Below are 134,413 nucleotides of genomic sequence, written 5' to 3' on the forward strand. Positions count from 1 at the left end.
TGCAAAAGCATCATATGAGTCTTCATTCTGTCAGAGATTTATTTCTGTTAAAAGGGATTTTTTTTCTCTCCACTGTCACCAAGTGTTTTCTCATTGTGTCCCTTTTGGGTCTCCATATAAAAATTGCTTACTATGGAAAGTGCCTAATATACGTTATGAATTGACGCTATACAAATAAAATTGAAAATTTCATAATTGTAATAATATACATATATACTAGGTATCCATCTCTCCGTGGAGTTTCCATGTTCTGGGTTCTCCGGTTTCATCCCATAGTCCAAAAACATGCAGAGGTTAATTGGACACACTAAATTGCCCATAGGTATCTTCTTTATCTTCAGTGCCAGCCATTCCTACCAGTACCTGTTGACAACTCTGATAAAAAGATGAAGCACAACACCTTCAGGGAATGAGACGATAGAGAATACAAACCACAAGAGTAAAATGCAGGAACAGAGGTGCCCCAACAGGACAGGCATACCAGGCAAATGCCCCCCCCCCCACCAATGTAAAGCCCCCTGTACATTTTCAATAAAACAAAGCCCACCAATATGCAGCTCACCACTGTTACATCCAAAAAGAGGCCCCTTCTTTAGGAGGAGTGTAGTGCAGTGGCACTAACAAGTGGGCCCCCGAGAGCCGGTCCTAATTGTATATTTTGCAGTGACATCCATGAAGCCCCTAAAACCCCATTAATATGCAGCTCACCACTGTTACATCAAAAACTCCTTAATGGGGCCCCTTCTGACTTACCTCAGGTCCACCATGGGCCAGGAAATACTCTCAGGACTGGTTTGAACCTCTGTTGAACAGGAGGTCAAGAGATCTTTGGACTTTTGCTGCAAAAAGCTCCAAAACAGCACATTTAGATCCACTGTTTCTGGTCAGCGACAGTGTTAAGACCCACCCAACAACTGTTTTATGTGTGTGTTGTTCATGTTTAAAAATAAATGTCATGATGATTAATGCATTTGCATTTTTATGAGGGCTTAAGGTCCTGATAGACTTGGCACCAAATGAGTCATCAACGCGCAGGGCAGATTTTGGAACCGTGTGCTGAAAGCACGTTGGTGCACACGGACAGTGCATGGTGAAATGGGATACTGCAGGATCCTGTGTGCGAGTAGGCTGGACCAGGCTTTGGATATGCAATGCAACCCTTATTGCATATCTGGAAGTATACCAGGGCCTTTTCGGTGTGCAGGTAATGAGGTTGGGATGCTGAAGGGCATCCCAACCCACCCTCCAGAGTCTAGGATCGCCTCTGTGTGGGAACTGCAGTCAGATAATCATATTCTGTTCAAGTTTAATGTCAGCAAATAACAGTAATGGCAACTCATTTCTCTTTACTTTGTTGCTGACCCTCTGTCAAGGGGGGGTCAATGCATCTCTTGTCAGCCTTTGAGCATTATGAACGTTAAATTCAGCAATTTGTTAACTGCTGACAGGAAACAAAGATATTTGTGTGTCACCAGCTGTGAGCTCTGTGAGGACCGACACGACGAACCACATTCTCTCTGGTGACATCATCGATGACTTTGCTTCAAGAATGTGTAGAAAAAGGAATATTTACACACGTTCACTCTAGCAGATGTGTGTTTGTGTAAATGACTGATGCTGAAAATGTGAAGTCTTTGTAAAGTGTAGAAAACTGAATACTCATGGTTTGTTTCTGTTGCCTATTGTACCTAAAAAACGTGTTTGTTTCCATGTAGTTTCAAAGCCTCAGGTAGATCAGAGCAACATCTGCTCTTCTTCTTTATCTCGCCTTGTTTAGCAAACTTGAAATTGTTTTACTGATTTGTTTTGGCTCCTTTACAATGTGTCCACCAGTCGAAATGCTTCAGCATATGTGGCCTTTAAAAGTGTTATTGTGTTATATGTTGTGCTGACTGTTAAAATGTGGTTTATTTACCCTCAAAATATCACAATGTGGATAAAAATAAATAAAACTACAATTCTCAACTCAACTGTCAAACTAACCAAGTCTTTTTCAGCTTCAGTCTCCTGCTTTTAGGACAAGGATATTTGGAATTATCTATAAAATAATGTTTAACAATTTGGAAGAGAATCAGTTGATCTGAAAATCATCATTGACTTTTATGATGTTTTGGCACTTTTCCATCATACAGTTCTAGCACTACTCTAGACTCTACATGTTATCAGGCATGTCTTCATAGAACCTCCTTAACATTCAGGGTGGTCATAGCACGGCTGTATGAAACTGCGGTGTCGTTGCTTTATGTGCGACACAAACACACAAACACACAAACTAGTGTCAGGCAAAGCAATAGTTTTCAGTGTGACTGAATCATTAGAACCAGTTTATTAAAAAAAGATTAGTTCACAGAATTGTTCAGTACGGGTTGTGATGCGACTCATAATCTCTGGCTTTCAGCAGTGCTGAATTATATTATAATATTGAGATTTTTGACATTTCCTTGCTAAATGTTGGAGATTAACAAATGGATTATTCAGTCTTTTTAACTCACCTACAGTTCAGCATTGTTCGCTTTGATTCTTGTGTCGGACGTCGCGCTCGTGTCTCTTCCAGTGACGACACTCTTTGACCAATCAGTGGCCGGCAGTCTGTCGACGTCACAGTTTAGTATCGGCTCAGCAGAGCAGGTACCAAAGAAGCAACAGGTACCAGGTACTATTACTAAAGGAAAAGCAAGAAAACGAGTAGAGCGGAGCCGAGTAGTGCTAGAAGTGTATAATGGAAAGCCATGAGCTAACTACTTTTTGGAGCTTTAATTCTTACTGTCGGTATGTGTTCGATCAGTCTACTCATCTCTAAAGGAGAAAAGATATGTTCCAATGATGTTTCCTCAGGAGTTCAGGGTGTTTTGAGGCCTTTTGAGAAACAAGTGTAGCAGTAACGTTACACTTACGTCGCTAAAGAAGTACCCATGAAAAAATAGTGACTCTTCGCCAGCCAGACAACAAAGGTCTGAGGGAAATGTAAGTGGAGCAGTGATTGTGAGCTGTTACGTCATCGTTCGTCATCCATTCATGGCCTCTCTTGTCTCTTGACAAACTCTACTGATAGCCTGTGTCCTTCCTCCACGTTTGACTTCCCTTCTTCTGCATCCAAAAATGATTTGAGAAAACAATAAATTATACTTAATGATTTAAAAAATGATTTCACCTCTATTATTAAGCCAGTGTGTGTGTGTGTGTGTGTGTGCCATAGTAACAGCTGGCACAGAGACTCTACCGAGGTCGGTGTGCGATGGAAAAGTACTGCAGTGCCAGAGGAGCCACAGAAAGCTCTCTATCACGATATCTGGCCGAGGGCACAGCAAGAGCAAGACAATGAAAGATAAGGCAGTCTCCACTCGCTTTGTTCCGCTGCTGTGTTTGTCCTCAGACCCACAGACGACTTTTATCTTGTTCGGGTGTCTGGGTCAGACACGAGATCGGTCTGACTGCCTCTGAGCTCCACTTCACAGTAATTACTGTAACAGGACAGACAGTAGATTACAGATTGAACCTCAGGCCAGTGATTTACTACTTGTAATTGTTCCTCCTGATCATCCATATGCATCGTGTACTTATGTGGTTTGGTTGCACACAGTAGTTAGGTTGTTTCAGCAGTAGGACTGGCAACATGTATCTTTGCTGCTCAACTGGTCCATTCTATGTCTCTCTTTCCAAATTGTTACAATTGCTCACAATCAGTTAAATCAGAGGTGTCAAAGTGGCGGCCCATGGGCCACATGCGGCCCCTCAATCGGTTACATGTGGCCCACCACTTAAAATCATGTTATAATGAAAACATGGCCCTCGACCTCCTCTTCCTTTAAACACAGCACGTGTGGCTGAGGCCCAGCTGCCAGTGAGATGATAGAATATAGACAGAATATGATACTAAATATGTTTACCAGCAATATTTTAATAATAGTAACAAGGCAAATCAGAGATGGCAGACTTCCCCGCATTCACGCAACAAGCCTCTGTCGGCCTCTGTTGGTCATATTGGCTAGTGCAAGTGCGGAAACACAAACAGACAGACACACAGCGCCACTAAAGTAATAATTTAATTTATTTTTCATCCTATTGTTGATATCAACCGAATCTTGAAATTCTGTGAGATATCATCATGAATAGCTGAATTGTGATGTCATGATCAAATATATTGTTGTAGTTTTAAGCTCATGTTGCCCACACACACTGACCAGCTGTTTTTTTCCCTTGTTTTTGACCAGACTAGATGCTCATTGGCCCCCCAGGTCATTTAAGTTTGATGAATAATTTAATTTTAACTTTTAATTTGTAAGCAAGAAGTATTTGTAGGAGCATCCTTGTTATGTGCATGTGTAATTTACCCACATTTTGTGTTTTTGGAGCTTTCATAAGGAGCTTTAAATGAAGCTGAAGAAGGCTCGGTTGCTCTAGTTGAAGAAGACGATATTGTCAGCATAAAAACAAACACTCATAGTAGAAGCACCAATAGAAGAACGTGGTACACATTCATCAACAGGTGATCATTTATTTTTTTACTAATTATGAGTTAATGTTGATATTTAAAGACACGGAATGTTTCATATTGGCATTTATTTTTATTTTTGCATTCTTCAGCATTGTTCACATATGATGGACAGTGCACATGTTTGACATAATTGCATCATTATCATCGAAAAATGCCTGATTATCTTATTACAAAGACGCTTTATCTTATTTTATATATACTGTATACATCCATACCCTTTATTCCCTTTTATTATTCTCTTCATTTCATCATTTTATTGTAATTATGAATGTTATTTCTGTTCCTATTTTAAGTATTGCTAAGATGATTGTCAAAAAACAAAAAAACAGTGGTAAATATTGTGGTTCTGCCTGAATTTACTTGGAAATCCAGACTTGTGGGCTGAACAAGAAACTAGAATAATTCAAATATGATTCAAAATGTCTCCCTCAAGGTCTTCATGTATCTACAGGAAGAAACAGCTGCACACGAGGATCAAAACTAGCAGCGACATACCAGCTTTAAAAAGCACCAGGTGATGAGACGTGACGTCATTTAAGACACCAAATACCAAAGAAAATTGATTATAAGTAATTAGTGCACATAAATAAAGTGCAAGAAATAACTTGCAGTAAAGTATAGATTATATATGAAGAGACATTACAGATACTAAGCTGGCTTTAAGTGCTGAGAGGAGATGAAAGACTAAGAGCCACACTTATCGATTCACTCTGTTAAAATGATCATCAACAACAATCATGTGGATTTTTCACCAGAAAATCTCGACCGAGGCCTAATGCATTCGTCCTGGTAACAACATAAACTGACCCTTGACTAATACGGGGGCAACAATTAATGGATTATTTATCAATTGATAAAAGAATTGTTTTACTTCACTGTTGTCATTTGTTCCCCTAAATATTTTCAGCAACTATTTTAATTTTTTTATTTAAGACAAATATAAACCTGCTGCCTTTGCAGCAAAAGGACGGGGTTCATGACCCGGTTGTGACAAGGGTCTTTCTGCATGGAGTTTGCATGTTCTCCCTGTGTGTGTGTGTATGGGGGGGGGGGGGGGGGTTACTTGGACACTAAAGAGTGAAAGTGAATGGTTGTTTGTCTGTCTCTGTCCAGGGTGTCCCCACCTTTCACCCAATATCAGCTGAGATTGGCACCAGTGGTGTATCCTCCACGACCCTCATGTGGAGGATAAAGCGGTAAACAATAAATGAATGAATGAATATGAATGTCCAAAGAAAATGTTCAGCTTCCTGCCTCGACCAGTGGAGTTACTGAAATGTGGACACAGAATCTCCAAATGGTGTCTTTATTTATTCAAGGACAGTGAATTTACGATGCCTGACAAGATCTGATCGTTTCATTTCAAGGTCAAAACTTAAGCTTCAGGATAAACAGCTGAAGATTTATTCTTAGGAGATAAAAGAAAGGCTCTGTGAACACTCAATGGTGGCTTGTTTCAGCAAGAGAGAGGGAAAACAAAAGATTCAACAGCAAATATACAATGACGGGCTAAATGGCCAACCATGCGGGTAATAGGGGCACTGATCAGTACTATTTCTCTGACTCTGAGGCGCCAGAGGCAACGTTCACTTTGCTCTCATTTCAAGGTTAGAGAATGACGAGGACATTACTTTGAACCATGTTTTGGCTGCAATATGTCACATAAACATGACAGACGATTAAAGACTGCAATAATGTCTTTGATGGTGTCACAAAACAAGTGAGTGTGGCAGCAGTGGGAGCTTTAATACAGGCTTTCAACTCAAAATGGACGACTGTGGTTGGATATCACATGAAATGCAATTATGGGAGTCTTTTTATGAGAAACGTTTCCTCTCTGTAATCCAACATGAGAGTGATGGAGTCAGTGGTGAGGACGCTGAAGTGGGTAATGTGTCTCGTGTGTGTGTGCACACGAGAGTTTGCTGCATGGGGAAAACAACACAGAACAAGTTACAGCTACTGTTAGAGACGGATACAAAGGTTAGTAACAATATAGAACAGGAGAAATCCTATATTGTAATACCTAAATATGTAGAGCATACAGGACAGGTCACTTCATACTGGTTTTGCCACCATTAATTGCTCAAATAGAAATGATAAAGTTTTTCTTAGAATTTGAATTGCTGCGTTAGAATATAGGAGGCACCACCGACGTCTGCAGATAATCACTTTATCACAACCAGCACTTACACACAGACCTGCTGTAGGTCAAGTGTGACAATGTGCTGTTAAGAGATTATTTATAATAAGTATAAGAGAAAATGTTATTTTACCGTGTGTTACTCATGGATAATAGATGTGGTTTTTCTGTGAAACATTGTTCAGTATCTGGATTGTGTAGATCTACATAAGAGTTTTAGTTCCCCTCTACTCCTGATGTCGTTGTCTGTCTATTAACTATTTTTCTCTAAACCTTTAAACAGATGTTACCCATGTGCTCTATAGAAGGGTGTTGTTTCTGTCTGTGTGTGTGTGTGTTTGTTTTATCTCCAGATAATTGAAGTTTTAGAGCTGCTCAATAAATATGGTCTGAAAAGCACTTTTTAGACCATGATAGACAATGATAGACAACCTAAAGCTTACATTGACCTGGGAAAACAAATCCTTTTCATATGCCACATTTTCCATGTATCTCTGTGTGCTACAGGTCTATAGACATGATAACCTGAAGTTTAGATGGATTGATTGGTGATGATGTGTTGATGGCAGTGTGACATCATCATGAAGTCACCATGAAGTCAGAAAATGATGTTGCACAGTGTACCGTGTAAACTTCAAACTATAATCTAAAGCTCTTATTGAGATAAACCAATTATTCATCATCACATGGTGTAAATGTAAGTCGCTTTGGATAAAAGCGTCTGCTAAATGACATGTAATGTAATGTAATGTAATGTAAATGATGTCAAAAATATAGCACTGTCTGATTATAGCAAATGCCATGATGGCTTGTGACATAAACGTCACCTATACTGTGCAGAGTGTAATACAACCATTATTTCAACATTTTCATGAACCTTGCTGTTATTGTTAATAAATGAGACATTGTAGTAACTTCTCAGTACTTATGGTTGTTCTTTAATCTATCTGTGTGTTGTAATTTGAATCACCCTCTTTATCGTGATACATAACATACTTATACTCAGTCCTAATAGTATGCTTTCAGTTTGCCTTCAGTGTGGCGGTCACATGTTCCTCCTCTTTGCATGTTCCTCAAACCCTCCGCTTGAATACCTTTGTAAATGTGTACTTTTTTCCCTCTTATGTTACTGAGGAACACATGCTGTCACCTTGGACCAATAAACCTGCACAAAAGACGGAGCAAATGAATGTTAATCCAAACACTTCCTTGGGAGGAAGTGAGGCGGTGTGCAGAGTCGCTACTGAGCTGTTTCGAGTGACAGTGAGACGAAACAGAGGCAGCTTTGTTGGTCGGACATTTGAATGTATATAGGTTAGATTAAACATTAGAAACATCAGAGACAGAATCAAACATACTCTACATCTGTCTCGGCACTGAATCTTCAGTGACACGTGGTGAAGTGTCTGCCAACTGAAGGACTGAAGACATTATGTTCACAATACTTTTTTTGCCTTTGCATATTCAAGTATGATTGAACTGAGGGAGGAAGTAAAGCAGTAAAGTGGGAGTTAAAGGCTGACGTCTGTGTCGAGCCGCAAGTTTATTCAGTGAGTCAGAGATTTGTGGTCGAGGGTTGAATTCAGGCCACTGTGGCAGATTCTGAAGCAGCTGAAAAGAGCAGTTAGGAGACTTTGGCTGACAAGACATGACGACAGGTGGACATTTGTTTGACTCTGAGACAGTGGACACTGGACAGAGAAGTGATTGCACAAGAGTGACTGTCTCCATGTGATCAGGATTTCTCTTTTCATTCCAGGCAACAGTAAATAAAAACATAAATATGTTTTCATAATGCAGTATTTGATGGCAGGTTTGTGTTAGACATTCATTCACCTGTCTAGATCTGAGTGAAAAATGAGATGAAGAAATTAATAATCTCAAACCTACTGGAAACCTACTGCACGCAGTTGTTCCTTGAAGTTTTAGCAAAAGCAGAACAGTCATGTTTTTTCTGCACATCTGTAGCATCTGTGTGTGACTAATAGATGGAAAAAGTGAAGCTGATTCATACTCCCTTGGTTAATTAAATTGAGCAAAAATGCCAGACATTTGCTACTTCCTTCTTCTCTGACTTTATTATTCACATGTTTTTCCACCTCTATTTTATGATAATAAGCTGAATATCATTTTATAACATTAGCATACTAACACTGAAATAGCAAGGCAAACATGGCAAACAAATATTATTCCCACTTGCCCTCTAGTGGACAGAACATATAAGAACCACATGCTGACAGTAATACTCATTTTATTACTGACAGCCCTGCGTTGAGGATGATAGCATGTTCATGCTACATTAGCATTTTAAACCAAAACCCTGCTTTACAGCTTCACAGAGCAGATATACTATACTACTAGTCCTGTTATGAAATATTAATTAATAAAACAATTATCAATCAATTGAATGTATGTGTTTCTCTAACATTAAGATGAAGGGATGGGTTGAATGTGACCTCCTTTCATGTTGACTGATACAAAACTTGTGAATCAAACCCTCTAACGTCAGGTAACAAGGTAAAAGTGTGTGTGTATGTGTGTGTGTGTGTGTGTGTGAGAGAGAGAGAGAGAGAGAGGGAGAGAGAGAGCTGAAAATCCTGGTTATAGACAGGATTTAAATTTCTACCAGTGCAGGAAAACCTGACAGTGTGATGTAAACTGTTCCACAGCAGGGGGGCAACAATGGAAAATGTTCCCTAGTCCTTGGATTCTAACTTGGACAACAAGAAGGAGAAACTTCAGCAGAGTGTCCGTGAGGTAAATTGCTGGCTGAAGAGGTCAGAAAAATAAACAAAAACTAAAGAACATGACTTTGAATAAAAGATTGCACAGAGCAAAGTCACTGTGAATTTACTCAATCGTCCTCCTTACTTACTTACTGTAGCCTACACATTCACTGTGGTTTGACATTCAATTACCTTTGTCTTTCTATTGTAGGTTAAGCAACTTTAATGTGCACATACTGTATAAGCATACATTTAGTGTGAGTGTACTGTATGTGTGCACTGTTGGAGAGATGACTCCATGTTTCTCTGTTCAACTCACGCATGTATATGTGGCTGCCACAGTGGTGACAGTGCCACCATGAATTAGACCAATCATTCCAATGACTGGGCTGAGACCCACAGGAATTTTGGGTCGTGAGACTTTGTTTTCCAGCGTTTTAAAATGTAAGAAATAACATATATGCATACAATTAAGTTGAAATTCAGTGGACACAGATATATCCTTTAGAAATGTCCATGAAAATTACAGTGAAAATGGTCATATTATGCACAAATGTACTCTTATCACAATGCACTATATTGAGAATTTGGTCATCTTTAAACGGGTATAATAATAATGATAATAATATGTTGTTATTTTTATTATAATAGCATATTATTATTGTTATTATAATAATAGTGGGAACAGTAAAACGGCATTTAAATTAAATTAAATTTAAATAAAACATTAATGAGTTAAAATAAAACTAAAACTAAATAATGATAATGAAATAATTTTAAAAAATGGAGGAGAAATGAAAAAAACACAAGAGAGTGACTCGTTCTGTGGCCAATTAGTTTGTACATTGCGCCCTCTTGTGGTGGACAGTGATGGCAGTGTACTTCCGCCATTGCTTACGCAATATCCGGTTGTGATGCAGCCATTTTGTCTGCTCGGGTAAGTCTACCCCGACGGTAACGAACTGAGTTCCACCCTTAGAAACAATTTTAAATGTTGTTGCCGCTTTCTCAGTTTGCGCTTTATTTCATCTGAATAAAGCATAAAATTTAAATATCAATTTTACATGTCAGAAGAGGGCCCCCCTCTTTGAGATAAACCCTTATTATACGGAAAACCCGTGTGTGAGCGGCGTAGACATGTCGTGTGAAGAAAGCTACTTGGCTATCATTCGCTATCTGACTGATGAGCGGGAGCCGTACGCGCCGGGGACGCCGGGAAACACCAAGAGGAAAATACGCAAAGCAGCGGCCTGCTACGTGGTGAGGAACGGAACTCTGTTTTATCAGAGGCGCTTGAAGGGCCAGAATGATTTCACAGAGCTGGAGGTGGTGCTGCAGGACGGCCGGAGGAAGGAACTCATCAACCAGGCGCACATCACGGAAGAAGGGGAGCATCTGAACCAGCAACTCACCTGGGAGTGCATCTCTCAGAAGTACTGGTGGAGAGGTGAGGCACACCGGGGCTGAGTTCGGGACCTGCTGTCACCGAGAGGCAGATAGAGCCACTGGTGAACTGGTGTTTACATACGTCAGGGATTCATTTACACGTTGACCACCAGCATCTCCACCATCACAAACTAAACTTCTCTCGGTCTCCATCTAGTGGCTGAAGTGAAGCTTGCTCTTTCTGTGTGTTACCTTTTCATAATTGCATGTGAACGAACCACTTCCTATTTCTTACTTTCATTTAGAGACCAAGCAAATAATTCAAACTAATAATGTCAAAGATAAAGCTTTTACAGCCCCACTAGGAATGGATTTGAAATATTTAGATCCAATATTGATTATCATGTTAAAAAACTTGAATTAAGTAAGGGACACATTTTAAAGCGAATTAAAGTGTATTTTCAGACTGTAAAAATGGTATATCAACACATATTTAATTTTTTTTATTATATCAGGATAAATATTTTTATTATCTCCACCAAGAAGTTTATGCTTTGGCAGCGTTTGAGTTGCTTCATGTAAACGCTAAAGGAAAGACAGATTTGGATGTAAATGTATGGGGATATAAAGCCAAGGAGGGAATAGTTAACTAGACTGGTAGACTTTGATGGTGATCCGGTTTTGGATTCTCTGCATTTGCCCAACCCGAAGCCTTGCTATGATTTAGTTGACCTTTGTTGATGTTGTATATATACTGGATGCAGTAAAACTCATTGGTACATTCATTTTTGTGATAATGCAGGTATCCAGAAGCATGTGAAAGACTACATCAGAGAGTGCACTCAGTGTCTGAGCAGGAGGACGACTGATGACGGTTCTGGACCTCGACTCTATTCCCAGGGGAGGAGACACAAAGGGAATGCCAACATGAATGAAGAGGACGAGGATGAAGAAGAAGAGGACGCAGATGATGCTTTAGTCTTCTCTGACTCTTCCTCTCATCTGAGATCCAAGTTGTCGAAAACGCCGGCCAAGCATGAACTTGTGTTTGTAAGAAATTTATTTTCCCCCAATAACAAAAATGGTGGGACTTTTTTTAAAGGTCTCTTGTTAATGTTGTGGGGCTATGTGCTTTCCAGGTGGACAGTAAGGGTGAGGTGAATCAGTTCCTGCCCAAACATGGTCAAACCATATTAGGCAAACTCAACCAGCAACGTCTCAGCAATCAGTTCTGCGACATCACCCTGTTGATTGAGGGTGAGGAGTACCGAGCGCACAAAGCTGTGCTGGCAGCATGCAGCGAATACTTCCACGAGCTCTTTTTTGAGAAGGGAGCTGCAACCACACATGAAGCTGTGGTTGACCTCTCTGGTGAGTTTCACTTTGTTTCATTCTGTGCAGATTTTTCTGTTTGTCCGCTCAGTTTTTAAACTCCCGCCCTTTCTCTCTCTCCAGGTTTCACCAAAGCCAGCTTCCTCCCACTGCTTGACTTTGCATACACTTCCATGCTCACGTTTAATTTTTGCTATATGGCAGAGATTGCCAGCCTTGCCCGGCATTTGCTGATGACTGAGGTGCTCCAGATTTGCGAGTCTGTACATAAGCAGGTGGAGGAACAGAAGCTGACGGTGTATCAAAGAGGAGACGTGCATACTGTGGTGTCGAGCCAGCTGGCTCCTGAGGAGGGCGCTAAGGATGAGTCTGGTGCGTACGTCGTGGCTATAGAGACTGACGACAGTGGAGTGGTCACCCACAGTGCTGTTGCTGTAACTGGCGAGTCCTTGGCTTTTGTTACACCTTCCAAAGAGGCTTACATCGAGCAGCCACTGGCAGTTGTTACGGAAGCGATAGAGGAAAGCAAAGTACAAGGAGGGGAGGCGGGTGATGGCGAAACAGTGACTCTGATTGCTCACAGTGGACATGCCGAGCCGGGAGAGACTGTCACTTTGATCTCACGCAGTGAAGAAGGAGCAGAGGGGGAGACGATGACTGTGGTCACCCACAGCGGTCAGGCCGGAGCCAGCGAGTCCCTCGCCATGGTGTCAGCCTGCCTGGCACTGGAGCAGCCACAGGTCGCTGAAGCTGAAGCCTTTGTACTGAATGTGGAGGCAGACAAAGTTAACCCCTCAGAGGTCATCAAACTGGCAGCTGAGGCAGCAATATTGACTCCAGAGATTGTGGATTCAGCGCCGATCCCTCAGAAACGCAAGCGAGGTCGTCCAGCCAAGGCCAAGAAGGAGGTTGAGTTTGAGGAGTATGTACCCATGGAGGAGGAAGACCCTTCTGCTAACGAAGGCCTTGCAGACAAACAAGGGGCGGGGTCAGATGACCCAAACAAAAGACGGCTTCGTCAGCGATCTATCGGTGAGGGTGGTTATGCTCGTCTCCATATGGGGCTGGAGGGTGAAGAGGAGGTGAAGATGAGCACAAACCTGCCTCGTGCCACAACCCCTAAGGTACATAATTACACTATAATACGCTTACCATTTACTCAATGTTGTGTTTTGTTCTGCAGATCAATTGAAAAGTTAATTGAAATGGGGACAGAAGTAAAAAAAATACAAAATAGTAACTTCCAGATTATTGGCGTGAGCTTCCTGTTGTTGTTTTCGTTTTTTTCTCCAGCACAGCGTAAAAGAGTCATTTTTACACATCATCACATTTTCATGAATGTATTTTCAGGTCGGTCCAAAGCCTGGGAAGAGAGGAAGACCACCAAAGCAACCAGCCGAGATTCCACCTGAAGGACAGTCTGACTCTGGCGCGGAACCAGAGGCCAACGCCGTGGAGAGCATGGTGGCTGCAGAGGTGATCACAGAAGAGGCTGCAGCAAAGTCGACAGAGCCAGAGACTGAAATGAGCCACGACCAGCTCCCTGCAGAGAGCAATGCTGATGGAGCGCACACGTGTTCCGAGTGTGGCATGTCCTTTCAAAGACGCTACTCCCTGATCATGCACACGTTAAAGCATGAAAAGTCCCGTGGATACAAATGCAGTGTAAGTACCGGAATTTGGCAGCATGTCATAGGGCTTTCACTTTTTCCAAAAATAATACTTGAATGAATATTATGTGACACGCTATACCATCATTTCACTCACACACGTACAAACATCATATTATTTATATTCTAATATAACAAGTAATATAAATATCATGTTTATAATACTCCTAAAGTGGAACTTTGCAAATGTGGTTGGCTTTTGGTCTTTTTCTTGATGGAGCTCCTCCTTGTGTCTACCGCTTTATTCACACTGTAATTTCTTTTTTGTCCCTTCAGCTGTGTAGTAAAGAGTTCCAGTATGCTGCCTCGCTCCGCGCCCACCTGGCTCGGCACAAGCAGCAGAGCAGCCAGCGAACTTCCATGGCCATAACTTCTGCACACCAGAGCTCCGAGGCGAAGGTGGACGGCAATTTGGATGATAAGACTTCATCGACGCCCACCAGGAGAGAGTTTGTGTGCGACATCTGCAACAAGACCTTGCCTAAGCTGTACTCTCTGCGGATCCACATGCTGAGTCACACGGGCGTGCGGCCTCACTCCTGTAAGGTCTGTGGGAAGACGTTCACCCACAAACACAGTCTGAAGATGCACCGGGCACTGCACGACGTCACCAAACAGTTCCGGTGTGAATTCTGTTTGAAGACTTTTGTGAGCAAGAGGAACATGGAGGAGCACACCACCCTTCACACAGGTACTTACACACTGTGTTGTTGTTTTTTTAAGGACTAATTCAAATTATCTGATAAAGTGGTGATTTTTTTGGTTGCAGTTGAGTCAAACCGTTCATTGCTTTCCATGAAATTCATCTGTAGGTGAATCAAAGTACCTGTGCAACACGTGTGGAGCAACATTTCACCGAGCCTCAGCTCTGAGCAAACACATGAAGAAGCACCAGCCCAAACCAGACGTCCGTCCATTCGCGTGTGCTCAGTGAGTAACGCTTCAGCTTCACATCCATGTGCTTAAAACTGTATTGTACTCATTCGTCTTCATTCCCCTCCTGCAGCTGTGATAAGAGATTCTATGAAGCCAAAGATCTCCAGCAGCACATGAACAAGCACATGGGCCTGAAGCCCTTCCAGTGCCAGGTGTGTGGGAAGTGCTACAGCTGGAAGAAAGATTGGTACTCCCATGTCAAGTCCCACAGTGTAGCTGAGCCCTACAAGTAAGTCTCAAGATGCATACGGACATGCACTGAAGTCCAGATTTAGTTTTTTGAGATTGTCTGGAGCAGTCGTATGAGAGAAAGCAAAAGTCACTTTGTCAAATTTCACTTCATGTACATCCTATACCATTAGTCCTGTATCAAACCTTTTTAAGTTCACTATACATGTGCTTCTACACTTGGAGTGGTCAGTCAAGAACGTCTCTTTAATATCAAACATGTATGTCTGGTGTCTTCAGGTGCAATGTGTGTGGGAAGGAGTTCTTTGAGAAGGCTCTGTTCCGGAGACACGTCAAAAAGGCCACGCATGGGAAGAAGGGCCGAATCAAGCAGAACCTGGAGAGAGAGTGCGAGCAGTGTGGAAGAAAGTTCACTCAGCTCCGAGAGTACAGACGCCACATCAACAACCACCAGGGTAAGATTCTGACTTCCTTTGTTTCTGACGACTGACCTTATTCCTATAATACACGTTACATCTCACAGAGAAAAGTCTGATTAGGACTCATAACTCTACATTTAATTCATTGCTGGATATGATAATTAAATTTAAGACAAGTTCATGTCTCGCAGAGACATGCAGACATGTCACACACACTTGATCTCTGCCTGATCACAGCCACTCCTGTCAATCAGAGAGCAGAATGTGGTAACAGCAGGAATACAACACTTGTTCACTGGTTAAGAAGAGTGAGAATGAAATAGAGAAATACAACATTAAATAAACAATGGGACAAAGGTCAAAGACAGCACTGCTACAATAACAAAAGCTCAACAGTAGACCTGTAGATCATGCACCTGGTTTTGCACATCCTTCCTGTGTCACCGGGGCTTCACCTGCTGAAAGATTGTATAATGTATATGATTCCTTTGACACCAATTCATGTTCTTCTGTCCACTGACTGTGATGATTGTTCAAGTTAGGTACTACCCTGGAGTCCATCATGTCTGTTTGTTAAGTCACGGCACAAATGTATGGATCTACTGTGATCACCTAATCTGAAGATCGTGTTGTTGGGATTGATCAGATCAGCCAGAGAAATTGTTTTTATGGCAGCGTCTTAATCTGATAATTGTCTTGTTCTGGTCTTAATCAGAATTGTTTTTGGTGCTGATTATTTTTCTTGCCCCGCTCTCTAGGAGTGAAGCCATTTGAATGTCTGACCTGTGGCGTCGCCTGGGCCGACGCCCGCTCCCTAAAGCGTCACGTCCGCACGCACACGGGAGAGCGGCCCTACGTGTGCCCCATGTGCCAGGAGGCGCACATCGACGCGCGCACTCTGCGTAAACACATGGCCAAGTACCACAGTGACAACCTGCCCAGCAAGATCATGCTGGAGAAGGACACCCTACAGTTCCACAACCAGGGCACACAGGTGGAGCACGCCGTCAGCATCCTGGCGTCTGACCTGCCCCCCGAGCTCCGCCCCGCACAGCAGCCGCCCGCAGAGGAAATAGAAACAGTGCTGATCACAGAGGAGACGATCGAGGCGGTGGAGGCTGTTCAGGCCGCCAGCGAAGGCTCAGTGGCCACGCTGTCCGATCAGGGCATCATGCAGGTTGTGAACTACGTCCTGGCACAGCAGGCGCTTACGGGGACCAAAGTCGAAGAAGAAGAAGAAGAAGAACCCGAGGTTATTCAGACCATGGAGGTGGAGGTGGCTCATGTGGCCGAGGTCGAGTAGCTCTTTGCCAGAGAGAAAGATTCTCTCACCAAGACTGATCAGCATTTGTCACATTCTGTATAAAGTGTAACACAGTGTAAAAAGATGCTTATTTTTCTGGACATGTACATAATGTAAGTGAACCATGAGCTTTGTATTTACTCAGACCTGTATGATTGATGAGCTGACATTCACATTCTGGTGTGTGTGTGAATAGGTAAATGGTAAAACAAAGATTGTTCATAAGCAATGAGCTGATGAATTAAAGTTAGAAATAGGAAACAAGGTTTTGGCCTAAATGTGTTTCACCTCAACACAGAAGAGCTGAGGTGTTTCGTTCTATTAAAGCTCACAGCATGTACTCCCTCCTGGTGTCAGTTTGAAGAATGAGCAAATTAAACAAAGTGCTTTACGTTTACCTCGATCATCAACATTTCTTTCCTCTTCACATTTGACATTTAAGAATTTTACAAAAAGATAACCACATTTTATAGTTATCTGAACAATATCTTTACCAACTATTTTGTAAATTTTACCCAATGTGGGGCTTATAAAAGATTATCTTATCTTTTCATATCGAGCACCTTTCAAAACTCTAACAAACAATGCAACTGACAACATGACAACAACATGATATTGCTAACCCAGCAAAAACTTCTAAAATGTAACAAAAGTTCCAAGCCCATCAAATATTTTATGTATGTTATACAATTAATGTGAGTTTAAGCCAATATGTAAACGCTGATATAGGACTGAATTTAAAAGTAGTTCCCTCAAATTGACAATTTTAACCACTTTATTAGGTTTGTTTCTTAATAAACATTACCTTGGTATAGTTAGGCATAAAATAAATACGTGTTAATATAGAAAGCTACAATAATTAGTATCATAGTCATGATTTAGAAGAAAAAAAGGCAGTTATTACTAAGGCATAAAAATGTGCAATGTGAAGAAACAAACAAAACATATGAATTTTTAAAAGTATAATAATGATATATTAGTGACATTATAGAAAGATTGCACGTCTGTCATAAAAAAAGTAAGCACTTATGTAACTTATTTTTCCGAGCTTTCCCGAAGAACACAAAAGGCAACACGAGTAAAAAAAATGGGATAGACGGATGTAAATGGGCTTTAGTTTTCGAAGCGTTGTCTTGCAGGTAAAACCTCCCCCTTGTCGTTTAACTATGTCAGAAAGACCACATAACAGCTGGTTTATTGGATTCTGGTTGTACGTTTATCGCTGTGGTTACAGTTACGTGCTCACATTCAATCTATCAAAGGACAGGCGATTTGACAGTGCAAGAAAATGTCACCTGCGAAACACAGCTCAGGACAAAATAGCGACAATTCTTTTAACCGGAAGCGGATGTTGTTGTCGTTATCATCGTAGCAGCATCCGGAATTGAGAGCTGCCTAGCTTGACCAAACTGCTGTTACGGTGAAATGATCCACTTCACACCTGAAAGGACAGGGCGGCGGTAGAGAATGGGCCTGCTACCAAACAATGGCCGCGGTTTTTGTCGATTCGTGTCGTGTTATTGGTCTGTCCGTGGGCATCAGCTCGACTAGTTAGCACAGCGGGCTAACTGGCCGATTAAACACTGACAAGTGCTCTCGAGAGGTGACGGGGGATAAAAACCTGTGGTAAGAAGAGAAAATCATTAACTTTATACGTAACGTGATTTTCTCTTCTCATAACAGGCGGATAACTGGAGCTAGTATGATCGGGAACTTCTTAATGACGGTTGTTGTCTTTGTTGGCTTCTGGTTTTAAATGTCTGAAGGTGGTAGATGTAGACAATGACCTGATGACACAACAGACAAGATAACACACGACGCTGCTCTGCTTTGGTTTTATAGTTTGACTCTTGTTACCGGAAGTCTACAAGAAGAGAATATGGATATCTTAATTATCATGTTTACATAGCTGATGAGTGATTGCACCTAACCGGTCTGCTCTGGTTATATGGGTGATTCGTGTTTTGAACGTGAACGTGTCACATGTCCTGTGTCGTGGATAAGGTCCGGGTGACAGCGTGGAAAAGCAAACAGGTGTGACAGAACATCCTGGGCCAGTTAACTTCATTTGCACTTACTTACATTTACACATGATCTGCTTACTTGAACACAACATTCCTTTAGAGAATATTCAATTGTGATTTAGATTTTTATGTCAGCTGAGAAACAGCTAAAGCGTAAGTGGCAAAGTTTGTGCTTTTTCGTCTTGGATTGTTTTGTAAACTCTGTAGATGGATTATAGCTTAAATGGGTTGCCTTAGGGGAGTTCTTTTGGTGTAACATTAGTACTGTATGGTTACGGTGGTAAGTGGTTAATGAATAAGACTGAACCATTTAGAGGAAAAGGGATTTTTCCTATCTTTCCGATCTTGTGATTTTCTTTACAATACAAACGTCAGTTCAATATTCAGTGCATTATACATTGAAACAGGTGGTGAGGCATTAATGCAAGGCATCTAAAAATAGACTCTTCTCACTAATGCAAAGAAGTGAAACTCGTTTCCAACATGTTAGTTTTGTTTAAGCTGATGTAGCGCACAGAACATTTTAATTGCAGCCAGTGCAATAATGAGTGGGTATTAGCGCAGTGACTGACTGAGAGCCAAGTAGTTGTATGCTGTGACCCTGTCTACCTACCACAATGCCACCGGTACTGTTCTTACTGGTGCTGTCCGGAGCGATGTTCACTCTTGGACAGTCCATGACTCGGGAGGAGAAGCAACAGTTGAAGTGAGTTCAACACAAACACAGCACTTAAAAACATGTTTTCCCTCCTGTGATGATGCAACACAGGCTGACTAATCTAATCTTCTGCTCCCTTCTCGTAGGAACCAAGTTGTTGAGATGTTTGACCACGCGTATCAAAACTATATGGTAAGCTCTTGTCCTGAACAAAGTCAAACTGAGTTGTTTGATTTTCTTCTGGCCTTGCGTCTTTCAAGCTAGTATTAGGTCTGTTACCGAATCATCTAATCACAAGTATTCATTATTTAGACGTTAGTTCAGTGGAAGGTTGTGGGTTCCCACCTCTGCTCGTCTTCATGCTGATGTGTCCTTGGGCAAGACACTTAACCCTATGTTGCTCCTGTGAATTGGTATGAAAGATTTGTGATAGAAAATACAGTAGATGTATAAAACTGTGAGTGGATGGGTGAATTGCAAAAACTGTAGTGTAAAGCCGTTTTGAGTGGTCATCAAGAGTAGAAAATACAGACCATTTCCCAGTGTAGCGTTTTTGCTTCTGCCTTCCCTCGATCATTTCCAATGTAAAAAAACAACCCTCTGTGTCACCACAGACACGAAAACAAAACACTGCTCTACTGAGAAACACAGTCGTGTGGAGCTGATGGTCTCAATCAAGAATGTGTGAAATCATTTGACAACGATTTAGATGTAACAGACACAGTTACACATTACAGCTTTAAATATAAGATAAATTTCGAGGCTCCAACACTGACCCTCCGCTCCACCCAATTCCCTAGGTCAATCTCAGCAAATATGTTTTACTGCAGCTGTGTCAGCCTTCAGATTGCTCATATCATGTATATATTAAAATGTTTGTGATGAAATTCCTCAGACGAAGAAGAGTGAAGAACTCGGTAAAGAACTGTGAGTTTGTTTGTGTTTCCCAGGACCATGCGTACCCGGCAGATGAGCTGATGCCTCTGACGTGCAGAGGAAGAGTACGTGGGCTTGAACCCAGTCGAGGTGACGTAGACGACGCTTTGGGAAAGTGAGTGACAAACTATACTCGTTTGTGGCATTGAAATAATTAAAGTAATGGTTTGACAGAGCCGTGACGAGAGTTTAAAACCACAAATACGACCACACCTGCTATAGCTTTTTTCCCACACTCATGTCTTCTGTGGAAGGTGGAAGCCAGTTCAACATGTCCATGCCAAAAAGCCTTTGGTGTATGATTCATTCCATTAAGTAATTACAGACTCGTAGACAATTAAAAAAAACAGTACATAGGAAAACAATGCAACACAAAAAAAAAGAAGTAAGAATATGCTTTTATAACTCAGGCAGGTACAGTTGCCTTTGACACTTATGACCTGCATGACTGAGTACTTTCATAGACAAAATGCTTTTATAGTTATTAAGTTATAAATAGTTCATCTCTGTCCTTTTCTAGGTTCTCACTGACCCTAATTGATACTCTGGATACTCTGGTGGTGAGTGTTTTGCATTTTGTTGTCATTGCTGTTGTCTCTTGGTAGCGCTACATTTAAAAAAAAAAAAAAAAAAGAATGTTGTGATAAATGTCTTTTTAAAAAAAGGACGAGGACCATGAAAGTTTCAGTGAGCATTACTCGCTGTACATTGTTCTTTTTCCAGACTGAAGTGGTTTATAATTGAGCTTATTGTTAATAAACCATGTTTTGCTTATGTTTACCAGCTTTTAAATAAGACGACAGAGTTTGAGGCTGCAGTGAGGAGAGTCCTGTCGGACGTGAGGCTGGATAATGACATTGTTGTGTCAGTCTTTGAAACCAACATTCGAGTCCTTGGGTAAGATTGGACTGTACTGTCAACAAAATATGCTGCAGCGTATGTCAACTTTGTTTTCCGATAAGAACTAAACAAAACTGTTTAGGTTAAAATTAAGCGAAAGAGAAAGGAAATCTGTGCATTGTGTTTAACTTTGTTGCTTGTGTGTGTGTGTGTGTGTGTGTGTGTGTGTGTGTGTCTGTGTGTGTTTTCAGAGGTTTGTTAGGAGGCCACTCCATGGCTGTGATGCTGAAGGAAGGAGGTCAGAGCATGCAGTGGTACCAGGATGAGCTCCTGCATATGGCCAAAGACATGGGTCTTCGACTGCTGCCGGCCTTCAACACCAGCAGTGGCCTGCCGTATCCTCGGGTGAGAATGAGACACACCCACAAGCACTGGTTTCAAGTTTTGTTTCTTTGCAACTTGTGAACATAACAATGAAATGAGGGTGATGAAAAACCAGGACTCTCGGGGTAGAATCTAAGGACAAAAAGACATACAAGATCAGCATTTACATGCATGTTAAAAGTCTGATTTTAGTCAGACTAAGACAATAATTTGGTTTTCTCAATGTCATATCAGCACGTTAGTCCAACTAAAATCGAGCTAGTCTTAGTCAGACTAACAAACCTGGATAATGCGATTCATAGTCCTATTACTCCTGCATGTATACGCTTAGTCGCACTGGAGTCGGACATGGCGTTCGATATAAAGAGGTAAATAAGGTTGAAATGGCACAATAATATTTATGGGAAAAAAGTTATATATTTATATAGAGTCAATTTAGGGCTGCTGGATGTTATGACCAAAACATTATCTTCTGTTATATTATATTGCTATTGAAGAAATTGTCATTGGGACTTATATTGTTATTAAATGTTTGCCCAGGTCCTAAGTCTAAGGTGATACTGTAATAAAACTACTTTATTGTTCTGATTGGAAGAGGAAACATACCCCTGATTGAGTCATTGCTTGGTAAGGAACGATAAATATTATGATGTATTGTTGAGACACAGCCCAAGTCTGTATGTTGAAAATGATTGAAATTGAATGAATATGAATGAATTCATTCAGTTAGTTGAAATATTACACATTTGCGTTGACATTTGCTCGCAGTGTGTCTATGTTTCCATTTTCTGCTTCATTACTCGGCACACACGCTGTCACTCACCACCTTTTAAATGCTTTTTTGGCTGACTAGTTTTCAGACACATCATCTCTTGGCAGTCCAAATGCATCTCTAAAACTTTTCTTTTATTGCTGTCTGATTACCAGGTGAATTTGAAATACGGTGTGAGGGGTCCTGAGACTAGAACGGGCACAGAGACGGAGACTTGCACTGCGTGTGCAGGAACCATGATCCTTGAGTTTGCTGCCTTAAGTCGCTTTACTGGGGACCCAGTGTTTGAGGTATGTACATTTTGCTCTCATACCTACGTTAATATGTTGTTGTCATTTATGATTTTGTGTTAGTTTTTTAAATTTTTTGTCATCGCAAATACTTTCATCATTGTGTTATTTATATATGTGTTCAATATGATAATTGATATGCCCCGTAAAATATCAATATTTTAATTAACAAATGAATGAGCGCTAAAGTAAACAGTGTCATGGTTGGCACTCTTGCCTTTGCGGCAAAAAGACGGAAAGACAGAAAAAGGGAAAAAGGGGCCTTTCTGCATGGAGTTTGCATGTTCTTCCCGTGTGTGTGGGTTTTCCAAAAACATGCAATATGGGGATTAGGTAAAATTGGACTCTTAATTGACCATAGGTGTGGCAGTGAATGGTTGTTTGTCTCTATACTGGCAAACTTTCCAGGGAGTACCCCGCCTTTCACCGTATGTCAGCTGAGATTGGCACAGTGCCCCCGCGAGCCTCATGTGGAGGATAAAGTGGTAGAAGATGAGTGAGTGAGAGTAACGCACACAGACCCTGCTTGTCTCACTTGCCGGGCGTTGCTAGTTGATGTCTCCTCGTGGTGGCGGTGAGTTTACAGCCAGATAATGGTGGAGAAAGCTACTTTGAGCCCCATCCACGTTCAATATTTAGACTTTATGCACTTTTTTCTTCATGTTGTGAATAAATAGAGAAATCCTGCACTTTTAACTTTTCACAGATGTTTTGTTTTCTTGAGTTAGACGTATATTGTGATTTACCGCTATATGATTGTCTTGCTTTATATTGATTATCACAGAATCGTATCTGGATCTTATTGGTATCGAGTATTGTATCATATTGTGAGGTACCCTGTGATTCCCACTCCTACAATGAACTGCAGAATTTTAAGGCAAGCGACAAGATCCTGAATCCCAGATCTCTCTGTTTCTTTTCTAGTTTCACCAATCATGTTTAAACTGCAGGTTTTGGTTGTAGCGTGAAAATAAAATGCTGAGAGAATACATTGACCTGAAATGCATCAGTTATCTGGTTTTAAATGTATGTGCATTAGAGTTGTAGTCGGGCCTTGAAAGTTAGACCCGACGAGGCCCAAGCCCAACAGAACTCGGCCCGAGCCTGACAAGTACATTTTGATTGACAGCTTTTTAAAAGCCCAAAGCTATTTTCAGCCCGACATTATTCAAATGTGCGCACGCACACAACTCTTTTGCCTTTTTGTCAAGAATGAGTCATTTATACATTTACATAGGCCAACAAGAAATAAAATAAGTCCTCTGTTAACGCCGTAACATCTCAGCATTCTAAATAGCCCTAGGAGGAGGAGAGCTCTGGGTCTCAACTCTCCACATCTGGTGCACCTGCAGCCATGGCTTGCAGAAGAGTGCGGGCATGAGCATGTACGGCATTCCTGTCTGAGTTGCGATCTTGTGCAGGTCCTGTATTATCACTTTACGACCGAACCCGTCGGGTCCTTCAGCTCTGATCTGCATATAGTTGTTATTAGAAATTAGTCAGGGAAAGTGCTACATTCAGTTGCAATTCAATTACTCTCTCTAATTCTTTTTTCTTTTCCACTTGATTACATTTTTATAAGCAGAACTATTGAAATATTGAAACAAATAAAAGATTGGGTTTCCTGGAATATGTCTTCTGCAGAAAGGTATTTCCCTATCACCACTGTCAACAAGCTTTTACTGGTTAATTGTTAAATCAGCTTTTAAAGTAGACTTTTATCTGCTCCATGTTATCTGTAGTCCAGGTTACACGTTGTTGTTTTATTATACTTGAACACCATTGACAGACGTTGTCTATTTGTCTCTTTCTCACAAAGGTGAAATCTCTCTCTGAGAACCTTTGTTCTTGTTTGGTGGTCAAAGCTCACCGTACTTTTATAAAAATGATTTAAGTCAAGTATTGAATTGGTAATTATGGTAGCATTATTCAAAGACTTCAAATAACCTTCAGCAAACTTCCATGTTAATCTGGACAGACAAATTGCAGTGTCACTGGTTTACATAGATAATTTGACCACAAGTCAAAAAGTCTAGTCTTTGTTTACATATTTATAACGTGTTGTGTAACTGAGCACTGACAGTTGTTTTATAATGAGATTAATTATAGTCTGTCTGTCTATTTTTATCTTGGTAATTCCTTACTCTAAAATACGGATTTGAAGCAGAACTCTTTATACATTTTATATCTTAGTATCAATATCTTTCCATGATGAGTTGCCAGCAAAAATAAAATGCCTTGCAATTACCTCAATGGACTTTGACCACCATCAATCATGTAGCGTTTGTCAAAACATCTACTGAAATATAAAAGCTTCCTTGTGTCAAACCTGAATTAAAATGAATTAAATGAGTGCATTTTATTCAAGAGGATTTAATGAAAACTAACTGTGTTTTTATATTTCTCCCTGTGTTACTGCATTAGAGTGTGGGACTCATTTATTTTCTGGCAGTAGTAGACTGCTGAACAAGCATATAGTTAATCACAGTAATCATTCTAACTGTGGCCAGCGACTGCAGATTGACTTTTTTTTACTTTTTTAAACAGTTTCTTCCCTCCCTTTCACACACACACACACACACACACACAGGCCCATGCCCGGAGAGCCATGGACTTCCTGTGGGAGAAGAGACAGCGGAACAGCAACCTGGTTGGGACCACCATCAACATACATAATGGAGAGTGGGTCCGACGAGGTGAGAGAGTGAGAGAGAGAGGGCACAAGGAGGGTGTGAGGGAGATGAGAGGTGAAAATGCAGACGTTATCTGTGTTATTGTCCTTGTTTGGCTAGACAGGGAGTGAGGGGGTAAAAACAAACAAACAACATTTTTTTGTCATTTATTATTTATTTTTGTCTTATCCAATGAAGTAATGTGTGATTTATTTATTTATTTATTTATTTATTTTTTGTTCCTGCGTCTGCAGACAGTGGAGTCGGAGCGGGAATTGACTCGTACTATGAATACCTGCTAAAGGCCTATGTCCTCTTGGGAGACGACCTCTTTCTGCAGCGGTTCAATATCGTAAGAACACACAATGCTCGTAATTCGACCTCCTCATAAAGCAGTGTTCTCTATTTCCATTTGTGCAACAGGATTCTGTGTAGTCTTACAGCACATGAACCTGAACACGACTGTCTTTTTACAGGTTCATTATTTTCATTTGGTGCGCTAATAGAATAGTATTTATAAAGGCTGTCATTTTTATTGAATTGAAATATTCAGTACATGTACAAGTTGTGGCATTGAATCATTTCCCATAGCAAATCCCACGCACCCCTACTGCCATACCATTCTGATGAGCATTTTATTTAATATATGTGAGCATTTTTATTGGAAATGTAAATAAAAAGGAAAAACCTGAAAAACACAACATAATATGTACTCTACATTCAGAGCTTAATTGAACAAACATTTTCTCTTCATGTCACAAACCCTGATAAATCCTTGTATACGTTTATTTTAGCACTATGCATCTATAATGAAGTACATCAGCCAGCCTCCTCTGCTTCTGGATGTCCACATTCACAAACCTCTGCTTCCTGCTCGGACCTGGATGGACTCTCTGCTGGCCTTCTTCCCTGGACTGCAGGTAAAAACTGGTTCACCCTGGATGACACTCTTTCTGTCCCCAAAGACTCCAGTATCTTTTTCACATTTCATATTTTGCATGTCCCAGGTGCTGAAAGGAGATATCCGTCCTGCGATCGAGACCCATGAGATGTTGTATCAAGTTACCAAGAAGCACAACTTCCTCCCAGAGGTAAACTCTTACAAAATAAGTCTCATGTTCTCCCTGCCCCACAATGAGTTGGACTATTTGACTTCAAAGGATAGTTCAGGACTTTCGGAGCAGGGTGTATGAGGCCCTTACACATTTAATTCTTCCACACAGGTGATTGTTCTCTGCCTGTTCCTTGTGTGGGTGTGAGTTTTATACAACATTTCTGTGACCAGGAACAATGAGAAAAAAAGTATTTAGCCACTTAACAAAAGGCTGACCTGTTTAAAATCTATGTCAAGTGTCTCAACAGTATGTTTATTGCTTTACCTTGTTGTGAGACAGCCTTTGTAAAACATTCACCTCCCCAGCACCCGAGTCTTTTGTCAAACTAATTTATTTTAGCTCACAAGACACAAGAGTTGCTGCTCTAATGCTGCATGTTTGGTCAGAGTGCCGTCACATGAAGAGGCATGAGCAAAAGTCTCGACGCAAGAATCAAACAATGAACGACCAATGCCGAACTGTAGATCAGTTAAAGAGACTTAAAAATCCTGAAAACGTGTTAATCTCCAACATTTATCATGGAAATGTCTAAAATCTCAAAGTCTGGTGTATTTAGCGACAGCACTGCTGAAAGCCTGCGATCGTGACTGTGTCAGACGGCGTCTGTGCTCTGGTCGTGGACGAAGTACTGAACAATTCTTTGAACAAACCTTTTTAATCAACTCGTTCTAACGATTCAGCACACCGAAAACAACTGCTTTACAAGTCACGAGTCACTAGTGTGTGTGTGTGTTGCGTGTAAAACAGAGTAACTGCAATTTCATGCAGCTGTGCAGTGATGATTCTGCCCATGTTGAGCTACTATATTGTAATGGAAAACCAACCAAACCGTGTAGAGACGAGCCGTGCCCAGGCGAGGTGAGCTGGGACCATTTAGTGGAAAAAACTACATAAATAATGACAACAGTTGCCCAACAACTCCTGGGTTCGGTTTTTAGGCCCCATCCTATGGAGTCGCTTTCCATTGTTTTGCTGATGATGTGCAAATTTATCAGCCTCTAAAATCTCTCCAGCCCTTATTTGACTGTATCAGTGAAATTAAAACATAGATGACTATAAACGTCCAAGGAGAATAAAACAGAAGTCATAGTGTTTGGACACCCTGATCGAGTGGATGTTGGTGCGTTGGGTCCTTCAGCCCTAGAAATCCACTTGTCAGCTAAGAGCCTTGGTGTCCACTTTGACAGTGCTTTTAAATGTGATAAACAGATCTCATCAGTCGTCAAGTCTAACAGCTAAGGCTTATCACCAAGGTGAAGGCCTGTCTTCCTCGTTAAGTGTTTTGTCTCTTTTTATTATGTTGTTTTTTTACTAAAATATTCCTTGTTTTTTGAAGCCTGAGTTTTATGCAGTTTTCGCTTGGCCTTTCTGGTGTAATTACAGCGCTTGTGATCGTGTCTTCACCCCATCTTTCTTCTCCATCTGTCCCCAGGCTTTCACTACTGATTTCAGGGTCCACTGGGCCCAACATCCCCTGAGACCTGAGTTTGCAGAGAGCACCTACTTCCTATACAAGGTAATCCATCAAGCAAGCTTCACATACAGCAGATTTTTCTCTTTTCATCAACACATTCCACTATCTCAAAATGTCTTACTGCTTTTAAGCACCCTCTAGCAAACAGGCTGATTAATTAATATTCATAATTGTTAAAAAAAAAAAAATTGTGTAAAAAATTTAAATGAGGAACATGGGGAACCCTGTGATAATATGTCTAGTGCCCTTCAGAGTTGATGTACTGTCCTCTGTTCCAACCACAGTCTGTCTTCTCTTTCTCCAAGGCCACAGGAGACTCTTATTACCTGGAGGCAGGGCGCACCATCCTGGACAACCTCAATCGCTTTGCTCGTGTTCCCTGCGGCTTTGCTGCAATGAAGGATGTGCGCACAGGCAGCCACGAGGATCGGTGAGAAAACAAGAACTCAACATCATTTATTGGAAGATAAAATCACATTCAGAGTTCAGGTGGTACGAGAGCACATATGGTGAAAATGACTCGGTGTACTTGCACATAAAAAAGACATAAAAACTGAAACAAATAAGTTAAAAAAAATTACTTTACCACAAACATATATAGGCCTATTTTCAGTTTGTATGTACAAGTGTTAAATATGATTATGACTTGCTCAACAGACTAAACTGCAACTTTATAAATTCAAATACAACTGAGATGTGCTTGATGTACCGTAGCATCAGATTCACAGTCCTAGAAATAATGACATGTAAAACATTTTATTTATATGCAAATGAATTGATTGAATTGATGAAGTGTTGTTTATTGATTACTGGATACAAAAGACCTGAGACCAGCTAATATTAAAATCTCAAGACTTATATTTAAGAAATAAATATTCAACAAACATGAGAGCACGACAGATTTCTGTTTAATGTCGTTAATTAAAGCTGTGATATCGCTGATCACTAATTCCACAGTGACTTTTCAGCATAATGTAAATCAAGTGATCTGAGGGAGAACTAGACTTACACGCCTCCTTTAATAAGAGACTTTAAGGAGCTCAGAGAAAGATGATGCCTCCCATTGGCTGTTCTACTAAGCAGCTGCCCGTACATGTCACATCAGTGGAAAGGTTGCTCTTCCAGCATTGACAACAACAACCTGTGCTGCAACCTGAAATATGAAAAAGGTCAGACGATAAATGTCAAGTATTTAATGATCTGGGGAATTCAAATTTTGAACCGTTTTTTTCTAGTTGTAAAGGTTTTTGTGTTGACATTTACATTATAACGCAGCTACATTTAGAAATATATATCTTATACAGAACCTTTTTTGGGTTGTTTTTTTCTCAGGATGGACTCGTTCTTCCTCGCTGAGATGTTCAAATACCTGTTCCTGCTGTTTGCTGAACCCGAGGACCTACCTTTCGATGTGGAGGACTACGTTTTCACAACTGAGGCACACTTGCTTCCTCTGTCCCTCTCGGCCGCAGCCTCTCACTCTTCATCTGTCTCATCAAACGGAACGGTAATCAATGTGATTCAGTGTCAGAGTGATGAAGGTGATTATTCATTCCTGTATTGAACAAAACCTTTCATACACTTCAGTCAGAGGAGGAGCTGGACGACTCGAACTTTGATTGGACCTGCCCTAACACCCGCCTTCTGTTTCCTGACCCCGCCTTCCCTCGTAACCTGAGAGACCCGATCCGAAGTGCTGTAGACAAGAGCTGCCCACGTCCTCCTACTAACCGGTATACAGTATAAATGAATACAGACATTACCTGGTTATATTATCCGTTATTGTCCATTTTCCCCTGACTGCTGTACCTCTTCATCTTTCATAACCTCTTCTTCCCCCTCGCCTTCGTCTCAGGGAGCCTGGTATCGGTCGTCCTCCTTTGAGGGCTCAGGACTTTATGGCTAACAACCCCGAACATCTGGAGCTGCTGAGGAGGATGGGAGTCAGTCTCATCCACCTGAAGGATGGCAGGGTGCAACTGGTGCAACATGCTACACAGGTACAACCATAGAGAAACAAGGATAAATAAACAAAAATACACAAAGTAATTCTTAAAGCTGCAACAGACAGCTTTTTTAAATAGACTTAAATTGCTATTTCACAAATTTGAATTATGTTGATCCTTGTGTTGCCCCACTTTCATTATGTCAATCTCTTTGCTACAGAGATGACCTTTTTTTGCAGAAAGAAAGTGTGTTATTCTGTGTTTCCATTGTGACTGAGAACAGTACCTTTACTTGGTAGACGGGGTGTGGGCCTTGTCGGTGATATACTGTATGTAGTGTGACATCATACTGATATGACGTCAACACAACGGACAATAATAGAGGAGCAGCTCTTTATTTCCTGCTCGGTTTGTGGCTGTTTGTCTCAACAAGTCGTCAAGCTTTGAATGAGAATAGACTGCAGGCATTTGACTCGATTTCCATGGGATATTGACATTGATCGCAAGCGAGTGACGTTTTCCTGTCACCCAATCAGCCGACTGTCGTGGGTGAAGCCGGTGTAGCTCCACCCTGACTGTATCGTATCATTTTACTCTGGTGGTGCCAAAGAATGACAATATGTCAGGATCACACCACAAAACCCGCTCAGAACAAGCATAAAAGACCAAGTGATTGGAATCCAAAGGTAACGGATTCCAACACTAAATATCTTTAGTATCTTGTATGTTTTACACACTTCCATTGTGATGTGTTCTTTGGAGGAGAAGAATAATGGAACGTTAATCATAATTTTAAGATGTGGAGTGACTGCAGGTCTGGGATAATGTCCTCTCTGGCATTAGGAGGGTCACTTATGGCGTATTTCCACCAGCTCTACTTGAAAATTTAAGAATATTGTGATATATTATTATTATTATTATTATTATTATTATTATTATTATTATTGTTGAATTATGAACTTGCTTCTGGAAAACACAAAGACTGCATATCACGTTGTTGCATTTGCCTCGAGCAGCTGGTTTCTGGATCAATTCCCAGTCCAAACCATTCACTGTTTGTCTCACTTGTTATCTCTCACTCACCTGTCTCTCCTTCACTGTGGTCTATTAAAAACAAATGCAAAATGACACAAATTCATCAAAACATGATGTGCTTCTTGCTTTTAAATGTTAAAACTGCAAGGAAACACACAGTGAGCCGTCAGTGAGCTGTCATTCTTTCCGTCCTGTCCTTTCAAACATCTCTCTTTCGTCCTCTGCACACCTAGGCGGTGAGTGCTGTCGCAGCAGAAGATGGCGTACGTTTCATGCAGGAGATGATGGAGCTGTCCAGCCAGCAGCAGAAAGAGCAGCTGCCTCCCAGAGCCATTCAGATTGTCTCACATCCGTTCTTTGGCAGAGTCGTGCTGACCGCCGGCCCAGCTCAGTTTGGCACAGACTTGTCCAAAAGTTCCACAGGGGTAAGTGGGTTTTCATAGCTGCATCAAGCTGCCAGGCTGGAAATGGGCACTTGACTGTCATCCCATTTGTTTTTCCTAAGAGTGCCACTCACTTTTCCGCTGTGTTTTTGAGAGGGAACTTCCTCTTGCAGAATATTTTCCTACATTTAAACAGGAGGAAAGACGACTCTGCTGTTTCAGCACAGAGGTGGACATGATGAAGGATCAGACTGCAGTTCTTCACACCACGTCATGTCAAAATCAACACTTCCCTCCTGTCCTTAGGTACGAGGTTTCGTGACTGTGGCTGAACCTTACAGCGGCTGCTCTGAGATCACCAATGCCGAGTATGTCCAGGGCCACATCGCTCTTCTCCAGAGGGGTCAGTGCATGTTTGCAGAAAAGGCTCGACACGTACAGAAGGCTGGCGCCATCGGAGGCATAGTCATCGGTGAGTGAACGAAGTTAAAGACGGAAGATGACTGCTCACTGACTAGATTAGTGCTCAATAAACAGATTATCTCAAAGACAGACTGTCCAAGGGTCCTGCATGTCACATGATGCCTGAATAATAAGGCAGATCTTCTGCCTCATTAACCTTTTAAATCCTTTGTCAAAATATTAGTCATTATTAATAGAGTAGACTTTACAGTATCAGGTTTGTTTTTTTATTGTATATTGTTGATTATTACAGACCAAAAACAGAAAGCTTTTTTTTAAAGGTTATGGTTATTCATTATCCTTAATTAAATCTCTCTTTCCTCTTCCAGATGACAACGATGGCAGCAGTAGTGACACCGCTCCCCTGTTTCAGATGGCCGGGGACGGCCGGAACACAGAAGACATCACTATGCCGCTCCTCTTCGTCTTCCACAAGGAGGGAAACATCCTGCTGGAGGCACTGAAAGTGTACAGGGAGGTGGAGGTGCTGCTGAGTGATAAGGCCAGAGACCGAGGTGTGACATTAATCCCTCATATGCCTGTATAATGTGTTTTTTTTTAGCTCTTCTATTTGTTTCACTTTATCTCTCTGGGTGAGATGGATCACGTCATTATACCAACAACTCTCGACTGACCGAGCCCCATTACGTGGTTGGCTTTATGAAATAAAGATGAGGTGTGGGGACATTATCTCAGATAATCGTGACTCATTCCAAAGTCGACCACCAGCTGGGGTTTAAATTGAGTATGGTGAAGATTTATACCTTTATCACTATGACATTGTCACTATTTTCCTCCTTTTCCCCCATTTGCCAAATCCCTCTCTTCCCTGTGGTGGACTGTAACAGTGCCTTTCCTCTCCTCTCTTTCTTTGTTTTTCTACTGTCGTCATAACCCTCACCTGTATGGAAAAGCAGCAGCCATATTTAAAGGTAAACCTCTTCCTGGCAGCCTGATCGAGGGCAGTAAGTATTATCTCCCTTTTTCCCCCCCTTTCTTTGTCTGTTACACAAAGTTTTTGTTCCCCCCCCATCCCAGTGTTTTCTCTCCTGGTGTTACATTTCTCCATTTCTCTCTTCCACACTTTGTTGTTTAACCACAGGATTCTGTGTGTGTTAGGTCCTGAAGCTTAGTGCAGGCACAGTTTTGTCATTTGTTATTTTTCCCCGTCTCTTCTTTCCTTTTTCTTCCCCTGGAGTGAGGCTGGACAGTGTAGCAGTGTTTCACCGCACAGTTTGCACCAACTGAATCTCATATTTCTTAATCAGGTTGTTTTTAGGGCTGCAACTATTGGTTATCTTTATTGTGGACGAGTTTCTCGATTATATTTTTGTCCACAGAATGTGGAATGGATATTTTCACCATTTTCTGACAAAGGACCAAAGAAACCACAAAATACCACTGTTCATATTTAGGAAGCTGAAATCAGAGTCGATGAATTGTTGCCTTACTTGTCTTGAATTTTTCCACATTTACTTGTTAAATGTTGCAGTTATAAAAGTCCTGTTTATTCTTAAGTAATAAAGGTGGAACAGGTCAGGGCATGTGTGCACCGAGGCATGAAGGCAAGTGACGGAAATAACGTTTGAGACACACATATCGATGGAAAATGTAGAGCTGGAGTACACCCTGCACCAGTAACACAGTGACGTCGTTGTTGTTGTTGTTTTTTCATTTATTTTTTCATTTGGTACGAGGCGAGCCAAGGGGTGGAGTGTTGAGTGCTGCAGCTCAGTTGTAGAATTGGTGAGAGACGACACAGGAGGTGGGCGGAGCTCGAGGGTGCGCCAGCATCATTGTTCCATTTTACTGTGCGGCAGCAAAAAGTGGTCGATAAAACGACAACCGTGCATGCATCATGTGTTGCACGGTGTTGCCGTTTTATCGACCACTTTTTATTTCAGCATCGTAGGTAACGCGAAATCTAAAATTTGTTACGCTAGTGTCAGAAATTGAGTCAGTTTAACAGTTTATATTCTTACCTAGAAGGCAAACGGTTGTTAACCTGTTCAAATGCAGCAATGTCGCCCCTCTTTGATTTAAGATTGTTAGTTTTTGCATGATTGCACGACATGACCTCAAGAATATCTGAGTAAAGAAATCGGTAAATGAAGGATTAAGCTATAGATCTGATGCTGGTGTGTGTAAAGATTTAAGTTTTTGTTTTTTTAAATCCAAACCCATCTGAAAACAATGACCCCAAAACCGTGACATGAACCAAACCACCTAATAAGTAATGTGGACGCTGCGTTAATCAGCATGTTTTTGTCATTCCTTATCAAAAATTCAATAATAACCTTTCAGCTTAATGTAAATCTAGTGATTCTTGAGAGCATGAGACTTCCACACCACTATCAGGCTGTTTCCAACCTTCAATCCAATCCCAATCTGCCTGGTGATAGGAGAGTTTGACCAATCACAGGGCGGTTCAGAGAGGGAGCGCGCTCCCCTTGGCTGTTCTGCCAAACACCTGCATGCACGCATCCCTTTGTTGGGAAGTCTAAGAGAGCGAGACGTTAAACAGGTGTCAGTATTGGCATTTCAAAGATGGAGAGATTGCCTCGAGTGACGTGTCTGAAGTAAAGTGCATGCATTTAGTCGTGCTTATCTAGCAGCAGGAGCTCAGGACCGAGAACCTTCATCCCACAACATTAGTCTTTAATCGCGATGGATGTGACTCAACAATTAGTTACTATTGTTCCATCTTAAAAAAAGAGCGACTGTTATAATGAAAATCAACATTGCTCTAATACAATTTGGATTTCTAAAAAGGCCTCATGACAACAATCTCTGTGGTCTATAGGTTTTCTCTGTGGCCACAAAGCCACTGTGACACAGTAGTGTGTCTACAGTCATTACATACCACTGGGTCTATTCCTTTGTATCATTAAAAAGCTCAGACTTGTTCCTTAACACATTCACAGTAAAGGCAGCAGGTCCGTTTTTAGTAACGGATGTAACAGATTAAAGTGACTTGTTTTAACCAGATGACTGCAGAATTCACATTTTTGCCAGATTTGTTTGCTCGGTTGTTTCTGGCTGTGCGGTTATGTGTGAGAGAGGCTTAGTCCTGTGGGAAACATGACTCACCATCAGCATCGTGCTGTTATGGTTGACAGCCTCTTGATGAAAACTGTTCTATTTTTGCCTGAGAATGGTCGCCACGGGGCATGTTGTATAGATTACCGAGTGCAGAGGAGGGAAAATTGTGTGTGTTTGTTTCCTGGCACATTTTTCTTGTATCAAGCTGTTCCGTCTCAACGCCCCTGCTTCCTTTTCAGGTGTGGATGTGCAAGAAGCAGAGGAGGACTGCGTAACGGAGGCAACGACTCCCTCCTCATTTGAATCCACCACCCAAACGAGTGCGGTGGAGCTGGATGAGTCTGTCTCGCCGGAGGTTACACCGTCACCGGAAACCAGTCCCGCAGAGGACACCAGTCCACCTGAAGAGGAAGCTGGTCCCGCAGAGGCGGAGCCTGATCTGGCTCAGCCCGAGGAGGAAAGAGACTCTGACAGGACAGAGGACTCGGAGGGCGACACAGACTCCAGCAGCCAGTCGGTGGATGAGCTGCTGGCTGACTGGCGGGAAGACTTGGAGGCTTTCCAGCAGATGGAGAAGGACGAGCTCTGACAGTAGTCGTTGCCTGTGACTGCGGTTTGAGCCCACAGTGTGAAGAAATCCCACCAGGGGAGTGCTTCTTCTCACCAACCTCAATCTGAAGAACTTTAAAGGAAAGTGGGGAGGTGGTACTTCGTGCCAAGGCAGACCACATACTGTATCTGTGTCTCTGGACCATGACAAACGTCTCTCAAGCCTGGTAGATAATAGTTGAGAGATCAGGGCTCTTACCTCACTTTCTCACATTTTTGCTTGGTCTCTATGCATTTCTGGCTCTTTTATTTTCCTCTCAACTGAGCACTGGTCCAACAGCCACGTTGTGATTAATGAATTTAATCCCTTGACCAATTTATTTAAAGGTGATGATGAATTGTGATGATATAATTACGTGCTGTCCCTCATGGTCTCGAGTCTTATCGTATGTACACAATGATGTGACCTGAAGACTCATGCAGGGACGAAAAATAAGCTGCAGGATTTTTTTAATGGCTTTATGTTAGAAGAACTTAACACCAACTCTCTCTCTCTGTCTGTCTTTGAGATACATGAAGTCAAATGTAAATATGTAATTGTCAAGATATATATGGACTGAAAGACTATTAGTGCTGTTCACTCAGGTTCTGGTTCTCCTCAGCCAACAACCTCTGGACCACATCGGGTGGAGCGGTCACACCCTCAGCAGCATCCACAGACTGCCACAAGGGGGCACTGTATGATCTGTCATGATGTAACACGCTGGCAGAACGGAAGGAGCAACAATGTCAAAAGCCAATAAAATGAACTTGATGAAATTAAATTTAAAATATGAGAGGAAAATGGTGAAGACTGCGCTTCATTCTTTGAATTCATGCTGGATGTTTGGTTTAGATCAGTGGTTCCAAACATTTCACAGTCCCGTAACCCTTCACACAACTGACCTCCAGCCATGTACCCCCCACTCCCACACTTGTCTGTGTGTACCAGTTTGGGAATCACTGGTTTAGACATAAATGTTCAAAAACAAAAAAAGATCACATCATATGACGTTGCCTGTGGAGTTTCAGAGGTAATGCGTGACAACTTTCACTTTTACAGGAACATGGAATAAATGAGTTAGAGGTGCGAGGTTATTTTTCAGCACACCTGTTTCTGTAAACAGTGGGTGGACGTCAATAAGGTGACTCGCATCTACGACTGGAAAATTCTCTACACAGCGTCACAGTCAATCTGATTAATGGAATAAGTAAATCTATATTTTTCATGATGCAAAAACACTTAAAAAAATGTATTGTATCAAGATATTATTTTATTATGACAGTAATATAATTTACAAATCATTTGTAGCTTTACATTGCTGTTTAGTGTTATTTTTTTTAAGTAAAAAGACCATGTATAATGTATAAACATACATACAAATAAAAGTACACCATCATGAAAGCAGTAATATTTAAATAAATGAAAACAAAAATAACCATAATAAATATTGCAGTAATAACAGTATTGGTAAAATGCTAAAAATCAAATGAAATTATTGCTATTATTTCTTAGCATATTGTATTGTTTAATATATATACAGTACTGTATGCATTATATAATATAATTATAATAATACAATGTGACTTTATAACATTCTAAACATACGTGGGTGGATCATTTTGTTCAGGTGATCAACTGGAACCTGGTGTGTTTAGATCTAATCTAAATTGTGTTATTTGGTTTTATTGTGCAGTGGGAAATTGCTCACTTTGTGCACAATTGTTTAAAGTTTTAAAAATCATTAAACTGGTTTACTTATTGTTTGTTTGTTTTTTATCTATCGTTGAGCTGCTGTAACGCTGTTTTCTCTCCACTGTGAGATAAATAAAGCTATCTTATCTTATCTTATCTTATTTATTCAAATCCATGGAAGTACGGTGAGCATGACGTGAACACCGTCATCAATGCACAACACACAGGCTGCATGTGCAGCTCAGATTTTGGAACCACACGCAAAGAGTGCGTTGGGTGCGCATCGACAGCACATGCGCAAACAAAGCAGCCTATAAGCCCCGCCCACCAAGCAGAAAAAACATTTCAACAACAGAAGAAGTTGTCGCCAATGATAGTCATCCGAGCCTCGACCTGGTGACCTGGTGACCTGGCATGTGCACAGAAGTATACCAGAGTCTTTAGAGCTAAGAAAATGCAAATGTTCTGCCCTCTAAAGTTAGAAAAGAAACAAAACTCACTTTCAGTTCACTTCAGTTTTAGTGTAAATAACACAGCTATAATTCATGCAATTTATAGTGTTACATTTGTATCAATATTCGTCAAGCACTGGCTACTCTGGGGTGGTGGGAAGGGGCCCACAATCAAATTCTGCTCAGGTCCCGATAAAGGCTTGGGCCGGCCCTGCCCCTGGTTTAAATATATACAGAAATACAGAAGTAAATATTCTCCTGGGAGCACAGACTGTATCTCCACCAAAGCATCATCATCATCATCATCATTATCATCTCACAATGTTACTGAAAACATTGATGCATCTACTCCAAGTTTAAATGTAGAACTTCTTCCTGGGGTCAAATGTCATGTGAACCTGAGTCTAGTATGTTTGGTGTGAGTGAAGAGTGAAGAGTGACGTGAGACTGCAGTGAAACACAGTCTGCTCTGCTAATCATCATCATCATCATCATCATCATAATAATCATAATAATAATAACAGAGGGAGAGCTCGGTGATTGGTGAGTCGCTGGGACCCTCCTCCCCTCGGTAAGATGGCTGCTGCTCATGCTACTGCTGCTCATGCTGCTCATGCTACTGCTGCTGCTGCTACTGCTGCTGAAGAAGTGACGCAAGCCACGGTTTACGCTCAGTCCTCGAGCTCCTGAGCTCAGCAGCTCTCTCTCTCTGTCTCTCTCTCTGTCTCTCTGTCTCTCTCTCCCTCCCTCCAGTGCAGATCCCGCCCGACTCTCAGCCGGAACTAGACCGCCGGGCTCTCCTCCAGTCAGTGGACCGAACGGAACCGGTTCCTCCGAGTAAGTACCAGCGTGAATCAGTGTCACGTCTCCTCCAGGTGAAAACCACTCTCCCACTGGCGCGTGTCTCTGTGTCTCTGTGTCTGTGTCTCTGTGTCCGCTCCTGTCTTTTGTTGCTGTTTCCTGACTGAACCGCGATTCCCCGGCGCTTCGCGTCGCTTCGCCCGCAGCTTGTCGATGTTTTTATTGTTTGTCTGTTTGCGCCGTCACTGCTGCTTGTTGTGTGTGTGTGTGTGTGTTAGCGCCAGTGAGGCTGCTGTTGTGGAGACAGATGTGGACAGTGTTGGACAGTGTTGGACAGTGTGGACAGCGTTGGACAGCGTTGGCACTGCTTCACTTTCAAATTTCCTCCACATCCTGGTTGTTTGTGTCCAGGGCTCGAGGTGCGATAATATGCGATATTATCGCGATAGAAAAGCACTCGCGGTAACTTGATGTGGGTGAATTTTCACTTTTTGAGTCATTGTGAATGTTTCACACGAGTCTCTTGTAAATGTTGTCTAACGTACATGTACAACGTCCAGTGCTATTGATTTATTTTCAAATGCCACAAGGGGGAGTCTGCATTTCTCCAGTCGTTCTAGAACAGAGGTGTCAAACTGGTGGCCCCCAGGCCACATGTGACTCCCCAATCGATTACATGTGGCCCACCACTTAATATCATATAAACATGTAAACATGTTCCTTTAAACATGAGGCACAGCTGCCAGTGAGCTGACTAAATAATCATTATATTAAATTATATTAAATGACATGTACGTGTCAGCTTGTTTGGTGTTTTAATTACAGTTGGTCACGTTATTATTTACTTATAAATAATTCTTTGATTTTGATATGAATAGATTTATTTAGCATCATAAATATGTTGTTATTGTGAAGCATTTTTCTGTGAAATGGCATCATGAATGTCTTTATCTTTATAACATCATCATGGAATGTTATGTTATAATTTTAAGCCCATATATTCACACACATTCATATAATTGTATTTTTTCTTACTTTTTGTCTCTTGACCAGACTAAGTTTCAATCAAGAGCCAAAACATTTATCCTGATAACTCTGGACTTATTGTCTTATTGTTGAGCTTTTATTGTGACATGACAACATTTTGAAATGCTTTGTGGTAAAGTCATCACTGTTCTGCGTAACATTAAAGCTGCAGTGCAGAACTACCTAGCAAAGTGGTCTGTCTCCTAAAGGGTGGAGCTTAACACCCTGCAGACCACTGATTGGTCCTCACAGAACCATCACTTCTGGTTGACAATGGAGCTGTCCAGGGTGTACCCCTGTCTTTCACCCTATGCTTGCTGTGATTGGTGTTGGCCATGTGACCCTCATGTGGAGGATAAGGTTGTAGACAGTGATTGATTATATTATGCATTATGACATGGAGACAATTCAAGGCTGTTTAATGTCAGCACGCAGCTGTGTTGACTGGCTTGTGTTTGTCGTCTTTGTTGAATTAATTGGCAGGCTACAGTGTATCACGCTGGAATGATGTCACACTGTTTACATAGCTGATGCATCAGTGAGACAAACTGCACGATAGCTTTGGTGAAAACGCAGCTTCAGTTCATCACTTTCTTCTGTATCGGAAAATGTGTTCGGTTATGGACCGTCGTCTATGTCATTGGCTGATAGATAGATAGATACTTTATTGGAAATTCAAGTAATAAAAAATGTAATTGTACTAATGAAGGTTACAACAGCAGTCTCCATGATGACTGGATTTTGACGATAACTAGTTGATGTCCTTGAAAATGTGATTTTTGTGAAAATGTGAAGTATTATTTCCTTTAAACTTTACAATTCAAGTAAAAAGACTTATAACTGAGCAACAGTGTCGAAACATTGAACTCTGGGTAAACATTCAGATACACTACTATAAGGTCAATTACTAATCAATCAGAAAACTACTTCAAAGACTTAGTTGCAGGTCTGGTGTCTCCATGTTTTCTCTCTATCAGCATAACCACATGTGGCTAACCTGTGTGGCAGGGAGGATGCTGGCGAGAGGTCATGTGATCACGTGGGCCCACTAGTGGTCATGTGACACTGTATCCTGCTCACTGCTGTCAGTGCGTGTCATTTAAATACTCGATAATGTCAATTTGCACATCTTCAAAACAACAATCACAGTATTATCTTAGACCACCCCTAATTGGAGCATATTTTTACACTTATAAATCACAGTTATTTTGATTAGGTCATTTGATAATCGTGACAGAAAATCTCTCATGCTGCTGCTGCTGCTGCTGCTGCTGCTGCTGCTGCTGCTGCTGCTGCTGTCGTCGTGAGAAGGCTGTGTCATTGTGGGGAAACACTCAGCAGAAGGAAGGGAGACCCGGGCTGACATAAGCTACAGGCCGTTAACCATTGTGGAAATCAAACTGTGTGTACACACACACACACACACTCACACACACAATCACGCATACCAATGTCTGCAGGCACACTCTGCCCACAGCGCTGCCTCCCCCTGTGGGAAACAAAGCACCCACTGTCTCCCCTGTAGCACAGCTGGACACAGCTGTTTAGCAGAGCTGCAGCTTCTGGATCAGCAGGACCGAGTTCTCTGGCTGGACCAAGAGGCTGCTGCTGCTGCTGCTGCTGCTGCTGCTGATGATGATGCTGCTGCTGCTGCTGCTGATGATGATGCTGCTGCTGCTGCTGCTGCTGTACAGTCTGCATGTTTACCCGTGTGTCTGTCTGTGGTCGTGAGAACGTTATTGTCAGCTGGGACATTTTGGCCAGTCCTTGCACCTTCAAATGACCTTTTATGGATTAAGACTTGGTTGGGATGCTTATCCCCTAGTGTGATGCTCTTGCCCTCAGTGAAAACATGGCTACCTCTGCAGACACTGGGACTAACCACTCTATGTCAAGAATATTGCTGCTTAACATTGCTTAACATTAGAGGGCCTTCCAAGGCTGGAAAACTCTTTCTAACTTTCTAAACCACTCACTCCACACACACCAAAGTCATTGTACATCCCAGCACACATGATTTGTTTATCCACTGCTGCTTTCACCAGGTCATTTTGTGACTTTGGTGAATCCAAACAAAGCATTTCAAACACCAAAGTCACACAAACCTTCCAAACTAGGCAGCAAGCGAGCAGCAACTCCTGTGTTCCTGTGAGCGAATAACATTGATTTCATTGATGGACTTTGGTGCGGGAGAGTGAGCGGGTTACAGACTTCAGTTTTCAGTCATAAAGGTGGTCTCATGGGGGAAGTAAAGCAACAGACTCTTATTCTTAAGGGACAGTATATTTAAGAAAGTGTAGTTTTTATTAGGTAAGTGCATGAAATCTGTTTTACTTCATTTAATCACACTTCAAAAATCTGAACGATCACTTGGTGATTTGACTTGTGTGAGGGTTAGAATTAGTTTAGGGTTTGAGTCCAGTGGGTCAGTTAGTTAGGTGATTAGGGAAAGAGCTCAGGTGCTGCTTTGTGTATAAGAGTGTCCTCTAGGACAAAGTAATGATTTGGATTAGTTGTCCATAAAATGTCCATTGGTGTTTCCCAAACCTTGAAATTATGATTTCTTTGTTATTTAGACCAAAGAAGCCAGAAATTTAAGCTGAAAAAAGACTCAAACCGATTATTCGAGTATTAATCTCCTGTATAATCTTGTGCGGCTCTTCCCTTGTGTTGATCCTTACATATAATTAGGGTTATGTATGGGAAATAATCTGGTGATATAATACATGCATATCCTGGCACAGAGGGGAATAAACAACATATTGTCAGTATACAGTGTATATAAACAGTATGAATGATGATTTCCCTCCCAAAATAGTCTATTTGAAGAAAAACTTTCTTTGTCTTTCTTTCTTTGGAGAGCGTCTTTCTGTCTTTCTGCTTTCATTGGACCGGTGGACTGTTGGACTCGCCGATTGTCTTTGCTGCTCATGAACTGCTGCTCTTGTAAGTCACGCTCCCGCCTCAGAGTGAAGACAGACGCTGCTTGATCATTTCAGGGAGATTCACAGCAGCCAAAATTAGATTTGAGATACAAGCTCATTTGCAGCTCATTAGTTAAAATTTCGTCTGCGTCTCTTTTTTAAATTGCATCCCTCCCCAGTCCCCACTGTCTTAGACATTATTACATTACCTCACCTAAATGGGCTTCATATGCTGTGTTTCCATCATGGTATAGTTCGGTTTAGTGCGGTACAGAAGCCCTGGGTCAGGGTCGCGGTACCTTGTGATTTGATGGCCACGTCAGCGAGATGCGTAGTGTGACATTGCACCAGTTGCGATGACAACGAACGATGACATTACACGCAGACAACAATGGCTGGCTGCTGTTTGCTGGCATCTTCTACTTCTTCTTCTTCTCAGCGCCGTTTAAAATGGTCTCGACTTCCATTGGATATATACACAAGTCGCAAGTGAGTGACCCAATCAGCTGACTGTCATAGGTGGATCCGGTCTAGCTCTCTTACTCTGGGAGCCATAAAAATGGAATGGTAACGGCTGGTTATTTTGGTACTGTTCCAAATGTACTGTACCAAACCAAACACTCGATGGAAACACTGCTCTAGTTTTCCAAATGCTTCCCTAGACTCGATGCTGCGTCTGAATGTTCCATATGGCTGTTGGCTAATGTAGATTTCCCTGATGTGATCAACAACAGACCATTACATCCATTTTCTGAACCTGGTGTGATAATGGGCTGGTGTGGCCGGTCACGAACAGCAGCAGCAGCTTCTATCATCAGTGTTTCACAGGTTGTAATCAAGCAGCAGAAATCCTGTGAGTGGCTGTAACAAGCCCCACCCTGTTTGATTTATCTGTCTGTCTCCATCCATCTGCCCCTCTCTTCTCTCTCTCTCTCTCTCCCCCCCCCCCCCCCCCTCCCTCACTTGCTTACAGCATGTGTTGTGATGAGTCGTTGCTCACATATGGCTTTTGTTCCGCTCGCCAACAGACAAGACTGAAAAGCAAGAGTCTCACTCCTTCTCTTCCCTTCTGTCTCCTACACGGAGGCAGGAGAATCTATTCTTACTCATCCTCTCTCCCTTCCTCTTCCTCTCAATCATCATCACCTCGCCTTTTGACCCTTTCCACCTGGGGCCTCTGTCTACCTTGATCTGATTAACTGCAGTTGAGGTGATTTGTTTGGCACCTGTTGGGTGTGATCAGGGCGGCTACGGCTGATATGGGCCATAAATATTATCTAAATATTTTTATGTCCTGATGTACGACGTGTATCTGGATATAAAGCTGTTTTCATTTTAGATGGTTGTGCTTCTCATAGGACAGTGACAGTACATTGGAAGTGTTGTAATACACTTTAAAATAATAATAATAATAATATATATATATATAGTCATTTCTGTGTTCTAGCTGTATATGATAGGCTTCTACATGTATTGAAATAAGGTTGTCACCTGTCATTTTAGATGATATACTTGACTAAATACCATAACATCAGTACAGCAACATCACAGATGCTGTATCTTGATATGATATCAAATATCCAAGATAACCATGTCATGACATAATAATCGATATGTTGCCCAGCCCTGGTCGTGATGCAGTGACTGTGATATCACCAGAGTTGCCATGGTTACTACTACATGGGTGTCTTCTCTGTCTTGGCGTGGGAGGGAGTTCCCGTGACGGTCTCTGACATCGTGTGTGTGTGTGTGTGTGTGTGTGTGTGTGTCCTCGCTCTGTGGATGAGGTCGTCTGTACTGTAGCGCAGGAAGCACAACGCCAGCGCAACACGATCCTTCTGGGTTCGTGTGTGAGCTGTGATGTGAAAATGCTTTGTCCGCCTGCACTAAATAATCTGGAGGAGGAAAAACTGCACCTGTGTGGTAATAAATCATCTGCTCTTGCGTTTTGTTTGTGCATGTGTCCGAGTCCGAGTCGACAGTTGGATCAGTGGAATCCTGCACGTCGTCACGAGTGTGAAGCCTGAGTGCACGTTCCTTCTCCGTCTGTCACGTGACACAGCCGAGTGTCTCTGTGTCCCTGACTGTGTTTACAGTGCACTTGAGTCCACTCAGGGTGAAACACACAGACAAGGTCCACTACTGACTTTATTTTATTCCCTTATCTCTTGTTGTCAGTCCTGTGCTGACCATGTGAAAGCATGTTTTTCCCTCTCGTCCACAGATAAGAAGGTCTGTGACAGGATCTGTGCAGTGCAGGCCCATTCCTTCACTATTTAACACTCAGTCATAGTCTAGTCATTTAATCCAGACATGAATGATTGTGGAAATAATTCTCTGCTTTGATATGTGTCATTGTTCACGCTGCAGTGCATGTTGGGATGTTATTATTCTGCCTCTGTTTGGTCTTTGTAAACAGAAATGATGCAACATTATTAGTATGCTGCATCCTTCATCTGGAAACTTACTCTGTCATGCAATACTATCAGACCTGACTGAAGGAGCGTGTGTTGTGTATACACTTGCAGCACAATGGCACGTGGTGGAAGCGTCTCACTTGTATGTGCATGTGCAGTGTTGCTGTTGCCTCCTGTTGAAGAATGTCGGGCTGGGTGACACAAGCTCTTAAAACCGCTGTCCTTGTTCCTCTTGCTAGTTTTGTCTGAGAAAGTCTGGTCACTGCTTCTCCTTTAACTCTGCCGAGCTCCCCCTTCACTTTCAGACTAAATGTTTTTATGACACCATTGTAAACATCCATCCATCCATTGTCTCTCACCCTCTCCTGGTCATGGATCAGTGTCAGTGCTGTTTGACAAATGCATGTGTGGCCCCTTCCTTACGTGGTCACACAGTCTCTTCATTCTTTGCCTCTTTCTCGCTGGTTCTGCCACGATGAACGTCTAAAATAACGCTGTTGCTGCTTTACTCTTGTAGTCGATAACTTGCCTCGTGTGTGAGTGTGTGAGTGTGTGAGAGTAATGCCGTGAAGCAATTTGTGTTTCTTGCGAGACCCGAGACTTCACGTGACCTCCGGATTATGAGGACTGGGTCGGTGGCCCTGATCTTGCATAGCTGTTTTTCTGCTAACAGGCGATCTGAGGACTGGAGACAGCCCTCAATCTCTCCACAACAAGACATTTAACCATCACAATGGTAACAATAGGGTAAAAATCCTGTAGAGTTCCACTTTAAAGCCCCTCATACCCCAACTGCTTGATGGGCAGAGAATTACTTAGATAATTGCAATTATTGAAATTGTTAATAATCATTTATTTGATCAAACCTCATTAAAAACAGCTGGATGAAGTAGAAATGTCCTCATGTACCCACTTTTCTCACTTGGTTTTCCACCATTGTTCCTTCAATGACGCACTCTGCCTTTTGCTTCTTCTGCTACGGTTTAAAAGAACATGAGTGAGATTTAGCGCCATTAAATGTGACGTAAATCTCCAGTTGCTTGACTTATTTATGAGACTGGTGTGAACATCATGGTTGCATTAGTTTCAAAGCCCAACACCACATCATCACTGAGGGAACATGTTGGGGTTTAAGCATTTATTATTATTTTTTTATTTAATTATCATTATTATTATTATTATAATAATTTTTTGATTAGACTAATAGTAAAATTATTAAATTAAATGAACAGAAGACAAATCATTCATTTGTAAGGCAGTTAAGTGCCATTGCTCTAGCTGTTGCTCAGTTCCTCAACACAAATAGAATATTTAATAAGTAATCAAGTAATAACGTTTATATTTTAGTTTAATTCCAGTTACAAATGACCAAAAAGATTATGCCCAGGACATTTAGCAGCTGAATAATTATTGATTGATTGATTGAATCCAGATGGAGTCAGCAGCAATAGTTTGACATTTATCATTGTTTCCTTCATTAAACAATAAATATGCTATTAGCTTATCCATAAATGGACAGAAAATTTCAATTAATTTGTCCAACTGTGAGATTGAAAAATTGACAAAATTAGATTTTGAAGACTTTTGAAGATATTGGTATTGTGTTTTTATCAGTGGTGGGTTTCATCAAAATGATTCCTTATGAATCACAAGATGAGTCATTCTTTAGTAGATCAAAATTATATAATTAACCGAGTTTCTGGAGGAAAGAAACGTTTCGCCATAGAAAAAAAGATTTTTTTTGCACACAGTGATTTATTCAAAAATAACTGAAATACATTTAACCTTAATGCTCAAGCACAACTCCTGTCAGGTGGCTCTGAATCCAAATGTGTTTTGTTTCTTTTTAGTCTGATCTGAAAACTGTTGAAGGGTCTATTGAGTGAAAGGTTTCCTTGTTTCGTAAGATCAGAGAAAACATTGGTTTGCAGCTAAAGAGAATAACACAAACGTGGGGATATGACATCATTAAACACGGGCCCGTCTTCAGCTCGGTGCTCAAACTGTCCATGTTGTTTATTCACACACCGTCTCACATCTAAAACAGGCATGGCAATTAGCTTGCAGCAGGTTACGCACAAACTAATAATTACTTTCTTCTGCTGTGGTAATCTCTAATAAATATTAATGATGGCTTTCTTTTATTGTTAGCAATTCAGATAAGTTTGGATGAGAGAACATACATAAGGTTGACACCACATTATCTACAACTCATGAGCAACCAGCATGTTCTGTTCTTCTGAGGAAGTAAATTATCTTCCGTACCAGCGGGTGGCAGTAGACTGTGTCCGTCCATAGACGACATACATAAAGTTGACGCACTCGAGGACAACCTGGAAGTAAGAATATAGTGAATAGCCACCAGGAGGCAACTCGACTGGTTACAAAAATAACTTTTATAATAGAAAATGGGCAAAACAAGCTTCTCACATGATTTATAATGTCAGTAAATACTTTCCTGAGGAGTTAATGGTCTTAGTTGCTAGTTTCAGGTCTCCTTTAATAGCACATGATGTTAATTTTGGACTTGGTGTTCCAGTTAAGAGGAAAATAAATGATAAAACATCTTCCAAATGAGCCTGAAGACATGAGTTCACCCTGTTACTTGCTTGGTGAAGCGTCTATGTGATAGTTTTTATGGACTGTTGGATTTTTCAGAGCCAGTGAGTTTTTTTCCCCTGGATTAGATTGATAATCTCCTACAAACCAAGTCCAAAAATACATGTGTTGAATCCATTTTAAGGTTCCACATGTATGTTAATAAAAAGAAGTGTTGTTAGAAGAACTAATCCTTGGACGAGATCCACAAGCTATCAGTTGACAAACAGATTGTAAGTCTCTGTCTGACTTGGTTGTGTGTTTCATGTCTGTGCAGGATGAAGTCATGATATCATGAAGCAGTTTTTCACTCACTCACTCACTCACTCACTCCTGCTCCTCACCCAGCGATCACCCCAGGCTCTGACCTGCTTTTACCTCTGTCACGACTGCGAGCAGCAGAACAGAGCGCTGCAGGAGAGAATGAAACAAGCACGACTTCTTGCTTTTTGCTCTTTTAGGGAATCTGTCTCGCTCTTGAGAAGTTGGTGGTACGAAATGCCAGCCGTCAGTAACCCTCAGAGGAGACATTTTATCCTGTCGCCAAGTCTGTATTAGTGGAACAATCCATTTTTATATGGTCTGGTTCTTCCTGCAGCGAGACGAAGCCCAGTGCAGCTCAGATTTCAATTAGACTACTGTGCACACTCTCTGAGGTCTGACTACTAATGGCAATCTGAAATGTTTTTGCTCACCACTTTACACTTTACACCGTACTTTCACCGCGAGCTTCACCAGGAATCGTGCCGACCTTTTGAATTTCAGCTCCACCGGTTTTTACGAACCCAGAGTAAAAAGAGTGGCCTAGTGTAGTGTGTGTGTGTGGTTGTGTGCAACAATCAGCTCTGAGTTCTTTAACACCTCATGTCTTTTATGTGATATGCATTCATTGTTAGTCAGATGGCTGTGCAATACAGCACGATAGAACAGAAGGACTTGTGTACCTACAACCTTCCGCTGCGACCATCTTACATGACCACTGAAGCCTCATTACAAGAGTGAGAAAGAACAGCACACAACGAGAGAGAGAGAGAGAGAGAGAGAGAGAATTCACTGTCCGTCTGGCCTGTGTGTGTTGGCACAGGTTTGCAGGCTTGTCAGACTGATGGAGTGTTCAAACTGGACATGAGGAGGAGAGATGCTGCATTCACTGCATGGTTAGAGCAGATACTGTGGCGTGTTGGCCCAGGAGTTGTTCTGAAACTTACTCGTCACACTGCAGCACTCAGCGCTGACTCGTCACCAGCTGCTGTGAACACGGATTATACAGATTTTTGATGTAGCATTAAAAAAAAAAAAACAATAAGTTTGTTAAAGGTGAGGTTGGCGATCCTGAAAAAAACTGAATTCAAAAGTCAAAGCTCCTTTCTTCAGACTTCCTTCCGGAGCTACGCGTCCAGAGCACTGGATTCAGTAACTTTTGGTACTTTCAGGTGATGCTAAGGTTTTTGTAAATGATGAAAAACAACAAATACTCTAAAAAGCTCACAAAGACATGAAGTCAACGTACCAGTCCAGTAGAAACAGGGCCACCAGGTCAACACTTGTTCTGGGCACCAGTTGTTGCACCGATGTTCACTCTGGTCTTGGATCGCTCTGCATCAGCCTTTTTCTTGGCAGCAGCTTTCCCAAAAAAACGTCTTTCGTTTGTAACCAACTCGTGTTGTTGGCGCCTTTTCTGCCATAATGTTGATGCAAGTGTCTCGTTGGATTTAGCAAGATAGCATTAGCTCTGGGGTTGTCTTCTGATGACACGAAGAGGGTGGCATGGGGGGAGGAGCAGGGCCATGACAGTTTGATTGATGCATCGCGATCCAATTCATTTGTTCAGGCCGTTCAATATGATTGGATGGTGTTTTTACAGCTGACTGACAGTTATTGACGATGCATTACCTAACTGGTTACAATCGGGTTGTGATGGGCCAAAATGTTGTCATGGCAATAATTCATCAAGATTTTTGATATGCTGTCGATTATTTTCTCGATTAATCGGTTGGTTCCATAAAAAAATATTGATCAGTGTTTGTCAAACCTGGAAATGATGATGATGATGTTCTCAAATGTCTTGTTTTGTCCACAAACCAAAATGATTCACTTTTAATGATTTCTTTGTTATCCAGAGCAAAGAAATGAAGAAAGTATTCACATTTAAGAATCTTAAACAATCGAAAATCTTGTTTTATTCATGAAAAAAGCTTCAAATTTAAAAAGCTTTTAATTAAGTAATCGATTAATCGATGAATTGTTTCAGCTCTACAATTATCACAGAATCACTGAAATGACCTCATGACTACACAGAGATGATAGTCAGATGATGGTAATACAGTTCACAGAAGACATTTCAATACGGCACAGACGGACATTCACAGTGATTTCAATATTGATTTTAAAACATTACCAAACCATCATGTGCACTAACACGGTGACATGTATTAAAGTGCGACAGAACCTTTGCTCTGTATCGTCCTGTCTCATGATGACCCTGTTCTAAGATTGGAAGGTTAGATAGTGTGTCAAATATAAGCATGAAACTATGATTCCAACCACAGACATCATGCTTTCGTGTTTGTGTTACTGTTTCTCAGAAGTGCTGAGAAAGTACTGATGAGTTGATTGAACTCATTTAGAGATGAAATATTCCGATGGTAATATTTTTGTGGCTAATTCAGATAAAACCCTCATACTTGTATTAGTGGAGTTTGTGATTGTGTTTCCGATTTCTCTTTGGTTGGAGCCTTTCTGTGTGGAGTCTGCTTGCTCTCACCATGTGTGCGTGGGTTTTTCCTCCCACTGTCTACACACATGCAGATTGAGGTTAGGTTAATTTGAGACATCTACTAAATTAATTAATTGTGAGAAATGGACTGATATATTTAAGGCTACATACACACTACTAGATTTAGATTTAACAATGCATACATTTAGCTGTGGTTTTTTCAGCAGTGACTTTACCATCAGCTGTAGTAAAACTCTCTGAATCTAAGCAAACAAGTGCAGAGGAGAGAACCAGCTTCCTGTTCACGCCAGTATGCTAAGACACTAAATAAATAAATAAAATAAAATAAAAATAAATAAAAAAATAAAAACACATGCTAAGAGTGATCACATACAAACCCTGTTTTTGTAGGTGTATGTGTATGGATGCAGATTGAACGCTTGTCTGGATGCAAATCATTTGTAAAATGAAAAATGCAGTAGTGTGGATGAAGCCTGTCTTACCACCTCAGCTAAGTATTTTTGTGGGAGCGACCGAGCATTTCTTTGACCAGCTCTGTCACTCCAGTTTAATACAGAGCAGCAGAGCCGGGCTCAGCACAGAGGGGTGAAATCTTCTCTGTCACAAAGAGCTGCCCTGGAGTCTGCATGGGTCACACCTGTTATAGAAGACTTATATAGACTCAGACATGATACACAAAGAAGGAAATCAAATCTTTCTAAAAAAAAAGAAAAAAAAGAAGTGGTGCTGCATGATGCCTCCCTTAACGTCTTCTTTGACTTTTGCCCAGCCAGTTTTTCAGGCTCTGTGGTCTCTCTCTTTTCTGCCTCTGGCACAACCCTGTGTTTGAGAAACCTGTGCGCTGTACACTGCTCAGCCTGTGTGCACAACGTGTGTTTATGCAAGCATGCACGCTCACATTTCCCCCCTTGAGTTGCTCCTTCGACAAACTGACTTGAAAAGGAGGCTTGTTCACACAACTGCGACTAGGTCATGTCCCTCCTCCAGATATGCAGGCATGGACAAGTCTCTGTGTTTGCCAAATCCTGTTCGTTTTAAGGACTTGGGTGTTTGCCATGTGTTAAGGAGGCATCTCGGTTTTAACTTGCAGTGAAAACGAGTTGGAGCACTTTGTGCCTCGTCAGGTTTATGTTATCATTTTTGATGCACCATAAGATGGCTTATGGAGTCAACCCTTGTCAGAAGGCTCTCGGCCAAGTGTGTGTCGCCCGAGATGATGAAAGACCTGTTGACTGACATCATGGCATTATTCATATCTCTAAATTAGGCTACAACTTGGCTTTTGGGACTCTGCCCTGAGATGAATGTTAAGCATCTGGACCAAGTTGCAAGGATTATGAGGTGGTAGTATGCCAGTTGGTATTAAGTGCTCCTATCCTCCTCAGATTTTTTCAGATCATGTTGGCTCAGCTTGTGTGTGTGTGTGTGTGTGTGTGAAGGTCTTAGCTGACTTGCCAGACGAAGCTTGTCCCATTGACACACTTTGGCGTCTGCAGGAGCAGACGAGCCCAGAGTAGCAGAGTCCAGCTTTCCTGCGGGTTAAACAAACACCAAGAAACGCCCCGCTGTGGTCATGCATGTGGCACCGAGTGTCTCTGAGTAGAGCTCAGTACAAGCTAAATGTGTACGCTCTGATCTCATAAGATAATATTCCTGATCCTTTACTTATTATTGTTTTTATTGTTTTAATGTTTTGTGTCTGTTATGTGAATCTTAAAACTCATGTTTTGAGTTGTACATTTCAGCTTCATTTTCGAGATGTTTTTCTTAGGCCTGTAAAAAGTTGAGTTTTACAAAAACTGTGTAGATTCTACAACCATCAGAGAAACTAACACGGCTTTGTTTGGCAAACGTTTGTGTTTTCTCATTTTGTACACCAGTAATCACCTTGGCTTCTTCAAACCACACAAAAGTCTTGCACACTGTCTAACTTGCAAGGACAAACTTAATTGTAACCTTAAATAGGAGTGGCTCTAACCTGTGACTAATCACATGACCAAAAGTTTGAAAAAGAAAGTCATGAAACAGTAATTGGTTTAAACTCTTAACAACAGCTCGAAACAATCAATATACCTCAGAATTTGACCCTTGAAATATGTTTCACTTCAGTTTGGTGCAATAAATGTTTCCCACAACTGCCGACCTGAACCAGGTTACAGTCCCATACTGTCTTTGTGTTCATGTGTTTAAACACTTGTTAAATATGACACATTTAACTGTAAATCAATCCATTTTAGCCAACAAATTACTTGAAAGAATTTACTTTTTAAATTAGTGCCAAAATCCTGAGGGAACACTCCAGTATGAGTATTGGGCTTAATTGAATTATTGGATATTGGACTCCTGCCTTATCTGATGTTCTTATGAATTATACATATATACTAATGCAAAGCATGTTTACGCACGTTTGTCCTGAAAATGCTGATGCAATTAAAAATAAGGTTGTAAGAGCACATTTTGCAGCATGAACTTTAAAGCAGAAGTCTGACTGGATCTAAAGACACAGTCCATCAACGTCAACTGAATCATAAATTCTCACCATTAAACTAAATCAGTCTCATGTAACTTAGCGCTCAGAGCTCTGGTGTCACAGTTGGTATTGGCAAATATACAAATACTGGAAGTAGAGTGGAGTGTGGGAAGTATTTAAAGACTTCACCTGGACTTCTTGAGTGTATTGTAGAGAGACTGTTTCTTGTTCAGTACCAATATCAGAAGCTTGAGTATTGACCAATAGTGACATCAGTTCAACACAATCTTTTTACACACTTAAACTCGTCTGTTTTGCTTTTTTTTTGATCATTGCATCATTCTGGTCACATGACATTGGTGGCACACATATCTCTACAGCCTGTGCTTTATGAAGCATGCGTGTGGTATTTAGGCTTCTTGGAAACACAGGACTTTGCGTCTTCCTTTCATCTGTAACCAGTTGAATGATTTGTATCGTTCAGCGACACAGATACTGAAGATCGTAGCGGCTCATCTCCAGTTGTGTCGCGCCAGATGACGACCAGCGTCTTTCACAACAACCGAGTCACGAGCTGCTTGTTGAATTTCAACACAGAGCTGCTTTTTCTTGTGTCACTGAAGCGTCTCCCTGAATCCTGATTACAGACCAAAATGTATTTATAGATGTATTTGGTTTTGTAGTAGTCTGCCTACTAGCTGCAGCTTATACATGTATACCCCAAGTAATAGCAGCTTGGCTTACAGATTCACACAGCCTAGCATTATCCCTTCACACAACAACAGCTTTAGGACTGCCGGGTGTATTTTTAGCTCGCTCCCACTCACAATTTGATGTTTCAATAGACGCAAATCAAAGCCCTTCAAACAGATGCTGCCCACGTATACTGGAGACCCTTTGGAAGTTAAAGTCTATCGAGGCTGCTGCTCACATTTCTCAGTACACTTCCTTCTGAGGTTTTCAGGAGGGAGTCCTAATCTAATATTCACTTCACTACGTACACTAATAGCTCCCAGTTAAAAGCTGTTCCCTCCCTGCTGTTTGACTGTCTGTGCCTCTTTTTACCCTTTTTTTTCTTCTTTTCAGTCCTCGGCACAGAATCCATCTTTGAGCGTCCCGTTGAGAGGCAGATTATGGAGGATGAGATTATGTTTGTGTCTCCTTTTTACATAAAGAATCAGAATCAGAATCAGAATCAGAATACTTTTTATTATAATTGTTTTGTTACAGTTGCTTCATATCAGACTCAGTAAGTACCAGAAAAAAAAGAGCACACAAGTTAAAATTAAAAAAAGAATTAAGATTAAAATTAAATAAAAATAGCACAAAGCCCTTGTTTAAACACAAATAACAAAATGACAAAAATTTACAACGTGTACATGATAAACATTATCAATGTGATAATGAATAAATGAACCGGAATGATTTCCTGGGCCGTCTCTCACTGAATGACCAGCACTTCATGGAGTGGATGGAGGTTGTTGGACAACATTCTCGTCTCTGAGTCTATCGTCAGAGAGTCAAACTCCACCCCCTCAACGTTACTGGTTTTGCGGATAAAGATCTCCCAGCTCGGTGTGTGTGTGTGTGTGTGTGTGTGTGTGTGTGTGTGTGTGTGTGTGTGTGTGTGTGATATGATTAAGTTGTGGCAGTCGTAGTAAAGAGCGTCCCAGGCTGCCTGAAGCAGACTGATAAGATGCTGTTTCCATCAGGTTACACACTCATGCCAGAGGTGAAACCATACACAAGTACACACACACACATACAAAGCTTGTGTGTGTGTGTGTGTGTAGGTCCTGGCATAAACACTGACCTTGTCAGGACCAGTAGCCCTCATGGTGACCAAAACCTGGCAGAACCTAATTTCTGAGGAACTGGTTAAGTTTAGGATTTGAATTGTAAGTTGGTGTAACACATTGTGTATTATTACCATGGCTGTGCCTGCAGCACAGGGTTGGTGTTAGGCATTGACTGGTTATGGTTCAGGTTGGGTAAAGTGCTATTTTTAGTTGTCCGAATACAAGGAAGTCTATGCAATGTCCCAAGAAGAATAGCCGTGCAAACGTGTGTGTGTGTGTGTGTGTGTGTGTGTTTGTTAGCGGTCGACCAGTATTAGTTTTTCTGTGGCGGACGTCGATGCCAGGACAGCCAATGGCTGATGATGACGTCCTCCATCTAATGATATATATCCATTTAATAATAACAAATGGTACTCAAAATTACTTGAATTAAATAAACATTTATTGAGCAGCACTTAAGGTGCATTTTGTGTCTGCATTGCAAACAAACTAAAGTTAATAAGTTATTTATAGATGTACTGTCTTTGTAAGCTTTGGATTGTGTCTCCAGTCCAACAGGAAGTACCGGTTGTTTATCATGTAAAATGTCTTGGAGTACCATTTTTAAGTGCTATAAAGATTAAAACTCTTTCTTTTTTTATACATGGACCTTTGACATATTAGTACCAGAAATATTCATGTGGCAAAAACCTCATCAAGTTATGTAAAAATAATGATTAACTAATAAATATTAATGGGAAAGTAAAAGTCTACCCTGCTTGTGTGGCACACGATAATAAAAAGTGACAGGCAGCTCAGTTAATTGCTGAGACCTGTGAACGTGGTGTCACCGCTGTAATGAAGTCAGCCTGTGTGATGATCACCTTCATGCTCTGCTTCTCTCCCGGGAATAAAGTCTCTGCAATTACTTATCAGCTGTGACTGATGGGGGATGATGGTCAAATAAATGGAATTATCCTTTTAAGGTCTAGTGTAGGGCTCAAACAATTACTCGGATGAATCGATTACTAACTTAATCGTCAGCTATTTTGATAATCGATTAAATCGATCATTTTGAAATAATATCTCATTATTATGACGTAGCATCTCATGACTGTGAGATACTATTTCAAAATGATGATTTAGTATCTCATAATAATGACTTGGATTGAATTGGTGCTTCTATACAACTGTAGTGTAATGTACAGTGTTGACTGCAGACGAGGTAAAAGTAACCTAATGAAACCATGTGACCAGGGAAGCTGCACATCCTGTCACTTCAGTACACATAGTAACCACCGACTCACTGATCACCTGTCGCTTTGTGTTGCGTCCAGAGAAACAGAGGCTCCTCCCTTAACTTCAAACGCTCTAATAATCAGTGAAGGAGAGAGGAGGGGCAGGCGGCGGCGGCGGCGGACGGTGGTCATGATGGTGGCGGTGCTCTTTTGAAGCTCTGCACTCATCTCTCTTGCCATCATCTATCCCACTTATTTTCCATCCTTTCATTTAGCCCGTCCCCCTCCTCCTCGTCTTTGTCGCCAGTGTTTCTGCGTCTCCTCCTCGTCTTTGTCGCCAGTGTTTCTGCGTCTCCTCCTCGTCTTTGTCGCCAGTGTTTCTGCGTCTCCTCCTCGTCTTTGTCGCCAGTGTTTCTGCGTCTCCTCCTCGTCTTTGTCGCCAGTGTTTCTGCGTCTCCTCCGCTCTTCCTCCTCTCACTTATTCCACCACCACTGCTGCACATTTCATTGTGGGTGATGGGTAAATCACCGGCTGCCTCTGTTCAGTGTCTGTGCATTGTTCGTGGCAGCAGTCAGATGGGCTCTGTCAATGACGGCGTTTGGCATGTGTGAGTGACACGGAGACTATGTATAGTCTGTAATAGGTCTGTGTGTGTGTGTGTGTGTGTGTGTTTGATTGACAGTGGCGTTCACACCCTCGTGTCAGCTGCTCTTCTACTTTCCTGTTCTGAATCAGACGTTAAATTTACTTCACTCAGGATGTGAAATAACAAGCATTTGGTTTAAGAACACGTAACTGATGTTATATGTTCTTAAACATGTGTTTTTTATACACATGTCTAATGTTTTTTATAATAAACATTAGCGGGCTGAGGAATTGACACTGTTTTAGTACTTAATTTGTTTTAAAGCTGCACTGATCAGTATTTTTATATTAACAATGGATCAAATATCAAATTATAATAGAAAGAGAATCGCTTGTTGTGATTAACCCACAGAGAATTGTTCTCTAATTTAATTTGATAATTAATTAGATTTTCTTAATTGATATTTTCTGGTTTCATTGGTCCTCTGTGAGAGTAAATCATCCTTTGAGTTTTTAGGAAACACAATCAACCAATTTTCTGACATTTTGTCGACCAAACAACTAATCGATTCATCTGGAGAAAATCAACAAATTCCTGACAATAATAATAATAATAACAAATAATAGGTAGTTGCAACTCTGCATTACTGCAAAATATTATTGTAATATAGGCTGGACAGAAGAATTAACAATAATTGTTGTCATTTAGTGATTTAAAAACTGTACTATTCCTTTTTTATTCTATCAACAATGGCTCAAATAACAATATGTAATGGGAAAATACTGTAATAGCCATTGTTAACTGTAGTTTAATGAACAGTTTTTCCAATATAATGTTGCATTGCATTCATTTTCTGACCAGAAACAAGTTTAAACCCACAATCTTTCACTCAAAACTATCTAACATTATTGTGATAGTTGTCAATATTGACTGATTGAAAGCATTTTGGCCAGAGTTTAAGAGTTGTTTTTCTGGCTATTTAAAGTCCAGACGTGTTGGTCGTGTTTGCAGCTTCATTGAAGAGCTGTCACACTGTTTTGACAAACCACTGCACATTTGACATCGACTGACCCACTTTATTTAAGTCTGCTGGCACCAGTGGAACCCGCTGCAGCCCAACAAACGAGAGATGGTATCTTTCTAAAGTCCATTGTAAAACCTTGTTCATTTTTATTGTGTTTGTCTTTAAAGGCTCGCTCTCTGTCCTTCACCAGGTGAGAGTGCGATGAGGAGAAGTTTCAGAGAGTGAGGCCATGGGCTGCACCTCGGCCAAGCAGGTGTCGGCCGTGCCCAACGATGAGGAGGGACGCGGCAAGGCCTACAGCAATGGAGACCTCTTCACAGGTCAGTGTAGACACACACACACACACAGGGGGATGTCAGTAAAAGATCCACGGCTCCATTTCACTCAGTTAATTGCTCGGCGTAGACTGATTGCCCTGTCTGCCCCTAACAATATATTTTCTTCATTACAGCTCCTAGTTCTCCAGCAGAGTATTCAGTTCTCCATTTCAGACAATAACTGTCATATAATAATAATTACACTGCAGGCACTTTTATTATATGGAGTCATCCATGTTCCAAGTTTATGTGGGAACGAGGAAGTAACAGGTTTTTCAAACTCTCTCTCTCTCTCTCTCTCTCTGTCTCTCTCTCTCTCTCTCTCTCTCTCTCTCAACTAATCATTTTCACGTAGAATTTTGCAGATTTGGCACAATTTAGCAAATCCCAGAAGCTGCAGTTTAAAGCAGAACTATACATGATTTTGTAACAGCTTCAGAGTCAAAAAACAGCCAGATGAGCGGTGAGGATAAAGTGTTAGATGATGGACAGATGATAGATGTTTACAGTGGTGTCGTAAAAATACGTATGACATTTAAAAAACAATTCATAACTCATGTTTCAGTGCACAAGACAGAATGTAGAGTAGTTCACGACATTTAACTTTGACGTTAAGAGATCAGACTGCAGTATCACAGAATAATAATCAGTACTGAATATATATATTCATTAGCCGCGGCCTTGGCTTGAATTATAGCAGACTGTTGTGCAGAGGGAGAGGAATGAAAGTGAAAGTGAGAGAGAGTGAGCGAGATGACGATAATGATGGGTTGAGGGATTAACAGCGATTAAGAATTAGGAGTAACACTCTGGTGTAACTGCTCACAGGCAGATGGATGTGGCAGATGATGATCCACAGGAGGTCCCCCCCCCCCCCCCTCTCTCTCTCTCTTTCCATCATCATCCCTCTCTCCCTCCCTCTGTAACTCTCTCTGTGTCCTCTCCTTGACTCGCTGCTCTCTCTCTCTCTCTTCCCCTCTCTCCTCTGTACGACACGTTCCTCTTATCCTCTCCCCTCAATCGCTCTGCTCTCATGTCTCATTTCCCTCTACGTCAGAACGAGGCAGGAGTTGAGAGAGCGAGATGGAGAGATGGAGAGAGGGAGAGAGAGAGAGAGAAGCAGTGGAGTGTTTTCCTTGAGAGAGGAAGAGAGAGTGATGTGTGGTGACGCTGATTCTCTTCTCTTCTTTTTCTCTCCCTTTCCTCAACTTCACTGTCTCATTCAGATTCCTTTCCACCGCACAAGGCCTTGTTCTTCACTTCCTCTCTCTGTCTCTCTATTTTGGGTCTCTGCACCCCCCCACCCCCCCAACCCAACCGCCCCTCCCGCTTTTCCTGTCTTCATCTCCCAGTGTTTCTTCTCCAGTTCTTTTCCTCTTCTCTGGCACAACATTAGGTCAGAACCTTCTGTCCTTTCTCCTCCTCCTCCTCCTCCTCTTTTGCCTCCCATCCTAACCCCCATTCTTGCTGTCATTTATTTGAATGGTAATCTAGAGTGGAGGTGGATGACCTGGATAGTATGGATTAGAGTTATCTCAGGCCACAATAACAATAACACCTCCTTTCTTCACCCTTCTCCTCTCCTCTCCTCTCCTCTCCTCTCCTCTCCTCTCCTCTCCTCTCCTCTCCTCTCCTCTCCTCTCCTCTTCTCTTACCCGTTTAGGCGCCTGTCTCTCATGTCGCACACTATGCAGTCATTCATTCCCACTTAACTCGCTGCCCTTTCCAACCTCAGCTGAACTTGCTCCCAACATCCGGTGTACTTTTTATGATCGAGGCAGAAAAGATTAGTCGGTTCTGTTCAGTCCGCACGCCTACGCACATTAATCTGCCCCCAGTGGTCTTAGTCTTAGTCCATGTATGATCACGCGTGTGTGTGTGTGTGTGTTTTCATGCACACGTGTGTGTGTGTCTCATGTTGGCATACTTAGTTCAGACAGAGAACCCTCTTCTTGCTTTCACTGATCCAGCAACAACAGATTGTCTGCCAGTCAGGACAGCCTGACTGCTGTGTGTGTGTGTCCCAGATATTCCCGGCTTCCCACTCCGTCAGACTCCAGCCACTGACCCTCACCCACCCCCCCTCCCCCTCCTCTCACGCACAATAACCGGAAAAGGCCGAGCTCCATTACACAAACACTGGAGGACGAAGAAGGAAAATAGCAACACTCTGGATTACATCATGCTGTTGATGTGTCTGCAGTAATCGCAGTCGGAGGAGATTGGAGTGCAGATGGAGTCTGGATGAGAGTCTCACTGAGCGCGTTGTAACGAGGTGGCATGCAAGGTTCACTGTTTGTACGAGCATTTGTGTTGTTTGGAGGCGGCGGAGCAGCTGAGTGCTCGCTCACTGTGACAGAATACATCACAGAATAAGTTTTTCTGTCCACACGTGGCTCTTTTTGACCAGGTGGGATCAGATCTCACATATTTTGGGCTTTTTTTGCCACAAAAACTAAAAGAATGAGGTGAAAAATACAATTAAGGGCTTCAAGGTCATGTGTGATAATTCGTAGTTTGTCACTGATTCTTTATTTGACAGAGAGGATCATTTGAATATTGTGGATTCATACATACTGGTTCGTGACGAGTAGTGTTTCCACCGATTGGAACAGTTCGGTTCAGTTTCTAATAGGAATAGTACCAAAATAACTGGCCCTAACCGGTCCATTATTTGGCACCCTTCCCATTGAGGTACCAGAGTAGAATGTCAGCTGATTGGGTGACAGTAGAACGTCACTTGCTTGCAGTCCCATGGAAGTGGAAGCCAAGACAAACGGCCACAAACCAAGCAGGAAAAATAGAGCTGATGGATGTAGAGCTGAAACGATTAATCAATGAATGGATTATTAATCCATTACTAAATTAATGGACAACTATTATGATAATCGATTCATCGCTTTGAAGCTTTTTTCATGATTAAAACAAGATTTCCGATTGTTTAAGCTTCTTTAATGTGAACATTTTCTTCATTTCTTTGCTCTGGATAACAAATAAATCATTTTGGTTTGTGGACAAAACAAGACATTTGAGAACATCATCATTTCCGGGTTTGACGAACACCGATCAACATTTTTTTAAGGTGTTCTGATATTTTATGGACCAAACGATTAATCGATGAATCGAGAAAATAATCGACAGATGAATTGATTATGAAAATAATGGTTAGTTGCAGCTCTAGATGGATGTCCACCAATTTTGGTCTAATGGTTGAATAAAGGCATTTGCTTCAGTCAGCCAGTAACAGATGGACTATTTTTAAGATGGTGCCATTTTATCTTTTTATTACCGCAGGCAGAAGGCATGACATTTATTTCTGTTCCAAACATTATGCACAATATTAATATTTCTGACAAAGCCGTTTCCAACTTAATATGTATGACTGTGTGAGCGTGCATGTGTGTTAGAGCAGGTGTAAATATCATAGCCAGGCTGACGATGGCCTGGAGCCAGAGTGGCTGAGAGGGAAGACACACAGTGTGGAGGACACAGTGACATAGCCACAGACAGGCAGACAGACAGACAGACAGACAAACAGGCCAATGAGAGCTGTGAGAACACACACACGTTTGAACCTTAACCATAACCAGTAAATACCCAACCTTCTTAGCCCTTAACTCCTCCATGAGGACTACTGGTCGTGACAAGGTTCGCGTCTGTGCCTCATAAAGGTCCTAAAGAGGTGACAAATATAAGAACACACACACACACACACACACAGAGGGGAATGTGTATGAATCATACCCATACGAGCATAAAACAACACAAGTGTTGATTCATAGACCAAGCTTTATCAGGAATAGAAACATATTTGTGCACTCGCAGTGACTGATGGTACCTTCAGGTCAGAGCAGCACTCCAACCTCTAATCAGTGATGAGAAAGATGTCCACATCACAAAATCATGGCTTCCTAAAATAGTTCTCCCCCCTTTACCCTTTCATCTACTCTCTCTCTCTCTCTCTCTCTGTGTCAGAGCTAACCCAGCATCAGCGTGACAAACACACAAAACACCCCTGTCATTTCTTGTGACAATGACTGCCACACACAGTTTTCAGTTGCATCTAAATTGAAGCGAGGTCTGTGATGTGACGAGTCTTGATTGGTGTAAGCCGGGTCACTTTGATCTGTCCATACTCGTCACGTTAAGCTGACGGAGCAGGAGCGGAACGTCCGGCCTGCCGAGCTGCAGCTCACACGACGATGATGAAGATGACAGTTGGTGCCTGAGAGTGATTTATATGCAGAGTTGGAGCAGCTACCTCCAGACTCATCTGCATTCATTGGCCACCTTAAAGGGACGCTCCGTTTCTTTGAAGTGTGATTCTTGAGGTGTTGATACATCATCAACACTGACAGTGCTTGTTGCATCACCCTGTGCACGGCCTTTCTGTGGAGACACCTGTGAGCCACACACACACACACACACACACACTCACTCTCTCACTGATAATATGGCTGCTGGCCCTGCTAAATCTGCCAAATCAATATCTTAAAAATATGTTCGTTAGACAGGGTTTGTGACTCAGTGATAGAGAGAGAGAGGGAGAGAGAGTCGTTTTTCAACTGGATGGTTGTAGGTTTGATTCACGGCTCCACCTGTCTATGCTGCTGATGTGTCCTTGGGCAAGACACTTAAAGGAATACATCACTGATTTGTGTTTAGCTTTGTGTTACTAGAACAGGGGGAATATATTTGGAAAATTCTCCTTCCCAACCTCAGGTTCCCCTGAGCAAAGATGGCGGACACTGTTTACATTCTGGGAATCAGGTCCCGACCCCCTAAGACTGGGTCTAAAAAGTGCCATGTAACCAACAAAAAAAAAAGAAGATATTTCTCGACTCAGTGGAAACTGAGGTTGTGATGCACCATTTTCAGAAATACTACCCCTACTTTATACTAATCCATTACTATTCTAGTAATACAAAGATAAATGCAAATCAGTGAAGTATTCCTTCAACCCCACGTTGCTCCTGGTGGCTGTGCCGCCACCAGGCTGCACATAGATGTGCTGTATTTACTTTATTTACTTTGTTCTCTATGTCATGAATAAATAGAGAAATTCTGACATTTTGTTTTCTTCAGTGAGACAGATATCGTGCAGTATAAAGAGTTTCACAGAATCATGGTATTGTGATATTATTGGTATCACAATAATATCACAATACCATGATTGTGATATTATTGGTATCATGGACCATGCACCACACATATACATGGTCCACGATACCAGTAATATCACAATACCATGATTATCATTATATCAAGACAATCATATGGCAACACTTTGAGTCGTCATCAAGACTAGAAACACGTCACATAAACACAGACCATCCTGCACCAATGTCCACAGATAATAAAACCTCAGATATCACATTACGGCACATGGGCGTTGTTAATCCACTGCTGCCTCCATCAGTAGTTCAAATATGTTGTGAGTTTGCTGCTTGAAATCCTTTGCTCAGATTTACGTGACACAAACTTGCCAAACGAGGCAGCAGCAGACCAGCAGCTCCCGTGTCCCTGTGAGCTAAATGTCATTTTATTTGTAGACTTTGAGAGCGAGAGTATTTAAGCCTAGACAGTAACGGCTGTCAGACAGTGACAGCAGTCAGTCTATACAGCAGTAAACATATTCTTAAGATATTGTTGCATTTTATCTTTGGTAATGTGGCTTAAATCTGCTTTTCCTTCCGTCCATGTCAACAGGCATGTAGTCAGTGAGAGGGCGTGTCCACAGAAACACACTCTGCAAAGTCAATGTTGATAATGTGTCAATACGTCATACGACCACATATCAAAAACTGGAACTACCCCTTTAATCTACAGGTTAAGTGGCTCGGAACATTTATGAGACGTGAAAAACAGTGAAGGAAATGTCTCTGCCTTCAGTTTCCTGCATTCACACCGTGTGAGCTGCATGTTTACCGGGTCAATCTGAGCCTGATGAGCCTGTGTAGTGTTATAAAACCATTTCTGTGTGTGTGTGTGTCAGCATGTTCAGACAGGAGCCGCTTTGCACCGACAAGTTTACATTCCTGAGACAAACGGCACGAGGTTCTCTCTTTTCTTTGTCTCCTAATCGTTGCCAGATTTTCTCCTTGTGTCTCTCTGCAATGATTGTAAAGCTGTGGCATTAATCTGACACGTCAAGCTCATGTTAGCCTCGGCAGTGACGCACATGTGAGAGACACAAACAAACCACACAGGTGATCCGGGTGCTGGGTGGAGAGGGTGGAGCCAACTCTTCAGCTGGGTGACAGATATACTGTACTGTGTATAAACAGACAGACAGACAGACAGACAGACAGACAGACAGACAGGCTGCTGATAAAAGTGAGTCCAAAATACAGAGCAGATAAGGTTTGGGTTGGACATTTATGTGTGCATCAGCGCATTGGTCGCTGCTCTATCAGCCACATGTGCAGCAGTCGGGTTGCGTTGTTAGGTGTGGTTTGGTCTCAGGTAAAATTGCTTTATGTACAGATTTTATCTTCTTAGGGTTTAACCCTCTGGGGATGACGACATGTTTGTCAGTGTTACTGTTTAAAAAAATAAATGATAATAATAATAATAACGCTTTGATCAGCTGCCAACGTGTCTGCCTTGTTTATCCTCAAAAGCAGAAAGCAGTTTTTTTTTAATTGACTCATCGATAATTCAATCATGCTCTGTCAGCTGGACTTTGATAAACATAACCTCTGATTGTCACGACACCAGTTGCATGATTTGTACTGACTGATTAGTTGCATATCCCAGGTTATCTTGGCTATTAGTGTCATATTAATGACATTATTGTTTTATGAGTAACCTTGGACCACAGAGAGAGAGAAGCTCAGTTACAGGCTTGTTGCTAAACTGTTTTTCAGGATTCACAGCTGTGTTGGTTGTGGTGGCAGTTTTCACAGATGTGTTACTTCTCTCACTCACACTGTGCTGGCTCTCACGCTGTCATTGAAACCTAGAAGCTCTTAAACGCGTCGTTAATCTTGTCCTGCTTGCTCCCTCTTGTCTCTTCTCTTATATCTTCTCGGTTTCCACGCATTCTTGAAGTATAAACTCACCAGCTACTTAATTAAGTACACAGAACTTCACATTAAGTGGTGTGTGTTCTGCATACCTTTGGTTGAGACAAGTGCTTATTAAAGTCATTTTGAACCAGGTTGGCCATTCTACTCCTCAGTGAACCCTAGAGATGGTTGTGTATGAAAATCCCTGAAGATCAACAGTTCCTGAAATAGTCAGACCAACGACCGTGCCGCGTTCACAGACACTTAAATCATCTTTCTTCCACATTCTAATGCTCAGTTTTTGCACGTTAACCTGCAGCAGGTCGCCTTAATCATGTCTAAATGCATTGAATGCTGCGATGTGATTGGCTAACTGGATATTTAATTAACAAGCAGTTGAAAAGGTGAACCTAATAAAGTGACCAGGAGTTTATATTGATTGATTAGGTTGAGATTATAATATAAGATTATCTTTTGTTCGTCCCGGGGACATGTGCAGTGTTATCAGAGGTGTACATGTGTGTGTATGTGTGTTCTCTCTCTCTCTGGTTCATACTGTCTCTGTTGCTACCTCGTTCCTGAAATGGAAAGATTAAGAAGCGTCTCCTCCTCTTTATACCTCAGCTGTCGTGCCCACTTTCTAAAACACCGTGTCAGGTCTCAGTTATCGGATTACCGTGGACAAATTAGAGCTAGAATCAATAGAACAGTCACTGGTTTTGTTGATGTAGTGCAGTGGAGGTACAGAGGAGATGATATGACATGGATTGGTTATTTTGGCCCTTCACGTTACACAATGACCGTGGTGAATAAAGAGCGTCTGGTCAGTGTCTCCTCTCGGTGTGACACCCTTATAAATACATGTCCCTGCTGCATCTCTGTCCCATCTTTAATCATGCGCCTCTCTCTTTCCCTCTCTCCAAACCTTGCTGTCTTCTCAGATGAATACAAGATGAAAGGAGTGGAGGAGGTGAAGTACATGAGGGGAGAAGAAAACCGAGTGAATGCACGCAACCAGGAGAACCTGGTGAGAAACAAACACACACACACACACACACTCTGACAGCCTGTCATCCACAAGCAGATGTAGACCTTATTCTGACAGTTCATCAGCTCATGCCTGTGTCCAAAGGCTGCTCACCAGACGATAGACACGCACACACGCACACACACACACACACACACACACACACACACACACATACGTGTATTGTCTCCTGCACAAGTGCAAAAACACACAAGGCGGTGCCTCACATGCAGGTAGAGACAACATGCTAACATGTGTGGAATGCTGATGGCTTGGTTGACTCAAAAACACAGTGTAATGTCATCACAGAGGTTATTTGACTGTTCGCTGCATAATAAGTTGAATAATTAATAAGTTGAGGTTTGTTATTTACCCTCCACAGGGTATGAAACTGACTGGAAGGTGTGGTAGTGTGCAGGGAGAGTCGGCTTGTTTGTTCAGTAAATCAGGTCATTCGACAGAGGGTTGAAACAATAACCATTGCACCTTTTTCAAACTTGATTTAATACCAAGAAACAGTGCCACCCTGCAATAAGTGTTATTACTACAGCTCAGCAAACATGCATCTGGACTTGTTGTAAAGGGCAAAGAGATGCAGCCCCAAGATGCATTCAAAGACCCTGGTAAATTAAATCAGTAGTCCAGGGTCCACAGTGTGTTTAGTTTAGAGAAACAGCTATGTGATGCATTCAAAGAAGCTGGTAAATTTAATTAGTAGTGCAGCGTCCACAGTTTGTTGAGCTAAGAGATGCAGCCCCACGATGCATTCAAAGACCCTGGTAAATTAAATCAGTAGTCCAGGGTCCACAGTGTGTTGAGCTTAGAGAAGCAGCTACATGATGCATTCAAAGACCCTGGTCAATGTCATCACAAGTGCAGGTTCCACAGTGTGTTGAGCTTAGAGAAACAGATATGTGATGCATTCAAAGAAGCTGGTAAATTAAATCAGTAGTGCAGCGTCCACAGTTTGTTGAGCTAAGAGATGCAGCCCCACGATGCATTCAAAGACCCTGGTAAATTAAATCAGTAGTCCAGGGTCCACAGTGTGTTTAGTTTAGAGAAGCAGCTACGTGATGCATTCAAAGAAGCTGGTAAATTTCATCAGTAATGCAGCGTCCACAGTGTGTTGTGTTTAGAGAAGCAGCTCCAAGATGCTACAATATGCATTCAAGAAATCTCGTAAATGACACTTCTGCAAACACAGATGCAGTCCACTAACTAAATGCTTGCTGCAAGCATTTTTCCTGTTCTTTATAATAATATAATCACATTTATATGACATATTTTATTTATACCCTTCCTATAAAAAGTCACAATGTCAGCTTTTCCCCCAATATTGTGCAGCCCTTATATTCTTGTATTTGAGACTCTAACTAAACTAAAACTTGTAAAATGTACTGCCATATGTGTGTGTGTGATACTGATACTGAAGTTACTAGTTTAGTACAATACTGAACTAATGTATTTAATTTCAAACTTCCAGTTGCTTTGCTCATACTACAACATGTACACATACATGTGTATGTGCTGTGTCATGTGTATAGTATATGCATGTACACGTACATATGTATGTGCTGTGTCATGTGTATAGTATGTGCATGTACACATACATGTGTATGTGCTGTGTCATGTGTATAGTATATGCATGTACACGTACATGTGTATGTGCTGTGTCATGTGTATAGTATATGCATGTACACGTACATGTGTATGTGCTGTGTCATGTGTATAGTATATGCATGTACACATACATGTGTATGTGCTGTGTCATGTGTATAGTATATGCATGTACACATACATGTGTATATGCTGTATCATGTGTATAGTATATGCATGTACACGTACATGTGTATGTGCTGTGTCATGTGTATAGTATATGCATGTACACATACATGTGTATGTGCTGTGTCATGTGTATAGTATGTGCATGTACACATACATGTGTATATGCTGTGTCATGTGTATAGTATATGCATGTACACATACATGTGTATATGCTGTCTCATGTGTATAGTATGTGCATGTACACATACATGTGTATGTGCTGCAACAACATTAAAACACATAAGTGGTAATAACATGACTGGTGTATTGACATGTGACCCAGGTCATAGGACAGTGGTGCAGTGCCAGCTGGGTGTGGAGGTTATTAGATAAGACGGACCTGAAGTGGTGGCTCTCGCTGTGACTGTGTGTTGATAGAAGTTGTTTGTTTGTTTGTTTGTTTGTTTGTTTGTTTTTTTAAATAATGAAATTGTGTGTGTTTCAGGAGAAGAGTAATGTACAGCACAGGGGGAAACAGAAAGAAGTCGCTTCGGCGAACATCAAATCTAAGTAAGTGTGGAGCAGCAGTCTGCATGGCAGTCCATCTCTGCACACACACACACACACACACACGATAATTAAATACACAGAAACAAACTTGGCATTGGACAATATAAAAATTAAATATAATGATTATCTGCTCTAAAATAACTGCGATTCACAGTATTATTGCAATTATTATAAAAATATACTTTCTAATCTTAACCCTAACTTCTATGTTGGCAAGAAGCATGGGGGGGGGGTTGCATCGTAGATGGGACACAATGATAAATCACAAGGTCCTGGGATGACCAGAAAGATGCAGGCTCCCCCTTGTGGCACCTTAGATAAATCAGTTGGCAAACGAGACGCCAAATATTAGCATTTTTCCCCATTCACCATTAACCACATATAAGGAACTGTGTTTTTATGTGATGTATGACTAAATCTTTTATTGTTCCATTCCTAATTCACACACATTCACATGTATATCCATATACAGACAGTACACATGCACACATACTCACTTATTCTATGGACAACTGTAATTGCTTGATCATGTGTAATAGAGTTTCATCCTTAGATTTGAAATAAACCAACATGGATGTGGTTTATTACAGGCAGTATTTCTTCCACAGATGCCTGTTCCAATGATTATGTGGTAATTAGAGGACCATGTAACTTTTGTCCATTAATAAATCGATGTGAAATGTGCAGGGCTCAACAATTAGTGTAAAATATCTATTTGGGTGATTTAGTTTTTGTTTTTTAAACATGTTTTGGTTTGCTACACCAGAACATTAACACATAATATCAACATATTAACTATTGCACTCTAAAGCAAGAATGACAATTTAAAGATCTTAACAATTATGTATTGCTTTTCTTAAATTGGTGTAGAATTATCAAACATAAAATGATTAAATGACAGTCCTTGCAATTTGCAAAGTATGATTTTAAGTAATGTTATTTCTTTTTGTCTGGTTTGGTAACAATGTGTCGTGTGTGTGTGTGTGTGTGTCTGCCCGGATGGAAACATTGTGTCACCGACTGTGTGTATATATATATGTATGTGTATATATATATATATACACACATATGTATATATACACAGTATGTATATGTATACACAGCATGTATATACACTAATGTGTACATAGTTTGTGTGTGAGTATTTTACTTCTGGATGAGAGATTGAGTAAATACTTAATAAAATAATTATTTAAATTCCTCCGCAGGCTCACAGTCATGGATTTCTCACACTGCAGTATGCACTGTGTGTGTGCGTGTGCGTGTGTGTGTGTGTGCGTGTGTGTGTGTGCGCTGTGCAGGGGGTGTAATGGAAAATTCTCATGATGTATTCCTTGCCTCCCTTCTCCTTCTCCTCCCTCTCCAACTTCCTCTCTCCACCTCCCCCACGCGTCGCTCCCTCTCTGTTTCCCTCTCTCTGTCTCAGTATTCACACGTCGGAGAGCCAGCAGGAGTTTTTCAGGATGCTGGATGAGAAGATTGAGAAGGTGAAAAGTGTTCTTGTCACTGATGTACCGTACGTTAAGTCCGTTGGAAGTAGACATTCAAACGAACCACATGTGTGAGCGGGAGGAACAGGTTTTACTACATGTTCTGAATGACTGAGCAACTGGTTGTTGCTGAATATGCACGAGATTCCAGATTCAGCTGTGGGATTGTGACATGATTCATAGTTGTGTTAGCTCTGCCATCCAACAATATCACAGAGTATGAATACCTGAAGCTGGGGTAAGAGTGTGTTACTGAGGACCATTTATACTCCAGACGGACGGAGCCTTTCGTCCATACTTTACCAATGCAATACCACCGGAAATTATGGGGGCAGCATAGAGCAAATATTTCAATCAGTCAGGAAATGCAGTAGAGTCTCTATGGGTATTTAAAACTGGCTCACAGCAGACATACTGCCGCTCATCAGCAACACCAACAAGTAATGTTCCCCATTCAGTGGTCTTACATTCCTGCCACCGTGAAATCCACTTTCATTTCTGTCTATTTTGTTTTCTCTCGCCCAGTCAGCTGACTGACTGTCAAGGGTGGAGCGCTGGTCTTTCTCCACCCTGACTGTATCATACCATTCTACTCTGGTACTCCAAGGGAAAGATGCCAAAGACGTGAACTAATTGTGGCCGGTTGTTTTTACTTCTGTGGCCAAAACCTTTCCCCTCAATGTAAACATGGCTCCTGATTGGATAAAGGGATGAACTGAAACAGTTTCCCCCTCAATATACTGTGAGACTCCAGTAACACGCCACTATAATATATAATATATACACAATACAATTAAAGTATTTCACTTTAAATGGAAATATGGCTTTTAAATGCTTAGTAGAGACTCATCTATAGACTCTTAAATAAATGTCTGTCTGTGTTTAGATGTCGTCGTATCCAGACGACTTTCTCAGGGAGTGATTTGTTCTATGTCGAGACAGACGGAGGCAACAGCAACATTGTGCTAGTAAAGTGAGACGGCCGCACACACGTTGGCGTGTGACTGAAAACACAGAAAGTGTCAGAAGTGAATTTCACTGCTCGTTCAGCAGTTTGATGGGATAAATGCTTCTCGCCTCCCCGCTGCTCTGCTGCTGTATACACACAAACGCTCTGTCAGATGAAGGGATGATGGATGAAGGACGCAGCATGCAAATAATGTTGTGATTGTTCCTGTTCAACAAAGACCAAACAGAGGCAGGAGAATGACAGCAACAACAATCACGGTAAAAAAACAACAACCCAGTGGGCTGCACACTGCTGCATTAAAACCCCGTTTGAAGATGGAACGTCGACCCAAACCAGATGTTTCTATCAGCTCTTTAGAGGCCAACAGTCGATTTAGCTCCTCATCACGTCTGGAGAAGCGACACGACATAACTGCCCACCTGTCAGCACTTTCACTGCCTCATCCACTGTTGTCTGTGCCAGTACCTGCAAATAGACCAGGTTATGTTACAAACGTGTGTGTGTGTGTGTGTGTGTGTGTGTGTGTGTGTGTGTGTTGGGGGGGAGTTTCTAGGTGCAGAAACCTCAGAAAGTCCTTTAAAATACGCTTTGACTTAAATGCAATGGGAACAATCTGATTGTCGGGAAAGGTACTCATTTTCTCTCTCTCTCTCTTTTTCTTTTTCTGCAGGGGCGAGACTACTGTTCAGAGGAGGAGGAGGAGGAAGATGGGACATAGCACAGAGGCCCCCAGCATTCACCCCCGCAGTGTATGTGTGTGTGCTTCGTGTGTGTGTGAGAGCAGAATCAGTGTTTTACCTGTAGGATTGTTTATATGATAGGACACTATGTGTTGGGATGAGCAAATGTGTGTTTAATGAAGACGTGGCAAAGATAGTATTTTAATCACAAGTGAAAGAGTGTGTGGGGGGCGGGGTTAATGGATGAAAGACGGAAAGACAGACCGAGAGAGTGAACGGGATCTTCAGAGACGGCCGACAGCCCTCCTCTCTTAACTCCTCGTCCTTTCAGGCCTCTGAGGTGACAACACGGACGAGATGGAAGAGAAAGTGCTGTGGATAAGGAGGACCGGCCTCTGTCGGGTCAAACTGATTTCTTTTCTCAGCGTCCCTCCGTGTTTGTCCGTCTTGCCTTCCACGGTCTGATCCTGAATATTTAACCCTTGCATTTTGGACAAAGGAACTGCGCAGATATGGAGGCCGTGTGAGGACAAACACTGACGTTGTTTCTGTGGCTGTGTGGGACACTGAGTGGACGCACTAGTGGAGAAGGAAGGGAGAAGATGCTGTAAGCAGAGGAGTTTCCTAACGCCGCCCGGATCCACACAAAACCTTTTTTTCTTTTTCCCACAAGGGACTGAGAGAATGAGTGAGTGAGGATGAGGAAAGAAAGAGGGGAAATTGTGGGATATTTTAATAAAAAGAGAGTAAGGAGCAAGATTTTAGCAAGTCTAAACTCCCCCTGCCTTCTGAAGTCAAGGACCCTTTTGTTATTTCTTTTTCTTTTTTTAAATTCACTATTTCTTCCCTTTTCTGATGTTTCTTCCTCTTCACTTTGTTTTTCGACTCATGGCGTCCTACACACTGTATCCTCCTCACCACCATCATCATCATCAGTGTGCTCACCTTCCTCACCACCACAGCAGGCAGACATACTGAGGCTGTGTCTCAAACCGATCCGCCCTCATTTACATACAGTAACGCAGCACATGCTGTCGTGTTTTATTGTACAGATTATTACACACACACACACACACACTATTGTATTCTTTAAGTTCACCAGAAGACATGTCATGTGCGTCGATAAGAAAAGAAACTTTAAACCTTTGTATTTTTGGTTTGTCTCAGTGTTCTCTCTCACACACACACACACACACACATGCTTAGCCACTGATGCAGCAAAAGTAAGTGAGGATATGTGGTTGCCGTGGAGACACAGACCTGATCACGTTTTTGTTTTTTTTTTAATTGTCATCTATACTGGATACGTTCTGTTGTATTATTTTGAATACCTTTTTTCTATTAAAAATACAAACACAGAAGCTCTTAAGGATGGACTTTGAGTAAGTGTGTGTGCATGCATGTGTGTGTGTGTGTGTGTCTGTGCGTGTGTGTGCGCTGTCATGCCAGCAGTGCAGACTGAGTGTGAAGTCAGTCCATTTCCCTGTGGTCATGCAGTCAGAGCTGACTCACTCAGCAGCAGCAGGGCTATGTTCTGCCACCTGCAGGTACAACACAAGCACTGCAGTATGAAAGCAAACCAGTGTCTGATTCAGTCAAACGATTATCACAGTGTTTGTCTGGTTTGACTATATTTCCACTGACAAACTAATTTATTTGACAGTTTATGAAATAATAGTTATAATCAGTTTCTGGTGAACTAACTCACCAGAAAGTGATTATAATTATTATAAGGTGACAGTATTATCTCTTTAAATGTACTCATCCACTGTAACGTTTAGCACAGAATGCACAAACAAGTCCATCAAATTGTGCTACATCAAAACAAGTTCAATTGCATACAATATTACATGCTACTGGACTCATAAAACAGCATGTTATGGCCTTCCTTGTTCCATGTCCAGAGTAGAGCTGAAACCAAGAATCGATTACTAAATGAATTGATTATTTTGATAATCGATTAATCGGTTCAAAGCTTTTTTCATGATTAAAACCAGATTTCGGATCAGGTGCAACAATACTAGCAACAGAAATACATATATGTTATATGCCAGAGATCAGCAAGTAAATGTGGTCGTAATTGAAGTAATTGAATATTTGGCAGGGCCACACGGGTGGTGTAGTGGTTTGCACTCTTGTCTTTGCAGCTTGAAGACCAGCGTTCGAGCCCCGTTTGGAACAAGGGTCTCTATGCATGGTGTTGCATGTTCTCCCCGTGTGTGCGTGGCTTTTCTCTGGATTCTCCGGCTTCCTCCCACAGTCCAAAAACATGCAGTATGGAGATTAGGTAAAATGGACACTCTAAATTGAGCGTAGGTGTGAGAGTGAATGGTTGTTTGTCTCTATATGTGTCCCTGTGATGGACTGGCGATCTGTCCAGGGTGTGACCCCGCCTATCGCCTTATGTCAGCTGAGATTGGCACAGCTCACCCCGCGACCCTCCCGTGGAGGATAAAGCAATAGAAAATGGATGGATGGATGAATATTGGGCCAAAACATGGAACCTTCATCAGACAAAGTGTCTTCAAACAAAAACATACACATTTGCTGCCTTAAGCTAACAATAGTGTGGACGCTGTCTTTCATCAGCAGCTCGTTACGAAGACAAATGTGTGTGAGACTCGTACTGTTAATGTTTATTGTGCATCATTTCAATTTTAAGAATCACTGCTTCTTCTTAGAGTCTAGCATGAACTTAGTAGGTATTTTACAGACATTTACCCCCTAAACCTGGCTGTCTATGACAACAGCACTGTTTTTATTTGTATTACTCAAACTTGTATTTTTTTCAGAATAAAAGCTCTGTAATAAATTTGTGAAGATAAGCAAATAATTTATGATCAGATTTCTTAAATCATCTGCTGGGCCAGATCCTGATGCTGGCGGGCCAGTTTTGGCCCGCGGGCCACCAATTACTGACCACTGTCATATCCCTTTAAAGTCCCTTTAAAAGAATAGTGCTGCATTCATGGTCAGTGCTACTGTAGGAATGTATGAGTGTTTTTCTTGTTTTTTTCTCAGTGTTTCTGGGACCACAGTCTGGGCCACTAAGGCGTTGCTTTTGGGCCACATGTGGTCCACGGGCCACCATTTGAATCAGCTGGATACACCATGTGGTCGCAGACACTCCTTAAATGATATTTACAGTTCTGTTTGTGGCACGACGTCACAGTTCTGAGTTCTGAGTGATCATACGTCAGCGCCATTAATGTGACTTTTTATTCAATCATCTAAGAAGGACGAAGATCATTTGTCCAGTGGAATAAGAACAACACACACACACACACACAGCACAGATGCTGTGTGTGTGTGTGTGTGCGTGCGTGTCCTTGTATGGGCGTCTTTCTGAGGACCAAAAAAACTTATATAACTAAGGAAGTGAGGACATTTAGGCTGGTCCTCACTTTTTGACAAAAATGGCTTTTATTGTGTTAAGACCTGGTTTTAGGGTGGAGGCTAGGTTAAAGGTTAGGGTGAGACACGCAGTTGTGATGGTTAAGGTTAGGGTAAGGGGCTATGAATGTTATACAACTGTGTGTGTGTGTGTGTGTAAGCTACAGTAGTAAAAACCACAGTTTTGAACAGATATCTGTTTCTATCTGTTCTAATATACACCCTATTGGGACTGGATCCTGAGATGCTGTGAGTGTCAGTGGTAAGACTGATTTTCAGTAGCCTGACTGCTCCTTAATGAAGCGTACGCAAGCCACACACTCATAAACTCCTTCTTCTCCTCACATGACTCATTGACAGGGACACATACGGTTACGATCAGCAGCCTGTAAGACTCCCTGAACCGGGACTGGGTCCCACAGCAGAGCTGAGCTGAGCTGAGCTGAGCTGAGTTCCCCCGCACAGAAATAAAAATGTATTGGAAGCAGCTGAAGAGAGCGAGGTGGGCACGGTGGGAGCGAGGAAACAAGGAGGGATGAGGGAGTTTGCAAAAGTGAGAATGTGAGAGACGGGAGAGGGGGCGAGACGGATGTTGCCCGTTAACATCCTCAGGCAGGAATATGGACCTGAAAATTTTCTTTCCACCCTGACGCAAGTGCACCATTAAAGAGCCCACACCTCCCTCTGTGTCTCTGTGTGTGTGTATTTGTGCTTTGTGAGGACATTTTGGCAGGTCCTCATGTCTTTAAAGGGCTTTTTGGGGTTTAGGACCTGGTTTTATGGTTAGGGTTAGCGTTAGGCACTTAGTTGGGATGGTTATGGTCAGCGTAAGGGGCTAGGAGGTAATACATTATGTCTATGAGGGTCCACACTATGAATGAAGCGCAAACATGTGTGTGTGTTTGTAGACCTGTATTTGTTACCTTTTAGGATATTTTCTGGTCCTAATGAGGCAGAACCTCATTTCTGAGGAACTGGTTAAGTTTAGGACTAAGGTTTAAATTGTGGTTAGGTTGCAGTTTGAGGGGGTAAGGGATTAACTGGTTATGGTTAATGGTGACTGTCATAAATGAATACAATTCAATGTGTCTGTGTGTGTGTGTGTGTGTGTGTGTCATTGTTGTTGTTGTTGTTGTTGTTGTTGTTAAGTGTGAGCGTCCTTGTTGGGTACAGCCTGTTCCTGCTGGAGTGTGATTTCAGTCCTAAATCTTCCGTTAATGATGAGAAATCACTGGTCTGAATTTCCAGCACAAATACATATTTTATACATATTAATATTTAATAAGTCAGATGTATTATTTGTTGTGGAGTCAATCTGCATAATAAAACACCTGCCAGTCAGTGTAGGAGTCTGTTTATACTCTTATAGGTCTGAAATGGTTCAATAGCATAACTTTATAAAGTAAAAACAAGAGAAAAGGAGTTGAAGATGAGGACTAGACAGTCAAACTGTTCATATTAGTAGTTATTGTTTAGATTAGATGTTTATACATTTGCTGGTGTTTTATGATGATTATATTAGGGCAGCAACAATTCATCTAGCACTCAATAATGGGTTAGTGATGTTGTTTTGGTTGGTGGATATTAGATTATTTTATTGTCGGACAATAATACAATTTATATCAGTAATTTATAACAGTGTGGGATTGTTCCTTAATCCAGAGGTGTCACTAAAACGACCGGGGGCCAGACCAGAGGAAAAGACTGGTGAAAAAACCTCCAAAACTGTTCAGTAGTGGGTGGACAATATGAGCTTAAAATTATAACACAATATTCCATCATAATATCACAATAAAGATATTTGCTACTTCTGCCTTAATCCCTTAATCTTTGTAGCTGTATATTTTGATATTCAAACAGTTTGAGTGTTTCTCTCTAAACTCAGCTTCTCACATGTTTGACAATAAACTGAATATCTTGTGTTTTTTTGGACAGAATAAGACACTGGAGGACGTCCCCATGTTGAGGTTTGGGGATTACGATCAACATTTTTCACCACTTTCTTATAATTTATGGACTGGAAATGAACTCATTGACTAATTAATCCATAATAAAAAACACAGCCCTAGAATTCTACATGTAAGACCCACAGGAGCTTTTTTCTCATCATGTTCTTAATCCATTCATATAGAGTCGGTGTGTCTATGCGGCTGCAGCAGCCTCCCCTCTTCTGGGAAGTCTTTTTAAAAAGATCTTGTGGTGTATTGGTGTCATTTCTGCCCATTTATCCATTAGGACATTACTGCTCAAAGTGGAGGTTGTGGGCCAAAGTTGGCTCGTCTAAATGTTTCATTTGGCCCAACAGACTCTTCTTTTTAAAAAAGTAGTCACTGGTATTGCAATTGGTCATTTGTGCAGTGATTTTCAAACGTTTATACCAAGCACCACATAAAATACTGAGTACCACTAATGTTAAAATACAGAGGTGTAAATAGACATTTCACAGGACGCAGATTTATTACAGGTTTGCCGTTCACCCATTCACATTCACTCACACTTTCATACAGCACAGTGTCTTTCAGGAGCAACGTTAAGTTGACTAGAGGAGCTGGGAATCAAACCCACAACCTTCCAGTTGAAAGACGATGAGCTACATTATGTACTAACACCTACAGTATCTATTCATTCCTCTGTTTTGTCTGTCGGGAGCAGAAGAGAAGAAACACCACAGACAGTTTACCAATGAGAAACACATCAGAGTTTGCATTAAACAAAGAAATAACATCCAATACTTAAGAATAGATGGTTAAGGGTGAGCAACACCAGGGCTTCAAAACACAAAATAAATCAAAATTAAAGTGCTGGATTAACTGGATTTAAAATGGAAACGGTGTAGGGAAGAAAATAAATTCATAAAATAAACTAGAGAGGGCAATTTGTGCGGAAATTGCAGTGGGATTTGTGCCCGAGCTGAAGCCAGTCTGGCACGCTGCAGTGAACTGGTATGAACGAGAAGCTGCAACGATGAGTTCAAGTTTATGTTTAGAAAGAAGTTGAAAATTGGTGCAAATGTGCAAATGTGCAAAGCTTCAAAATGCACGTTTGTTTTGTAACGTGAAGACGAAAGCTGTAGTCAGACGGGAGAGGTCATTATCAGAGATTCTCTGTCTGAATGTGTCATGTAATCATTAGCGGACAATGACTTTTACCTTTGGTAAATAGTTCCGGAAAATCACCCCAGGTAATACTAATCCCATGCAAACAGACCAGCTATACATTTGTGTGTGAATTATCCAACATATCGTGTTTACAAGTAGTTTTCTGCAGATTTTCAAGCATGGAGGCACTTGAAGACACGTCGGTGACAAACCTTGAGAGTTCTCGGGATATGACAACCACACTTTGGAACCAAAAGCAGGTCGAAAGCACTTGTCAGAGGCACAGGACTTCTGATTGCTTTAGGTAAGTGCCTATAATTACATAAGCACCTCTCTCTAGGCCAGTGTTCCTCAATCCTGGTCCTTAGGATCCACTGTCCTACGTGTTTTAGATGTTTCCCTGCTCCAACACACCTGATTCAAATAATCAGCTCATCAACAAGCTCTGCAGAAGCCTGATAGCGACCCATTTATTAGAATCAGGTGTGTTGGAGCAGGGAAACATCTAAAACATGCAGGGCAGTGAGTCCAGGAGGATCAGGATTGAGAAACCCTGGCCAAGGCTATGTGGCGCATAAAATGCCAATGACATCAACCAGTAGGTAATTAGTCAGTTAATATTAATTCAACCATATCTAATCTGTTGTTATGGATGTGACAGAACATGACATCATACGTGACAGGAGGTGACGGCGGTGCATAAATCCATTGTTCCCTTCCTTGTCCTGACATTTCTTATCCCGTGTGAATAAGCCGGTAATATTACAGATGTCCTGTGGTAAAACGACATCGCTCCACTAATCCCATCTGAATAGTGCTTATGTCTATTCTGCTTTATTGCTCATGTTTACGACAACTTTATTCACTGACAGCTCTTGTGACACGAAGAGCACGCCAACAAATACGATGCCTGGCTTTAAGTCGCTGAAGCATGGCCGCTGTAGTTTGTGCATTTGGTGTTGCTGTCGTGCTGTTCTTCCTCTTTTGTTGCTGGAACATAATTATATTATAATTATAATTATTTTTACAAGCTGAAACAGTGTGTGTGTGTGTGTGTGTGTGTGTGTTTGTGTGTGAACATGAATTGCCCACGCAGACAGTATGAGTCACTTGTGTGGGGGGAAAGGGATGGACGACTGCCTGGATGCCCAGCAGGCCTTTGCTCAGTGTCTCAACTCTCTCCAGTAGAAGTTCCCGGCTGCTGAATACCCACTTTGGACTAATCTACCTCGAGCAGCTCTAAACACATTCATTTACAAATGTTGTCAGCTCCAGCCTCTTAACCGCGGCCGTCTGTGTCAGTGTGGAAAATCTTTCCATCCATCTACTGTGTGCTTTAATTCAATTTAATTAAAGCATTATTAAATTAAACACAGAATATTATCATAAAGAAATCGGTAGAACTGAGTCATTTTTTGGTTTGAGTCATTTGATAACATCGTCACCGCGTCTTTATTTATTGAACATGAGGGATGTGATCATTCATTCATTCATTCATACTGCTTTATCCTCCACATGAGGGTCGTGCAGAGCTGGAGCTGATCCCAACAAACGCAGGTCGCCCTGGACAGTCCATCACAGAGCCAACACACAGAGATGAACCAATATTCACTCCCACATTTACACCTATGGTGAGTTAAGATTGTCCAATTCACCTGTACACTAGTCAGAACATGCATCTCCATGCAGAGAGACCCAAGAACCTGGCTCTTCTTGCTGCAAAGGCAAGAGTTGCTTTGTTAACATTGAGTGCAAATACTGAAATATGAGGCGTGTATGTTGACCGACTGACACCCAACATCTCCATGAAGACGTTACAGGCAGAAAATATCACTTTTGCATATATTAACATCAGCACATACAGTGACACCTTTTATTCTTTGTTCAGATATAAAAACTTCATTTTAATACATTTATTCATTTATATTTAGTGACCTTTCACAGCCTACCTGCAGTACCGTTACGGTCCAATAGGAGACCGCGGCCCCCACTTTTTTATGACCATGTTTTTGAACTGTGGGAGGAAAAAGAAAAGCCTTCAGCTGAACCGGAATTTGAACCTGCGACCTTCTTGCTGTGAGGCAACAGTGCTAGCCACTGCCCCACCGTGTATCCCCATGGTAACAGTTTCTGCCATGATTCAGCAGTCAACCACAAGACATGGATTAAATTCCCTGCTCTTTTTTGACCTAATGGCCAGCAAGTGTCTACAGCTGGCAAACAAAGGAAGCTTCAGCTAAGTGACGCTGACACACTCACAAAATAAAGAAAAGGAAAAAGCTTACAGTCATTAAATGAGATCCAGTTTTAAATCCTCGAGTGGACGTGGGGAGTGTGGGGAGTGTGCACATGATGACTGAAAACCACCATCCATCTGTATGTGGAGCTTCTCCTGCACATGATCCATACTCTGGTTCACCCTTAGTGCAGAGCTCACATGAGACTTGAAGAAAGTAGAAGCATTTGCATTCATGCTGCACACTCACAGAAGTGACCCACTTAAATCTCTTTTGTTTTTCCATGAACGAGCACCTGGACACATGTGCAGCACATCAACAGCACAGTGTGATGGTTCAGCTGCATCGATTGAGTGACCAGCACACTCAGAAGGATGGAAACTGAAAAGCACGATTGCCTCATGGTTTGGCACTCGGTGTTGTGTTTTAGTGCAGTGTGGAGTAAAGTGGCTCTGACTGAGCAGCACTCGGGTGGTGCTGCAGGAGATGGAGCTGTTTTAAAGAGGAACTACTTCAATGTTCTCAACACTCTGAGCAGGATGAGAGGTTTCCTCTCACACTGTCTGGACTGAAGGAGCGTGTGAGAGTGTCCTTCAGGGATGAAGCAACAGCTCCACCTGCTGGTTCAGGGTTTGCCTCCATGTTGCTCTCTGCATGATCAGCCTATTGTCTATTAAAGCTGTGCATCACAGTGACAGCCAGACGCAGAGGCGTCACACGGACACACACACACACACACACACACACACACACACATAAATCATCATCACACGAGGGCACCCTTGGTCTCTAAAGCCTCAGCAGACTCACTGCTCTCAGAAAAACATCGCAATCTCCGTTATGGAAGGATGGATGGATACCACTTTTTCACGTCTAATAACAATATCAGTCCAAATCAGTCGTTTTTTTCTCTTCTTCTTTCCCAAAAAATAAGTCCACGTGACTCATGTCGTCACTGCGTCCCTCATTCACATTCAGTCACGTCTCTTTCTTCATGTTCGATAAAGACGTGGTTTGATACTAAGGGTGGGGGGAAAATTAATACAACGATATTAAAATAACGATATTTTGCGTGCTGATATTATATCAAGTATCAAGTTTTTTGCATACCAACAAATAAACATTTAACCTTTTGTGGATTAGCATAAAAAAAAGCAGTTGACGTTTTTCGTCCACTAGATGGTGCCAACTATCGCAATATTGTCATAATATCATATTGTTGTGCGACACACTCTTTATTTATGTTAATATTCCTAGTGAAGCATGTGATATATAGTATCAGATTTTACATTATTATCTGTCCAATGTCTGATTCAGTGATTTGAACCTCAGTATCAGACTGATCGTATCGGCTTTTCCCTAAAAAAAAAACACACCAGTCAAGCACAGGTAACTCTGAGGTGGTGGGAGGAGGAGGCCCCTCAAATAAGATTCTACTTTGGGCCCCATAAAGATGTGCACCTCTGTATATAAGTAATTATGAGTTTATGTATGATCCCATGGTGATTGATTAGATTTTTGTGTCATACTACAGGAGAAAATGTCATTTTCTTGAATGTAAACTTCAAAGTTTCTTCTATGTGATGCATATTTATCCCAGAGTTTCTCATATGACATATTCCTCTATTTATTGACTCTACTCATGAAGGATCACAGGCCTGAGATTTAAAGGTGGAGCAGCCATTTAGTCTACGCTTCCTCTACTTTCTGTGCAACCACAGTTTAACAATCCAAAAAAAAAAAAGAAGGTTGGCAGCTCTTGGATCATACATTTATCCCAAACATAAGTAGAACAAATGGTACGGTCCTGCTCTATCTGTCATCTGTACGTAGCTCAGTTACAGAGACAAATGGCTGCGTGTCAACAACGCGACCAAAATTACAAAGCAGACAGAGGAAGGAGAGCATGAGCCACTGCAATAATGAGAATGTATCGTAGACCGAGCGAGTGCTGGAGTTTGATCCTGGGCCAGAAATGAGGAGAGAGGCTGAGTTTTGTTTCAGTGCAGAACTAAAACACTTTTCCTTTTTATTGTTTAACCTTGAAGTTTAAATGGAATCAGACTCACTTCTATTAAGAAGCTGACAATGGTTACATAACTCTTTTATCTGCCGGCTTTTGTCTCAACTTTTACACTTTTATTCCATAATTTGGAATCATACTCTAATATTTTATCCTTTTTTTGTTCCTTTCGATGTGTTTTGCTTTCATCTCTTATATCTTTCTTGATGGTATATTTTAAGAAACTGTGCTGCTGGTTCCCCAGGTTTGGTATGAATAAAGTAATAAAGTATAAAGTCTATTTATCTCTTTATTTCCTCCCGTCAGAGGCAAACTGAAAAATAAACCGTCGCATTACCATAACGAAAACATCTGGCACCATAATACAAACATGCAATCATATTCTTTGTCTTTCAAACCTGTGTCTTTATAAGTGCAATATAAACTAATGCTTTTTTTCTGAATAAAAAATCATTCATTTCAATTATGTAAGTGTTTGTTTTTGTGTGTTTTTCCATTCCAGACTTCTGTCCCTAGAAATCTGAAAAGCGAGTCAGGACATGGTCAAACTCCTCCAGTCACCTGTGAACTCCTGATGATCCTGATCTCTAACCTCTGCTGTATAAAAGTCAAACTGCAGGTTAGAAAAACCTTCCTCCAAGCAAAGTTCTCTCTCTCTCTGTGTGTATGTTCATATTATGGTGTGGAATGAGTCTGAGCAGGTTTGTGTGTCAATGAAAGCTATGATTTTGTGGCGACTTCCCTCGTGTTTTTTTTCCTCTGATGTGAAAGCACTAGAGGGAGCTGAGGTTCACGATGAGACCGAGTGAAAACATCTCTCTCCTCTTCAGTGACTAAGAGCATCCAGCAGCACACAAACATGGCTGCAAACTCCAATTACCTCAGAAAGAGAAGAGGGAAAACATGACCAGGTGGCAAAGATCCCAGCTTAAATAAACAGAGCTGAGTTGAGACAAGGACGCAAGTGAGCTGGCTTTAGTCGCCTTTACTCGTCTGTCTGATCGTCTGTCCCCAAACTATAATTAAAAAAGGTTACTGGAGGGTTACTGTAATCATATATGAGAAATATTATAATGTCATATTATAATAGTGATGGAGGGAGCAGGAGGTGTTTATCTGTCAAGAATAGACTCTGTAATGCTGCAATTAAGAGGATTTCTGATTTTGGAAGGTGTTTTTTTACTGGTTGCACGTTTGTATCATGGTGCACAGTTACATGTTTTCATTATGGTTTGATAAACGTACTTTATTGATACTGAAACTTGGAAATGTTTTTCATAAAGAAATATATCAGAGATGAATGCAACATACATGTAAACAGGAACAAATATAGAAGAACTATTAAGAAGGAATACATAGCACTGCAAATAGTATAATATAATATAAAATGCTGGAAGACAAGTGTAAACATGTAAGGACATACACCGCAGCTATAGAGAGAGTGAGGAATGAAAATAAAATGAATAAATGATGAATTATGTACAAAGTGCAAGTGTGTCGTTACAGAAGCAGATTTACAGCAGCCTGGTCTCTCACAATAATGTTTACTTGTCTGTAAAACATTTTATTTGAATATTCTGTTCAGAAAGAAAAAGTTTGATATGTGTCACATCAACACACTTCACCAGGGATTTGGGATCAGTTCTCCTCAGGAGTCGAGAGCGTAGGTGGTGGTCGTGTGCAACATAGTGAAAGACAGACACATTTGATTTTTGACAGATTCTTTGTTGTAATAAGGACATTCCATGGTGTTTTAACCCCTTGACAGGAGAGTTACAACAGGGTAAGCAAGACAGACAAGAGCCTTGGGGGCCCCGACCTGAGAGGAGCCCATGAGAGCAGCGGATTATAACTCTGTGATTGGCTGTTTCAAATCTTGTCCTTCTGGTTTTTTTCTCACTGTTGATATTTCTTTTGTTTATGTAAATGCTTGTATGCATATATGCAAATGAGAACATTTATGTTCAGTCATTTTAATAACGCTCTGGTTTCAAACCTTCCAAATAAGCCCAATAGCACTATAGTGTAGTTGGGTTTGGTGTAAGACTCCTGGTCCCTTGTGCATTGGTCTCATAAATTCTCTTTTATTGGAGGATGTTGTTGCTATGAGGACAAACCATGATCTATTTCCAGCCCTGACCATGTGTTTTGTGCCTAAACCCAGTTACAGGTTACTCACAGGACATGGTGACCATAAGACAAGAACTTAGAAACAATCCCACTCGTATGCATTTTTGTAGACATCTATCTGTCTGTGAGAAACATCACCACCTCTAAGAAAACCACTAACTCCTGGTTATTCTAGAGAAGTTTCTCATCCCATAAAGACATTTTGAAGAATGTTGTGTTATTAATTATAGAAAACACCCTTTAACCTTTCCCTGAAAGACTTAATGTTTATTTATTCTGAATAAATCCAAAGCTTTGTTCCCAGCTTCAGAATAGAGGATTTAGCCCCTTCAGATAAATGTCTGCTACTTTAGCAAATAAAAGCTTTTTCAGTAGGTCTAATATGTTTAGAAAGGAAAAAAGGCTGAAGTCAGAGATGGTGACTTCATGGTCTCCAGTTCAGCAGCTTCCAAGAGGCGTTCAATGCTCAGGACTTGATGGAAAAATTTAAATGAAACACTCAGGAAGGAGGAGAACGGAGGAGGAAAAGCGGACGAGCAACAGAGAAGTAAAATGAGAACATGGTGAGTTTCAACTCCAACTGTTATTAAAATTAAGAAGAAAAGCTTTACTGTCATTGCACATAATACTAGCACCCTATTAAACACAATATACATGCATCAGCATCAATAGATACAAAATATTACACAAAAATGTAATTCTGTAACGTACACGTGACAACAGTGTTTGCACATGTAAGATAAACAGATAGTGTTTTAATTCTCAGAAATTATGATAAAAATAAATCTATTTCGCTTAACATGGTTTTCAGGGTATATTAAAATCCTAATAATATTATTCTCTTATTTAACCTGAAATAAATCCCACTGAGATTAAGATTCTCTTTTATTCAGGGCAGCAGCACAAAGTTTTAGACACAAAAGACAGAATAGAGGGCAAATAAATAAATAATGTAAATGCATTTATTTAAAAGGGACAATGCATAATTGATGAACAAATCTCAATGTAAATATGCCAGAATTAGCCAAAAGGCTACTTTACATCTGTCGTCCATGGCAGCTTCAAATAAGAAAAATGACCATCAAACAATCGACAACAGTTTCAAGGTGACACAAAATAAGAAGTTACAGATCTGATTCCTCTTTTCGGTTCAGTTACACTGAAAACAACTTTGTGTGTGTCGCCTGAAAAAAGAAGTCACAGCGGTTTCATGCAGCCGTGCTGTGATGACTCCGCCCACGTTGAGGAGGTACTATAGTAATGGAAAACCAACCAAACCGTGTAGAGGCGAGGCGAGGCGAGGCGGTACTACAGTATGTAGTATGAGGAAAAATGCCATTAGTGTCACTGTGATGGACTGGAAAACTGTGCAGGGTGTAACACTGTTTTAGGCCTTTCACCCCAATGTCAGCTAAGATTGGCACAGCGCCCCCTGCCTTTAATTTAATTAATTAATGCAACTTAAAGTGTTACATTTGGCTACTCTGGGGTAGTGGGAGGCGGCCCCAAAATTAAATTCAGCTTAGGGCCCCGTTAAGGATTGGGCCTGCACTGATATCAATTATACAGTATATAGTTCTATGAATAACAATGTGGAGATAAAACAAAACAAAAAACAAAAACACTGAACTTTCTATAAACCAGCAGGAGCGTAGAAAGTGTAAAAGAGTAAGAGGACACCCCCCCCCCCTCTCTTTTTCCCCTCCCTCGCCATGGCTCCCTCCCTCTCCCACTCCCACTCCCTCCCTCTGGTTCTCCCTCTCTCCCTCCCTCCTCTCGCACAGCCACTCTCTCTCTCTCTATCTCTCTGTGCTCGGGCTCCACACTTTGGAGAGAATCGCGGCGGAATCGTGGAAGTGAAGATGCGGGTGGTCGCTGCCGCGGGACTCGGTGTGCTGTGCGCGCTGTTGGCCGCTCTGGTGCGCGGCGGCGGCGGCGCGTCGTTGGAGCAGGAGACGCTGGTGCAGCAGGTCAAACCCGAGTCTGTCCTCCTCAAGCCGAAGGTTCTGATCGCCATCGTGGCGCGTAACGCGGCGCACAGTCTGCCGCACTACCTGGGCTGCATCGAGAGGCTGGACTACCCGAAGGAGCGCATAGCGATCTGGTGAGAGAAAAGTTCACTTTAAGTTAACTTAAAGTTAAAGTTAAAGACCATGTGGTGCAAACACCTGAGAGAGTATGACAACGTGGAGGTAGTAAAGACATTTGCAGGTGCTCATGTGATAAAAAGTGTTGGCTCATAAAATAAAAAACATAACATTACAGTGGTTTGTCTTGTAATTAACCTTATTTATTATTATTATAACAACCATACACTTATGTCAGTGTAATTATGTGTGATCAGTTTATAAAAGAGAAGCACGATATGTTGATAAACGATAATGATACCAATATTGCAGAGGTCTTTTATGGCACTTTTCCATGATATAACTCTACTCAGTTTGGTATCAGACAGTCTTTACCATTAGCATAGAACCTCCTCAATGTGGGCGGGGTCTGCATGAACCTGCAGTGACTTTATATTCAACACACACACACAAACTAGTGACTTGTACAGCAAGTGTTTTCAGTGTTGAATCATTAGAATCAGTTCATTCACAGAATGGTTCAGTACTTCCTGCATCACCGGAGCACAGACTCTGTCTGACACTGAACTGAAATACAACTGAACAGCTGGTGATTCTGCTCACGCTCAGTACTGTCATTAAATACACCAGACTCCTCTGTTCCTCTGTGAGATCCTGTGACGACACTCTCTGACCAATCAGTGGCCGACTGTCTGTCCACGTCACATTTTAGTATCGGCTAAGTTCAGGTACCAGAAAAAAAAGCACCAGCTACTCTCATTAGTCTCTTCTGTAGTGAAATGAACATAATATTTTGCATGCTCGCTCATGTCACAGCAGAGGTAGATATATTTTCTTCATTGTGCAAAATAAATAAACAGAAAATGTGCAAGCATAAAGGTCAAGAGGCAGCAGCTTATTCAGCCTACTGGTTTAGTCATTAGTCATATCACGGGATCTTGGCAGGTTTGCAAATATCCTATAATACATTTTAAAGCCAATGTTGGCCGTTGCCTGCAATAGAGTGCAGGCTGAATTTGGATTTTCCACGGAAATCTAAAAGATGAGATGTTATGCACGCTTCACATGCCTCCGGTAAACATCGGGGGCTGAGTCAAGCCCAGTGTTACTGAGGCAGAGCACAGCAAGTAGCCAGTGAGTTGTAGTTTGCATAGGAATGGATTCTGCTAACGTCAACAAACACTCTCAAGCTCAGCCGGGCAAACAGGAAAGTGAAGACTAAACTGTTGTGACCTCATCACTGTGCATCATGTCTGCAATTAAAATACTGACATTCATAATCAGTGCTAGAGGCTCCATAAAAATATCTATATCTATCTATCTATATCTATCTATCTATATATATATATATATATATATATATATATATATATATATATAAATACTGACATTTATAATCAGTGCTAGAGGCTCCATAAAAATATGTATATCTATCTATATATATATATATATATTTATATATATATATATATATATATAAATACTGACATTTATAATCAGTGCTAGAGGCTCCATAAAAATATGTATATCTATCTATATATATATATATATATTTATATATATATATATATAGATATACATACTGTATATGTATACATGCAGAAGAACTTGATAAAAACAGAGGTCAAAGGGCAGGTGTTTTTGAAACGTGTCTGGGCTGTGTTCATGGTGGTCTGCGTACAGGAGCGCGTGGTAATGAGAAACAGCGTGTGTCCACAGATTGTCAGTGTTGGTCTCAAAGACCTGTTGCCACTGTTGCCGCCGTGTTTTACGACGCACTTATTCCTCGTGTGTCTGCCGGCATCTAAATTGCACGCTGTGTGGAAAGATGAAAGAGCTGCCGTGTTAGTCTTTAACCCTTAATCACCGCTGCCTCCGTCTGATTCAGCACAAACCTGCGGAAACAAGGCTTTAAAACAGCAGGGCTGGCAGGTACGATGGCGGCTGAGTGGGCGAGTGGGCGAGTGGGGGGCTTCAGGGTCTCCAGGTTCAGGGTCCTGCGGGTGTGTTTGGCCTCGTCGGAGCAGACTGAGATAATATGAAGCTGGTGGGCTGTTGAGGAGAGAAGCCTGCAGGTAGAGGGATGAAAGGAGACACTGAGTCGGTCTGACAGCAGGACGTTAGAGGGAGGGAGGGGCTGAATTCTTGGAAGTGTGTTTAAAAGGCCTGTGTGTGTGTGTGTGTGTGTGTGTGTGTGTGACATTGCAGCAGGGAGCACAGAATAGCCTGAGGGTGTGAGGCTTCATCCACATGACTCTTTTTCTTCTTTATTTTTATTTAAAAATGCATCAGTGCTGTTTCTAAAATGCCTGCTGTCCACCCCACACTGGCGTTTTGTCGAAAACGTTACTGACTCAGCTTTAGAGTGAACCTTTCAAAATAATGACGCCGTTACCTGCATCTGATCCCTCACAACCTGATCATCAGCTGTCATTGGTCTCATGACAGAAATCCCTGTTCTTAATGTTAGTTAGAAGTACTTTCTGAAAAGAAGCAAACGACTGCAGGAGAGTCTCTATTGGCTCTTTTCCATGACACAGTTCTAGCACGACTCGACTCGGTTTGGTGTCAGTCACGTGGTTTTCTCTGCTGTGACGCTGTTGAACACAAAACTAGTGGCGGACAAAGCAGGAGCACAGAATCCGTCTGGCACAGTCACGCTAAATAAACCAGACTCCTCTGTGAACACCGTACTGCACCAAACCATATGTATCATGTTTTTAGATTTGTATTGGGCCTTTGATGGAACTGAAGGCTGCTTCACAGAGCAGGGAAAAACAAAACATAGATGGCAGAACGAACAAAGGACAAGAATATAATGATAGGAAAACTTGGGATAACGACTCTAACAACAGCAAATTTATAAGCATTTGCTTTGAGTTTTGGGGCGGCGTGTGGGTTTGGGCTGGTTTGATGCAGGGCCCCCAAGGACTCAGAACTGCCTTGAAATTCCACTGTGAGTGTGTGTGTGGACATGTGTGTGAGCATGTGTGTGTGTGCGTGCGTGTGTGTGTGTGTGTGTGTGTGTGTGCACACGGCCCTGTGAAATGATGGATCAGACAAAATCTGCAGAGATTTTGTCTGGAGGCAGATTGTTGACGATGGAGTGCAGATGAGACATGTAAAGAATTTGAGAGTCACACAGTGGTGCATGTTTGCAAAGCTGCACCTTCCAGCCATTGGTTTGTTCTGTTTCCCACACTTTCCTCTGCTGAACGTCTTGATTTGGTTTGTGTGACTCAATTTAACTCAAGCAAGTACAGTTTCCTACAGATAACTTCTGAGGATAAATGCATGTAAACAAAAATAAATAGTTATACACGGAATAAGTAAGTTAAAAATACAGAGATGCACGGGGGGCCCGGAGTGCTGGCGTGGCTTTGTGAGTGGGTTTAACTAACTAGCGGTAGGGCCCCCAACTGGAACGAGGGGCATCTGTGTCTGTGCTGCAGTCAGAGCAGCCGCAGAAAAATCACAGTCTATGTTTAAGGCACATAATCCCCATGAGAAACACCAGTATGGAAAATGGCAATCACAAAGAAATGCATTGTGGGCACTCAACATCAGCTCCTGCTCCCAACACATTGGCCTCTAACATAGAAGTCTTACCTCTTTTTTTTAAAGGTGCAAATGATTTTATTTCAGCAAACATGTCTATGGTATTTAAAGTATTCTGATGTAGACTTTGGCATGGTAGTAATAGTGTATTTGTCATCATTATTCTGCTCCCATTGCACCCCCAAATTGTTCTCAGACATGACCAGAAAAGTGAAAACTAGCCTTTTTAAAGGTCCAGTATTGGCAGATGTTGTATAATCACTTAAAAATACTTCTTTTTTTTGGTTTTCATAGCCTTAGAATAAGCCTTTTATATGTGTTCTTTAAGCAAGGTTGGTTGCACTCAACATTAGCTTCTGCACGCTAACATATAAGTTTACTTTTCTAAAGTATTTAAAGTTACACCTGGTGACATAAATGTGTGTATGAACTCTGGGTCTTGTGCATGAGGTTTTAAGCTCTACTATGGGATGCTGATTTGTTTCTGTGGTGATTATAAACATGAAGAGTGCCGGTTGGAAACTGTGAAAAAGCATTTAATGATGCTTCTGTTGTTAAAATGGGTAAAATGGGTTTATTTGTGGTTAAGCTGGTTAAAAAAATGAGATTTTCTGCTCACCATAACTCATGCAGCTCTGTGCCTCGTTGTTTCAGTTTGTCGTCATTATGGCTCGACGCGTGAGCCAAACCGCGGCATAAATGCCAAACTGCCGTCCCTGTGTCCATGTCAGATTGTGTTTAGGGCGCATTACGGAGCCGCAATTACACGTAGAGACAGTGGATGAGTTATGAAATCCCTTTGTGAGTGGGAACAATAAATCCACTCAGTTTAACTTCTAAACAACTTCAAAATCCGATTCTTTTATGTTGCATGTTTGACTTTACATCACTGCAGAGAGCAGTAAGAAGCCGGGAGGGGAGTGACGTGAGTCCGGGGGTCTCCAGCTAGACTCCAGCCAAAGACTCTGTGGTTATTATGGGATGCATGTCATCGCCCACGAAGTAGCTGTGCTGATCATCTACAGCGTGGAAATCATGAGCATAACTATTGTATCGTAGGAAAGTATGGAGCATACATGTATAGAGCGTAGTAGAGCTGCAGCGTTTGTGAGAGGAAACTCTTCCTGACTTATATAACATCTCCTCTCTGGAGACTCGGTTTGGACACAATGAAGGAGTGTTTTTCCTCTTTATCTCTCCCGCGACTACTTTTAAACACGCAGAACAATGGAGACAGAGCAAGGTGGAGTAGAGAAGAAGAGTGGAGATGATTAAGCGTGGTAGTGATGGTGTTTGTGTCATTATTCTGCTCTCAGACAAATGAACTTGTCAGTTGTCTGAGTGTCATAAACCTGCAGATACTTTTTCTTAAAGCCAGTGAAAGGCTGCGTGAAAGTTAAGTTAAACTCCAGGTAAATATTGTTCAGATGCAGAATAACACACATTTTTTCATGCCATAGTTGGAGTCGTGATTTTTCTGTGAAAACTCGGTCCTCGTGGTTGTAAGAGAATTACAGTGAAAGCAGAGGAGTAATAAAAACATGGATGGTGTGTTGTTTGTTCTCATAATTTCACTTTTAATTCACGGTGTTAGCTTTAATGTGTGTTTGTACTGCATGTGTGTGAAACAGTAAGATGACATGACACTTAAAACTGTAAAAAAAATAAAGATTATTGTGGCGTACGGCAGTGATAAGGCGGTCTGAAGAAGAGACATATTCCAGTCTGAGCCTGTTCACAGGATAATCTGCAGTGATCAGCGTCTCCTCCACCCTGTTGCTGCAGCCATGACTCACTCTGACAGTCTTAATCAGTCCTTCAGGAGTTTCTCCCTCTGCAAGTGGGTGCAGGTCCCACAGGGAAGTGGCAGAGCAGTGACAAAGACTCTCACCCTGCTGTTAAGAAATGAAAGAATGTGTGGAATTAGGAGAAAGAGTGAAGGGGGGGATGGTTGGGCAAAGAGAAGGTGGTCAACAATGCTGGGAAAATTACCCTCAGGGCATTTTAACACTTTGGTTAATCTACATTCCCACAGTGGCTGCTTTCCTTTTCCCTCCTTTGTCCTTTTGTTGCTTCTTCGTCTCCATCCATTTGTCCTCACTGTCCACTGTAAAACACAACAAGACTCAAGTTTGATGACTTGGTCTGTTTAAACAAGTGTAATCTTGTGGGACATTTTTGTTCATGATCTTTTTAGTTGATTGTGGCTTTGAAAACTGAAATCTCCCTGACAGCTGCTGCAGATTCTGCTGCACATCTCGGAGAAACTAATGGGTTTATAATATAAAATGTCAACAACAGATTTCTTTTTTTTTGTCACAAACGCAGAATGAGCAGCTAGAAGACACTGAGGTGATACAGCTGATAAAAGTGGATTAGACAGTTAATCCTCATTTTTTGTGTTTGGGTACGTGGGCCAGGTGGAGGTGTCGTGCCCACTAACACTCGTGCGATTTTAGTCAGACTAAGACAATAACTCAGTTTTCTTAATGTCATGTAAACTCATCAGTCCGACTAAAATTTAGCTAGTCTTAGTCGGACTAACATACCTGGATAATAGGATTCATAGTCTGATTAAAGGAGACGACGTATAAACAGACAACAACACGATGGCGTCAGCGAGAGCAAAAGCTACGAGGAGACGAGATTCATGCTTTAGAACAAGAGCAGGATCATCTCACTGTTTGTTTTTTCTGTGACGTAAAGGTCAACAAGAAACTGATTCCATACACAAGTTTGTAGAGAGATACATACGGAGGACGTACACGGCCGATAAATCGATTTCCTCCTCCCCCACAAGGACTCAGCTTGACTTAATCAGAGCATTAGCTCAATTAAACTGAGTTAGAACTTGATGTCACCAAAGGCTGAATTTGAGTTCATTTATGGTTGTGAGCATGATCATTATGTCCTGGAGACACTGATTATTGATTATTTGAGAACACAGATGACTGAATGTAGCCTTCAGGGTTTCCCCTGTGCCAGGTGTGTTCCTCTGTGGGAGCACACATTTCTTTCCTGGCTTTGAAACATGGGAAATTTGGCCATGCATGGATTGAATTATTTGTGTATTATCTGGTGCAGGCACTTCATGATTAGTAGCATGTGCCTTTGGTGTGTGTCAACATGTATTAGATCACGGAGTTGGCTCCGTGTGTTGAAATGTGTTTAATTTTCTGAAGTGTAGTTATTACTCACAGCACAAATGCATGTGTGTGTGTGTGTGTGTGTCTCTTCTCAGACCTGTTCATGTGTGTGTGTGTGTGTGTTGTGTTGTGTTGTGTGTCTTTAAAATACTGTTACACATAAGTAATGAGTGTGTGGTTCAGCTGTGACTCACACCCAGTTTTACACTCACTTTCCCTAAAGAGACCATTTGGCCCACAGTGAGGCAGGACTTCCTGTGTAGAGTAACAGGACACATCCACTTCATCAGTATCACCATCACCTCATCTGTCACATCTGTCACATCTGTCACATCTGTCACATCTGCTCAGGGGTTTGACTCCAGATAATCAGCTTGTCATAACACTGGGGGCAGAGAGGTACACACATACAATTTGCTTTGACAAAGTGAAATCATAATCAACAGCTGATGCTGCATATACTTGGCAACAAGTCAAATCGATAAACACGTCGTCATTGACAAAATATTTGACATGAAACCACTGACGTGAAAACTCTCACATCTGCAGTGTCTTGTCGCTTCTTTGCAGAGACACTTTTACCAGGTCTTCCTGACAGTTTACACACACACGGCTGTATTCTCCCAAGATGCAGAAACCACACCCCTCAGCCCATAATAAATCATGATGTGTGTCAGTCTGAAACATTTGAAACAGCCAGGCAGTTTAAAACAGCATTATAGTTATTAATATATTGCATTTGTCATAGTGTCATAGTCTTGCACACTCATGGTGGTCTGGGTCGAAGTGTTTGATCACTTAAAAAGAACGAATGAAGGAATGTTTCACACAGCATTGACAGGTTTGCAAACATCAGATTTATTATTTCTTTTCATATAAACTTTATTTATTGATGCTACAATGATGATACGATGCATGTGAACAAATAACAACAACATTTTTTGGACTCAAGCTTGAAGTAGAGTATATTACGTGGCCCTGAATCCAGTTGCTAAACGCAGAGACTGGAGCTTTGGCAGCTCTTCATTCAGACTCCACCAACAAACTCTGTGAAGTTGACAGGAAGCAGCTGACGATGTTGGACCTGCCAAACAGTCCAGCTCTGTCTCATTTGCCCCAGAGCAAAGGTTTTCTCTGTGGACCTGGAAGTCTGTTCAGTCAACTGCACAGAACAGACGGAATAATCCCTGAGCCATTTTAATCTCTCTTTCATTTTGGCCTGGACTGCATTGCATTCTCGCTTCTATGCCCCCTGTGTTCGGAGCTTGGCGGCACAGCATGGATAGAGACACGGTGGCATCTTGGTACAACGACTGTCTCACCTGGAGTGGGTGGAAGATGTCGAATTAGATGAAGTTTGGTTTGGTTTGAAGGGAGTGAGGATGAAACCGGGCCACCGTTCATCAGTCAGTTCATGGCAGTGTTTTCATCGACAGTGGAGTATTCATCAGAAAGACTGTTGCTCGTTTATTCATAGTGGAAAAATATTTTTAGCACCATCCATCTGTCTCTGTGTATGAGACCTCATCTGTCCCTGTGTGTGTCATCAGTGTCACGGCCTCTCCCTCTGCCCCTCCCTGTTTGTCATTTCCCACCTCGCCCTACACATCTGTCTTTTCCTCCATCGCTCATTAAATCATTTGTTATATTTCCCTTTGCTCTTTGTTTCACATCATGAGTTTCTATATGTGTGTCTGAATGTTTATAGTCTGTGAAATGCTGTTACACGGAGCCACACATGCTGTCTGTCCAAATCCTCTTCATTCATTCATTCATTCATTCATCAGCGGGGTTGCTGGTGCCAATCCCAGCCGGCATAGGGTGAAAGACGGGGTACACCAGCAACCTTCTGGCAACCTTGTTGCTGTGAGGCAACAGTGCTGGCCACGTGATCCACTGTGTGTTCCCCTAACTGTCAGAATATCAAAGAAAACATCAGACGAGACTCTTTATGCCTTTTATCATTATTTATCTGATCTGTGAAGTCTGGCATGATGTCACTGAATCCTCTCATTGAGGTTAAAATGTCACGTGTAAGTGATGATCAGGTATTGTTGTTGGTAACTGGTGCCAAATCAAAAGCACAGGTATTACTATCTTTTCCACAGAGATAGCCACTGCTACTGAGCAGGACTGGTCTTAGAGCTCAGGTTCACAGGTTCACAGGTTCACAGGTTCACAGGTTCACTTGTTCATCCTGTCTCCTACCAACACTAGCTTTGTGTAATATTTAACCAAGATGCATATCTTTGCATATTACACTCCAGTGTGAGCCCATCAGCCTACGGCATCTTTGTTGACCCTGAGAGACATGAGGAATTTCAGTCAGGAGGTCCGGTCTCCTCAGCCCCTCCCTCCTCCCCCCTCCCCTTGTCTACCTCCACCCTTCTTCCCCTCTCTCCTTTGCCCTGCTGTTCCCGTGACATGCCTGCAGACGATACTATCAAGTCCACACACACACACAAGCATAGTTATTAAGGCCTCTGCTCAGGTCTGAAAGAGGCATTCTTCCTTGTTAATTATGTGCAGCAGCCGGTCATTATTGGAAGTGATACCAGATAGTTTATTGAATCAAGAGTCAGCTGACACTGGCCTGCTGGGACCTTTCAAAGCTGTGTTTACCTTTTAGAGCCGGTCTGAGAGACGAGCCTGTGTGTTTAAGGCCAGATGTCAGACTGCAGTTGATCACCTTCATGACACACTCACTGTAATCTGACACGCACACACAGGAGAGACGACTCAAGTGGGTTGATCATGAAATGAGGGGATGGAGACCTTTAACTTATATATATAAATATATATATATATATATATATATATATATATATATATATATATTTGTTTTTTTAAATAATGTGGTCATCAGAGACATATTTTATATCACCCAGTACTTGCCACGTGTCCAGGTTTCAGTTTATCCGCGCAGAAAACTTGGGCGTCAGTTGGGAAATCTACACTTTATTAGGACTTTGATATCATAATAACAATTATTTTGTTATTTTTCATGTGTTCCTGGTGTGTTTCCCCGTATTTCTGCTCCATGTTGTTTTTAGGTTTGAGTTTTACCTTTTTCTTTAGTTTGTTTTGATTTTTAACTGTGTTTTATTCTTCCTGAGAACATGGGTGTCAGTTGGGAAATCTACACTTCATCAGGACTTTGATATCATAATAACAATTATTTTAGCTGCCTTTTCATGTAGTTTGACATCCTGTTCTGACTGTCGCCTTGTAATAAACCGATAAATGACTTATTTCCAGCACCACAGTCCATAGAACATATCACAGCACATAGGAGTTGTTAATCCACAACTGTTAGGTTTAAATGTGTTGTTTTGTGACACAAACTTGGTTTTCATGGAGTTTGATGGCAACATAACATATATTTACCGTAGAGTTAAATCAGTTTTTTTAAATCAGTTTCTCCTTGTCAGCCATGTTTTTAATCATCAGACGTGATCTCGTGAGATCAGATAACCCTGTGAGAATAAAGTGGATATTATTCAGCGATCGGACAAAGGAGCAGTGGGATGTGTGAGTGAGGCCCCTGCAAGCATGTGTTGTCCAGATGCAGATCATAAAGATGGAGCAGGATCTTAACCCTGCAGGCAACCGAGTAATGAGGCGGCAGCTTATAATGTAAACTTCAAAAAAAGAAATGAGGAGACGCAGGAGGCAAGAAAGAAAGAAAGAGATGCAGAAGTACAGAGGGATGAGGAGGAGGAGGAGGAGGACATGGTGTACTGATATCCTCAGTGCATATCACATAATTGCTGTGTGTCCGCACGCCAAGTCCTAATAGTTTCATGTATTGGAAAGAATCTGCTACGGCTTCCTGACCTCTGGGTCCCAGCACAGGACAGTTCAGCTGTCGTGGCTGAACATGAGGAGAATGTTGTTTCCTCCGTCTCAAATATAAATAAGACAAAGAAGAGGAGGTCTCAACATATCAGCAAACGCGTTTTCCTCTTCCACATGCACTTTAAGTCCGAGTGTTTCCCTGTTACATCATTACTTGCCACATTTCCAGAAATCAAGAGCCATGCAGAGCTGTGATGTCGGTAATGGAAAATCACACAGTGTTCAGCTCGGAGAGGCTGCGGCGTGCAGTGGGCGGGCCGCTCTTTAAACACGTGCTCAGAAAAAATCAGAAAACTCTACTTTATCATCCTGAGTGAACATATTTGATCACGTTTACTGTTTCTGTTCAATGTGCGTCTGAGCTACAGAGCTGCAAAACCAGTGTTTCCCCCTTTATCGGTAAAATGTGCCGATTTATTGAAGTAATTCAAACCATGTGTCATTTTTTCAATCATCCCTGAGACACGCAGACAACCTGCAACCTCTGCCGACCGATGACTCGCCGCTGCCAGGACGAGATTTTCCAGCGATATTTTCATTTATATTTTCTCATTAGCATTTTACTGCTTTAGTCTAAAAAAAAAAAACAATTGTTGATTGTTTATTGATTTTGTAAAAAACTCTGCACTTCTGCAGTTTGTGTTTAGCAGTAACAGTGAATTCCTTTTATCTCTTGCTCTCTCTTTCATTATCCCACTCTCACTCCAGCTCTCTCATAAAGACGTTTACAGGTGTGTGTTCATACACGTGGTCCTGGTTGTATTGAGTCTGTGGTGGATGACATGTAAGAACATAGCACATGTTTATCCCTCAGTGACGGTGCAGTAAATGTGTGTTCAGGTCTGTTTATTACCACTGACTCAGGTGTTTCTGTGAGTTTCCAGCACATGATAAAAACTACAATTATCGTCCTGTGGGTTTTTATGTCGCCGCTGACAATGCAGCTGTTGAAAAGAATTGAATGTTAAAGACGCCAAAAACATGTTTGCAAGCAGGTAACGTGTGAGTCAGCGTGAACAACATTAAATGCCACATTTGAAAAGATTCTCTTGAGGCTTTTTTAAGACAATTCTTTTGAGCTCACAGTCATTTAGGACCAAATTCTAATGTCTTTCTTGAGTCCAAGTGAATATTTGGTTGTGGTGGACTGCCTATCGCCCTATGTCAGCTGAGATTGGCACATGACTCTCCTGTGGAGGATAAAGTGGTGGAAGATGGATGGATGTGTGGTTTTCAGCTCCTGGTTTCCTGTTTTATTTTGAAATTTTCCCTGAGTGTACCTTGTTCTCTGAGTTCTGCTTCCTGTCCTGGCTTCACGTTGATTATTCGTCACCTAAGGCAAATCACAGACCCTGGTATAAGTATACCAGGGTCTGGCTCTTGTAGTATCTGAAGTCACCATTGGGTGGCAGTATAAGTCTGGATGCTAGGAATTGGACGCATTCCTAACGAAGAAGAACAGAACGATGCTACAGTTCCCTCGGACACGTCTGGTTCGAGCGGCTCATCAGCTATATGGCCGGTTTGAGGGTCGGATGACCATCCTTGGCGTCTTCTTCTGCTGTCAATGGGGCGGTCTTTGCGTGCGGTTACAAAATCTGCACGTTGTGCATTGATGCCGCTATTCACATCAGTCCAAACAAGTATGAGTGCCTTTAATGGGTTTGACCTGTGTTTGCTTGTCCATGTGCTCCTCAGTGCCTTCATTGGTTCATTGTGTTTGTTTGTTCCATGGCACATTTCATGTCATGTCATGTCTGTCGCTTCGATTTTCTTTCATGTGTTTCTGGTCTTTTCCCTGTATTTCTGCTCCATGTTGTTTTTAGGTTTGAGTTTGACCTTTTTTCCTTTGTTAGTTTGATTTTTAACTGTGTTTGGGTCACATTTGCACCATGTGTGAAGAAATGACCACAAATTGTTAACAGGTTCAAACATGTTTATCGTGTTCATAAAAACATGAGGTCTTAATGAGTTCAAGAGAACGTTTGTTCCATTGATATTTGAGCACCAAAGTCTTATCAGTTGACCCCTACATCCAAAATAATGTTCGTCCTAAATTTGATGAAACTCCTTAAAGTTGTTTATGAGTTAACGAGTTCACAAAAATACAACGGGTGGATAAACAAACACTCAAACACTTACTCATTCCTCCTTCCTATTAATACACTTTGACAACCTCTTCACTTTGCTGTGAAACAAACCCACGACACAAACATCTACATCTGTATAATTTGGGACACACCTGCAAGTGCAGACACACACACACACACACACACACACATTATTAAAGTTATTGACCGTTCTGTTTCCTTCAGGCTTTTCCAGCTGCTGATTATGTTTCATGAGGAATTTATCCGTCTGAGATTCCATGCACATGTCGCTCGGCCTCCTCCCGTCTCATCTGTGTTTGTAGCACAGGACCGTGCATGCGCCTGTGTTATTTGTGTGAGCTCATAAGCATGTGTGCACTCAGTGTAAGTGTGTCGTTAAAGGAGAACAGGTGTTCCTGTGCCGGTGTTTGTGCTAAATGACGAGCATCAGCGCTGTAATCTTCTTCTTCTTCTTCCTCGTCATGTACTTACCTGAAAGTCTCGGGACATAAGTGTGCGTTTGCGTGTGTTTCTTTAATTGGGAGTTATTTTGGAGCGCGGACAGTAAGGAATATTACAGAAAGCAGTGGAAACCTCACTAAAAGCGTGTGTTTGTGTGCACACTTCTACCACACGCTCTGTTGACCTTTCCTCACTAAACTGGGACTTTTTTTATCCAGAGACAGAAACAGGTGAAATTTAGATTCCCGATGGATCCCGAACGTGTGAAGTGATAGCAAACAGTGATGCAGACTTTGTTTACAGTTTTAATTTCTCTTGCACACACACACACACACACACACGCACACACACACACACACACTTCACCACCACAGACAGAAGCTCAGTGTCTCTGAGACTGAGGCAACTGCACGAGCTGAAGTGGAAATCTCTGTGGAGGAACAGAGTATAAACCACAGCAGTGACTAACAAGCATCTGTGGCTCTGATGGATTTTGTGTGTGTGTGTGTGTGTGTGTGTGTGTGTGTGTGTGTGCGCTGGCTTAACTGTTGTCAGTTTACCTTTTTTTTAAAGTGTAAAAGTGTAAAGTTGTTGCACATGGTGCAGCCTGAGTCTGCTCTTTTAAATCCTCTGAAGAATCTACGTCAAGTCGTACTTTACCCTCACCCCAACATTTGAACCAGTGGCCTTTAATGTCTGTGATTCATTGAGATGATAAAGCTGTTGTCGGCACTTGAGAAACCTTTAGTTGTTATATAACTAATGTAATACTTTCTTTATTGACGCCACAAAACATGAAAACGATAATATCATTATAATAAATGACGACAATAACTTTATCATATATGGTCCTGATGAGAAAGGTGGTGACATTTTCAGTCAGATGTGTCCACACCAAGCGTTTTTGCATTAATTGATTCTCTGGCGTAACAATAAGGACATCGAGCAGGGGAGTCGGGGTGTCTCTGGTTTCCTCTCAAAATCCAAAAACATCCAGATTTGGGGACTAGGCAAAGTGTCCCTGTGTTGGACTGGTGACCTGTCCAAGGTTGTGACTCCGCCTTTTGCCCTATGTCAGCTGGGATTGACACCAGTGCCCCTGTGACCCCTGCGAGGATAAAGCGGTAAAGATGGATGGTAGGAGCAGAACTGCTAACATCTGAGTCTGGGGTTTTGGGCCAAAGTCCCCACCAAAAATCCCCACATGTTGGCCCCTTAATGTGGTTTTTGTCAATTTTGATGAGCATAGTTTCATATGAGGCAGTCTCTCATCACTAAGTACTAATCTAGCAGCTTTTATTAGTCTGGTTTTAACCACTGAGAATGTACTTGTGATCTGTCTCCCGTTAAACACATTCTCAGGGACGCTGGCAGTGTCTTACCCCACCACTCACTCAACCGTCTGTCCCAGTGTCTTACATTTCCAACACAATCCCATCCTCTGTAATCTAGTACCAGTGCATTATTTTACATGGAGAGAATTTACTCTTGACAAACTTTCTTATCTTCTTACTTCATCTTCTGTTGGCATCCATGTGTTTTCTTTGTGTAAGACAGCTCCTAATTTGGAGGTCCTTCCCAAAGTGTCCTTTCCTGTAAGAATCTATTTCTTACTCCTCCATGTCAGATACGACCCTGGGATGTTAGAATAATCTTAGTGTCCACTGGCTTTTCTAATGTTGATCAAATATTATAAATATTTCAAACTGCAATGACTCTGGACACACTCATGTCATCCTTACAAACAATCTCTTAAAGAGGATCAGTATGAGCTCTTTGTACTTGATTGTTAACATAGTTTTAGCCGCGGTGTGATGTCTGTCTAACAGTGACAAAGCTTTTCAGTTCTCAGGCTGAGACTCTGAGACAGTAATGACACAAAATCTGAAAGAAGAAGTCTGTCGTCATCTTCCACAACCAGCTGTCTGGATGTCAGTGGATGTCAGAGTGTCATAGTCGCTTCCATTTCACCCTTAAAATATGTATGACTTTGCTGCACATCCTCTTTTCTTCCAGACATTCTCTTCTTTTTTTGTATTGTTGTTGTCATTTGTTTAAAGACTTCAAACTTAAATTTAAAAACAGAGGAGGGAAAGTGTTGCACACTCTGGCTCCAGATATTTTTAGTCCTTTAGGCCTGAACACTGTGTCACAGAGAAGAAGCCCCTCCCCCCCCTTCACATCATATAAAGTCAGAATTATTATTATTATTTCTGTCACTTTTTTATTTACAGATTCATTTTGCGTCATAAATTAAAACATTTTGTTGTAAACTTTTTCGTTCCATATCAAGACAAAAACTTGAAATGATTAATTATTACTATTAACTATAAAATATGGTCTCAAATATCATTATTACTATATATTATGTTTGTTTTTTTCTCACAAGAATCTTTGACTTGTCCTCCTGACCAGATTAGACACTTAAATTGAGTTTGGACTGGAATGTGCACCACTGTTTCATCTTTTCTCTCACCTCGCGTTGTTCTCCTTGTAATGTCCTATTATGGTTTTATTTATTATCTGTTTTATAAGTGTGTTTATTATGTATTAAGATTTCCTGCTGTGTTATTGCTCTGTTTTAAAACGGAATTTAAACAAATCATTAGACTCAGTTTCCACCTCCATGCGGCATGAGTCACTCAGCCCGTGTGGGTTGGGCTAATCCAAAATAGTGAAAACAAGGGGGTTGTTCTCTCACAAAATAAGTATTAAAGTATGTATGATTCGTGCTGATATCGCATCGGATCAATATCGGTTTCGGCCAATAATCAAGGCTGCAATATCGGTATCGCATCGGAAGTGAAAAAAGTTCTATCGGGACATCCCTAAAAAATGAGAAAATATGAGTTTTCACACTTTTCAACAAAGGTTTGCCTCATTTCACTGACACTTTTGTTGTCTGTGTTTGTGTTTCAGGGCAGCAACAGACCACAATGTGGACAACACCACTGCCATGTTGAGAGAATGGCTGAAAGGAGCTCAGCGAGTCTACCACTATGTGGAGTGGAGGCCGATGGAGGAGCCGAGGTGAGACTTACAGCAGGATGCAGGAGTTTAAGCCTCATTTAACAGCTTCAGAGTCATTGTGATGGTTAAATGTCAGGGCTGCCAGAGTCCTCAGAATCAGGAGGTCTCGCGAAAAAAACACAAATTGCAGTAAACACGCAGATCAAGGCAGTGATAACGTATTATTAGACGGCAGAGCCGGAGAAAAAGAAGCAGAGGAAGGGCGTGAGGAAGAGGAAACAACTGTCTGACCGAGCGAGGGGCCACACATGAGTAAACATCAGAGCGGCTTTTTTTGAATGGCGGGAATTGAAAAACACAGAAACATGCAAAAGGAATGACTGGCACAGACATGACTCCACTGAATGCACATAGCTAAGACAGCGATGAGTTTTTACAACAGTGAGGATAAAAACAACTGTAGGAGGAGCTCCAGAGAGAAACAGATCTGTAAAGTTCTTCTTTAAAACTTTTAAATGTAAATAAGTGCCTGTTACATTCTAACCATGTTTAAATGAGCTCACACGACGCTGATCAACAATCAGCTCAACACGACTGTCTCTGTATGACTCACTCTCTCTCAGTAAAGCTTTTTTTTTGTTTTTAGTTTTTCACTTTGCTTTCAGTTGCACATCAAAGCCAACATGTGGTTATTACGGTAATTTCACTCTCGCTGTTTCAGGGAGCCGGAGAATCAGCGTCTTTGTGAAGAACACCTGTACATGCTTTCCATTTTTTGGCCTGTTTTTGCACATTGAGAGATATAGAAATACCCCAAAAATGTTATTGTAAATATGTGTCATACTGTTCCAATTTCAGATTTAACACACAGAATCTGGTGTTTGTGTACAACCGCAGTGCTTTTCTAAATAAACCTTTTTCTTTCTTTTTAAATTGATAAAACAGGATTTTAACGTGCAGTAAATTGTAAATAACTGTCAGACATTGGAAGTTATTCTGGACAAAAGCACTTAGTTACAGGACATGCTCTGGTACTTTTATGGTTAAAAAAGGCCCAAAAAGAAAAGGTCCAGACATTTTGAGGCTTAGGTGTTAAAGGGATAATCACAGTTTCTCATGGTAAAGATAATAAATAGAATATATTTACTTTTATTTATCATCAGATCCTACACAGACGAGTGGGGTCCAAAGCACTGGCCTCCCTCCAGGTTCAACCACGTGATGAAGCTGAGACAGGCGGCGCTCAAGTCTGCCAGGGAACGATGGGCCGACTACATCCTGGTAACATATTTATTCACTAATTATTCATTAACTGAAAATATGCAATAACAATTCATTAAGATATTGTTCATCTGTTGCTTGCTGTGGTTTATAGTTGAAAACATTCCTTTTACTTTACCTTTTTAAACTGTTGAAAACACAAATATTAAACTGTCGATAAACAAGACTCTAAACACAGGACAACAACATGAGATGATGGAGGTGAAGGGAGCTGCGGCACACGACTTATGGGACGTTTGGCTTTTGCTGCACACCTGCATGAAAATAACTGGATATTACAAGTGCTGTCAGACATGACCTGACGTGTGTGTGAAAGGATCCAGAGGGCTGTACAGTACGTGAGAGTCGCCCTGGACTTCTCACATGTACAGTTTGTGTGAGTGACTGTGAAAATAGAAGCTCCACATAATTCAAAGCGAGTTGTGTCCTGCTGACTGCATGTTTAAGCCAGCTGTGCGGTTGCAAAATAGGAAACTTTCCATGGGAATGAACAGGAATGAACTGGGAATTTTGAAAACTGAAGGTTGGGAAAATAAATGTGGTTGGTAAATAATAAACTGTAGCATAATCAGATTTGATGTAAATACAGTTGAATATCAATGCTATTCCTCAATCACACGCATACACAGTAGCACACTATACTTACTGCAGGGCTATTGAGGCCACGCCCCCTACATGCACTGTGATGATTTCCACAAACCTCAACTATTGAAGCCGCACATTTGAGCCCAAGGACTAAATAAAGTCTTGATGATATTATCAGGTAGATATTTGATCAGGGAGTTGCTTTCATTTTATTGTTCAATTAAAGAATTGATTGTTCATTGAAACAATTAAGCACTTAAGATAAAGTTCTACTCGCAGCTAACGGAAACTTTGTCATGTTTTTTCATTTGTATCATTACAGTATGCATGACATTGTGTATGACACAGTTTCTTTAAACTATACAAGTGTTCCTGTTAATTCCCAGATATTCCCATAATTCCCATGTAAATGGCGACATTCTCCTGCTGTTGGGACAGATCGTGACCCAGACTTTCTCCTTCTGCACTCACTACACATGTGAATGGAAAACAGCTGCTGTAACGCATAAATAAAACAGCTGATACTAATAAAAAAATGTTTTATAAAGAAATGAACGTAGGGTATAGGTGACTGGTAAATAGTGTTATCACTATGGCATATTGCATACTGCAAAACAGAGCTAATGCAATAATAAATTAGTGTAGGTTATAGAATTATTTACTTTTGTTTGGTTGGTTTTCTTTTTTTTTATTATTCAACTTGCTTGTTGGTTTCATTTAGTCTCTATCTCTAATTTTTTATTTGTAGGGCTAACTTATATTATTTGTCCTGTGATTTAATTATGTTGAAGTGTTTTTGAATCTTTCAATTATTCACAATCAATAAAATGAACATTTTTGTTAAAATAAATAAACCACAACCACAAACACTCTGACACTAGTGAAAGTGTTTTAGCCACTTTTTCAAAATGCCTGTCACGACCCAACGCACAACAGAAATCATGACGAGAGCAACATCTGTGCACGATGTTGTAAGTGTTTGGTAAATTAATTAAAACTCTCCTCTCCTCTCCTCTCCTCTCCTCTCCTCTCCTCTCCTCTCCTCTCCTCTCCTCTCCTCTCCTCTCCTCTCTCCTCTCCTCTCTGTGTAGTTTGTTGACAGTGACAACCTGTTGACGAACCCTCACGTGCTCAACCTGATGATGGCTGAGAACTTGACGCTGGTGGCTCCTATGTTAGAGTCTCGCTCCCTCTACTCCAACTTCTGGTGTGGCATCACTCCACAGGTACTGTTTAAACTTTAACTCGTCCGTCTGTCTGTCTGTCTGTCTGTCTGTCTGTCTGTCTGTCTGTCTGTCTGCCTGTCTGTCTGCCTGCCTGCCTGCCTGCCTGTGCATCAGCTGGATTTACCTCAGCCTCATGTTCGCTCTTCTCTGTCAGGGTTACTACAAGCGAACGCCAGACTATCAGCCGATCAGGGAGTGGAAGCGACTGGGCTGCTACCCTGTTCCCATGGTGCACAGCACCTTCCTGTTAGACCTGCGCCGTGAAACCAGCAGAGACTTGGCCTTCTACCCTCCTCACCCGGACTACAGCTGGGCATTCGATGACATCATGGTGTTTGCGTTCTCGGCACGTCAAGCAGGTGAGTTTGAATATCTCACGACTGCTTTACTTCACACAGTCATTATTATTCAATTGTGAATCACACATGTGTTACACATGTGCGCCAGTGTAAAACTGTGTAATACACACATCAGTTACAAGCAGATGAGCGAGCACATGCAGGGAGAAATGGAGCCGTGTGTGTGTGTGTGTGTGTGTGTGTGTGTGTGTGTGTGTGTGTGTGTGTGTGTGTGTGTGTGTGTGTGTGTGTGTGTGTGTGTCCTGATTGTACACGTGGCTGTTTTTAAGTGTGTAACAGTGTCAGTGTTTGTAGGTTTTATGTGTATGTGAGTGATGACCCACTGGGAAATAACACAACCATTAAGGTTCTCTATTTTAAACTTAAGAGAAAAACAGAGAGTGCATTTATCACATCTTTCTAATTAGTTTCATTAAATAAATTGTTTAACGTTTGGCACGACTCACCAGAGGAAAATAACTGGCAGTGAGAAAGAAGTCAATGGCCCTTTTTATGCAGGTTAACTGGGGTTTGTTTTGTAGCTGGAAAACTTTATCCATTTTTATATACAATCTGTGGATACAACCCTCTCCAGACTACTTATACTACCATAATCATTTAGAATAATGTTTATGTTATTGTTAAAAATAAGACATGGCCAAGCGGACAGGAATTGGGCTTGTAACCTGAGATTTCCTGGTTCAAATCCCTGTCAGGTCAAGGGCTGGGGTTACCCTGAGCAAGGTACCCAATCTCCATCGCTCAGACAAACAGAGAGGGAGACGCTGAAAGGCCACATGTAAACGTATAATCGCTGCATCACGAGCAAAGCATGGAGCCACTTAATGCTGCTGGTGCTAAATGTCACTTGAAGTGAGACATATACACACTTGTGTGTGTTTGTCTTTAGAGTTTGTTTTAAAAGTAGTTTTTTACGGTGGTGCAGAAAGAACGTCTGCCACGTTTATTCTGGACATTCTCCTGCCCAACACTGTGTGTCACACTATTCCAACAGAAACACTTGTTCTTTTACTGGTTGAGCTGAATGTATAACAACGACTTGTTGTGTTCCAGGTGTGCAGATGTATGTGTGTAACAGAGAACACTACGGTTTTCTGCCAGTCCCTCTCAAGGCTCAGCAAAATGTGCAAGAAGAAAGTGACAGTTTCACACACACAATCACTGAGGCTTTGAGTGAGTATGCACACACACACACACACACACACATAATGCATTCCCTAATGTTAACATTAAACTAAATGCCTAACCCTAACCCTAGACCAGGGAATTCCTAACCCTAACCACAATTCAGCCCTAATTTACCCCAAAACTAAACCAGTTCCTCGGAAATGAAGTCATACCTCATGAGGACCAGGTTTCGGTCCCCATGAGGAATAGTGGTTCTGACAAGGGCAGTGTTTATGCCAGTGTAATACAAGCACACACACAGGCATCAGTATCTATCATGTTTTAGGTACTTTTCCTGTCAGATTTGTTTCTACTCCTTGACCCACCTGACCTTCCTTGATTACATCCTCAGTCCCACTCCTCTGCTCTATCTCTCATCTATCCGACCCCCACCTCCTCCCTCTCCTCTCTCTCCTCTCTCTGACAAACCACCTGAAGAAATATATAAAATAACACTGTCCCCTCCTTCTTCCCCCTGTCAACAGTCGACCATGACATTGACACCTCAGAGTACCTGAACTCCTTGTCGTCACCACATGATAAGATAGGCTTCGAAAAAGTGAGTGATGAGCTTGAGACACTTCCATGTAACTTTATATATAACGTTTTTTTATTGTTTTAAAAACCAGTATGAACATACTAACACAACCAGAGACACCTGATGTGTGTTGTCCTGTTTAGATTTTCCTCATCAACCTGAAGCGACGGCTGGACAGAAGGACCAGGATGTTGAAAACAATGACCGCCATCGGTCTCCAGGCGACACTGACGGATGCAGTGGATGGAAAGTAGGTCACAGCTCGGTGATAACCTTTCTATAACATTTCTACACTGGACTGGGTTTCAATTCTTAATCCTTCTTGTGTGTGGCTGTGTTGCTGTGACCCACTCAGCTACATGACACATGACACATGACAGTGAACAGATAAATACACAGTCTCTCTCACTGTAGGGCTCTGAATACGTCCCAGTTACAGGCTCTGGGAATAGAGATGATGCCGGGCTACAAAGATCCTTATTCTGGACGAGTCCTGACCAGAGGGGAGATCGGCTGCTTCCTCAGTCATCACTCTATCTGGACAGAGGTGAGGGAATCAGCATCTATGTATGTATATATACATAGATGTATGTATACATATATATATATAATATCTTAGAGGAAAAGTGATCATGTTGTCCAGTAACAGCACAGATCCAATCCCTGAATTCTGAATCCCTGTCGGCTCTGAGGTTTCTCACGTCTGAACAAGAGTGAAAAGGCACTTTCAACCAGTCCGATTTACTACATTTGGACCACATGGTGGAATAATGGTTAACAGTGTTGCCTAACAACCAGTTGGTGGTTAGACCGAGGGCTTTTCTGTGGAGATCGCATGTTTTCCCCTGTGTGTGTGTGGGTTCTCTCAGGGTAGTCTGGCTTTTTCCCACAGTTGCAGACATGCAGAAGTGTAGGTCTCACTTTTAAAAGAGATTCTAATCTAAATGTGACTCCCTAGTAAAATAAATGTTAAATAAATAAAAAAATGGGTGTCAATAGATTAAAATGTCACAGTTAGAACAGACGACTGCAGTCTCGTCTTTTTAAAAGCTGAATGTGCTGTGAAGAGTAACCGTTATCACTCACAGAAATCCAGCAGCATCTTCATCTTCATATAATACTTTTTTAAATGATGTATTCATAATATGTTCCTTCAGACTTCAATCATCCAACCCAATAAACAAGAGTCAATAGCAGAAGAAGCTCTTTGGCATTGGTAGAGTAGATTTGGCCATATTTCATGTGTGCGACCTACACACTCAACTCAAGAGTTATTGTCAAGAATCATTGTTACAACAAAGTTTTCAAATCAAGTTTAGATATAGTTAGTTATTAATGAATGAGTTAGAAAGCTTGTTGTTGTTTTGTTATTCATTGACGACCAACATTCTCTTGTGTTGTAGACTTTATACAGTGAGACTTTCTGTCTCACAGGGTTAGTATGTTGGTTTGGAGTTTTTCCAAATTTGACATGAATGAACACATTTGATGAAGAACTTTTATTCACCGACAAACAGCAACACAATAAATTGTTGTGCGAAACTGGAAAAGTTTCTCCTAGATCAATGTCCGATGCCTCACACTGAGAGACTGTTGGAATATAGAGATTATGTATATATATATATATATATATATATATATATATATATATATATATATATATATATATATATATATAAATATATATATGTATATATATATATATATATATATATATATATATATATATATATAAATATATATATGTATATATATATATATATATATATATATATGTGTTAACCCAAGAATGTTCATTATTCACCTCTGATTTTAAAGGTGATGTTTGTCGCTGCTGTTTATTTTTAGGTGATCGAGCGTGGCTTCCAGAAGGTTCTTGTTTTAGAGGACGATGTGAGGTTCGAGCCCTGGTTCAAACGACGGCTACAGGCCATAATGGAAGACGTCGATAAAGCCCAGCTGGACTGGGACCTCATGTAAAAGCACCAATCAACTGCCTACATACTGCACATATATATACACAGTATATCTATATATCTATATATGAATATACATATATATAGATATATATAAATGTGAATGAAGTCTCATCTGCTCACCTTGTGTCTCTTCTGTCTGCAGTTACGTGGGACGGAAGCGTATGCAGGTGCAGCAGCCAGAGAAATCAGTGGAGGGCGTGAACAACCTGGTGGAGGCCGACTACTCGTACTGGACGCTGGGCTATGCGCTGTCTCAGCAGGGGGCCAGGAAGCTGGTGGACACGCTTCCATTCACGAGGATGCTGCCTGTGGACGAGTACCTGCCAGTCATGTTCAACAAACACCCCAAGTCAGTCCAAACTCAAGTTTTATTCTGTTTTACTGCTGACACGTGGCACAGTGCAGTACATGTGATACAAAGACATTGAGAGATTGTTTTCATGGAACCACAAAGCTACGGAAATATGTCCACAAACTGAGACACAAGGCCATTTTAAGATGACTTTTGTTTGTGAGCAAATATTTACTCAGCAGCACAAATAGATGGGCTCAGGTGAACTGCCATCTTACATAAGATTATCAGATAATCCACATTCAGAAAAAAAAAAGCTAAATGAGAAGTACAAGGTCATAAAAATGTACACATGCACACATAGAACTAAATACTGACTCTGGGGCAAAAATAAAGCAGTGCAGAAAGACGAAAGGACGGCGTGCACAATAATTATCTATACATAGACACAGACACACATGTTCATATGCTCCTTTTTGGACTCTTCAGTGCAGTTTCCTGGTTTGTGTTCTGGTGGTAGACCACAAACTCTTTTACGTTCAAATCCTAGTTATGTTCCCTGCATGCGTCCTCTTTTCTTCCTCATTCCTTCTCTCCTTCCCTCCTGATTATGTCCCTTCACCACTACCCCACACTGCCCCCCCCCCCCCCCCTCCGTCTCACGTTCCCCTCAGACACAGGGCATGGATTGTTCTTGGGGTTCAGTGGGTACAGTGCTTTGCACAATGCCTGCTTTTCTGTATCTTCTCTCTGTGGAGGATTCCTGCTGGGCCCTGCTCTCCTGCACCTCCACCTTTACCCCCGCTCTCCATCCCATATTTATCCTCAAACACAGCCCTCCACCTCTGCTCTCATTATTCTCCTCATATTCTTCCTGTTTTTACCCCACTGGCATTCCTTCACTCTATTTACAGGCTTCAATTTTTATTTTTTGCACACCCACCCCCTCTGTCACCCACTTCTCCTCCCCCTTCCGTCTCTCTCTCTTTGAGGAATTTGGGCCAGTGCGGCTCTTCCTGCTGGCTGGAGAACGGGGACAGGATTCCCATTGATAGAGGCCTGAGTGTGGGGGAGGGGTAGAGATGGACACTGTGCAAGTGTGTGTGTGTGTATTACTATATAAATACACAGATTTGTGTGTCCAGTGTGCATTGTATAGATTACTAGGTAAACGCACAGTGTGTGTGTGTGTGTGTGTGTGTGTGTGTGTGTGTGTGTTCAACAGTGAGAGACTGAAAAATGGAGCAAAAAAGTCATATGAACATAAATGGAGAAAAAGTGGCAGGAAAACTATAAAATGAGTTTAAATCCTGAATATTGTGTAATGCACATTTGCTTTTTGGCAGAAGGAGAATTATTTATGTTTCCTAAACTAATTAAAAATGATAATTTCCTGAGTTCTCCTTTCTAATGTTTTTATATATACAGTATATGTATACATATATTATATTATCTTTATATTTTTTGCTAAAACAATCAAACAGAAATTACACAAAAGAGTGATTGTGGTGAGTTTAATGTGTATTCTCTACTGGTTCGAATGATTCTAAAATAAATACAGTTTTTTTATCAGCTGTGGCTCCAATTATCCTCAGTGGGAATATAAGTGAACACACTCATTTCTTCTTAATCTGCTCAGTTTTTGCTGTGGAGTCAAACGGTTACAAACATTAATGTTTGAAGTCATCCTTTTTTAAACTTGGGTCACTGTTCAATATGATTTATTCACTCAGTCCGGGCATCTAAACCTGGGGGCCTGGGGGCCACTGAGTGTTGAGTTTGGTCAGTAGGGAGCTAGACAAGTGAAAAAAAGTCAAATATTTTGGGAAAAAGTATTTCAAAATAACAGTATTTATGATGATATTTCACATCATTTCAAAATAAAAGTGCTTGTTTTGACATGGAACGGTAAACAGTTCACGATATAAACATTTATGATGCAAAATTCATCTCTTAATAAATAAAAACCTAAAGAAAGAACTCATGAAATTGAGAGAAGGGCAGTTGTATGGTGCAAGAGCTCGACTTCACTGTGCATGGAAGTGTAGTGACTGTGAAAGAGGCTTAAATGTCTCATTTTGTTGATGCTGCGTTCAAGAGAGAGAGTGTTTGCTGATAGAGGTGAACGTTTCTACTGTCTCCACTGAGTGTTCACCGGCTTTAAAAAGGCAGTTGGGCAGCTGGGGAATTGACCTGTGTGGTGACCTGTGTGGTGACCTCTGTCTCCATGAGCGTGACTCCTCGAGACTGACGTGTCAAAGCCAAACAGCCTTCATTCCTCCCTGTGGCTCTGCTGCAGGTCCACATTGACACACTATGATAGTAGACCTTGTTCAAACATGATGGGAGTTGAAAATCAAAGGAAATGTCCCTTACCTTCTCTATCATGTGTGCTTTAATATAAGTCACATGGAAAACCTGTACTGTAATAATGTGAAGATGCTTTACAATGGTGCAGGAGATCAGGAAATGTCTGTGAAAATATAGTTATTACTCATAAATACACATATAAATGAACTAGTGGTGGGTAGGTAGGTGTTTTACATGATTGAAAGGTCACCAGCCTTTCACAAGGACAACAAGATATTTTTAAAACAGGAATAAAAACATCCTTGTTACAACATCATTTGGCTGCAATAGAAAAGAGTTGTTCCTTTATTTGACTTCCTGTAAATGTGCTGTCTGTGCTGATATTACATTATGGTGCGGACACCAGCATTTCCACATAATAGAATATGATGAGTCAGAAGATGCAACGAAATGAACTTTTAATTTATATTAACTCAAGTCGTTGGCCAAGTACTGACATGTGTCTCATTATATGTCATAAAAAAAAGACTTCATCAATTACAATGATCATAATTTACTGTCCTCGTCCACTTTGTCTGATGTTCTTGTTTTTGTCTTTTTCCCAGCACTGATTTCATGTCACACTTTGAGCCTCGGGACCTGAAGGCCTTCTCTGTGGAGCCGCTGCTCATCTACCCCACACACTACACTGGAGAGCCGGGCTACATCAGCGACACAGAGACCTCCACCATCTGGGACGACGAGGCCGTGGCCACAGACTGGGACCGGCAGCACGCGCGCAAGACGGCCCAGCAGGGACGCATCCACCAGGTGGCACAGAACAGCGTCACCGGAGACTCGCCGCCTCCCGCCTCCCGAGCGTCACGTGACGAGCTCTGATAGAGACACCAGGGGGAAGACGCAGTGTACATGCAGTGAATGTTGTGCGTACACACACTTGAAAAACTAAGATGTATTTACACAGAAACACACACACACACACACACACACAGACACAGGAAGAATCAGTCTGATCTACTGTCACACGAGGGGACGCTGAGGAAGAGGAGCAGAATCTAGGACGACGGCCACACAGCCTTTGACAAAACTTTATTTATTCCCCATGCCTCCTCTCAACATGTGGATTCACGTCCTGAGAAAAATCCAGCAACACACGCAAACTAACACCATTTGCTAGAAACTGGAAATGAACATTCTCACAGATCCATTTTTTATATTGTTTTAAAAAAAAGATTGTTGTTATTTAAAAAAAAAAAAAAAGAAAAAAGAAAGATGTGTTTTTTTAATGGACAGCTGACGAATAAAGGAATCTCAAAGCTGTCTGAAAACTGCTATGTGCGTGTGTAACTCTATATTTGAGGGGTCAACGATGAGTCCACGGGGCATTTGTTTCCAAACAGCAGGGCATTAATGGAGACTATTAGTGTCAGGAAGTGCAGATATCACACTCACACAGCAGGCTGGTCCTGTTATCTTTCCAGAGTAGCAGGCGTACATCATATGCAGCCTCTATGGTGTGCAGTTGCATCACTTTAGATTCTTTCCAAAAAATAAAATTGTTAAATATGTTTTTTTTTTTAAAAAGCTGGATTATTGAAATTCCCATGTCCTGGACTCGAGGCTGTGTTTCCTTTCAGTTGTGGTGCCAGGCTGAACCAATAAATCAACTTCTCTGTTTCTGTGTTTTCACTCTCTCGCTCTCTCTCTGCAGCATAAACCGACACAGATGTTGCCGAACCTCTAACAGCAATTTGGATTATTATTGGATTATTGGCATCGCAGTGAATTTGGAATCAGAGTCAAATAAAAATTAGATCCAAGTTCGGACTGAGAACCATGACATCAGAACATACACAGCACTTCTGTTTATTATTGTTTAGCTGAACGGAAGAGCTCGGACTGTTCCCACAACCGCCTGGTGTTTTTTTCCTCTTCCCTTAACCTCCTGAAAGTAAACCTCATACGTTCATTATACATAATGGTTGTACAACATGCAACGAGCTGGAATTGTCCAGTGAAGTCAGAGGTTTGTGAAGTGATAATCACCCGCTCACTGGCTGTGGTACCTCCCACTGTTCTCTGGCTGAGTGAAGCTCTGCTCACTGTTTCATAGTTGGGACCTGACACAGAGAAGGAGGAGGAGGAGGAGCAGTGGGAGGTGATAGGTGATGTGAATGATGTGAAAACATTTTCCTAATTGCTTTGTTTTCAGACGTTTGTCTTCTTTGTTCAGAAAACAAATGCAGTGTTATTTCTAATCCTTCTCCGTGCAACAACACTACAACACAATCATTACTGTTATGCTACACAGTCAGTTCATATTTATATTGTTACTACAAGATTATATTATACAGTTGCTCATTGTATCACCTGGGTGATGCACTACAACAAGAAAGAGAGAAAGAGAGGTTTTTCTGCCACCTAGTGGTCATATGTGTAAATACAGTGAAGGCAGCCTGAAACAGGGAGCGTTAAATGTAACACAGACATCATTTATTTAATTATTTACATGTGTGCATGTCCTGCTGTGACCTGTCAAAAAGCCTCATGTCTTCAGTGAAGATCACACATCTCGCCGCTGCTCTTTCCCTTTCTTCTCTTTGTGACATTGGGACTAGATAGAAGTTTCCAACCGTGATGTCGAAATAGTTTGTTAAGCGGTTCTGCCGCTCAGTTTCAGGCCGCATGGATGGTTTTGTCAACCTGTTGCAACATCCCAAAGCTGGGGCAGATAAACTTTAGTCAAATAAAAAAACATGTACATACTCACACAACTGGCTCTTTTTAAAACCTTTTATCCTGTATCAGCCATTCTAAAAGTTGGTGTTAAGAGTGTTAAGGACCAACGAAACCCTACATTATATTACATGACATTACACAAGGTTAGCAGGAACACCTCATACTTCCAAGGTCTGTTTACTTGACGTCTTCTTGTTGAGTTCACTCTAGATTTACTTGAATTATCTTCATTTTCTGAAATTTTTTGACTTTTCACTTTATCGTCCACATGAGGGTCGCGCGGCGGCTGGTGCTAATCCCAGCTGACATAAAGTGAAAGGCGTGGTTCACCCTGGACAGATGACCAGTCCATCACAAACATGTAGAAGTCATTTATTCCCACTCTCACAGATTTAGAGTGTCCGGTTTTTGACGTTTTAGGACATGTGGGAGGAAACCACAGAGAAGATTCACACACACAGAGGCCTGTACTGGGACTCGAACCAGCAACTGTCTTGCTGCGAGGCAACAGTACTAGCCACGTGCGCCTTAATGGCAAACCTAAAAATGAAGTTACAGTACATTAGGACAGCAAGACAGTGAAGGCAGCCTGACACTGAGGGAGTTAAATGTGACACAGCTGCAATGAGGATCACGTGTCTCTCCCTCGTCTTCTTCTTTATCTGCAGGGACAGTGTCCTCAGGTAAAACCCTCTCCCCCTCACTCTGAATCACTTGTATGAATCATGCAAAGATGATTTATTTGTGGACGTCATCATGATGTGAACAAGTGATATTGTTGCATATGGTGAAATGAGTCAATGATGTTTTGCTAAACAGCAAAGAAATTGTGACTAAGAGGAACACACACACACATGGACATAGTTTCATAATACACACACACACACACACATGGACATAGTTTCATAATACACACACACACGTCTGAAAACACGAAGGAGGTAAAAAAAAAGAGGGAAGGAAATATAAGACTGAATCGGTGCCTCTGCCTCCACATCTCCTTTTCAGTTTCTCTCTCCAGAGAAAGTGTGTGTTGTCTTCCTCACGTAATAGTGACGAAGAGTTCACTAGTGTTGCTGCTCTGAACCTCGTTCACAAACATCTGACACACAAATCTGGGATTCATTAATATGTTCTTATGTTCATTTGTTTCCATGCGTTCACACAAATGATGATGAGGCCTCGGCCGTCACAGGAAATGTACAGCTCAGTGGTCGAGCTAGTCAGGTTGTGGGTTTGATTCCCGGCTCTTCATGCCGATGTGTCACTAGGGTAAGACACTTAACCAGAGGTGGAAAGTAATGAATTACTCACATTACTGTAATTGAGAAGGTTTTTTTTTCTGTATCTTAATATGTATATTTTGTGATATTTTTAAAAGATCAAATCCATTACTGGGTAAAAACATTGGAAACATTGGCAGTGAATAATGAGGACAGGTGAACTGGGGTTAATTAAGGTCCCTGAGTGAGTGACGTTTGTGACCTTTGACCCATTTTGCCTTTAATTTAAAACTATTAATGTGAGATTTGTGTCTCCTCGTCCTTTTTGCACGACACAAGAAAGAATCCCAACCTTGTTATTAAAGTAACTAAGTGACTTTTACTCAAGTAAATTTTAAACAAGCTCCTTTTTTTTTTTTTTACATTTTTAGATCAGTACTTTTACTTGTACTTAAGTAAAATGTTATCAAAATGGTGGTACTTTTACTTGAGTAGAATATTTCAGTACTCTTTCCTCCTCTGCACTTAACCCCACGTTGCTCCTGATGGCTGTGCTGGCATCATGTGACTGTGTATAAAAGACGAGTGATAGAAAATGTGCTGTATGAATGTGTGAGTGAATGAGTGTGAATGGGTGAATGGCAAAAACTGTGGTGTGAAGAAGGTTTGAGTGGTCACACCATTTACCTTCAAATGTATTAACTAACTATACAACTGAAGGCCTTTCATCATCAGAATTATCCGTCATAAATTCTTCAACTTTAACAGTTTTGTTTACAATAAGTAAAGAAGCAGGTTGACTCTGACATACAAACGATACACTTTAACCTCATGAATTTACTTTGACAAACACCAGATGAAGCTGCTTTTTTCAACTGAGGACACATGGTGGAGAAGTGACTAGCATAGATGACTCACAGCGAGAAGGTCACCATTTGAACCCCGGCCCTGTGATAACCTGTACACAGTGTCCGCACCTCTTGCCCTGTGTGAGCTGGGATTGGCTCCGGATAAAGCGATAGAAAATGTTCTGATTTAATGACACTTATTAATTCAAAATAACACAAATATTTGTAGCTATCATCTTAACAATTATGATATAAATGACCTCTGGGTGATTGTTCACTTTCTCCCTCATTCCTTGGGCAAATCCCACTTCACATTGACAGTATAATAACTGCTTGAGCTTCTCACTGAATCCCTGCTTTTCCTTCTTTAAAAGTCGTCACACTGTGTGCCTGTTTTAACATCAACCTCTGACACAGTCTTTCATTTCCAAACACATGTGCTCTTATGCAATTCTTCTGTTTTTCATCTTTCCGAGCCATTCTTCTAAAACTGCAGCCTGTCTCTAGTTCTGTGATCAGCAAACTGCTTCCTCCATGATTCACCAAACGGATGTCCTTATATGGAGAAGAACAAAAATGAAAAAAAAATGACTGAGTTTATGTGTGTGTGTTGTGTTTCTATTGTAACCAGCAGAGGGCAGTGTGGAGTTAGAAAAGTTGTGAACTGACAAGCATTCATCATATCTTTTACTCTAGTTTACTTTTAAAGTCAGTTTATTCACATACTTTTAAAAACATATTTATATTTGTTATCACTATATTTATCTATAAACAAGGAGAAAAACAAAGTCAAAGTTTTGATACATATGACGAGTACATACAATTTGGACGACTTACTAAACTATGACATTTTTGTCAAATTTTGGACGACATACTAAACTATGAGTTTTTAGTCAAATTTTGGACGACATACTAAACTATGAGTTTTAAGTCAAATTTTGGACGACATACTAAACTATGACATTTTTGTCAAATTTTGGACGACATACTAAAGTATGAGTTTTTAGTCAAATTTTGGACGGCATACTAAACTATAACATTTTTGTCAAATTTTGGACGACATACTAAACTATGAGTTTTTAGTCAAATTTTGGACGACATACTAAACTATGAGTTTTTAGGCAAATTTTGGGACGACATACAAAAGTATGAGTTTTTAGTCAAAGTTTGGACGACATACTAAACTATGACATTTTTGTCAAATTTTTGATGGCATACTAAACTATGACATTTTTGTCACATTTTGGACGACATACTAAACTATGACATTTTTGTAAAATTTTGGACGACATACTAAACTATGAGTTTTTAGTCAAATTTTGGAACGACATACTAAACTATGAGTTTTAAGTCAAATTTTGGACGACATACTAAACTATGACATTTTTGTCAAATTTTGGACGACATACTAAACTATGAGTTTTTAGTCACATTTTGGACGACATACTAAACAATGAAATTTTTGTCACATTTTGGACGACATACTAACCTATGACATTTTTGTCACATTTTGGACGACATACTAAACTATGACGTTTTTGTCACATTTTGGACGACACACTAAAGTATGACATTTTTGTCACATTTTGGACAACATACTAACCTATGACTTTTTTGTCACATTTTGGACGACATACTAAACTATTACGTTTTTGTCACATTTTGGACGACAGACTAAAGTATGACATTTTTGTCACATTTTGGACGACATACTAAACTATGACATTTTTGTCACATTTTGGCCGACATACTAAACTATGACATTTTTGTAAAATTTTGGACGACATACTAAACTATGAGTTTTTAGTCAAATTTTGGACGACATACTAAACTATGAGTTTTAAGTCAAATTTTGGACGACATACTAAACTATGACATTTTTGTCAAATTTTGGACGACATACTAAACTATGACTTTTTTGTCAAATTTTAGAAGACATACTAACCTATGACGTTTTTGTAAACTTTTGGACGACATACTAAACTATGACATTTTTGTCACATTTTGGACGACATACTAAACAATGACATTATTGTCACATTTTGGACGACATACTAAAATATGACGTTTTTATCCCTTTTTGGACGACATACTAAACAATGACTTTTTTGTCAAATTTTGGACGACACACTAAAGTATGACATTTTGGTGACTTTTTGGACGACATACTAAACTATGAGATTTTAGTCACATTTTGGACAAAATTTGTCACATTTTGGACGACATACTAACCTATGACGTTTTTGTCAAATTTTGGACGACACACTAAAGTATGACATTTTTGTCACATTTTGGACGACATACTAACCTATGACTTTTTTGTCAAATTTAGGACGACATACTAACCTATGACTTTTTTGTCAAATTTTGGACGATATACTAAAGTATGACATTTTTGTGACTTTTTAGATGACATACCTAAAAATGACATTTCACCAGTACATTTGAGTGGCATTGTGGCGTAGTGGTTAGTATGTCTTAACTGTAATACTGTTACAAGACGGTGCTGGGTTCAATCCCAGGTTGTGCATGTTTCTGTGTGGATGACATACTAAACTATGACATTCTGGACAACAAACTAAACTGTGACATTTTTGTCAAATTTTGGACGACTATGACTATGACTAAACTATGATATTTTTGTCACATTTTGGACGTCATACTAAACTATGACATTTTTTTTACTTTTTGGATGCCATACTAAACTATGACATTTTTGTCACATTTTGGACAACATACTAACCTATGACTTTTTTGTCACATTTTGGACGACATACTAACCTATGACATTTTTGTCACATTTTGGACGACATACTAAACTATGACGTTTTTGTCACTTTTTGGACGACATACTAAACTATGACATTTTTGTCGCTTTTTGGACGACATTAAAGTATGACGTTTTTGTCACATTTTGGACGACACACTAAAGTATGACATTTTTGTCACATTTTGGACGACATACTAACCTATGACTTTTTTGTCAAATTTTAGAAGACATACTAACCTATGACGTTTTAAGTCAAATTTCGGACGACATACTAAACTATGACATTTTTGTCAAATTTTGGACGACATACTAAACTATGACTTTTTTGTCAAATTTTAGAAGACATACTAACCTATGACGTTTTTTTGTCAAATTTTGGACGACATACTAAACTATGACATTTTTGTCACATTTTGGACGACATACTAAACAATGAAATTTTTGTCACATTTTGGACGACATACTAAACTATGACGTTTTTATCACTTTTTGGACGACATACTAAACAATGACTTTTTTGTCAAATTTTGGACGACATACTAAAGTATGACATTTTGGTGACTTTTTGGACGACATACTAAACTATGAGATTTTTCACATTTGACAAAATTTGTCACATTTTGGACGAAATACTAAACTATGACATTTTGGTGACTTTTTGAACGACATACTAAACTATGAGATTTTAGTCACATTTTGGACGTCATACTAAACTATGACATTTTTGTCAAATTTTGGACGACATACTAAACTATGAGATTTTAGTCACATTTTGGACGTCATACTAAACTATGACATTTTTGTCAAATTTTGGACGACATACGAAACTATGACATTTTTGTCAAATTTTGGACGACATACTAAACTATGACATTTTTGTCAAATTTTGGACGACATACTAAACTATGACATTTTGTCAAATTTTGGACGACATACTAAACTATGACATTTTGTCAAATTTTGGAAGAAATACTAAAGTATGACTTTTTTGTCACATTTTGGACGACATACTAAACTATGACATTTTTAGTCAAATTTTGGACGACATACTAAACTATGAGTTTTTAGTCACATTTTGGACGACACACTAAAGTATGACATTTTTGTCACATTTTGGACGACATACTAACCTATGACTTTTTTGTCAAATTTTGGACGACATACTAACCTATGACTTTTTTGTCAAATTTTAGAAGACATACTAACCTATGACGTTTTTGTCAAATTTTGGACGACATACTAAACTATGACATTTTTGTCACATTTTGGACGACATACTAAACAATGAAATTTTTGTCACATTTTGGACGACATACTAACCTATGACTTTTTTGTCAAATTTTAGAAGACATACTAAAGTATGACATTTTTGTCAAATTTTGGACGACATGCTAAAATATGAAATTTTTGTGACTTTTTGGACGACATACTAACCTATGACATTTTTGTCAAATTTTAGAAGACATACTAACCTATGACGTTTTTGTCAAATTTTGGACGACATACTAAACAATGACATTTTTGTCACATTTTGGACAACACACTAAAGTATGACATTTTTGTCACATTTTGGACAACATACTAACCTATGACTTTTTTGTCACATTTTGGACGACATACTAAACTATTACGTTTTTGTCACATTTTGGACGACACACTAAAGTATGACATTTTTGTCAAATTTTTGACGGCATACTAAACTATGACATTTTTGTCACATTTTGGACAACACACTAAAGTATGACATTTTTGTCACATTTTGGACAACATACTAACCTATGACTTTTTTGTCACATTTTGGACGACATACTTAACTATGACATTTTTGTCACATTTTGGACGACATACTAAACAATGAAATTTTTGTCACTTTTTGGACGACATACTAAACTATGAGTTTTTAGTCAAATTTTGGACGACATACTAAACTATGAGTTTTGAGTCACATTTTGGACGACATACTAAACTATGACATTTTTGTCACATTTTGGACGACATACTAAACAATGAAATTTTTGTCACATTTTGGACGACATACTAACCTATGACATTTTTGTCACATTTTGGACGACATACTAAACTATGACGTTTTTGTCACATTTTGGACGACACACTAAAGTATGACATTTTTGTCACATTTTGGACAACATACTAACCTATGACTTTTTTGTCACATTTTGGACGACATACTAAACTATTACGTTTTTGTCACATTTTGGACGACACACTAAAGTATGACATTTTTGTCAAATTTTTGACGGCATACTAAACTATGACATTTTTGTCACATTTTGGACAACACACTAAAGTATGACATTTTTGTCACATTTTGGACAACATACTAACCTATGACTTTTTTGTCACATTTTGGACGACATACTTAACTATGACATTTTTGTCACATTTTGGACGACATACTAAACAATGAAATTTTTGTCACTTTTTGGACGACATACTAAACTATGAGTTTTTAGTCAAATTTTGGACGACATACTAAACTATGAGTTTTGAGTCACATTTTGGACGACATACTAAACTATGACATTTTTGTCACATTTTGGACGACATACTAACCTATGACATTTTTGTCGCTTTTTGGACGACATACTAAACAATGAAATTTTTGTCGCTTTTTGGACGACATACTAAACTATGACATTTTAGTCGCTTTTTGGACAACATATTAAAGTATGACATTTTTGTCACATTTTGGACGACATACTAAACTATGACGTTTTTGTCACATTTTGGACGACACACTAAAGTATGACGTTTTTGTCACATTTTGGACGACACACTAAAGTATGACATTTTTGTCACATTTTGGACAACATACTAAACAATGACATTTTTGTCACATTTTGGACAACATACTAAACAATGACATTTTTGTCAAATTTTGGACGATATACTAAAGTATGACATTTCACCAGTAAATTTGAGTGGCATTGTGGCGTAGTGGTTAGTATGTCTTAACTGTAATACTGTTACAAGACGGTGCTGGGTTCAATCCCAGGTTGTAGATGACATACTAAACTATGACATTTTTGTCACATTTTGGACAACATACTAAACTATGACATTTTGTCAAGTTTTGGACGACATACTAAACTATGACATTTTTGTCAAATTTTGGAAGACATACTAAACTATGACGTTTTTGTCAAATTTTGGACGACATACTAACCTATGACATTTTTGTCAAATTTTGGACGACATACTAAACTATGACGTTTTTGACAAATTTTGGACGACATACTAACCTATGACATTTTTGTCAAATTTTAGAAGACATACTAACCTATGACGTTTTTGTCAAATTTTGGAAGACATACTAAACTATGACATTTTTGTCACATTTTGGACGACATACTAAACAATGACATTTTTGTCACATTTTGGAAGACGTACTAAACTATGAGTTTTTAGTCAAATTTTGGACGACATACTAAACTATGTCATTTTTGTCACATTTTGGACGACATACTAAACTATGACATTTTTGTCGCTTTTTGGACAACATATTAAAGTATGACATTTTTGTCACATTTTGGACGACATACTAAACTATGACGTTTTTGTCACATTTTGGACGACACACTAAAGTATGACATTTTTGTCACATTTTGGACAACATACTAAACAATGACATTTTTGTCAAATTTTAGACGACATACTAAACAATGACATTTTTGTCAAATTTTGGACGATATACTAAAGTATGACATTTTTGTGACTTTTTAGACGACATACCTAAAAATGACATTTCACCAGGAAATTTGAGTGGCATTGTGGCGTAGTGGTTAGTATGTCTTAACTGTAATACTGTTACAAGGCGGTGATGGGTTCAATCCCAGGTTGTGCATGTTTCTGTGTGGATGACATACAAAACTATGACATTTTGGACGACATACTTAACAATGACATTTTTGTCAAATTTTGGACGACATACTAAACTATGAGTTTTTAGTCAAATTTTGGACGACATACTAAACTATGTCATTGTTGTCACATTTTGGACGACATACTAAAGTATGAGTTTTTTGTCAAATTTTGGACGACATACTAAACTATGACTTTTTTGTCACATTTTGGACGACATACTAAACTATGACATTTTTTTCAAATTTTGGACGACATACTAAACTATGAGTTTTTAGTCAAATTTTGGACGACATACTAAACTATGACATTTTTGTCAAATTTTGGACAACATACTAAAGTATGACATTTTTGTCAAATTTTGGACGACATGCTAAAATATGAAATTTTTGTGACTTTTTGGACGACATACTAACCTATGACATTTTTGTCAAATTTTAGAAGACATACTAACCTATGACGTTTTTGTCAAATTTTGGACGACATACTAAACAATGACATTTTTGTCACATTTTGGACGACATACTAACCTATGACATTTTTGTCACATTTTGGACAACATACTAAACTATGACGTTTTTGTCACTTTTTGGACGACATACTAAACTATGACATTTTTGTCGCTTTTTGGACAACATATTAAAGTATGACATTTTTGTCACATTTTGGACGACATACTAAACTATGACGTTTTTGTCACATTTTGGACGACACACTAAAGTATGACATTTTTGTCAAATTTTGGACAACATACTAAACGATGACATTCTTGTCAAATTTTAGACGACATACTAAACAATGACATTTTTGTCAAATTTTGGACGATATACTAAAGTATGACATTTTTGTGACTTTTTAGACGACATACCTAAAAATGACATTTCACCAGTAAATTTGAGTGGCATTGTGGCGTAGTGGTTAGTATGTCTTAACTGTAATGCTGTTACAAGGCGGTGATGGGTTCAATCCCAGGTTGTGCATGTTTCTGTGTGGATGACATACAAAACTATGACATTTTGGACGACATACTTAACAATGACATTTTTGTCAAATTTTGGACGACATACTAAACTATGAGTTTTTAGTCAAATTTTGGACGACATACTAAACTATGTCATTTTTGTCACATTTTGGACGACATACTAAAGTATGAGTTTTTTGTCAAATTTTGGACGACATACTAAACTATGACTTTTTTGTCACATTTTGGACGACATACTAAACTATGACATTTTTGTCAAATTTTGGACAACATACTAAAGTATGACATTTTTGTCAAATTTTGGACGACATGCTAAAATATGAAATTTTTGTGACTTTTTGGACGACATACTAACCTATGACATTTTTGTCAAATTTTAGAAGACATACTAACCTATGACGTTTTTGTCAAATTTTGGACGACATACTAAACAATGACATTTTTGTCACATTTTGGACGACATACTAACCTATGACATTTTTGTCACATTTTGGACGACATACTAAACTATGACATTTTTTTCAAATTTTGGACGACATACTAAACTATGACATTTTTGTCAAATTTTGGACAACATACTAAAGTATGACATTTTTGTCAAATTTTGGACGACATGCTAAAATATGAAATTTTTGTGACTTTTTGGACGACATACTAACCTATGACATTTTTGTCAAATTTTAGAAGACATACTAACCTATGACGTTTTTGTCAAATTTTGGACGACATACTAAACAATGACATTTTTGTCACATTTTGGACGACATACTAACCTATGACATTTTTGTCACATTTTGGACAACATACTAAACTATGACGTTTTTGTCACTTTTTGGACGACATACAAATACCTATGACATTTTTGTCGCTTTTTGGACGACATACTAAACTATGACGTTTTTGTCACTTTTTGGACGACATACTAACCTATGACATTTTTGTCGCTTTTTGGACGACATACTAAACTATGACATTTTTGTCGCTTTTTGGACAACATATTAAAGTATGACATTTTTGTCACATTTTGGACAACATACTAACCTATGACTTTTTTGTCACATTTTGGACAACATACTAAACTATTACGTTTTTGTCACATTTTGGACAACATACTAACCTATGACTTTTTTGTCACATTTTGGACAACATACTAAACTATTACGTTTTTGTCACATTTTGGACGACACACTAAAGTATGACATTTTTGTCACATTTTGGACGACACACTAAAGTATGACATTTTTGTCACATTTTGGACGACATACTAAACTATGACATTTTTGTCACATTTTGGACGACATATTAAACAATGACATTTTTGTCAAATTTTGGACGATATACTAAAGTATGACATTTTTGTGACTTTTTAGACGACATACCTAAAAATGACATTTCACCAGTAAATTTGAGTGGTATTAAGGTGTAGTGGTTAGTATGTCTTAACTGTAATACTGTTACAGGACAGTGCTGGGTTCAATCCCAGGGTGTGCATGTTTTTTGTGTGGATGACATACTAAACTATGACATTCTGGACAACAAACTAAACTATGACATTTTTTTTACTTTTTGGATGCCATACTAAACTATGACATTTTTGTGACTTTTAGGATGACATACTAAATTATGACATTTTTGTCAAATTTTGGACGACATACTAAACTATGACATTTTGTCAAATTTTGGAAGAAATACTAAAGTATGACATTTTTGTCACATTTTGGACGACATACTAAACTATGACATTTTTGTCACATTTTGGACAACATACTAAACTATGACATTTTTGTCAAATTTTGGACCACATTAAACAATGACATTTTTGTAACATTTTGGACGAGATACCAAAGTATGACTTTTTTGTCACATTTTTGACCACATACTAACCTATGACGTTTTTGTCACATTTTGGACAACATACTAATGTATGACCTTTTTGTCACATTTTGGACAACATACTAAACAATGACATTTTTGTCACATTTTGGACAACATACTAAAGTATGACCTTTTTGGCAAATTTTGGACGACATACTAAACAATGACATTTTTGTCACATTTTGGAAGACGTACTAAACTATGAGTTTTTAGTCAAATTTTGGACGACATACTAAACTATGTCATTTTTGTCACATTTTGGACGACATACTAAACTATGACATTTTTGTCGCTTTTTGGACAACATATTAAAGTATGACATTTTTGTCACATTTTGGACGACATACTAAACTATGACGTTTTTGTCACATTTTGGACGACACACTAAAGTATGACATTTTTGTCACATTTTGGACAACATACTAAACAATGACATTTTTGTCAAATTTTAGACGACATACTAAACAATGACATTTTTGTCAAATTTTGGACGATATACTAAAGTATGACATTTTTGTGACTTTTTAGACGACATACCTAAAAATGACATTTCACCAGGAAATTTGAGTGGCATTGTGGCGTAGTGGTTAGTATGTCTTAACTGTAATACTGTTACAAGGCGGTGATGGGTTCAATCCCAGGTTGTGCATGTTTCTGTGTGGATGACATACAAAACTATGACATTTTGGACGACATACTTAACAATGACATTTTTGTCAAATTTTGGACGACATACTAAACTATGAGTTTTTAGTCAAATTTTGGACGACATACTAAACTATGTCATTTTTGTCACATTTTGGACGACATACTAAAGTATGAGTTTTTTGTCAAATTTTGGACGACATACTAAACTATGACTTTTTTGTCACATTTTGGACGACATACTAAACTATGACATTTTTTTCAAATTTTGGACGACATACTAAACTATGAGTTTTAGTCAAATTTTGGACGACATACTAAACTATGACATTTTTGTCAAATTTTGGACAACATACTAAAGTATGACATTTTTGTCAAATTTTGGACGACATGCTAAAATATGAAATTTTTGTGACTTTTTGGACGACATACTAACCTATGACATTTTTGTCAAATTTTAGAAGACATACTAACCTATGACGTTTTTGTCAAATTTTGGACGACATACTAAACAATGACATTTTTGTCACATTTTGGACGACATACTAACCTATGACATTTTTGTCACATTTTGGACAACATACTAAACTATGACGTTTTTGTCACTTTTTGGACGACATACTAAACTATGACATTTTTGTCGCTTTTTGGACAACATATTAAAGTATGACATTTTTGTCACATTTTGGACGACATACTAAACTATGACGTTTTTGTCACATTTCGGACGACACCCTAAAGTATGACATTTTTGTCAAATTTTGGACAACATACTAAACGATGACATTTTTGTCAAATTTTAGACGACATACTAAACAATGACATTTTTGTCAAATTTTGGACGATATACTAAAGTATGACATTTTTGTGACTTTTTAGACGACATACCTAAAAATGACATTTCACCAGTAAATTTGAGTGGCATTGTGGCGTAGTGGTTAGTATGTCTTAACTGTAATGCTGTTACAAGGCGGTGATGGGTTCAATCCCAGGTTGTGCATGTTTCTGTGTGGATGACATACAAAACTATGACATTTTGGACGACATACTTAACAATGACATTTTTGTCAAATTTTGGACGACATACTAAACTATGAGTTTTTAGTCAAATTTTGGACGACATACTTAACAATGACATTTTTGTCAAATTTTGGACGACATACTAAACTATGAGTTTTTAGTCAAATTTGGACGACATACTAAACTATGTCATTTTTGTCACATTTTGGACGACATACTAAAGTATGAGTTTTTTGTCAAATTTTGGACGACATACTAAACTATGACTTTTTTGTCACATTTTGGACGACATACTAAACTATGACATTTTTGTCAAATTTTGGACAACATACTAAAGTATGACATTTTTGTCAAATTTTGGACGACATGCTAAAATATGAAATTTTTGTGACTTTTTGGACGACATACTAACCTATGACATTTTTGTCAAATTTTAGAAGACATACTAACCTATGACGTTTTTGTCAAATTTTGGACGACATACTAAACAATGACATTTTTGTCACATTTTGGACGACATACTAAACTATGAAATTTTTTTCAAATTTTGGACGACATACTAAACTATGACATTTTTGTCAAATTTTGGACAACATACTAAAGTATGACATTTTTGTCAAATTTTGGACGACATGCTAAAATATGAAATTTTTGTGACTTTTTGGACGACATACTAACCTATGACATTTTTGTCAAATTTTAGAAGACATACTAACCTATGACGTTTTTGTCAAATTTTGGACGACATACTAAACAATGACATTTTTGTCACATTTTGGACGACATACTAACCTATGACATTTTTGTCACATTTTGGACAACATACTAAACTATGACGTTTTTGTCACTTTTTGGACGACATACAAATACCTATGACATTTTTGTCGCTTTTTGGACGACATACTAAACTATGACGTTTTTGTCACTTTTTGGACGACATACTAACCTATGACATTTTTGTCGCTTTTTGGACGACATACTAAACTATGACATTTTTGTCGCTTTTTGGACAACATATTAAAGTATGACATTTTTGTCACATTTTGGACGACATATTAAACTATGACGTTTTTGTCACATTTTGGACGACATATTAAACTATGACGTTTTTGTCACATTTTGGACGACACACTAAAGTATGACATTTTTGTCACATTTTGGACAACATACTAACCTATGACTTTTTTGTCACATTTTGGACAACATACTAAACTATTACGTTTTTGTCACATTTTGGACGACACACTAAAGTATGACATTTTTGTCACATTTTGGACGACACACTAAAGTATGACATTTTTGTCACATTTTGGACGACATACTAAACTATGACATTTTTGTCACATTTTGGACGACATATTAAACAATGACATTTTTGTCACATTTTGGACGACATACTAAACTATGACATTTTTGTCACATTTTGGACGACATATTAAACAATGACATTTTTGTCAAATTTTGGACGATATACTAAAGTATGACATTTTTGTGACTTTTTAGACGACATACCTAAAAATGACATTTCACCAGTAAATTTGAGTGGTATTGTGGTGTAGTGGTTAGTATGTTTAACTGTAATACTGTTACAGGACAGTGCTGGGTTCAATCCCAGGCTGTGCATGTTTTTTGTGTGGATGACATACTAAACTATGACATTCTGGACAACAAACTAAACTATGACATTTTTTTTACTTTTTGGATGCCATACTAAACTATGACATTTTTGTGACTTTTAGGATGACATACTAAATTATGACATTTTTGTCAAATTTTGGACGACATACTAAACTATGACATTTTGTCAAATTTTGGAAGAAATACTAAAGTATGACTTTTTTGTCACATTTTGGACGACATACTAAACTATGACATTTTTGTCACATTTTGGACAACATACTAAACTATGACATTTTTGTCAAATTTTGGACCACATTAAACAATGACATTTTTGTAACATTTTGGACGAGATACCAAAGTATGACTTTTTTGTCACATTTTTGACCACATACTAACCTATGACGTTTTTGTCACATTTTGGACAACATACTAATGTATGACCTTTTTGTCACATTTTGGACAACATACTAAACAATGACATTTTTGTCACATTTTGGACAACATACTAAAGTATGACCTTTTTGGCAAATTTTGGACGACATACTAAACTATGACCTTTTTGGCAAATTTTGGACGACATACTAAACTATGACATGTTTGTCAAATTTTGGACGACATACCAAACTATGAAATTTTTGTGATTTTTTGGATGACATACTAAAAATGTCATAGTTTAGTATGTCTAAATACGTCCTGCAACCACAAATTTGAAATTGTCAATGTGTTTATTGTTAAATACTACATTGTCACATTTGTATCCTGGGGGGTATTCCATCAAGCAGGCTAAAGTCAAAGCCAAAATACAGAAGTAGCACAAATACAGCATGTAAAAATGACAGGCTTAAATGAAAAGGATATCAATTCTATACAATTGGCCATGCAGGAAATACATGAAAGCTATCCCATCGATTTGCAAAACAATCAGTTGATAAATGTGATGAATATCACTTTCTAACATAAAATATGGAGAATTTCACATAAATTGCAGTGAAACAATAATGCTATTTTAATTATGTTCATATGAATGTTACTTATTAGGGCTGTCTTTTTGTTCTTTGAGGATTTTCCTTTTCATTTTAGGGCTTTGGTTGCATTAATAGGTCCACATAATTGATCAGTTTAAAACAAAAACCATCAAGAAATCAATTGGTAGATTATTGTCTACATATATGTTGTCCCTTTGATGGAGGATTTATAAAACATGATGATGCTGAAATACTTCATTTTCTTTGTCACTTACGCATTCAGCCTGTCGGCAATATTCTGCCACGCCACATCCCTCGCTTTATTGATTGCACGGTATTGCCCTTCTTTGGGATTATGTGGCTGTAATCCTCATATACCTCCATGAGGAGGTATATGAGCATCTCTGAACATCTCTGCACGCTCTTTTCCCTTGCTTTTGGGCATTTTTCACAGTTTCACTCGACTAGAATGGGCTTTTTATTTTCCCTGTGGGCGTGCACAAGTTGAGGCTTAACAGGTGAGGCTTGACTAAGCATCAGGTGGAGCCAGCTGATTTCACTTGATGGAACGACTTGGAGCTAGATTGGGAAGGGAAGCTTAGTCAAGCTTCAAGCTTACACTTAAGTTGATGGAATACCCGCCTGGTTGTGGCGTCAAATAAGCCCTTATGGGCTGGGTACTAATGAGTGAAAGACACTTAAATTAACACATTTATCAAGTTATGTTTGCCACTGTAACAGCATGTCCAGTTGCTTTAATGTTGATCCCATTGAACCCAACATGGCAACCATCAGTACAGTAAACACACTCCTGAAGTTTTGTGACATGTCTTGAGGAAACACAACAGAAAGAGAATATGGAGGAGAAAACAGGAGAGGAAGGCAGAAACTATTCAGTGGATGACAACAGAGACATGGACCAGTGTGTTGACCTCCTCTGCCTGCCTGTCACACACTGTCATTCACTCCCTGCAGCCACTCAGACCCTCAAAGTCGCTGAGGGGGAGGGTCATAGTTAAATGACTCTCCAGACACTTCAGTGGCACTTGATTTAGAATCTGGTCTGATTAGAGAGGCATTTTAAATGTTTCATGTTTTTTATTTTGGTTTTCATCATTGAGCTCCGACTATGAGTCACTGCTATATATAAACACAGTTTGAGGTTGAGCCTTATCGCATTTTTCTGTCATAAGGATTTAAAGGAATTGTATCAGAGTGAGTCACAATGAAGGGCTGAGTCACAAAGTGACACTTTTAAATGTTCAGGAAGCTAACTACCCTACTAAAGCGTTACTAAGTGAAAACATTTAATCAACTTCAGTACATGAGTAAATATTTGATTTCATTTATTCATTTCATATATCGTACTTTGATGTGATATTCATAATGTAATATTCATGATGTATATTTGTGGGAAATATGGCTCGATGCTGAATTTAGGGTACTGTCAGCTGAGCCGCAGAGCGACAGTGTACAAATACTTTGTATTACTGTCTGTATGTCAACTACATACACTGTAAATCAAATAACTGTGAGCCACAGGTGTTACCAGTGGGTTTCTGGATGCTAAAGTGTTGAAATATGTCCAAATATCAGCTTCTAACTAGCTCACTGGCCTTTGCACTAGCGAAACACAAAAAGAACACCAGCCAGCTACAGCCAAGTGTCACTTTAATTGTAATTAAATGTAATTTAAACATGCATTTAATTCAGCGTGAGGTGAAATGCTTTATGTAAATGCTTAGGGTCTGTAAATTGTTTTTATCCTCACTAAAGTTGTCTGGGAATAATACTGTAACTGTGAACTAACACAAAAGTGTCACTTTAACACTTGATGGTGGACAGGTCTGATGTTTGGTGCTGAAGGTTAGCAGAGCAGTGTCAGTCATGCTAACTAAATATGTAGCAAGAGTGGCTCAGGTTGCTAAAATGATTATAATGTGATGTGTCTCCGTGGGTGGGGGCGTTATAACAGGCTGCACGAAACTTTTATACTTTTATGTTTTATACGAGAAACACAAACACAAACTAGTGACGAGCAAAGCAGTCGTTAAAAAGGTCAATTAAAAAGATTAGTTCAGTACTTTCTGCATGACAATACACCAGACTCCTCTGTTATTGAGATTTTAGAAATGTCCTTCGTAAATGTTGGAGATAAACTGATTAACTGACATTTCACCATTGTTCAGTTTGATTCTTGTGTCGGACGTCGCGCTCAACACTCTGTGACCAATCAATGACCGACAGTCTGGTGACGTCACATTTTAGTTGATGCACATAAACAATCTTATAATGTGATGTGATGATCAATCGGCCAACAACAACCAAATAATTCTTGCAGTTATTGATTATATAAGTATTTTACTTTGTGAAAACTTTAATTGCGGTTGTATTTCATGGTTATTTTACTTGAATAAAGGTTTTCAACCACTGATAGAACATTCCAAGTAGTTCCTAGAAATAAGAATCGGCGATTGTTGGAGTTACTCTACACGTGTGACCCAGATTCTCCTGCTACAGAGCAACTTCACCGGAAGCTTGTTTGACATCACTGTTTTTTTAATGGTTGTTTATTCACCTGAGAGGACAGACTGCACATTGCACAGTTTGACAGTCGGAAGCAACTTTCTTCACACTTTGTACAATATTAACTGCCGCAGTTGAAGATCACTCACGTCCCTCGCTCCCTCTGTCTCTCTCTCTCTCTTTGTCAGTTTAGATTTTTCCATTTCAAAGGCATAGGAAACACATTTAGATTGCCAGAGCAAGTGTAAAAATAAATATATACATAGAAAAGGACACATATACGAGTCCTCTGTATGTATATACACGGTAATATGAAATAGTATTACCCTTTGGTAAAGTGATGACACTTTTTCTGGTCCTCACACATTTAAACAGACTGTTTATGGGTTAACACCTGGTTTTAGGATTAGGGTCAGAATAAGGTTTATGTTACAGTTGAGGGCAGGCATTTGTTTGTTACAGTTACAGGGTAGGGTGAGGCTTGGGAATGAGTGTCCTCAGTGAGATAACTGTCAAGAATACTTTTTTTAACTTCTTTAGAATCTTTTCTGGCATAAACATTGACCTTGTTTGGACAAGTAGCCCTCATGGGAACCAAAGACTGATCCTGATAAGGGCCCAGTCATACTTACCACGTTCCACATCCACAGAGAGCCACTTTGGCATTTCCACACGTCGACGGGAGTCACAGCTCTATGCTCAATGTGCTCAGTCTAACTTTTCATTCCATTAGTGGTGATTTCTCGCCAGGAGTTGACCTTCTTTTGTGTCCCTGTATTTTGTGTATTAACATATATATTCATATATGTATACTGTATATTTGGTTGTGGGATTTTTGGCTTTTTTCCCTTCATGTGACAGGACAGCATATCAGAAAATGACCACAGGTGGATATCTTTCACCCAGCTCCTTGTGTTTTTTGACTGCAGAGTTGCACATGTTTGAGTACCAGCAGACCTCGTGCATACCCTCAAGCAAGTTTGTATGGTTACCGTCTTCTTAGTTCTCTTTTGACCAAAACAAGAATTAAAGTGCTACAGGGAGCATGTGCAGCACGTTTAGTCCACACTGAGGTGTGCTTGAGGTGGTCTACGCAGGGTCCATGTGGGCAACTGCAGAAATGGATGGATCGGGGTGACGGTAGCTCAGTTTTCCATTTATCGTTACAGGATTCACATCATGTGGACCAACGTCGGACATTGACATTCAATTCAATTCAATTCAATTCAATTCAATTCAATTCAATTCAATTCAATTCAATTCAATTCAATTCAATTCAATTCAATTCAATTCAATTCAAGTCAATTCAAAACTTTATTAGGGACACATCAGGTGAGCGGTCCATAGCACCAACACAACACAACGATAAGAACATTTAAAAAATAGAATAAAAATTCATATACACATATGTGCACACACACGCACACACACACACGCGCACACACACACACACTGATCATATATTTACATACAGGCTGGCGCGCCAGTGGTTCCACATTCTAGACGAGAATCTGACAGAGCTCAGTTCAGAGTTGGTAAAGGCTAAAATAATACCATTTACAGAGTCAGATAACCTACACATAGATCTATATATCAGGTTAAGGTGGGTACACCAACCTTAACAAATATTAGACTAGCACTGCAGCTTCTTGGAGCTTTTAGCAGCAGCCTTATACTGTCATTGTAGGCCAATGAAAGAATGACCTGGCCCCAAAAACTTATCAGAATCAGAA

General features: G+C 40.4%; 4 protein-coding genes across 9 annotated transcripts; all 4 read left to right on the top strand.

Moving 5' to 3' along the window:
- The first annotated feature begins 10,286 nt into the window (after positions 1-10,286).
- zbtb11 (zinc finger and BTB domain containing 11) lies at positions 10,287-16,996 on the top strand. Its single transcript, XM_058639142.1, has 10 exons — positions 10,287-10,811; positions 11,553-11,800; positions 11,890-12,121; positions 12,206-13,206; positions 13,433-13,747; positions 14,029-14,443; positions 14,565-14,682; positions 14,759-14,917; positions 15,157-15,332; positions 16,055-16,996. Exons 1-10 carry the CDS (start codon positions 10,502-10,504, stop codon positions 16,597-16,599), a joined length of 3,519 nt encoding a protein of 1,172 aa, XP_058495125.1. The 5' UTR covers positions 10,287-10,501; the 3' UTR covers positions 16,600-16,996.
- Positions 16,997-17,950: 954 nt separating this feature from the next.
- On the top strand, positions 17,951-36,025 carry edem3 (ER degradation enhancer, mannosidase alpha-like 3). Of its 3 annotated transcripts, none has more exons than XM_058637637.1 (21): positions 17,951-19,329; positions 19,428-19,473; positions 20,232-20,332; positions 20,738-20,777; positions 21,002-21,114; positions 21,309-21,462; positions 22,369-22,503; positions 25,094-25,199; positions 25,430-25,527; positions 25,970-26,095; positions 26,183-26,266; positions 27,723-27,806; positions 28,070-28,194; positions 29,097-29,271; positions 29,352-29,497; positions 29,620-29,764; positions 30,979-31,170; positions 31,435-31,600; positions 31,920-32,105; positions 32,508-32,555; positions 34,872-36,025. In XM_058637637.1, exons 1-21 carry the CDS (start codon positions 19,241-19,243, stop codon positions 35,219-35,221), a joined length of 2,709 nt encoding a protein of 902 aa, XP_058493620.1. In that variant the 5' UTR covers positions 17,951-19,240; the 3' UTR covers positions 35,222-36,025. The 3 variants fall into 3 exon arrangements, with proteins under 3 accessions (XP_058493620.1, XP_058493621.1, XP_058493622.1); XM_058637638.1 differs by having other exon boundaries at positions 32,508-32,522; XM_058637639.1 differs by lacking the exon at positions 32,508-32,555 and having other exon boundaries at positions 17,952-19,329.
- A 1,971-nt stretch (positions 36,026-37,996) lies between these two features.
- On the top strand, positions 37,997-72,157 carry zgc:92140 (uncharacterized protein LOC447854 homolog). Of its 4 annotated transcripts, none has more exons than XM_058637642.1 (6): positions 37,997-38,243; positions 57,159-57,288; positions 65,237-65,322; positions 67,592-67,656; positions 69,083-69,143; positions 70,787-72,157. In XM_058637642.1, the coding sequence occupies exons 2-6, from the start codon at positions 57,198-57,200 to the stop codon at positions 70,832-70,834; spliced, it is 351 nt and encodes a 116-aa protein (XP_058493625.1). In that variant the 5' UTR covers positions 37,997-38,243; positions 57,159-57,197; the 3' UTR covers positions 70,835-72,157. The 4 variants fall into 4 exon arrangements, with proteins under 4 accessions (XP_058493625.1, XP_058493624.1, XP_058493623.1 ...); XM_058637641.1 differs by having other exon boundaries at positions 37,998-38,205; positions 57,136-57,288; XM_058637640.1 differs by having other exon boundaries at positions 38,000-38,205.
- A 13,307-nt stretch (positions 72,158-85,464) lies between these two features.
- Positions 85,465-113,262, top strand: colgalt2b (collagen beta(1-O)galactosyltransferase 2b). Its single transcript, XM_058639262.1, has 12 exons — positions 85,465-85,781; positions 101,798-101,908; positions 103,012-103,129; positions 104,806-104,940; positions 105,095-105,299; positions 106,353-106,472; positions 106,952-107,025; positions 107,148-107,254; positions 107,419-107,551; positions 108,853-108,980; positions 109,126-109,332; positions 112,191-113,262. Exons 1-12 carry the CDS (start codon positions 85,540-85,542, stop codon positions 112,462-112,464), a joined length of 1,854 nt encoding a protein of 617 aa, XP_058495245.1. The 5' UTR covers positions 85,465-85,539; the 3' UTR covers positions 112,465-113,262.
- The last annotated feature ends 21,151 nt before the right edge of the window (positions 113,263-134,413 follow it).

This window comes from Solea solea, chromosome 9, assembly GCF_958295425.1.
Source record: "Solea solea chromosome 9, fSolSol10.1, whole genome shotgun sequence".
NCBI classification, from domain to species: domain Eukaryota; kingdom Metazoa; phylum Chordata; class Actinopteri; order Pleuronectiformes; family Soleidae; genus Solea; species Solea solea.

Coding starts and splice junctions, on each gene's coding strand:
- zgc:92140 (XM_058637642.1), top strand. CDS start 57,198: ATGGGCTGCACCTCGGCCAAGCAGGTGTCGGCCGTGCCCAACGATGAG. Junction 65,323..67,591: donor CACGCAACCAGGAGAACCTG/GTGAGAAACAAA, acceptor TGTGTGTTTCAG/GAGAAGAGTAATGTACAGCA. Junction 67,657..69,082: donor TCGGCGAACATCAAATCTAA/GTAAGTGTGGAG, acceptor TCTCTGTCTCAG/TATTCACACGTCGGAGAGCC.
- colgalt2b (XM_058639262.1), top strand. CDS start 85,540: ATGCGGGTGGTCGCTGCCGCGGGACTCGGTGTGCTGTGCGCGCTGTTG. Junction 101,909..103,011: donor AGGCCGATGGAGGAGCCGAG/GTGAGACTTACA, acceptor ATTTATCATCAG/ATCCTACACAGACGAGTGGG. Junction 105,300..106,352: donor GTTCTCGGCACGTCAAGCAG/GTGAGTTTGAAT, acceptor GTTGTGTTCCAG/GTGTGCAGATGTATGTGTGT.
- edem3 (XM_058637637.1), top strand. CDS start 19,241: ATGCCACCGGTACTGTTCTTACTGGTGCTGTCCGGAGCGATGTTCACT. Junction 19,330..19,427: donor GAGGAGAAGCAACAGTTGAA/GTGAGTTCAACA, acceptor CCCTTCTCGTAG/GAACCAAGTTGTTGAGATGT. Junction 26,096..26,182: donor CCTTCTTCCCTGGACTGCAG/GTAAAAACTGGT, acceptor TGCATGTCCCAG/GTGCTGAAAGGAGATATCCG.
- zbtb11 (XM_058639142.1), top strand. CDS start 10,502: ATGTCGTGTGAAGAAAGCTACTTGGCTATCATTCGCTATCTGACTGAT. Junction 14,444..14,564: donor GCACACCACCCTTCACACAG/GTACTTACACAC, acceptor ATTCATCTGTAG/GTGAATCAAAGTACCTGTGC. Junction 15,333..16,054: donor CCACATCAACAACCACCAGG/GTAAGATTCTGA, acceptor CCCGCTCTCTAG/GAGTGAAGCCATTTGAATGT.